Source organism: Schistocerca nitens, chromosome 3 (genome assembly GCF_023898315.1).
Source record: "Schistocerca nitens isolate TAMUIC-IGC-003100 chromosome 3, iqSchNite1.1, whole genome shotgun sequence".
Lineage (NCBI taxonomy): Eukaryota > Metazoa > Arthropoda > Insecta > Orthoptera > Acrididae > Schistocerca > Schistocerca nitens.
Window position 1 is genome coordinate 813,761,603 of NC_064616.1, and position 144,179 is coordinate 813,905,781.

Below are 144,179 nucleotides of genomic sequence, written 5' to 3' on the forward strand. Positions count from 1 at the left end.
CTCTCCCGGCCATATGTCAGTTTACGAGGCCGGAGCCGCTACTTCTCAGTTTTATAGCTCCTCAGTTTGCCTCACAATGGCTGGGTGCACCCTGCTTGCCAACATCGCTCGGCAGACCCGATGGTCGCCCATCCAAGTGCTAGTCCAGCCTGACACCGCTTCACTTTGGTGATCGACCGCAACCTGTGTTACCACTGCGGCAAGGCCGTTAGCACACATTATATCTAACGGTACATTAACTGAGGTAGGGTGATCGACATTTTAAATTCGTTAACAATGTTATAAAACATTTAAGTTCACCAGTCTTTCTGCTCGCGTTCTGATTATATTTTATACAAGTTTTTAACCCAAATCACAATAGAATGTTAGGAACAACGAAATTAAAAATCAAATTGACTAATGGTACTACTATGGCAGAAGTAAGTATTTTTTCGTATCTGAAAGAGTCATTATGTCATTTTTCTTGTTATGCAGAATGAAGATAGTATGAAGTCCTACTGACCACTAATTTTGGTACGTAAGATATATTTATTCTTCTTCAGAGTCCAAATTCAGCCGCCACATGTTGAAGATGACATTCTTTCCACCGTCTACTATTTTTCCATATATTTAAACTTTTGTTCATCAACATATTTTTCACTTCGGTTTGCATCCAGTTAAATATTTTGAACTGCACCTTTTCACAAATTCGTTAACTAATTTCGCACAACTTATTCTGTTCGACCACCTTAACGAGAAATAATCGTAGACTCTGTGGTCTCATGTCGTTTCTTCATTTTCTATGCAATGATTGTTTGTTACATAGCAAGATAAAGACAAATACTTACATTAATTTTACCTTTCTTCCAAATTCACATTAATTCTACACATTACACACCCAGAACTAAAGTAAAGAGCAGAATATCACTTCTGCGAAGGATATAAAATAATCTATAGAAAGAAGTTTTGAAATTCGAACTAGATACGGACGAATGGAGAGTCTGTGCACTACTGATTAGTGACCTCGGTTGCGGAAGTGGCTGAACGAATGCGGCTGTAGAGTACTAAAGTTAAACATAATCGGTCTCAATATATTTTAACCGACTAATTAATGTAGTCATTTTTCAGCTAATGAGACGATTTCTGTGGAACTGAAATTCGTGGAACGATTTGGCCAGTTTGCCGCGTACGTGGAAACCTCCACTTCATATTAATATATCACAAGAGGATTTCTGCAGAGGAGTAGAATTGCGCTGAAATGTTTGGGAACGATTTGGCCAGTTTGCCGCCTACGTGGAAACCTCCACTTCATATTAATATATCACAAGAGGATTTCTGCAGAGGAGTAGCACTGCGCTGAAATGTTTTTAAACAGTAATGTGGTGAGTTGGTAGTGGCTCCATCAGGAGCTCGATGTTTTTACAGTAGTGTAGCCACTTGCGTGCATTGTTATACGGTACTAATACGGAACCTGGAAATTCAGGAGTGTCTATCATCATATGTAGCATGCTGTTTTGGGCGAGATGGATGTCAAGAGGGACTAACATTATGCGTAACGCTTGCCGTGCGAGTAATTCGAGAGAAGTTATAAGAGCACTCCAAACGTAACGGTCTACCGCAGGGCGCCGGCTTGCGGCTCAACAAGCCCTGAACCTGCATGAAGAGAGCTGCTAAAATTGTTTGGTGTAACCTTCATTTACACAGAATAGGGTATTTAGCCAATGAATTCCTCTGCTGTGGCTTACTTGAAGTAATCTGTAGCTGCAAACTGTTGAATGTTTGTAACATTAAACTGTACCGTTATGGCGAGGTATCAATGTCGAAGGAACACTTAACAATATCGCCGCCCTTCCATTATTCCATATTGGGGTGCTACATCACCGGAAAACGTACTTCTCCACTTGAGTAGTACCGGGATCAGCGTTCCGCACATTGGTCGTAGCCCAGGATAACGTTAGGAATGACAGGCAGTTGTTGAAATGGAATGACTCAATAGAAGCAGACGAATACTGCTTCAACGTTCTACTAGCCCAGAGTACGGTAAACACAGAAAACATTCTACAAGTTTGAACTTAGAAGAGAGGAGACGAGCAGCATGCTTTGGAGATTCGGAATTTCAGTATTACATACTGTTCTTCTTTCAAATACCTAAGTCTACGACCGTTAAGCTCAATCCCTTGGAGCAATAATATCACAGAAAAGAGGAAAAGGATTATGCGAAAAACTATCGTAGAAAGAATAAGGTTGAGAAACGAGCGAAAGAGAAAAAGTTGAGTTGCTAGCCTTGGAGATGGGTTGGAGTCGAAAGATCGGACTATATCAGAAATAAATAAATAAAAAAATGATGGAAGCGGAAAGATCATAACAGAGCCTGTTCAGAAAAAGAGACTAGTGTGGTGTGGCCACTTACTGCGAATGTATGATAACAGGCGGTCAAAGAAGATATGGAAGTGAAATTCAGACGGAAAACGGACACGAAACCGACCCTCAAGAAGGCACGTAATAGATGCAAAGGAAGCTATGGACTCTAGGAATATCTAAGATATTTGTACTCTGTTTTTATCTAGATGAACAGTGCTAAGCAGCTCATGAAACTGACAGAAAAGCGTTGTCGCACATTTAATAACAACCTAGTTTCAGGCACCAGTTTCTTCTAAAGGACTATGCTATTTTTTCCACTATAGTAGCGGTTCTCGATGAAACAAATTCAGCGATACAGCTCTGTTTTATATGAAATGTGACTCATCGAGATCAGCTATGCTCCTAACAAAGAATAGCTTAATTTCATTCCAAAAAGCAAAGAGGATCCCTGTGTCTGTGTTACCAACGAAGTTGCTTGGGTACATAGCTGTTTGTTTCACGAGGCCATGGCCACTGTTAGTAAAGGTGAAAACAGATTGCAAATATCTGTCAACAGTGGAAACCAGTTTTACTTGAAAAAGTTAGACGCCTCTCCCCATTTATACTACCTGACAAAAAAGTGCAGCATGCAGAAAGGGAGGAGGAATCGAAATGAAACTTCGCTGGTTGATAGAGCGTGTGATGTTACTTCAGTGATTATAATATAGAGTCAAAGTTACAAATAACTGGGTAGTATGTGCCCAGTTATCAATATGAAGCTGCGCTCTGGCCTGGATGCATTCGCTGGTTCGGTTAGAATGGGTACCATGAAGCTGTTGTATCCTCGTCTGAAGCAGGCTGACCCAAAACTGTTGTAATTAGTCCGTGATATCATGGATATCGGCACTTGAACTGTATTGACGTCCAAGCTGGTCCCTACATGTTATACCAGGGGCAGATATGGGTATCTTGCTGGACACAGGAGTATATCTACATCTCCATCTACATACATACTCCGCAATCCACCATACGGTGCGTGGCGGAGGGTACCTCGTACCACAACTAGCATCTTCTCTCCCTGCTCCACTCCCAAACAGAACGAGTGCAAAATGACTGCCTATATGCCTCTGTACGAGCCCTAATCTCTCTTATCTTATCTTTGTGGTCTTTCCGCGAAATGTAAGTTGGCGGCAGTAAAATTGTACTGCAGTCGGCGTCAAATGCTGGTTCTCTAAATTTCCTTAGTAGCGATTCACGAAAAGAACGCCTCCTTTCCTCTAGAGACTCCCAACCGAGTTCCTGAAGCATTTCCGTAACACTCTCGTGATGATCAAACGAACCATTAACAAATCTAGCATCCCACCTCTGAACTGCTTCTATGTCCTCCCTCAATCCGACCTTATAGGGATCCCAAACGCTCGAGCAGTACTCAAGAGTAGGTCGTATTAGTGTTTTATCCACGGTCTCCTTTACAGATGAACCACATCTTCCCAAAATTCTACCAATGAACCGAAGACGACTATCCGCCTTCCCCACAACTGCCATTACATGCTTGTCCAACTTCATATCGCTCTGCAATGTTACTCCCAAATATTTAATCGACGCCGGCCGTTGTGGCCGAGCGGTTCTAGGTGCTACAGTCTGGAACCGCGCGACCGCTACGGTCGCAGGTTCGAATCCTGCCTCGGGCATGGATGTGTGTGATGTCCTTAGGTTAGTTAGGTTTAAGTAGTTCTAAGTTTTAGGGGACTGATGACCTCAGAAGTTAAGTCCCATAGTGCTCAGAGCCATTTGAACCATTTAATCGACGTGACTGTGTCAAGCGCTACACTACTAATGGATAATTCAAACATTACGAGATTCTTTTTCCTATTGATCCGCATTAATTTACATTTATCTATATTTAGAGTTAGCTGCCATTTTTTACACCAGTCACAAATCCTGTCTAAGTCCTCTTGTATCCTCCTACAGTCACTCAACGACGACACCTTCCCGTACACCACAGCATCATCAGCAAACAGCCGCACATTGCTATCCACCATATCCAAAAGATCATTTATGTAGATAGAAAACAACAGCGGACCTATCACACTTCCCTGGCGCACTCCAGATGATACCATCACCTCCGATGAACACTCAGCATCGGGGACAACGTACTGGGTTCTACTACTTAAGACGTTTTCGAGCCACTCACATATTTGGGAACCAATCGCATATGCTCGTACCTTAGTACGGCGGTATGTTTGTACGATCCTCCAGCGTGAAAGATTTCTCAAATGCTAAATTTAAAATTTCAGCTTTCGTTTTGCTGTCTTCCGTTGCCAGGCCAGACTGATCAGTGAGTGACTGAATGGAAGCCTTCGACCCGCTTACCGATTTTACGTAAGACCAGAATTTCCTTGGGTTTTCAGCAAGATCTTTTGCTAAGGTATGACGGTGGTAGTGGTTGTATGCTTCGCGCATCGCTCTTTTTACAGCAGCACGAATCTCTATTACCTGTTGCTGTCCTTATTCTCCCGATCTTTCTTGTACGGCGAGTGCAACTGTCTTTGCTTCCAGAGCATTCTCCGAATTGCGCTGTTAAACCACGGTGGTTCTTTTCTGTCTGTAACCCACTTTTTCGGCACATACTTCTCCAATGCGTGATTTACAACGTGTTTAAAATTTGCCTATAATTCTTCCACGTCCATCGTACCGGAAGTAAATGAAGTCGATTCATTTACTAAGTGGGATGCTACCAATTGCTTATCTGCTCTTTCCAGTAAGAATACTCTCCTAGCCTTCTTGACCGACTTTTTAACTTTCGTAACCATAGTCGTAATGACAACATCATGATCACTAACCCCTGTCTCAACACTGACACTGTCGATGAGGTCTGGCCTGTTCGTGGCTACCAGATCTAAAATATTTCCATTACGCGTTGGCTGTTAATTTAGCTGCTCAAGACAGTTTTCAGATAATGTGTTCAAAAGTAATTCACACAACGGCTTGTCTGTACCACCTGTAATGAATCCATAGACATCCCAGTCTGTACTAGGTAGGTTGAAGTCGCCTCCGGCTAATATAGCATGATCCGGATACTTCTGCGATACAGAGTGTAGACTCCCTTTGAATGATTGTAGAACTGTCACGGTGGAACCTGGTGGCCGGTAATAACACCCAATAATTAACATATTTCTCCCATCCCTGTTAAACGTGTCTAGATAACTTCACAATCACACTCTACTCCGACCTCAGTAGACAAAATATTTTTGTCACCTGCAATGAAGACACCACCTCCTACGCTGTTCCAACCCTCACTAAATATTTCAGAACTTCTTATCTCAGGGTTCAGCCAGGTCTTACTACCGAGAATAATTTGCGCGCCGCACGCTTCCTGGAGAGCAGTAAATTCAGGAACTTTATTCCGAACACTCTGAAAATTTACTGCTAATATCTTGATAGCTGAAGTGTATTTACACTGAGCGCGTCCTGATTTCCCTGCCTGCACGTCGACTGGTGAGTGTTCATCAGGACACCTCGCACTACTGCCTAGCAAAAAAAAAAAAAAAAAAAAAAAACTTGTGCACGCCACAAGTAATCTGATACCCGAGTACGCGCTTCCTTTGTGTAGTGCACCCCTGATCTATCTAGGGGCGTCCTACAATTCCCCACCCAATAGCGCAAGTCTAGAAATCTGCAGCCAAGATCGTCACAGGGTCGACGTTGAGACCCTCCACTCGGCTCCAAACCAAAGGGCCCCGATTCACTCTGGGAACGATGCTGCAAACAGAGAGCTCTGCTTGCTCCCCGCGTGCGAGGCAAGCTGTCTTCACCAAATCCGCCAGCCGCCTGTACGAACTGGGGATCGCCTCAGAACCTAAGCGACAGGCATCATTGGTGCCGACGTGAGCAACTACTTGCAGACGACTGCACCCCGTACGCTCGATAGCCGCAGGCAAAGCCGCCTGCACATCTTGGATGAGGTCACCCGGCAGACAAACCGAGTGCACGTTGGAATTCTTTCCAGCCCTGTACGCTATTTCCCTAAGGGGCTCCATCACCCGCCTAACGTTCGAACTCCCAATAACCAGCAAGCCTCTGGCCCCGTGTGCCTGCTCGGGACCTGCTGAAGGAGCGGCCACCTGCCCACTGATAGGATGAACGGGCGAGGCCAGCCGGCCACCCTCCACATTGACCCTCCGCCTCGAGCGACGCGAACGCGTTGCAGTCCGCCACTCATCCTGAGGTGAGGGCTGCCCGAACCCGCCGGGTACACTAGAAGGTGCCTTGGCGGCTGAGTCAGCGGACACACCAAGCGACACCTGGGGTGTCTCAAGCGACGCGCCAGACCCTCCGCCGTCGCTGCACCTCGTGGCAGCAGCCTTAAGGCAGCTGACCGTGGCCAACAGCACGCTCAGCTGCTCGCGAACCGCTGCCAGCTCCTCCTGCGCCCGCACACAGCACGCACACACCCTATCCATCCCACTGCTAATATCTGGACGTATAGAGTTGCGACAAATAAAACAGCAATATGCGACTGCACAGTTGCGTCACCAGCGCCAGACTGAGCTGCGATATATGGACAATTACTTACAAACCAAGCAATCAAATGACCACGACTACGCCACTATACAAAAATTACAATGCGATCCTACCCCTGTCTTAGTACAAATGACAACCGCCTACGCAATGTTACACTCTACCGTTATTAAAATTTGATACTACCCCTTTCTAATTCGAAAATACGTAAAATTCCGAAAAATGTCACCACGCAAGCACACAAACACACAAAGTAAATAGAATTAAACCTGCGGAACTAATACGAAAAACTGAATATACGACTAGTTTCTGCTACTGCTGCTCGCACACGTCACTCTGCAAGCACAGATGACACTGCATTGGCCTCTGTCTGCTGCTGACTGACTCTACGAAATAAACAGAAAGCACTGGCTGCCCAAAACAAACAACTGACCAACGACTCCGTGAATTTATACTTTACAACTATCAATAAGCAATATAACTCCTCTCAAATACGAGAATACGCAAGGATTTTACGTAATTAAATATGCAAGCGCACGAACACTAGGAAAGAAATTAACAATCAAACTACAAACCAAATATGAAAGCTAAATATGCGACTCCCTACTGCACTGCTGCAGCACTGATACTTCACCAGCGGCTGCTCAAGTCTTACGAGTACATCAATATCAGGAAAATACCTCACGGAGAGCTGACATGTGTGGAAGAGCGTTGTTTTATTGAAGTATGCTGCATGCGAGGTAATACATGAAGACGCAGGCTGTCCGTAATGTACCGTTGTGATGTTAGAGTTCCACCGATCACTAGTAGCTGTGATCTGACGTCGTACTCGACACCATACCCCACAGCATGACGCCAGAAATAACAGCGCTGTGACTCTTCAAAACGTAAGAAGAATGGGATCTCTCCTCACGAAGAAACTATACTTGCCGACGCAGATCAACGGGAATTGTGTAGAATGGCAATTCATCACTGGCTACAATGCGAGCCATTCATCTATAGTCCACGCTTCCCCGATATGGCAAAACACCAAATGCAGACGTTAATGTTCTCGTGTTTACGGCAGCCTACGAATCTGACGGTAATTCCCTAGTGCGACTGTTGCTGGTCTCCGATCAATGGCTCTGGATGACACATAATTTTGTAAGGATTTCATTGATTTTTATCGGACAGCAGGCTCAGATTTGAAGGGGTTACGATGTGCTTGGTGCAGAATATGGCGAATCCTTCCTTGTGGTAGTCCGACATGGTCGATCTAAAATTGACAACGAGTACGCCTGCCCTTGCAGTCCAACATTAAGCCACTGTCACATTCCAAATGCCTCACAATTCTAGATACTGCGCGATTCGACTAGCTAGCCAAATGGAGACCCAAAATAGGAACCCTTTAAAATTCTGTCATGTACTGAGAACGCTGTCTCAGACGAATATGTGGCATCACCGTGCCTTCAAAGTGACCACTCAGTTATGTGCGTTATATACCTTACGAGGACTCGTAACACTAAACGCGAACCACACTAATAGACCCTACATGAGCGAGGTGTAGGCCTTTAGTTGCACGAAAGCTCAGTGACATTGTACCTGGTCACCAGCTTTTTCAGACAAAATGCAGAGCGAAGTCAAGTTATAGGAGACTTAGGGTCTTTATGTAAGGTATTTGCTAGAGAAAACAATGTACTGGTAGTAAGTGGGGAGGAAAGAAGTTTGGACAGGGATGGCGCATGTGACCTAAGTGGCGACCTGGAAGAGATAGCCTCTGACTCCTGGCACCAATGAACACTTCTGGCGTCATGGTCGGCCACATCTTAACGGAGCTGCGAGGCAGATTAATTTGGGTTTAGAGATGGCATTGATGGCGACCGACTTTGCCCAGTTTGCTCTGGTAGCTGTCGGGACTATCGAGAGACCGCGTTTCAGTAGCCACGGCCTACATCTAATCCGGGCAGGGCAGGGAATAATTTCGCATCTGATACATGGAAGTTCTGGGAATAAGAAATGCTCAAATACCTGTTGTCAAGCGCAACATAACGCACATGCTCGAGAACCGTAAACAGAGAGAAGTTTTAAAATGTATCATGAGAGTGGGGTCCTATCGGGTGCCTTCAGGGCGGGCAGCGTGCTTCGGCAAAAGACCGATCAGCAGAGGACAATTCTAGGGTTCTTCTTCAACGGTAGGTAGCAACCGCCCGATCTCCATCGTGTTCTACAGTACATCTCTGGTACAATGGCGGCTTTCGCTACAATATGGAAGAAAGCCTTATTGAAGTACTGCAAAATTCTCTAATAATTCTGTGTTTCACAGAACGATAAGTAAAAACACATCAGCATGCACATTTTTAAGACTTTCATATTAAATATCGTAGAGTTTGTAACAGTTAATTGAGCACAATTAACATATATACTTAAAATAGTCACTGAAAAGTAGTAACTGCTGAACGATGCACGCGCTCTTCATAAACGAACTATTGGATGATGTCTCAGGACTTTAGTTACCATCCCTGAAAGTCACACATTGATAAATATATTATATATTGAATTATCTTGTTTTTTGTGTGTCAGATCATAGTATCCTCCATAAATTCGACTAGGAAATGAAAGCTGTTTGGTAATTCTCAAGTATAGCCATATCTGAATATGTTACTTTTATCCCAATTATAAACTGTCCTGAATCAGGTCAGTATTAAAACCTTTGTAACTTAAAAACGGTAAATGGTCGGTAAGATTTAATTCCATAAATAGATTGAGCTTGAAAAGTTGTACAGTTGAAAAGAGCAAACTTAAGTTTTAACGGCTATTCTTTATTATTATTTACAAACGCCTATGCGCTAAATCATGTGTAATCAATTATGTTTATACTTTTATATGTACAATATCATGTTTAGTCTCTATGGTTGGCCATATTATAGATTTTAGTAAACCATGCTATTTGGCGGAGGATCTCATTGGCTCGAGTGGTGAGGATCTCGGACATTCAGATTCTTTGTGTAACTCTTGGGAACAAAGTGAGATATCTGGTGATGGGGAGAGTTGAAATATTTAGTGTGAAGATGTCATACAGTGAATGTCAGCCGGCCAGATGGCCGTGTGGTTCTAGGCGCTGCAGTCTGGAGCTGAGCGACCGCTACGGCTGCAGGTTCGAATCCTACCTCGGGCATGTATGTGTGTGATGCACTTAGGTTAGTTAGGTTTAAGTAGTTCTAAGTTCTAGGGCATTGATGACCACAGATGTTAAGTCCCATAGTGCTCAGAGCCATTTGAACCATCTGAACAGTGAATGTCGTGTTAAGACAGGACAGAGAAAAGACTTGATGTGTAGATGATAAAGAAAAGAGACTTAATGTTGCAGAGTAGTTAGGGCGGTAAAGTTACAGTTTTTGGGTGGTTAGCGTTTACAGATACTTTAAAATTTACTCATGCTTATCGAAATTCCGAAGCAAGTGAGACTTTGACTCAGTGACTGAACTTTTGTGCATTTATCAAACGATGTGCTCTAAGCATCTTTGAAATGATTTGCTTGTTTTCCTGGGATTATTTGTGCCTAGTTAGAGGCATGTGACAGTTATTTGGTGAATTAGTGATCAGTTATTGCGTTTGGGGAATCTAATACCATTCCGATTACGTAGGTTAACGCAATCTTAACTACAACTGAATGTTTATCAATTCATATCTTTTGAATGGACTTGTTATGGGATACTTCTGGAGATTCCTTCATGTGACTGATTGAGTGAACTATCAGTTTATTCAACATAGAACTGTGGTGTCATCTACATCAACTTATTATCAGCATATACTAAACTTTTGTAGTGATTTAGTTATATTGATTTAAACGCAGTCTGTTTTTCTCAAATATTTCACATAACGTGCATCTACTATAGCTGTTTGACTGGGGAATCATAATTTTTAACCCTTACTTCAGCTGTCTTAGCTAATGAGCAGACGTGTACGGCTTGATCCTATGACAAAGTCTAAACACATCTTCTGTAATAAGCCGTGCATGGCCCAAATGCTTAACTACTGCCAACCCTTAATTTTGGTACATCGGAAATATGGTTTCTCATTAGGGAATCTGATTAGAAAATCTACCCACATCCCTTATCAGTTGATTTGTTCGCAAATGGGGACTCATTAGGCATTTCAATCCAAATTACTTTGCAGCTGTAAAGGTGATTTAATTACAGTTTCTAATATTTGAGAATCTAGGTCAGCAATCTGAAGCATACTGAATAGTTTCCTGCGGGGGTTCGAATGTTAAGATTTTGCAGCAGTTTTGTGAGTATGAATTTAGCAATGGTGAAAAATTGATGTGAATTGGTGTAAGAAGAAAGAAAAGATTAAAACACAGTGGTTTTCTGAGTACGAGAATTCCGCTACCAGCTGAGGATATAAAGCGGAACGAATTTCGTCCCCTGGACCACTGCAGTGAATCCGAGAACTTCATCATCGGCATCGGCAATCATTTCAAAGTGCGGGCGCAACTTTACCTTCAGCGTCAGTGGCACAACAGATTCAGCCAACATTAGCAATTAGTGAAGTAATGGCGACAAAAATGTGAACGTTTGTGAATTTACAGTTCAGTCGTCGGAAATGGAGGATGATGGGATTAAACAGTCGCCGAGTTTATGTGGGTCGGAAAATTTAGTCGGTCAGTTAGTCCGAAATAAGGGAAGCTGATGTAATTGCCGATTCTGTTGCACGGTGAAGTGAAGTTCTTAGCAAATTTGAACTCTAATATGGGAGCATTATAATCTAATACTGGAACATTACAATCTAGTGTGGAGGAAAATTTAAGAGATATAAGAAAAGATATGGGGAAAAATTGGAATAATGTTGGCTGGTTAGCAGTAAGGTTGATTCAGTTTTAAAGTCACTGGGGAAGAGGTTAAAGAGATACAGAATTAGCTGAGCGATAGTGTAAATGGATGTGTGCAAAGGTAAACTACGCCTGACGAGGAGATGAGCACAGGATGCAACACTTTATGTAGGAAAATTGTAGTTTGTGAGAAAGAGATTCTGCATACTGAACTAAGTTTTGAGGCTGGCATTAAGGAGAAAGCAGTACAGCTATAGCAGCAAATTTAAAAGTGTACTTGAACAGCTAAATAGCGTAGCAATGGGTCAGGCCGCTGCGATGGTTAATTTACCTTGGGTGGACCAGAAGCTGCTTTGCAAATGACGGAAAACATCATCCAGTAGATTTTTCTCGCAGCTTGTGGGGACAGCTTTATGGTGGGAATGACTGGTGATTCGGAAATCAAATATTGTTTACAAGGCAGTTGGATACTGACGCAAAATGCTGGGCAGTACTAATGAGTGATTCGTTCACCAGTGACGAGGAGTTAAAAGTATCTTTTATGAACAAATTTTTGGAATGAAGTGAAGCCACATAAACCAACCGTTGGGCGTGTTAACTGAAATTTCTACTCCCTTCCAAGATTTTCTACAGTGAGGTCTTGTACATACCTCGACCATTTCGATAGATTAATATTTCGACTGTGTGGAAAAACTGGAATAGACTATAAAATTCAGACCACAAAATTTTAATAAAAGACAGAAAAATGGGAATCAAAATGTAAATGACAATAACTGCAACGAACGTAATCGGAATAACAATAACCATAGAAATAATAATAACTAAATTTAAGAGATACAAGAAAAGATATGGGGAAGAATTCGAATAATGTTGGGCTGGTTAGCAGTAAGGTTGATTCAGTTTTAAAGTCATTGGGGAAGAGATTAAAGAGATACAGAAGTTTTTGAAATTGCGATAGGGATAAACAGTTTTAGAGACTGGCCCTGGAGGACCGCAAAACCGCAGCAACAGATCGGAAACCTAATTTTCGCCAGATCTCAAGTCTGGGGCTGGTCGTAGGTTGAGTTTCAAAAATGAACAGCAAAGAGACAGAAGTGATGACACTTTCTGAAGGACCTGGCCATCATTTTGCAGGAAAATGCTCAAGCACGTACGGTGCAAGCTGCTACTTAGTTTGTTTGATTGATGGGGCTGCTAAGTGCTATACCACCCACTGCACTCCCCTGACTTAAGCCCTCGTGAGTTCAGCTTGATATCTGAACTGAAGGAAACACTTCACGGCATTCGCTTCAGAACTGCTACAAATTCGTCGAGCAATAGACCGCGCCGCTCGAACTGTCAACACAACTGGCACTGCTAAGAGTATCCTACGACTTCCACATCACTGGTAACGGGTTATACACAATGTTGGTGAATACTTTGAAGGTCAGTAAAACTTTATAACACGTGTTTATTTTGCACGAGCTGTAAATAAATAGTTGTCACTATTAAAGTTCCATCCCTCATATTTGACGGGGATCTCGTGTTTCTCATTGGGTCCAGCGGTGAGGCTCTCAGATATTAGGATTCGTTGTGGGCCTCTTGGGAGCAAGGTGAGATTTCTATGGATGGGGTGAGTTGAAACTCTTGGTATGGACATGTCACACAGTGAATTTCGTGTCGATACAAGACAGAGAGAAGACCTGATGTCGAGATGGTAGAGAGAAGAGACTTGATGTTGCGGAGCAGTTAGTGAAGTAAAGTTATAGTTTCTGCGCCGTTAGCTTTTACGAATACTATAAAAGTTGCTCATGCTTATCGAAATTCCGAAGCAAGTGAAACTTTGACTAAGTGAGTTAAAGAGAACTTTAATTGTGTGCGATCATCAGACGATGTGCCCCAAGCATCTTTGAAATGATTTACTTGCTGTTCTGGGAGTATTTATGCCCAGCTAAAGGAAAGGGACAGTTCTTCGGCCAACTACTGATGATTTATTAATTTCTGGGGAGTCTACTGCAATCCTGATTATGCAGATTTACGCAGTTTTAACTGCAACTGAATATTTATCATTTCGTATGTAGATGTGCACGACTCGACCCTATGGAATGTCAAGTTTTAAATGGTCCATACCACCTAGCAAACTAATGAGCATCATTAAAGTACAGCAGAGAAATAACAGCAAAATTAAAAAAAACTCTTCTAAATAATTGTGGAATAAAAGCAATTTTTTTTTCTAAGAACCATAGAGCATGAAGTCGGTAAAACTGTACAAAATCTAAAAAATAGAATATTATTAGACTTAGATAAAGGACCAGTGTGAGTACTGAAACAATGAATATGGAGCACGCAAGCTATTTTAACAAACATATTGAAAGAGTCATTCAATCACAGAAATTTCCACAGTGTTTATAATAGCTGGAGTTGTACCTCTGCTAAAGAAAGATAATGCAAAAGACATAGGAAACTACTAGCACATTTCTCTGCTTTCAACATTCTCAAAAATAGTACGATCAGTTATGAGAGAGAGACTAATTAATTACTTAAATAAGTAGATCCTTGTAAGTGAGTCACAATTTTGGCTTCTGAAGTGGTAGAACTGCAGAATTAGCTACAGTAGAACTCACAGAACTGGTTCTGTATACCCTTGACTCAGATAAGTCTGTCACAGGCATATCGCTTTACCTAGGTAAGGATTTTAATTCTGTGATTATAAGATTCTACGAAATAAGCTAGAAGCATCAGAAATAAGAAACATAGGTAATGACTGGTTAGGATCATAATTAGCAGACAAGGTGCAAAGAGTGGAGATGACACGTTCCTGAAATAAGTCCAAAATATAGGGAACCACTTAAAATAATACTTCCTCGTGGTAGCGCTTTACAACTAATACTGTTTCTATGGTATTCCCAACAGTGTTATTCATGGAGCAATAATTCTCTCTGCTGAAGTCATTAATATTGTAGTCGTTGGGAAAACAAGAGAACTCCTTCGACAGATTGGAAATAAAAGCCTGAAGAGAGTTTACAACTGGTCAGTATGGTATAAAGTGACAATGAACATAAAGAAAACAATGCCATGTATTGCATTTTGAAGAGGGACAATGACGTTGTTAAATTAAATGTGGATGATACCTATTTACACTTTCTAAAAAAGACAGATTTTCTGTGAATGAATGATGATTCTAAGTCGAATTGGTATGAACACACAACGATACTTACGAACAGACTGTCATGAGCATGTTGTCATCCCAGAGTCCTGTGTGTAACTGTCAAGTGTTTTTTAGTTACAGTCTACTCGTATCTACACCCAGTTCTTAGAAAAACAGTAATGGAGTACATTCCAAGAATCTGTTGTACATCTAAATCAATACCCTGCTGGTCACCTGAAGGCGTGTGTCGGAGGGAACTTTAGATACCACTAACTGATCCCCCCTACCCTGTCCCATTTGCGAATGGCGCTTAGGAAGAATGATTGTTGTTAGGCTTCTGTATTCGTTCTAATTTCTTGAAGTTTCTTTTGGCGGTCATTTCGCGAGACGTATGTGTGAGAAAGTAACATGTTTTCTGACTCTTCCCGGAATGTACTCTCTACAAATTTCAGTAGCAAGCTTCTTCGTGATGCACAACGCCTCTTTTGTAGCGTCTGCCAGTGGAGTTCGTTGAGCATCTCTGTAACGTTCTTGCGCCAACTAAACGTTCCGTGACGATATGTGCAGGTCTTCGTTGGGACTTCTCAATCACTTCTAAAAGTCATTCCTGGTGAGGGTTTCAGATTGATGGACATTGCTCAGGAATCGGGCGAACAAGCGTCTTGTAAGCCACTTCTTTAGTGGATGAATCACACACATTTCCTTAAATTCTTCCAGTGAATCTCAATCTCGTATCTGCATTTCCTACTACTTGTTTAATGTGGTCAAAACAATTAAGGTCTCTCCGTACACAAATTACTAGATATTTTACGGTAGATACTGTTTCCTGCAGTTTCCCATCAACATTGTAGTTCTACGGTAATGAATTTCTCATCCTATTTATGCAGAGCATGTTACATTTATTTGCGTCGAGGGTCAAGTACCAGTCCGTGCACCATTCATCAATCCTCTGTAGCTTCTTCTGCAAAGCGTTACTGTCTTCTGGCATTTCTACCCTTTTATAGATCAAAGCATCATATACGTACAGCCTTAAAGAGCTCCCGACACATTCTAATATATAATTTATATACAACGTAAACAGTAACGACCCTACCACACTTCCCTGTTGTACCCCAGAAATTACCTTTACATCTGTCGCATTTGTTCCGTTAACGGCGACGTGTAGAGTTCTGTCTGCAAGGAAGTGTTGAATCGAGTCGCAAATCTAGTTGATAATCGGTAATATCGTATTCTTTCTACAAAATAGCAATGCTGGCAGGGTCATATGCTTTCCTGAATTCGAGGAACACGACACCAACTTGACCGCCGGTCTCCACAGAACTGTGCATCTCATGGAGAAACAGTGCGATTTGTGATTTCTCTGTTTGCGGAGTCTCTGTTGACATTTGTAGAGATTTGAGTTCTCTATAAACATCATAATACATAACCATTAAACGCGTTTCATGATTCTACAACAGATTGACGGGGTCTTTAGTTAGATCCATTGACAAACTTTTACTTTTAAAATCATTTAACGCGACTCTTATTGCTCGCTTTACGCTCATTTCCTCTTTGCCCAGCTTTGAATTCTCTTAAATCTGTGATGAAGCTCTCTTGGTTGACTTAGCAATGTTCAAACACGGCTATTAAGCCACAATGGATCTTTCCTGTCCCTTAAGAGTCTGCTCGGAACGTACGTGTCAAAGGCACATTGAATGATGACTTTAATTTTTTCCACTTGTGATGCACATCTTCGTCCCCAGCACCGAATATTTTATGCTAACTACTCAGATACTCGGCAATTTGTATCCTATCACTAACGCTAATCAAAAGTATTTTGATACCTTTCTTGAGATTTCTTGTAATACCCGTGGTCATATATGCTATCACATTATTATAATAAATGGTAACCTGCTCTAAGTTAAGTGATTTGAGAAGTTCACGTCTGTTTGTTTGCTAGCAGATCTAAGACGATACCTTCACGAGTTGGTTTTCTATCTATCTGATCGAAATAATTATTGGACAACGTAATTCAGAATAATTCCAAAAGAATCTCTCTCTCTCTCTCTCTCTCTCTGGCAGCAGATTTCATAGCATGATTTTTCCAGTCCACATATGGAAACATGAAGTAATCTTCTAGTATATCAGCATTGCCAGGAAAATTATTCACTGTTTCTGCAAGTTCTTTCTGAAGCCCCACCTTTGATGCTTCATTTCACCCATACCAAAACACTGGCCACTTTATTAAGACCATGTGAGTTCATTTACTGGGCAGTTGTGCACACCGAAACAGCATTAATAATTACTGAAAAACAGCTCTGTCCACAACCATGAAACAAGACCTAGAATGAATTTACACTTACCAAGAAAGAAGAAACATGAAACTCAAAACAGAATTTTCCACCAAGGAATAATATGACAAATTTCCGAACGACATAGAAGTGATTACTAAAGCAAACTTAATTAGAAATGCAGTTAAAAGATACCCGTTAAGGTTTACTTAGACAACACAAAGAAGAACTTCGGTAGAAAGAAGTAGCACGAATAAGTAATAATAAAACATCTGTCATTTTACATAACACTTACACACTATATTTCTTCGTTTTTATTTTTCTTTCCTGGTTAAACTTATTCCACAAAGCTTTCCGATCAATGATACTCACACTTTACTCTGTTTCTGATCCCACCACAATACTAGGGAGGGATGCTGGCTCAATTTTTGAGGCTACCAAGTGCAAAGATGCGGCACAAAGAGTGGAAACCAAACTTGGTCTCTATGGACCTGACCTCAGCTAATAGTGCGTGCAGCGTTACATTATGAAACAATGCATCCATAGTGTTAGTAGTACGTGTAGTGAGTGGCAGTGGGAAGGGAATGAACACTCTAGCACTAGCCTTTTACATTATTAATTAACTTCCTTGCTTACAGTACTGCACACTGGAGATACATCGTATGGGTTAGCTTTGTTGTAAACAGACTGGCCTATTGTTCGGGAGGGTGGAGACTGCAGTCTTTATCCGACCATCCTGATGCCTACTACATCGCCACCCCTATCTGTTTTCTTCCTGCCAAACTTGACCAATGAGTATATAATAACCTGTATAAATGAAATTCATTACTTTTATTGTCCTTAAATGCTGATGCAAAGGTATGTCCAATATCCTTACATAAGCTGTTTACGGATGTATGAAACTACTATCGTTACTGCCACTACCAACGAAAAAAACGTCCTAGTTTCGTAAACGTCTTCCAATGATTGTATTTTTTTCTGTTAAACCTAAACTACTACTACCAAATCTCTTTCATAAGCGGTATCCGTCAGTGGAGTTCAAAAATCAAATGTGTGTGAAATCTTATGGGATTTAACTGCTAAGGTCATCAGTCCCTAAGCTTACACACTACTTGACCTAAATTATCCTAAGGACATACACACACACCCCTGCCCGAGGGAGGACTCGAACCACCGCCGGGACCAGCCGCACAGACCATGACTGCAGTGCCCTAGACCGCTCGGCTAATCCCGCGAGGCGTCAGTGGAGTATGCACAGCTGACCGCACTGACTTGTTTGCTCACAGCTGACATTGGAATAGACAATGATCTCACACCGCTCCAGAAATTAAAAAACCCAAGAAATGTTCTTTTGTGGTGAGTGATAAATCATTCTTACAAATTAGTTGACTTGAATAAAACAGTATCATCTCAGGAGTTTAGATATTGGCGAAGCCCTTGAAAATAACCTGAATCTACATTTGAAAAGATAAGGATGTTCTTTCTCTCTGAGAAATGTCGAGTAACATTGCTGTTAAAATTGTGGTAGTGGAAAACCTTTGATAGATCATTTGAGTTCACCTGTTGTATCTTTAAAGACCTGCTGCCTAGTATTTTAAAAAGCAGGGTGTACATTACACAAATTTACATGTAGAAGCACATTGCTCCACATTATTAGCAAAATTTGTTTTGAGCAATAAAACAGAGGTAATAACAATTAGTTACAAAGAAAATTTAGGAAGTTGTAGGTAACGGAGTGTTAAAGTAATAAATGTTAGTAATTAGGCAGAAAAAATAGAAAGATAGGAAATGAATGATATGCAAATTTTCTTTTACTGTAAAAATATAACACATTAAATTATGGTTCACGTTGTAGTACTATTCCAGGTGAGAGAGCTCCGGCTAAAAAAAAAAAAAAACGTCGAGCCTGACTCAGCTATAGTAGCATACAAAATTATGTCTTCTTGTATTACTAAATAAAATACACCATGGCTGATTGCCTGTGTATGTGTTTCTACTGTCTAAGGACTAGCACTACTTATTACATCTTTTAAATGCTTCTGTAGCTATACGCATTGCACCATTTGTGTTGCTATATCTAGAGGTAGTTCTACATGTTGTATGTGTGCTATTAAGTTGTTTGTCTGAATGCATGATGCTGTATCCATTAACCAGTACCATAGACTGGAGGGGAGCCTCGTAACTTAAAACTTCAAGCCACACTTACCCGTATGGCGTATTCCTTAGATATAATGCTTGTCTCGTTGCTTGCGTCAGTAAATTCCCTTTACATTATTTAGTTATCATATTCCAAGTGCAGATTACATACATGAACCAATAAAGTTTTATGTCTGCTTTTCTTATTTATCTATTCTGGGAGTTATAATCCTTATGTTATGAGTATGTGTCCGGTACTATTATAGCGTTTGAGTCATTTCCTGTGTCTACATCTACATCAGTGTCTGTGGCTGTGTCTGCGTTTGTGTCCTCCCAAGCATACTTCAGTCGTGTTTGTTGTGTATTTGTTTGATATCTTCCTTACGGATTTTCTTGCCAATAGATGCCATGCAGTGTTCTTGAAACTGATCAGCGAAGTTGCTTAGAGCACACAATTTGTCGGGGTCTCTGATGTCATTGGGTTCTGTTACACGTCTTACGCAATGTAATGCTACATCTTTGATGCCATGTGTTTGATGGTCCGGAAGCCCACGGTGGCAATCTTATCTTTGACGTTTCGCTGTGAAGAGCTCGTGGAAAGCATCCCCGGGATTTTGCTTCCGCAGACGGACAGTAAGTGCAGCTGGACGAGCAGTGTAACTGTGTACCTAACTGCCAAGAATTAGGTGTACCACCTACGCAGTATAGTTAGTAAATATTTCTTCTGATGCTTCTTCTCGCTTTTGTATATTTATTCGGATTCTTAATCGCGTATTTATGTGAGACAGTTGCTAGGAATTATTTCGCATCTGGCAGTAACTCCTTTAAGAGAAGGGTTGGAATTACTAGTGGTGGGTTTTAGGATACTTTGAGGTATAAACTATGCGAGAAATACTTTTTTTGTTGGTGTGTGTGTGTGTGAGTCCCTGATCATTTATCTCTCACTTACCTTGATACCATATTCGCTTTATTGAAAAGAGTTTTTGTCTGTGTTGGGAATGATCGAGTTACAGTGACATTCACACACACACACTATCCGTATTCTCATGCCTACAGTCTTGAATACAGTGATAGATTCTACATAAAATTAATCGTTGTCCCTTTCTTTTGTTGGTAAATCAAATCGTAAATATTATTTTTGTTTCGTGATGATCAGCCACGTCATCAATCTTAGAAAGCAAGCCTAGCTCAGTTTTTGTAGTGAACTGCTATTTCCATCATTTGCAGTAGTTCTTTCGGAAATGTTTTCTCCTTTTTAAATAGTAGTCATGTTTCAGTTCATTAGTGTAATTTTGTTCTGTAACTAATATAGGTGATGACTGGGTGTTTTGTGCTGTCCTCAGGTTAGTTAGGTTTAAGTAGTTTTAAGTTCTAGGGGACTGATGACCATAGATGTTAAGTCCCATAGTGCTCAGAGCTATTTGAACAATTTTTTGAACTAATAGATGCTATGATTACTGGCAGTGGAAAACTTGTAATAAATAACATTTCTATATCGTGTAATAATGGGAGTTCTTCACCCGTAATTTATATAACCCTCTTCCCATAGCGTGTTTCATCATTACAGACATCTTTCTTTTCTTAAGCATTCGAGCCGCTTTGACCGGGCCCGTTAATGGTGCATAATCACCCAGCACGATTTAGCAGTGGTTTTAATTTAATTCTGCGTCCACATGCGCTCTCTGGTTGACGTAAAAACGCTTCGACTAAGTCTGCACAAGAGGATCAGTACCCTTCGCCCTTCCACTGTGACGACACCATCGAATAAAATTTGACGAATCATACACAGGCCAGGAATCGTAACCCCTTTTTGGCTGCCAAAGAAAATAAAAGCTACATAGCGTCATGTGAAGGGAAGTCGCGGCCTCAGAATCTTAGACATTTGTAATAGATGCAACCGCTTCCCTGCACTACATCAAATACAGAAATCTGTGAAAGCGGACGGACACAGCCTTGCAAATAATCGTAAAATCTCATTTTTAATTGAAACGGTTCTTATCCACGCTGCATATTACTGGGATTCAGTCATTAAAGAGTTCGTGGAAATTAGAATTTCCATCCACAACTATAACGGACATACGGGCTGCGCTTCGAGGTATCGAGGAAGGAGGGTACGCTGTGACGAACGCTACGGAGGAGTATGCACCGCGAAACATCGTGATGAGGACAACGACACTGTGATCATCATATAATTGTTGTCGTGGATGTACTCTTAGTCGTTGGGGGTACCACCAAGTAGCATTTAAAACAACGTTTCCGTCACCTCTCTCACCGTAAATTATTTACTGTTCTTTTTCTTGTCCTGGCATCCATTCTGTATCTTCAAGGAGTCGGCGTATTGCTTTTCTGATTTTTCAATAATGGATAATGGTAGATCTGGTGACGCCTACAGGCTGATGATGACATGGCGGTCGGTCGGTGTACTGTTGGACCTTCAGTGCCTGTTCGGATATTTTTTTAAGAGGGTGGCCGAATGACCTTTCCGTCGACGAAATTTCTCTACCCCAACTTCCTGTAATTTGTGTTATCCCATGTGAGAGAGTGCGGATATTTTCTAAATGTTTCCAAATCCTGTAACAGACTCGTGGGTACCATCCCGGTGTTCACCTAGTCAAATGTGAGAAACCCCCGAAGAGCTACAAGCTGGTTGGCCGGACGAATCTGATCCAGGGCCGGCGCGCCTCCCCGCATCCCACAAGCGATGTCCTTATCCGAGGGGCTATCCGGGCGAACTGCATTAAATTATTTCAATGTGGACAACAGCTAAGGATACTGTTGAAAACTTTTAATTTTACATTTACTTGACGCAGCGAGTTCATCGGGTAAATTTAAGGCAACAAATCTGTTTCGAAAAACTTCGCGGTTACTGAGAAAATTTTCGTGTTTGTAACTTACAATACCTTCTGCAAACACATTGAAACATTTACAGCTACGTCGCGCTACATTATGAAATGGCCAAAAATTTGTTACACAATAAGCCTAAAGCATCCTGAGAGATGAGGGACGAGGGAGGGGGGGGGGGGGAGGGACATGACAGCAGCCGCTGTCAGCTTCTCATAATGTTGCTTGTTTGTTGTGGATTAAGCAGCTTAGCGATGAGGCCACATAGAACTTGGCTTGTCCTAAAGCGAAATGTGGGCTGGAGAGCTGTGCAGTACAAGCCAGATGCCGCGTAATAGAGCAAAAGAAGTGACACCGTAACGCGATATGCTCCGGGCAACGCAAAATACCATAAACATCAATGCGACATGACACGTGTATGATGTATACCGTAGGATACCATCTGCCAAGTTCATTAACTTTCTGCTTCTTTATGAACACCTGAACCCTAGTTACTCAATGCTTATATATACAGTTCTTATGCCATTTATATATAATGTTTATTAAATAGGTCATAAAGACTGTAAACAAGTCCGAGATTGTGCTTGGCAGTTTATTCAAATGGCTCTGAGCACTATGGGACTCAACTGCTGAGGTCATTAGTCCCCTAGAACTTAGAACTAGTTAAACCTAACTAACCTAAGGACATCACAAACATCCATGCCCGAGGCAGGATTCGAACCTGCGACCGTAGCGGTCTTGCGGTTCCAGACTGCAGCGCCTTTAACCGCACGGCCACTTCGGCCGGCAGGCAGTTTATTAAGAAATGACTGCGTTGATCACATGTTTGGACTGGTGCATAAGTTCGTAGCGTCTTGCCACAAGTTAAGGAGCACAACAGATAGACGTAACAGACTTTAGTCATCAATAGTACAGAGAATGAAATTTTCGCTATGCAGCAGAGCGTGCGCTGATATGAAACTTCCTGGCAGATTATAAATGAGTGCCGGACCGAGAATCGAACTCGGGACCTTCGCCTTTCGCGAGCAAGTGCTCTGAAGTCTGAGCCACCCAAGCTCGACTCACGACCCGCTTCCCAGGAGTGGTAGTTTTGCAAGGTTCGCAGGAGAGCTTCTGTGAAGTTTCGAATGTAGGAGACGAGGTACTGGAGGAATTGAAGCTGTGGAGGCGGGTCGGGAGTCGTGCTTGGGTGGCTCAAATGGTAGAGCACTTCCCTGCGAAAGGCAAAGGTCCCGAGCTCGAGTCGCGGTACGGCACACAGTATTCACAGTATTAATCTGCCAGGAAGTTTCATATCAATAGTAAATTTTCCTTCACTATTTACAACAGTCTGCAAAAGCTGGGGCAACTTTCCATTGGGCACCTGTAGAAATCACGTGGTTTTGGTGGCGAAGAACACGTCGAGCCATGTTTGGAGGTCATTTTCAGTCGGAAAAGATATTCCTTGAAGTTTGTTCGATAGAGGGTGGAAAAGATGAAAATCTGAGGGCGCAAGATCAAGTTGCGGACGCAGGTTTACACTCAAGTCCTGTATAGTGTTTTTTGTCAGTATACTGGAATGCGAGCGGGCACTATCGTGGAGTAGCGTCACTTCACGCAGGCTGCCTGATTGTTGTTCTTTGTTTGCGTCTGTTGACAATAAATGTCAGCAGTGATGGTTCCACCCCGGAGAAGTAATTTGTAGTACAACACACCGTCACCGTCCAATCAGGTACGTAATATTACCTTTTGCGGATGCTTGAACGTTTTTTATGCAGAGTTGCTGCGTCGTTTGAGCACAACCATTGTTTTCTTTTTCTTATGTTAGCATAAAGACTCTATTTCTCGTCACCAGTAACGATACTGGATAGTAATGGTCGGTGTTTTTCATGAGCCAGTTGACGACGAGCTAGCAGAGATGCATAAATGCCCACCCTCTGATCTTTGTGAGTTTGGCATAGAGCATGCGATACCCATCCACCCGATTTCTGAACCTTCCTTACTGCATCCATATGTCACTCGATGGTGGAGTGATCACAGTTCATCATATATGCCAGTTCTCGAGTGCAATGACATGGATCATTATGGATTAATGAGCTTAAACGTTCTTAATCAAACCCCGATGGTCTTACTGACCATGGGGAGTCACTAATTTCAAAAAGATCTTCCTTAAAATGAGAATTCCATTTCTTATCGTGCGCTGTCATGTGGCGTTATCCCGATACACGTTGTCACTCATCTAATGAACTCAAAAAGAAGAATATGTCAGAAATGTTCCGATTCCTCCAATTGGCATACCATTTTCTAGCGCCCACAGCTCCACTCACTATCTCCAAATGATAAAATGACAATATGTAAACTCAAATAGCAACAGTAGGCTACAAATAAAAAATCACAATCGATCAATAAATCCACAGTAGCCGGAATACTAATCTGAAAAAGAAAAATGCTACGAAATTATGCACCAACGTAATACTACAGAATTCACAATGACCAGTATCGGCTTATTGCCACCATCAGAACTGTTACAAAATGGATAAAAACTGTAATGTTACAAAAATAAGCTCTATAGACTTACAGTTAATAAACAGAAAAATCTAGGAATACATAAAGAAGAAACATGGCTAAAAGCCGTACATACCATTGAAAATATTATGGTAGAGTTATCAACAGTCAGTACACGTAGATACGTAGCAAGACCTTCTGATGGCCTGGGAGCGTCCTACACATGTACAATGATAGCTATAGCCAGTAGGGGTGCTACTGGAGACGTAGCCTACTATCATGCCCTATAGTATCCGAATGACCTGAATTGCGTTCCAGCTGGTTTGCATGCAGCAAACAACGTAGCTGTCCTGCACGTCCTCTGCTATCTTTTGGTACAATCGTTTGACTATACAAAATGGATATCACAAGAGACCTGTGGAGAACACTGTTCTTTATCCCAAACCATACAGACGTAAATTAACATCAGGATATTGCATATACTATGAAACACGTCATTAGACATGAGACACACCACAGCTGTTGTAAAGCGAACTTTATTGCAATAAGTGACAATTCAAAGACATTGCGACACTAATTGGAAAACGAGACTACTAGCTCTGTGACATAAATCATACAGCAATTCTTAGATAAAATTAAATATTTTTACGAACAAGAGATTTTGAGCCAATAACTTGACTAATAAGTTCTATGACAAATCTAGGAAGCTTAATGACGTTTGTGTGGCTAGTGATTTTACACAAGCTGGTTGTTGAAGTAACCAATATTTAAAAAAGCGATTAATAGCGGAAATTGTTCTATGGAAACATCAACATTGAAAGCGTATCACCAGTAAATTCACTGTACTCATAATTCATGAACTAATATTTGTGCACGTTTTTTTTTAACTTTAAATGATGTTACCAACTCTTTTGTTCTGGACCTGGATTCAAACCTACCATCTTTAGTCATTGATAAATAAGCAAATGTTTCGTGCCTGACCGAGAATCAATCACGGCAATGGTCGTCATTGCTTGAGTAGGCGTAAAGAGGCGTGAGATAGCGAAATTTTCACCAATATTAGTTAGGAAATCAGAATTTGAAAGTAAACAACAAAATATTTATGTATTGCACAGAGGATAATATGAAGATCTTTATATCCGTATTAACTACCTGCGAAAGGCGTTTAATATTCCACAAGTAAGAAAGTCTGCACGTGTTTACAAATGAAATGGCGTTATATAAGCATTAATCACCCACCACGTAATCGGATTGTTAACTAAGTAAAATTAGATGTCAACTATCGAATTGTTACGCCAGTAGCGAGATGTTTGAATCTGAAATATCATTACAATTCTTTTTTTAGTCTGATCCGGATTAGGACACAGCACCTAAAGACGTTGTTTTCTGTGCATGGATAGACGTTAAGTGTTATTTGTTTGTTAGTCAGTACGGAGATGTGCGCATGTTTGATTACCAATAAAGACGCCTATTGTTATTGTTAACACTACAGGAATAGACATTAAAAATGAAAATTATTCTTCACAAGTGCCGGCCTGAGTGCCCGAGCGGTTCTAGGCGGTACAGTCTGGAACCGCACGAACGCTACGGTCGCAGGTTCGAATCCTGCCTCGGCCTTTGATGTGTGTGATGTCCTTAGGTTAGTTAGGTTTAAGTAGTTCTAAGTTATAGGGGACTGATGACCTCAGAAGATAAGTCCCATAGTGCTCAGAGCCATTGAACCATTTTGAAGAGATACAAATTCTAATTCCAGTCCAACACCATAATTTTCAGCGTCTCAAGTTATAAACAATAAGAGTCGTGTGACCTTAAATAACCATTGGTTCATTAAATACACCGCCGGAAAAGAACTGGTACATCCTTCTAGAGGTTTCCAATTCAGTCAAGATTTATTCATTCGACAGTGCATAAAGTGTACATAAAATGATTACATTTACAGACCCATACCACAAACGGTTCAGATGTACCAGGTATCGACCGACGCTGAAACACCAATATTTGTACGTAATGTAGCCTCCACGGGCGGCAATGCAAGCGCTAACTCTGGCAGTCAGTTATCGTACAGATGGCGAATATTCTTCTCGGATGCATTATGCCACACCTGCGCGATCCGTTCATGTAGTTCCGCTGGAGATGTTAGATGACGAATCGGACGAGTCACTTTTCGTCCCATCACATCCCACATCCGCTCAATTGGAAAAAGAACTTACTGGCGAGGGAAGTTGCTCCATGTCTTGCAGAGTACGATGAGTTTCACAGACAATATGTGGGTGGGTAACACATTGCCTTCCTCTTGTAAGAATGGGAAAAGAACGGGTCTAACAACATTCTGCACGTACCGAGAGCTGGTTAGCGTCCCCTTCAGGTAAATGGGAGTTGTAACTTATCGCACCCCAGATTGCAAGGTCTAGGGTGAGACCAGTTGTCTTGGACGAATGCACTCTACGAGTCAGTGCTCACCAGGTCCACGTCGTACGCGCAAACGACTAACATTTGCTTGCAGGCAGAATCTCGTTTCGTCGGTGAAGACCGCATCGCGCCATTCTGTATTCCAAGTGATCGTCTGACGGCAGCAGTCAAGCCATCCACGTCGATGCTGTAGTGCGAATGGAAGACGGGCTACGTGTGTGCTCGCCTGTAGTCTCACTTCCAATAACCGGTTCGAAGAGTTCGTATCGACACGTCTGGGCTCAGAAGCAATCTCAGCTGTGCTGTGTCGTCTGTACGATCTGCCACTGCTGCCCCTGTGATACGACGATCCTGGCTGGAATCTGTGCAGTGTGGACGTCCATAACCTCGTCTACGGGTGTGAGAATATTCAAGTGACCACTTATACCAGCATCGTTGCACAACTGACGCAGTACGTCAGACCTGTGTGTAATTCCCCGAAAGGACCATCCTTCCGCTCTGAAGGCTCCAATTTGACCCCTTTCAAACTGTCTCAGTTGCCTGTGAGTACCATGAGTGCATCTCCATGCTATGAGGCCTGCTTGCTTCGCAAGTCTACACCACACTGACCCTTCTGGCTATGAGCATTCTCTTTTAAAAAGGTACAGCCGGCCGAAGTGGCCGTGCGGTTCTAGGCGCTGCAGTCTGGAACCGCGAGACCGCTACGGTCGCAGGTTCGAATCCTGCCTCGGACATGGATGTGTGTGACGTCCTTAGGTTAGTTAGGTTTAACTAGTTCTAAGTTCTAGGGGACTAATGACCTCAGAAGTTGAGTCCCATAGTGCTCAGAGCCATTTGAACCATTTGAACCATTTTAAAAAGTTAGACACATAGAGCGCTCTGGTAGCTATTCCATTACCCTATCTTTTAGTAGACGACGTTGAAGCCATTATCAATACATCTACCAGAATGAGATTTTCACTCTGCAGCGGAGTGTGCGCTGATATGAAACTTCCTGGCAGATTAAAACTGTGTGCCCGACCGAGACTCGAACTCGGGACCTTTGCCTTTCGCGGGCAAGTGGTAGAGCACTTGCCCGCGAAAGGCAAAGGTCCCGAGTTCGAGTCTCGGTCGGGCACACAGTTTTAATCTGCCAGGAAGTTTCAATACATCTACCATCTCTCAGGTTGCACATACAGTCATCGGATCAAAATCGACGTCATCTTTCCAGGTGTACTAATTTTGTTCCGGCAGTGTAAAATTTCGACTAATGAAGCTTGATGGTGACAGGGTTTCTGTCTGTCGCGCCTTCTGCCTTTGTCATGGCCCGACCTAAACCACCTCTGCCCAGTTGTTAGTGAAGATATATCACGTTAATACGTTTTCTCATCGACGGTGCAACTTGACGGTCTTCATGTAAGCGTAGACTTCCGGGGCCGTTGTCACAGTCAATAAAATACTTCTGGACTGTTGACCGCAATGTCAATACATAAAACTGTCCGACGTTTCGGCCACTGTTGCCAGTGGCCTTCCCAGGGCTTTGTGCTGAGCTGACTGCTGAGTGGGAGAGACTTTACATCATATCTAGCATCGGAGCTAACTGTTTATGCCATTTTTTTGCGGTGAGTTCCCATGGGTCCAAACTGCTGAGGTCATTGTTCCCTAGGTTTACATACTACTTAATCTTAAACTAACTTACGCTAAGGACAACACACACACACACACACCCATGCCCGAGGGAGGACTCGAACCTCGAACGGGGGGTGCCGCGCAAACCGTGGCATGGGGTCACGACTGCGAGGCCTTATAATTTTGAATGAGTATAGGAGGAGGGGTGTTACGTGTTTTTTATTGGTCTTTACATTTTTCCTTGTCAATGATGGATAACGACGTGCTTGACTGGTGCTTACGTTATTTATTACCATTGGTGGAATCAGGCGAATTAGAAACGGGCGGTAGCTGCGACGTAGCGCTGTGTACTTGTTGCCCGGTGCGAGCTGCGGCACGCCGGCGCACAGTGTACGTGCGACCACTGCGGTCTCCCTCGAACCTATGTCAGTAGCTTTGCGCGCGCTGTCCTCCCGTAACGTTGTTATTACTGGCCGCAGGACGCCGGAAGCCTATACCAGTCTTCTCTATTCGTGTTGGCGAGTCGCTTGCCTTTGTCTATAGCCTCTCTAACCTTCATTCTCGGTGTAAATTGCTGTATCGCCGGTACACGGGCTTCGCGGAATATTACCTGTTTGTCACCCTAATCCTGGTGTTTCACCACCGTTGACCTGGTGTGTTGTCCCAGGGGGATATATCTTTCATGCTCTGCAATTCGTCTGGCGATCGGTCCCCCCGTCTCGCCTTCATACACCAGTCAACACTCCCTACCGATTTAGTAGTTTCCACCGGGGTTTAGCTTATCGACCGCATCTTTCGAAGAGCCTAGAACATCTTTGATTCTGTCACTGCTCCGAAAGATTGACTTGATGGCAGCTCCGGAGAATTTTGCCCACGCGTTCAGTGAACCCGTATATATATGATTATAGTGCTACATTCTGTGCATTCTTCTGTCCTTCCATATTGCCATCATCCTTTGTCGTCATAGATTTACCTTCCATATTCTTGTCATAACCATTAGCTCGAAGAATGGATGCGACGTTTCGTAGATCCGCCCTCAGGTGTTCATAATCGCTGATCCGGTGGGCCATCCTGGTTAAAGGGTGAAGAGTGGAATTCTGTGATGGTGGGAGGAGGCGTAGAGGTACCTGCCTTTATTGCTGGCTTTTCTGCTTACTCTGCAGCCAAGTTGACCATCAGGCTTTCGGTAAACTTTCTCTTCAAGGAAAGGCAGCACCCTATCCAGCTCAGCACAAAGCCCTGAGAAAGGCCACTTGCAGTAGTGTCAGAAACGTCGGACAGTTTAATACATTGGCAATATGGTCAACAGCCCGGATGAATTTTACTGACAGTAATAATTCTTTGTTGACAACGAATAGAAAATTCAAGATATGCCAGGATTCGAAACCGACAATTGCCGATTATAAGGATATCTATAGCCTTAACAACTACACTACCCTTCCACTTCAATGAGATGCTCATACTAGCTTCTATGATGTGATTCGCTGGGTAACACAGTTGACTAAAACATTCGATAGCCGTTGGAACATGACCTGAATCATAAATTTCATTTTTAATCTCCAAAAACCTCTATCTTTATTATTAGTTACGATGTTTAGAGACAAAATAAATTCCCACGGCATTCTAAAGAAAACTTACAAGAAACAATCACAGTTTGGCAATGGATATCAGAAAATCGTTGCGGTCGTGTCGTGTGAACAAGACCATCTACTTTGTACTGACTACTCCTGCGGAATACTGGAGAACATAATACTTCCTCCTGTTCATCACTGATTTTCTGGAGGCCGAATATTCTTCCAACATGAACGTTTCCCAGTCCGCACAGCGTATTGTGTAAAACACTGGTTTTAAATGAACGGAGACATTGATCTGTTGGACTGGCCTCCTAAAAGTGCTGACCTTAATCTTACAGAGTACGTATCGACAAAGATGGAGAAAATTATTATGACTTGTAGACCTGTCCCAAAAACCAAAACTGTTGTGTCTGAATCAGGTCATGACACTTGGGAAGAGGTGCCGCAGAATAAAAGATTCGTCCGGAAGCTTGTTGCCTCTGTTCCTCGGCGGCTAAATACATTTCTACAGGAGGACGGCTGCTGATCGCGGTACTGAACCTACTCTGTTATTATGGAGAAAATACCGTTTTAAACAAATACGCGTTTCATTTTCCCTTCGATTAATTTTCTGGAACATTTATGTTACAGACATCAGTAATTTTTTTCCTTTTGATCTTTTTAAAATAAAAATTAATGTAACAAAATCACAAATGTTTCTCTTACAACAGTTAAGAAATTTATTTTAAAGAAGAGTATATATATGTATATATATATTAGCGGACCCGACAGACATTGTCCTGCATGATATTTCAAGCGATTATGATATTAAACAAAGTATGAAATGAAAGACAAATAATATGATAATTTCATTATTCATTATTTTGAAATAACATCAATTTTTCCAAAAATAATTCGTTATAATCAATAATGTTTAATTTTATCTTAATGCTAGTTGATGAACAATATTTTTAGTCAATTCCTGAGGAGTATAAATGAATAAACTTTACGGTTTTCCAACACGAGAACACGCCACATAAAATTGGCCATGTGAAAAGACCGAATTTTCTAGACCAATCCCATATATCGACATTGTTTGACCTTGTGACTTATTAATAGTCATGGAAAATGCCAAGCGAATTTGCAGACGTCTGAATGGAATGGGTGAGTCTGAAGGGATCATTGGGATTCGTGGCAGGAGAACAACTTCACCTTCAAATTTGCCGTTCAAAATTGTAGCTTCAAGAACATTGCCCATAATTTTTTTATGACTAATCTTGTACCGTTGCATAGCTTAGATGCATTTAAATTCCGAAACAAAATGATAGGTGAGCCAATTTTTAATCACAAGTTATGTGGTGGCATTCCTGGTAAATCCAGCGAATTGAAAAATTCAACAGGATAGTTGACTGCTTCGTCAGGATCAGTAACAGTGTCGATCTATTTGAACAACATCTCACTGCCGAGCAATGACTGTTGTATTTTCAAATTAATAGCGTCAACTTCGATATTTTTTGCGACTAAAGTATCTCGTTCACGAAGTCACGCATGATTAATAAAATTAGCTCGTAAATCAGGAAATATGGTTTCAATCAAAGCATCTTTCGTATGTACCCTGTTGCAGAAATTGTCTGGCAATTTAATGCATTGTGCGTCTCCATGCAATGGTATTGTTCCATTTCCAATATTGAGCAATTGCTCGGAGAGTGATAGTGCCAATGGATCGTTTTGCAGTTGAATACGTATATTTGTGTTAAGACGTAATGTACTCACAGTTCGCCATAGATAACATTGTTTTATCCATGCGTTAATTTCATCCGCATATGTAGCGCGAGGAATGACTGGCAATGTCTGTCTAAAATCACCGGACAGCAGCAGTAAGGCACCACCGAAAAGCGTGGTGTTATTATTTAGATCTTTCATCGTTCTATCGAGAGCTACAAGTTAATGCTTATGGGCCATAGTGCATTCATTCCAGATAATAATTTTGCATTTTTGCAAATCTTTAGCCATACAGGAATGCTCTTTTATGTTGGACACTGCATCTGGATATGTGTGAATGTTCAGTGGCAACTTGAGTGCTGAATGTGCAGTCCGTCCACCATCAAGCAAAGTGGCTGCAATACCTGATGAAGCAATTGCTAACGCAATATGATTTTGTGATCGAATGCACGCAAGTATTAGTGAGATGAGAAACGTATTTCCAGTGCCACCTGGTGCGTCCAAAAACAAAAAGAAGAATCCACCTTGTTCTGCTCCAATACTGCAATTGGCAAATTAATTCGATCGTATACATTGGTTCAAATGGTTCAAATGGCTCTGAGCACTATGGAACTCAACTTCTGAGGTCATTAGTCCCCTAGAACTTAGAACTAGTTAAACCTAACTAACCTAAGGACATCACACACATCCATGCCCGAGGCAGGATTCGAACCTGCGACCGTAGCAGTCGCGCGGTTCCGGACTGAGCGCCTAGAACCGCTAGACCACCGCGGCCGGCGATCGTATACATTCATTTGTTCATCAGTGAGTAGTTGCTCATTATTTTCAACGAAAGTGGTTAAAGAGACTGTATTGAACTGTTGTTCGCGTTGAGATCTCGCTGTTAAAGATGTCTGTTGCTGGGCGGTTAAGTGAGGGTATACCAAAATGAATGAGTGGCATATTCTAAATCAGAATGCAAATATCTTCAATCTTTATATATTTCCGGCGAAAAATCGATTTTGGGATCTTGATCAGCGATCCGAATGCGATGCAGAATGTCGTCGCTCATGGAATTTTTATATTTGTCCCAGAGGACAGAAGCTTAAGATGGAAAACATGTCGTCAATAATATGGCGAATAATTAGTGAATCTGATGAGGAGAGGAACTCAATGCTGCATCTGAAAGTGTAATATCTCAATGGTTGTTATCTTCCAGCAAATGTAATTCGCAACACGCATCATGATATGTGTCGTACAAGATGCCATTGACTGTTCACAAGTATTGGAAGGACATTGGTCCAGGAACATTAACTAACAATAAACGAAAGAAGAAACATTTGCGTTGCTTTTTATGGACTGTGTGTAATCAGCCTAATGTATTTCCCATAAATATGTCGTTGAATCCTTCAACCGGAACACCTCGCTTTCATGGTTCCCAATTTTTTTTACTTTTGGTTCCACGTGAAATATCGTGGCACATCAGTATACATTAATGTCTTTGCGAATTGACCGGGAATACCTGGTCGTTGCATAGTTCGAACGCTCAGTTAATGTGGTTTTTGGAGGAATTGATGCACGTTGTAGAGCAGTCTCTTGCAGCAGGGTATCGGAAAACCCAAAATACGCCAAGCTGCTTCATTGCTGCTGATGTATCGGCCCATTTTATACCGTGTTATTTCATCGTTTTCGTTAACATTATAAACAGCAAATACAGCCATATCACTGCCCTTATGGACAAATTTGCATATACAGGGTGTTTCAAAAATGACCGGTATACTTGAAACGGCAATAAAAACTAAACGAGCAGCGATAGAAATACACCGTTTGTTGCAATATGCTTGGGACAACAGTACATTTTCAGGCGGACAAACTTTCGAAATTACAGTAGTTACAATTTTCAACAACAGATGGCGCTGCAAGTGATGTGAAAGATATAGAAGACAACGCAGTCTGTGGGTGGGCCATTCTGTACGTCGTCTTTCTGCTGTAAGCGTGTGCTGTTCACAACGTGCAAGTGTGCTGTAGACAACATGGTTTATTCCTTAGAACAGAGGATTTTTCTGGTGTTGGAATTCCACCGCCTAGAACACAGTGTTGTTGCAACAAGACGAAGTTTTCAACGGAGGTTTAATGTAAGCACAGGACCGAAAAGCGATACAATAAAGGATATGTTTGAAAAATTTCAACGGACTGGGAATGTGACGGATGAACGTGCTGGAAAGGTAGGGCGACCGCGTACGGCAACCACAGAGGGCAACGCGCAGCTAGTGCAGCAGGTGATCCAACAGCGGCCTCGGGTTTCCGTTCGCCGTGTTGCAGCTGCGGTCCAAATGACGCCAACGTCCACGTATCGTCTCATGCGCCAGAGTTTACACCTCTATCCATACAAAATTCAAACGCGGCAACCCCTCAGCGCCGCTACCATTGCTGCACGAGAGACATTCGCTAACGATATAGTGCACAGGATTGATGACGGCGATATGCATGTGGGCAGCATTTGGTTTACTGACGAAGCTTATTTTTACCTGGACGGCTTCGTCAATAAACAGAACTGGCGCATATGGGGAACCGAAAAGCCCCATGTTGCAGTCCCATCGTCCCTGCATCCTCAAAAAGTACAGGTCTGGGCCGCCATTTCTTCCAAAGGAATCAGTGGCCCATTTTTCAGATCCGAAACGATTACTGCATCAAGCTATCTGGACATTCTTCGTGAATTTGTGGCGGAACAAACTGCCTTAGACGACACTGCGAACACCTCGTGGTTTATGCAAGATGGTGCCCGGCCATATCGCACGGCCGACGTCTTTAATTTCCTGAATGAATATTTCGATGATCGTGTGATTGCTTTGGGCTATCCGAAACATACAGGAGGCGGCGTGGATTGGCCTCCCTATTCGCCAGACATGAACCCCTGTGACTTCTTTCTGTGGGGACACTTGAAAGACCAGGTGTACCGCCAGAATCCAGAAACAATTGAACAGCTGAAGCAGTACATCTCATCTGCATGTGAAGCCATTCCGCCAGACACGTTGTCAAAGGTTTCGGGTAATTTCATTCGGAGACTACGCCATATTATTGCTACGCATGGTGGATATGTGGAAAATATCGTACTATAGAGTTTCCCAGACCGCAGCGCCATCTGTTGTTGAAAATTGTAACTACTGTAATTTCGAAAGTTTGTCTGCCTGAAAATGTACTGTTGTCCCAAGCATATTGCAACAAACGATGTATTTCTATCGCTGCTCGTTTAGTTTTTATTGCCGTTTCAAATATACCGGTCATTTTTGAAACACCCTGTATATGTATTTTATGGACTTCATCGAACTGCAGAGCTCAATGTTTATGTGTGCTTTGTAGATTTTTCACAGGAATGGTGAATACGGAACCACCGAGTGATTGTCAGTGTCAACTGTTGTACCGTTTGACACGCGTAATTGATGCGATTGACCACCATGGTCTGTGTCTCTACGACGATACAATGGATATCCATCGATATTAGTGATCGTATCATTTATACATTTTTTTGGAAAACGTTTCGTACATTTTCCATTTTCCATGAACGGCGCCGTCATGTTTATAGCACCGAATGGACCACGGATCATGTTAGCGGCAACAATCTCATACAATTCTTGATCGATATTCCGATCCGGAATTTGTGCTGAGATAATTTCATCAATTTCTTCAGACTGTACTTTGTCGACCAACCAAATCAAAATATGAACGTGTGGCAAACCTAGTTTTTGCCATTCTACAGAATACAACCAGCAACGTGTTTTGCCAAATACAGAGGAATGTATAATCAAGTTCATCAACGATTTTAACTTTTGTCTGAAGACACGTGCAGTGACATTGTGCCGATGTATTGCAATTTGACCTGGCAATAACGCAATTTTAATTTCATCCCATTTTTCATTACACGTAAATGTAATGAACAAAGCTAGCCGCCCGTACGCGCCCACTGAAGTCATGGCGTCTTGAATATATTCTTGCACATGACGTGAGCTATCAATATATGATGATGGAAGAACATATGAAGTACCGATGTCGTTGATATTAGTTATTCAATCAGCGTTACCTACAATAGCATCACGCAAATGAATTTATTCCTCAGCTCGAAGTTTCGCTTGATTATACCTTATGTATCATAATCGCTCGCCTTCAGTTTTCGCATACATATCAACGATATATTGATGAAACAGCTGGCGGCATTGGAGAATATTATTGTCTTCATTGGCACGAATCATCAACCGATATGCGTGGAGGTTCATCGCGATCACATTCTTACTGGGTTCTGCACCTGCGAAGAAAAAATATAATTAAGACAAAAAGAAATTAATCGTACATAAAAATAAAATATTAGGTAATGACATGTGTAGATTGTACCTGTTGCTGGATTTCTTTATTGATATTTAAATGATATCCTTCTTCTCCTTCCGAAAATATCAATGGATCTTGCAAAGTGTCGTAAGAGCGATGACTGTCTTCAATCGTATGCAATGTGTTATCTCTGCATTGGATTCGTATATCTCGACGTTTAAATGCGTCGCCAACCATAACAACTGCAACTTCATTAATGGTCAGTGTATTGTATCGGTCCGCGTGCTGCCCAGATGGTACTTTGTTTGCTTTGATGACGATCGTATAGTTGTCACTTTGCAGTCTGTTTGATACGGTATTGAACAACTGGACCAACTGGTTGTGATTCTATAAAAACGGTTCTAAAATACCCACAATTTCTCGCTCCTCCAACTACTCCATATGTTTGTACTGGCGGCGTGTGTTTATTTGCTGCTCCTCGTCACCCATGAAGTAGATCTGCCGAAATTTTGAATCGGTATCAGGCATCCGCATTAAAGAACCAATTTGATGATACACGTGTCCCTGAATCATAACGTTGATTGAAAATTGTGACCATCCTCATTCTGAACGATTTTTGTTGCTCCAAATGATGTCATTTGAAAGCACTAATTGAATTAGCGAATTTTACGCAAAAACAATTTAGACTGAGATGCAATTACAGCCAATAGCGTTTTCAGTGGTTCTGGAGGCGAATTCAGTGGTGACAATACAACTTTTCCAGACGCTCAGCAGAAACCTTTGCATTTGAGTGCATGCCAGTGTTGACATTGTTTGTTCATAGCACCGATTACAGTTTGTGAGTGTGACTAATAGTCGTTGTCAGACTCATATTCAAACGCAAGGCAAAGAAGTGATGTACGTGTCAATGCGTGATACACTTGCAAACGCTGTTGTTCACCTGTTCTGAATGTGTCGGTGACTCGCTGACGGGCCAGTCTTTCTCTCAATGCATTATCTCGAAGACGTTCGTTGCTTTGCTCTTGACTTTCATTAGAACGTCTGATTGCAGCCTGGTTTCTTAAATTTTCATAATCCATCAATTGATCTTCTGCCGATCTATTTAACCGACGGTTCAGGACTAATTGTGAATTCCGAGTCCGTCGACCAATATTTCCTCCTCGTCCACGAAGAAATGGCATTGTTTTATGTACGTAACTTACATGTGAATATAATACACTTAGTATTCACTGGAATGCGACTCCTGATATATCAAAAGACACCGTATAAAAAAATTAAAATTCCAAAGTAACGAAACACACATAATATAATACACTAAAATTAAAATGTCGAAAATAGACGAAATCCTATGCACGTAACTTATATCTGAATATAATACGCTCAATATTGCACACAAAAATGCAACGCCACCTACCGTGCTAATTAAGAACGTAAATTTTCCAGGCCCCCACTTGAATGAATACACAATAGCTGTTTAGTTGCAGTATAGATAAATAACTTAGATACCGACTGCAGCGCCATCTGCCGAGCTGATTTGTGAATCTAAACCATCCAGGGCGCCACCAAAATGCATACAAAAAAATTCATTCAAATCTGGCCAGCTGTTTAGGACATACACACGTACGAGTCACTAACTATTGTCACCTAGAATAACTCCGAAAGTATGATAGTAGCTGAGAAGTCTGTCGGACAAATGGGTGGGGTCGCATCAGAAATATGAAGGTAAACTTTGTTTTTTTAAATGGGATGCTATAGTCTGGTATTTACTTTCTGATAGCGGCTATCGAGACGAATCCAATGACGTGTAACAGTAAGATATTTGAAGGTCAACGAAGGTCACAAAGGTGGCATGAACGTCCATTTACAGAAGGTGTTCGAAGTGATGAACATTGGCATCAGTGCAGTTCTGATCATGGAATGAGTGGTATTCCTGATCACTTCGGCACTTATCGAAGCACGTGCTCCTCGTATATCGTGCAAAAATAAATATCCGACGTGCCATTGACATGTAAACACCATTCGATCGTTTCGCAAAACAACACTAATAGGAACGGTAAGACAAGTATCGTCGAATCAAGCGAATGTGAATGATGTATTCCTCGAAGAACAAGTCGATATGCTTCTCATTTACGGAGAATGACAACGAAAATCAGTGAGAGCTAGAGACTTGTATGCTGAAAGATATACTCAACGTACTCACCCCACACTTCGTACATATAAATATGTGTCTGCTAAACTAAGAACCAATGGATCTTTATAACGCATCGGAAACATAACCGGCAAAGGAAAGTTACTAGCGAGGAAACGGAAAGTGGTGCCGCGCGGGATTAGCCGAGCGGTCTCAAGCGCTGCAGTCATGGCCTGTGCGGCTGGTCCCGGAGGAGGTTCGAGTCCTCCCTCGGGCATGTGTGTGTGTGTTTGTCCTTAGGATAATTTAGGTTAAGTAGTGTGTAAGCTTAGGGACTGATGACCTTAGCAGTTAAATCCCATAAGATTTCACACACATTTTATAAAATGATACTGTTGCCACTGTGGTTCGTGATCCTTGTGTTAGTACGCGTCAAGCCACCATAGACTTTCAGTTGCCCAATAATGCAAGTTATGCAAATAAACATTTCCGTGGTTCATGAATGTAGCCTCGTCAGTAAATAAAATCAAATTAATAAATGTGTCATCCCTCAGAGTCTAAAGTAGATCCCATCGGCAGAGTTCAATTCGACGCAAACAATCCGTACCAGTTAATTCTTGGTGGAGGCTGATATGGTAAGGACGATATTTAGGGCGATACAGAACACGAACAACGCTACTCTGGCTCATGCGAGATTCCCTTGCGGTTTGACGCGTCATTTTCCGTAAATGAGAAGCATATCGACTTGTTCTTCGAGGAATACCTCATTCACATTCGCTTGATTCGACGATACTGGTCTTACCATTCCTATTAGTGTTGTTTTGCGAAACGATCGAATGGTGTTTACATGTCAATGGCACGTCGAATGGATACGCCATATTCGGCAAATATTTATTTTTGCACGATATCCAGAATGTTTCCAGAATGACATTTTCACTCTGCAGCGGAGTGAAAATATCATTCTGGAAACGTCCCCCAGGCTGTGGCTAAGCCATGTCTCCGCAGTATCCTTTCTTTCAGGAGTGCTAGTTCTGCAGAGTTCGAAGGAGAGCTTCTGTAAAGTTTGGAAGGCAGGAGACGAGATACTGGCAGAAGTAAAGCTGTGAGGACGGGGCGTGAGTCGTGCCTGGGTATCTCAGTTGGTAGAGCACTTGCCCGCGAAAGGAAAAGGTTCCGAGATCGAGTCTCGGTCCGGCACACAGTTTTAATCTGCCAGGAAGTTTCATTTATGTTGAACATACAGTTGAGTATTATTAGTCAGGGCGATAGACAATCTTCTAGGAACGTATTGTAGAGGTCGCCTCTGAACTGCTAAATGTGCTGTTAGAATAGAAATATCTACTTAAATTGAAAATTGTGAATTTCCAGGAGTTGTTCGTGTAAGAAACTTTTCTCAATACAAGTATTAACTTGAACTCTATACTTTTATTTAAAATCATAGCCCTGATCGCGCTAAGTAGAAAGAGAATAGAAACTTTTCTTTCAGGGACTGGACCAGAATGTGGCCGTTCAGACTGGAAACTAAGGTCAGTATGTTTCCCTTCGCTTTCCAGCTGACTACAGCTTTTAGGAAACTTTAATAGTCGAGTGCTAGTAATAGTGTTCCATAGATTTCGTGTTTGTTTTGAATACAGTCAGAGAGATTCCCTTTAGTCAACTATAGTGCCAGTAGTGCTAGCGTTTGTTTTCAGTACAGTCCAGAGACAGGTAGTGCTATTTTCATTGTTTTCTAACAGAAGTGTCTAGTAACCTCAGTTTAGTGAACTATCAGCCGCCTTTAGTGAATTAGCAGTCTAGTTACAAGTTGATTAACTCTCTACAGTAAATTGATTTCTTAGGATAGATAGGATGTGTGACTGCTGTGTACGGACGGAACAGTTAAGTCGAGAATTCTCATTCTAAAGACTCCCTTTAACGTCACGTATAACGAAATATTGTTGCTCATGTCGGCACCAATGAATCCTGCCGTCTGGGTTCAGAGGTCATCCTCATTTCATACAGGCGGTTGGCGGAGTTAGTGAAGGCGGAAAGCCTCGCTCGCGGGGTGGAATCTGAGCTAACTATTTGTAGTGTCGTTCCCAGAACCGATCGCGGTCCTCTGGTTTGGAGCCGAGTAGAAGGCTTAAACTAGAGGCTCAGACGGTTCTGCGAAGATCTGGGGTGCAAATTTCTCGACCTCCGCTATCGGGTGGAGAAATGTAGGGTCCCCCTGAATAGGTCAGGCGTGCACTACACGCAGGAAGCGGCTACAAGGGTAGCGGAGTACGTGTGTAGTGCACATGTGGGTTTTTTAGGTTAGAGGATTCCCTGCCTAAGCCCGACAAGACGCCTCCTGAGACGCGGCAAGGTAGGAGTAGGCAAAATGCAACAGGGAATAACAATATTAATCTGCTAATAGTAAACTGCAGGAGCGTCTATAGAAAGGTCCCAGAACTGCTCTCATTAATAAATGGTCACAATGCCCACATAGTACTAGGGACAGAAAGTTGCCTGAAAGCAGACGTAAACAGTAATGAAATCCTAAACTCAGATTGGAATGTATACCGCAGAGACAGGCTGGACAGTGAAGGGGGAGGCGTGTTTCTAGCGATAAGAAGTACAATAGTATCGAAGGAAATTGACGGATATCCGAAATGTGAGATAATTTGGGTGAAGGTCACGGTTAAAGGAGGCTCAGACATGGTAATGGGATGTCTCTATAGGCCCCCTGGCTCAGCAGGTGTTGTGGCTGAGCAACTGAAGGATAATGTGGAAAATATTTCGAGTAGATTTCCCCACCATGTTATAGTTTTGGGTGGAGATTTTAATTTGCCGGATATAGACCGGGAAACTCAAACGTTCATAACGGGTGGCAGGGACAAAGAATCCAGTGACATTTTTTTAAGTGCTTTATCTGAAAACTGCCTTGAGCAGTTAAACAGAGAACCGACTCGTGGCGATAACATATTAGACCTTCTGGTGACAAACAGACCCGAACTGTTTGAAACAGTTAACGCAGAACAGGGAATCAGCGATCATAAAGCGGTTACTGCATCGATGATTTAGCCGTAAATAGACATATTAAAAAAGGTAGGAAGATTTTTCTGTTTAGCAAAAGTGACAAAAAGCAGATTTCAGAGTACCTGAGGCCCCAACACAAAAGTTTTGTCTCAAGTACAGATAGTGTTGAGGATCAGTGGACAAAGTTCAGCACCATCGTACAATATGTGTTAGATGAGTATGTGCCAAGCAAGATCGTAAGAGATGGAAAAGAGCCACCGTGGTACAACAACCGAGTTAGAAAACTGCTGCGGAAGCAAAGGGAACTTCACAGCAAACATAAACATAGCCAAAGCCTTGCACACAAACAAAAACTATACAAAGCGAAATGTAGTGTCAGGAGGGCTATGCGAGAGGCGTTCAATGAATTTGAAAGTAAAGTTCTATGTACTGACTTGGCAGAAAATCCTAAGAAATTATGGTCTTATGTCAAAGCGGTAGGTGGATCAAAACAAAATGTCCAGACACTCTATGACCAAAATGGTAGTGAAACAGAGGATGACAGACTAAAGGCCGAAATACTAAATGTCTTTTTCCACAGCTGTTTCACAGAGGAAGATTGAATTGTAGTTCCTTCTCTAGATTGTCGCACAGATTACAAAATGGTAGATATCGAAATAAACGACAGAGGGATAGAGAAACAATTAAAATCGCTCAAAAGAGGAAAGGCCGCTGGAACTGATGGGATACCAGTTCGATTTTACACAGAGTACGCGAAGGAACCTGCCCCCCTTCTTGCAACGGTGTACCGTAGGTCTCTAGAAGACTGTATCGTTCCAAAGGATTGGAAAAGGGCACAGGTCATCCCCGTTTTCAAGAAGGGACGTCGAACAGATGTGCAGAACTATAGACCTATATCTCTAACGTCGATCAGTTGTAGAATTTTGGAACACCTATTATGTTCGAGTATAATGACTTTTCTGGAGACTAGAAATCTACTCTGTAGGAATCAGCATGGGTTTCGGAAAAGACAATCGTGTGAAACCCAGCTCGCGCTATTCGTCCACGAGAAGGGCCATAGACACGGGTTCACAGGTAGATGCCGTGTTTCTTGACTTCCGCAAGGCGTTCGATACAGTTCCCCACAGTCGTTTGATGAACAAAGTAAGTACATATGGACTATCAGACCAATTGTGTGATTGGATTGAAGAGTCCCTAGATAACAGAACGCAGCATGTCGTTCTCAATGGAGAGAAGTCTTCCGAAGTAGGAGTGATTTCAGGTGCGCCGCATGGGAGTGTCGTAGGACCGTTGCTATTTACAATATACATAAATGACCTTGTGGATGACATCGGAAGTTCACTGAGGCTTTTTGCGGATGATGCTGTGGTATATCGAGAGGTTGTACCAATGGAAAATTGTACTGAAATGCAGGAGGATCTGAAGCGAATTGACGCATGGTGCAGGGAATGGCAATTGAATCTCAATGTAAACAAGTGTAATGTGCTGCGAATACATAGAAAGAGATTAGAGCCCACACAGAGGCATACCGACAATCCTTCTTTCCACGAACAATACGAGACTGGAATAGAAGGGAGAACCGATAGAGGTACTCAAGGTACCCTCCGCCTCACACCGTCAGGTGGCTTGCGGAGTATAGATGTAGATGTAGATGTAGATTAGTTGCTAGGCTCGCGTGAGAAGGACGGCCTACAATTACCAATGTCAAAACTATAACAAACATTAGTAATAAACTTTACCCGCCACCGCACAGCATGTGCTTCGATAAGTGCCTGTGTGATAAGGAATACCACTCAATCCATGATAAGAAGATTGCAGCACTGTATTAATACCGATGGTCACCACTTGGAACACCTTCTGTAAATGGACGTTCATGCCACCACCTTTGTGGCCTTCGTTGACATTCAAAGACCTTACTGTTACAAATCATTCGATTCGTCTCGATAGTTGCTAACAGAAAATAATAATCAAACTATAAGATCGAATTTTAAAAAAACCGATGTCATATTGTGGCCCCTGTTCTTCCATGCAACTTTTGTTCCACAAACTTTACACCTCCTATCATACTTTCGGAGTTATTCTTGGTGTTAATAGCTAGTGACTCACCCTATATATATATATATATATATATATATATATATATATATATATATATATATATATATATATATATGGACGAAGAAGACCAAGGCCAAGGCGAGAATAATTTATTTTCACATGGCACCTGTTTTCAATGTCGATGAAGGCATCAAAGAAAAACCATGTGGTATTTTCACGACAAGAAGAACGCATCACATTGATTTGGAAAGAAAGATAATTTGGTTTTGAAATGTGAAAAAGAAAGCACAAGAGATATAGAGAAAAGTAGTGAAAGGCCTGCGGAGTAGAAGCAAAGTAAATCGTCCATACCTTCCTCAGTTATATAATCATGAATATTTTAAACACTACAATTGCTGTTGTTGTCCTAAAGTAATAATTCTCACAACGAAATAAAATGTGGGGAAGTTACAGGATTCGAACCCACTACCCATAGATCAGAAATTTACAGACATGACCACAGCTTTGTTCTACAAGTCATCTCATTGATATTACAAAACAATGTGTGAGATCAGAAAATCGCTGAAACACACAGAATCACAGGAGAAACATAAACTGTATCACTACGTGAACCTAAATTTTATCTCTACAGTATAACACTTCAGAATCATTCGAAACAGTAGACTTTGACGAGTCCACCAGGCCGCCAGCATCCTCTGCTGCGACTAAGGCAGAACAGATTCGTTAGGCGGCAATAAACATGAAAACCCTGAGAACTATGTCTGGCAATCTGAATACCGTAATATACGGTAGACGGTAAAAGAAATGTTATCATCTGCTATTGCCACCCAAAGCCACAGCTGCTAGGGTCTGGTGGTAAACGTTGCTAAGAAGCGGTTTGAACTCTACTCATTGTACTACATTACGTTCGCGTAATGCCTAACAGAAGCTGAATCGCAATTTCATATTTTCGCACGCCACTTAGGCAGTCTAGCGCAACAGTATTGTAGCGATAGAGCTCTAGTCTGTGTGTCCGTTTATGAACGCTTCCGTGCTCCATGGTGCGCTCCAATTCAGCGGCGCGGGCGCTGGCTGGGGTCAACGGCTCCCCAGCCGCTCAAGGTGTTTCCTGCGTGTCGCAGCGATGGTTTTGTGTTTGCGGCGTATGCTGCTGGCTGTTTTGGCTAGTGTAACACTATTTGTAGTTGCTATGTTAGTCTGCATGGAAAAAGACAATGGCATACTGAGTGAGAGCTGCGGAACACGTTCTCCATGAAATTGCAGACAGGCCATCTGTCTTCGAAATTTATCAACGGAGTTTGCAAGTACATAAGCTGAACAGATATATCATCATATTTCATCAGAACTGTTTGTTTTGGGGATACCGGTTGTGGAAGGATGTGAGAACACATTTGCTGATGACGCAAGTGTCATAGTACTATGACGGAGGGATGCTCGTGCAGCAACTGACTTGAGAATCTTTGAAGCAAATAACGTGCCATCGTGACTAAAATATATCAGAAACTGCAATTGATGTATAACTTATCACATTTATCTTATGACGAAATCGTTTTGTATTGAAAGAAAACATTCGACTTCTTTTTCACTCACAGTTGTGAAATACATCATACGGTCACGACTACTTTTGACTGCTCGAGGCCATATTCATCTGTACTGGTTGTTTTCAATGAAATGAACCACATTTGTCTATGAAATGGCTGCCATAATACAGGATGAACATGAATAAAACCGACAATCTGCGGGAACGGATTCCTGGCTGATAATGGAAGAAAATTGTTCCTATGACAATGTGTCCGGAAATGTATCGTTGCCACGGTAGATGCCTCTGACGAATGACAGTTCCTTTGACCACGTGTGTTGCAGGCTTTGTGATTAACGCAGCGTATGGTAAGCAACAGAATGGTCCGGTATTCACTATGGGAACAAGCCGACATGGTATTTGTGTGTGACCAAGGAGATGGAAACGAACAAGAGGCAGCAAGACTATACCAAAACAAGTACCCTCAAAGACACCAACATCAAGAAACACTTCAAGCTCTTTATGGACGTTTGTTTGATCATGGGTCCTTTCAGACAGACGAACGTGCAGGAAGGCGGCGAAATGTGCGTACACCAGATTTGGTGGACCGGGTGCTGCAGGATACTATCCCTGTCACCTGTAATACACTAGGAATACACATCATATGGTGAGAGAAACTGTCATTCGCCAGTACCGTCTACCGTGGCAACGATGCATTTCCGTACACATGTTCATACGGCCTGTCAGGCATCCGTCCCTGCAGTTTTTCGGTTTTATTAATGTTTATCCTGTGTGAAAATAGAAAAGGGCACTGTATCTGCTCTCACAAAGAGAGAGAAACTGCAAAAACAACTCACCCAAACGCCAAGAAGCCCAATTTTGGGATGTGCGGTCAGATATCATAAACAGGCAAAACAGCATTTCAGGACTCTCGCCGTATTGTGGAAACATGTTGGTGAAAACAGAAGTAATCAGAAAATCAACAGACACGTTACTCGATATCACACAGTAATCAAATATTATTCCCGAGAAAAAGTTTTTATTCTGATGTAGATACAAAATTAAAGGTATGAAGAAGGGTGCATTTCTCCTATTCCTTACGTTACTCACCTCCAGATTTACCAGAAACAAAAGCTACGCAGTGTGTTCATTACTTCCATAACATTTGTGTGGTGTGTTGAGTCCCTAAACAACGAACAAAACCACTGACATTAATGAACATTCAAACCTTTTCAGAGTTTGTTTTCTGTTGTAACTCAGTGTTTCCAAAACAAAAACTTCTGCTTCCTCTTACAAGTTATTTAATCTAGACTATAAGATGGATTAAAATGCAGAGAATCGCTTAAAATTTCGTTAATGAATTTCTTTCTGACCGTTTGTAGGTCGATAAAGAGAACGATAAAAGAACAATTATTGAACACAACTTTTCTCCAGCGATATCCGTACCTCCATCCTCAGGAAACAGCGCTTCAACGAGCGGACGCGGTACCACTATGTCAAGAAGCCACTGTCGCAACTAACTTATCTCGTCACTACCATGATTCCTAAGCCCGAACGGCTAGATGCGCGGTCTAACGCGCTGCTTCCCGAGCGGGAAGACGTGCCGATGCCCAGCAGGAATCCGCCCGGGCGAATTCGTGTAGATGCCCGGTGTGCTGGCCAGCCTGTGGATGGTGTTAAAGCGGTTTTCCATCTACCTCGGTGAATACGGGCTGCTTCCACTTATTCCGCCTGAGTTACACTATGGCGGCGATTGCTGCGCACATACCGCTTCCATTGACGCGTACACCATAATTACTCTACCACGCAAATATTTGGGGCTACACTCGTCTGGCATGAGACGTTCCCGGCGGGGGAGGGGGGATGGGGGAGGGGGGCTGGTACACTTCGGGGCCGAACCTCACAATAATCCTGGGTTCCGTGTGGGGCGGCGGTGGGGTGGGTGGACTGCTGTGGCCTGTTGCAGGGTTGTGAACCACTGAGGTCTACGGCAGGACAAAGCCTCTCCGCCGTTTCTGGGTCCCCAGTTTAATACATACATATATACATACATACATGGTTCCTAAGATGGACTGCTCGAAACTTGAGAGAAGAGAGCAAATGTAGATTAGGCGCCGAACATCCATCCTGCGCTCCAATAATGAATTTTGCATACTTATTGTCACATATTACATCAGAATCATTCTGAATATTTCTTCAAGATAACAAGGAAGTGTCAAGTGAATATAGACGAATAGATTTATTGTTGAAGGGAGTCCGCCATGAGAAAAACACGATTTTATCTTTTCTTGCACTTCCCAGGTATACTCCCCGGTAGTTTCAGTATCATCTACTGGCTTTTACTTTCATTCTATTAAACTAGAGAAATTTGAGTTTTTACGGTAGTATTTACAAATTTCAAAACCAGGAAAAGTGGTCCACGTTTTTACCACGTGTTGTGCACGTTGTGGTTTTCCTGGTTTCTTATGTTTTTAAATCACTTGTTTTCTTTCATATTTTTTCGTCTAGAGCCAGATAGAACATTCTGTAGAAATTCTGTGCAGGAAAGTGTGCGTATGTGTGTGTGTGTGTGTGAGTGCGAGAGAGAGAGAGAGAGAGAGAGAGAGAGAGAGAGAGAGAGAGAGAGAGAGAGGAGAATGGGTGTGGGCATTATTTATTTAATTACTTTTTTTAATGTGTGTGTGTGTGTGTGTGTGTGTGTGTGTGTGTGTGTGTGTGTGTGTGTGGCTGGGTTGGTGGGTGGGGGTGCGGGAGTCTGTGTGTTTATGGGTTACTGGTTTCTGATACTGTAGTTATTTGATGGCAGAGAACAGTTCCGTTATAGAGAGCTGTTTGCACATTTATTATTTGTTCTTCTTCGACTAGGCTTAATGTGTTTGATACTTTTCTTCAGTTATTCGTTTCTTTTGGGGCTGTTGCTACATTTGATGACCATGTCGGTATTCATGCCCATCGGGCAGTGTTTCATGTCAGTCTCTACAAACTGATTTGCAGTCCTGGCATCGCAGTTGGTAAATACAAGTAAAGTTGTGTTTGTCTGTGTTCGTTGTGGGTGCTCTTTATTTTCTCTGTATTGGGTTATCTGTTCTGTGGGCTATTTTAGCCCTAAAATTCCCAAACGTAAGATTTCGAAGAAAGTAACTTTTCTACATGAATTTCTCTAGGGTTGTAGACGACAAACTGTGAAAGAAAACAAGTGTGATAAAACATTAAAAACCAGAAAATCACTGCATATGGTAGGAAGGTATATATACCAAACTTTGTTTTTCAAATTTGTAAATACTGTCCTGAAAACTTAAATTTATGTATGCACGTATAAGTAGTAAAGAGCATTTTTCCAGTTTAATAGAATTAAAATAAAAGTGCATTCATAATGCTGAAACTTTAGTTAAAAACGTCTGGAAAACAGAAGCAAAAATACAGTTCACGAAAACAGAAATGAAACACCGTAAATAATAAGCGCAGTAGACCGCGCTCAATCGACTGCCATCGAGTCGGGTGGAGCGCTCCACTAGTAAATACCCTGTGAGAACGCATTCAAAGTTGAAGATGCCACCAGCGCAAAGCAAATTAAAGGGTGAAGCTCTGCAGAGTAAGACACACGAAGTAGTTGCAAATGTCTACCAGTTTACGAAGAAAAATATGGTACAAATGGCTCTGAGCACTATGGGACTTAACTTCTGAGGTCATCAGTCTCCTAGAACTTAGAACTACTTAAACCTAAGTAACCTAAGGACATCACACACATCCATGCCCGAGGCAGGATTCGAACCTGGCACCGTAGCGGTCGCGCGATTCCAGACTGTAGCCCCTAGAACCGCCTGGCCACCCGAGCCGGCCAGTTTACGAAGAAAGAAGTTGTACTAGGTACTGCGCTGAAATTCACATTGATACGCGCGGCCGAGGAAATTGGTGTATCATTTGCTTCTGTTCGGCGAATTAAGAGAGAATCGGAAAGAGTCAACGTAGGTGAATTCTCGACGTTTCATAATCTCCCAAGGAAAGGCCCAGAAGATATTGAAAGGTCAGTTTACGTCTAAGTGAGCAATTCGTTCACCGCGTGGTGAATAATTTCTACATCACGGATAAAAGAAGAACCCTCCTGAAGGAAAACTCATAAAAAGTTACGTAGTTTAATAAATTTTGAATGGTGTATAAACACACTTTTCAAAATTCCTCCCACTCAAGGGCTTAGGTGGAAGAAAACTGCGAATAACCGAAAAGTTCTCCAGGAACAAAGTAGTATGGGGGAAAAAGAAATTTCTTACTTAAAAAGTATCCGACAGTCCTACTGCCTACATGGACTAGACATACGCTGCTGGGTCTGTTGATACCTCTTTCGACTGGAAGCAGCATCCATGCTATCGGGGAGAGTTTTCTACCGAAGGTTTCAATCTGACCAGAAAGGAGGGGATTATCATAACGACATGGATTTCTCAAATTATGGAAGGTGACACGGAAGCAGATTAATACTCAATCTTCCACCTCACACTGTACTAATTATACATAACGCCCCTTACCCTAAGCAACCGATTCCTGCTCCAGTGACTGTTTGTTAGCCGAACATGATCACACTGTGCTACTGGTTCAAAAACATGGCTCTGAGCACTATGGGACTTAACAGCTATGGTCATCAGTCCCCTAGAACTTAGAACTACTTAAACCTAACTAACCTAACGACATCACACAACACCCAGTCATCACGAGGCAGAGAAAATCCCTGACCCCGCCGGGAATCGAACCCGGGAACCCGGGCGCGGGAAGCGAGAACGTTACCGCACGACCACGAGATGCGGACACTGTGCTACTGCTTCCTCCACGTTACTCAGAATTAAATACTACAAAGGTGATCGGAGCAAGAGTTCAGAACAGCACTTCTGAACGTAATGTGACATTCACAGTGGACGTGTTATTAATACTTACAGACGAGGAAACTACTTCCATAATTAAAAAAAGCTAGAAGAACCACAGAGAGCACGTAAATAAATTTAAAGAGCAGTATATTTCAAATGAAGGGTTTACTGGACCAAATGCTGGAGATGATCAAATATGTACAAAAAGGGTTTAGACTCGACTAGCGATAGTCATAATGATGAAAGCAATATTCCACAGGCGAAGATGAAAGTGAATCAGCTGACATTGCCAGTGGAAGTAAAACAGATACGGCTTCTGAAAATGAAGACACGTGTTTAACGATCAAATTGTACGTTTTACACGGCAATTCTTCTAAAATATACCCACTTCCATTCCCTTATGTATACTCTTGCCACCTCTAAATCCTTTGTTCGTCTGCTACACTGCAAAACCTGTTCTCCCGCCGTTCATTGCCCCCTCCCCCCCCTCCTATCCATGCATCACAGTGCTCTCCTCGGTTTGTCTGAAGTGTAAAATTGTGTTCTGCTCAAGGCGGATCCTCTGCAGTACCAAATCTGTTTGTAGGCAAACAAAGAAGCTTCATCCTATAGATGAGTAAAGACGCCTAGTTCATAGTTCAGTCCGCACTCGGAAGTGGAAGACCACAGCTTTACCAACCTTGTCCTGCAATGTTATCCATTCCCATCTATATCAGATTCCGTATCTAAAGTGCACGAGTAGCTCCGAGCGCCCCGCCTACTGGAGAGTAACCGCAGGTCGGCCCTAAATTAATTTGATGGATGGTCACACACCAAGTGTAAAGTAGCTACAAGAGTTTCCCACTGCTATTTATTCTCATTTCTGTAAATAGGCTAAGAGGCTAAACTGTAGATAGGGGTATCGTTCTCGACCGTTATGGCAGCCTGTAGCACAAATTAAGAATAAGTGAGTTTTTTAGGCAAGGCACCTTTACGGCAGCTTCCCTCGCCATGCTCATTCAATCGCAAGCTTGAGTTCCATCAATAATCGTCTCAATGTCTATAAGATACAGAGCACATATCTTACATCATAAACATCGCATGCTGCAGGATTCCGAAAATGGGCATTTTCTCACACATCGTGGCACTAGTTTTATTTCAAAGAGGTGGAAATGAATTACCTTCAAGTCAAGTCACATTTATTCATTTGGAGATTTAAAAGTTCGTAATAGAATCTACTTTTTTCTATGTCATTCATTTTATCAGCATACCCTGTTATTCGTTGGGACAATTCTTGTTTCTTGTGATAGAAGTTAAAGTGGATTATGTGTCAGACCTGTTATACTTTGGAAACCTCCTACATATACTGGTTTCACTTGTTACGTCATACTTACGATGACAAGTACAAACCGTGGGCAATCAAAGAGTCTTATGAGAACTGTTGTAAGCATGCATATTCAGATTCAGTTATCTACTGTATTATTATTGTTGTCTATCATTATTGTCATTACATGATAACGACTGCGTCTCAAATCCTTGGTCACTGAACATAGACACACCACGTGGTATCTGCAAGGATTCATCACGTCACTTGTCGACAATGAGTGCCAAGAGAATGCTATCTGATTTGATCCATTATAAATGGTTTTTGAAAGCCTGCGACTGTCGATACAATAGGTTTGTTTATAAATAAATAAATCTTCTGCTACCAAACAACCTAAGAGAATGCTATCTTTATCAAATACATTACTCAAGTCAGTATTCTTTAAAAATCTTCACAGGAGCAAAAGCAATTGAAAAGTGACCTAGTTATATCGCCATATGCTCGTTATATTCAGTAGCAATCATCAGAAGTAAAACTCTCTACCTCTCACTTTCCTTATTCGAATAAGGCCGAATGGTCTCACACGAGAAATATGGCATTACCAACATTCTGAAGATAACAGGTGTGGAAAATGAATGAGAACAACGAGACACGTGCATTTAATAACAAAAGCACGTCCCGTGTGTCGAAAACAGAAAGTCGTCGATTCCGATTAGCACTGCAAAAGGCAAGAGGCAGCTACTTGACAATTAGCTGCTAACAGATTGATATTTCCATATGTTCTGGTAGCGTGAAAACATTTTGAAGAAGACTTAAAGGTCTCCTTAATAGGAAAGCTAGCGTAACTGAAGCACCTATCAGAAAATATACCCGATAGAGTTTGCAAACAATTATAAATTCTTTGGCTAAATTGTTGTTAACAGTCACTCCATCTACATTCATTCAATAAAATATCTATATACCACCATGGGTTTTCAGTGTTCGTATACAAATCCTCATCACTGTTTTGTCAAGATGGTAGTGATGTAATTTCTGCTCGCATACTTTTTGTTGGGTTAAGATTTTATGACCTTTGGATGAAATCATAACTTTAATTCTTTGTTAGTATTCGAACATTTCTGCTCAGATTACTGCAGCTGTCCGTCAGTAGAGTAATAGCACAGTACAGCAACACCATGAATAACCATGTGGAATAGGAAACACTGTCTCAGAAATTAATTGTGATTTTTTTATCTCGTGTAGATACCTGAAAGATAGTTAAATATACAACAAGAAGGAAACGGAGTTTGCTGAACGATTTACATGACACTATCAATCGGATACCATGAATCCAGGATACTTATGAATACAGCTAAACAAAAGCATCTGAAGATGATTACTATGGTCTTAGGACAGTTACTGGAACAGAAGAAACAGTTATGGCTGGAGGGGTGCTGCTGGAAATAATTACATATTATTAATTTGGTAAAAATGCCCATCGGTGTGAATGTGGCAACTACTTATTACCTCTATGAAGAATATTGGGCTGGATTCTGTGGCCGGCCGCTGTGGCTGAGCGGCTGTAGGCGCTTCCATCCGGAACCGTGCTGCTGCTACGGTCGCATGTTCGAATCCTGTCTCGGGCATAGATGTGTGTGATGTCCTTGTGTTAGTTAGGTTTAAGTAGTTCTAAGTCTGGGGGACTGATGATCTTAGATGTTAAGTCCCATAGTGCTTAGATCCATTTGAACCATTTTGGATTCCGTGGGTGGATGAACTGTAAAAAAATCAGATCATGGTAAGTGTTTTAAATATAATAGAACAGGAAAGTAAAATCGAAAAATAATCTTAGAAGGGATTTTCTTTGCCCCATAGCTGTTGAACATAGCCATTGCAGTCACCAAGCTAACCATGAACGAGACAAACAAAAGAAATGAAATTCGTTGGTGTAGACGTAAGTGGCGGTAAGGTCTTATAGGACCAAACTGCTGAGGTCATGGGTCCCTAAACTTACGCACTACTTATTCTAACTTAAACTTACGCTAAGACAACACACACACCCATGCCCGAGGGAGGACTCGAACCTCCGACGGGGAGACCCAAGTGCATGATATTTTATGACAACATTTCGAAAGTCGTAGTTTCAGAAAAAGGAAATAAATAAATTGTAGATAATGTTCTGATAGATGAAAGGAGGAATTTGAAAATACAGAAGAATAATATGAAGTATTGACAATCAGAAGAGATACAGACAGCACTAAATGTAAACAAATAAGCAGGCTGACTATCTTGGCAGTACAGTTACGGGACGCAATAGCTGTTTAATGCAAACAAGATGAAGAATGGATTCAGTGCGGAAATAGATACGAAAGAAAAGATGAAATGAAAATTTGAAAGTCACTAAAAAATCTCCAGAACTAGCTAGATGGAAGGTGAAATAAATCATGAAATTCTGCCAGATGTAGAAGTTTCGAAAGTCTAATAAACGAAATGGAAAGAAGTAAAATTAAATTAATCGGACAAATCATTGGACATGTCACTTCTCGTAGAAATACTCGTGTATTTAGAGTCCAGGTATTGGTAAAATACTAAATGTGACTCCAGAGAAAACTGTATTGTGAGAAAAACCTGGTATGCAGTATATATCAGACAACCTACATACCCACAGTCTACATGACAAACAGAATGTCGTGACTCCTGCTCCAAAGAAGGCAGATGCTGACGTGTGTGAATACTACCGAATCATCAGTTTAATCTACATCTACTTCTACATCTGCATAAGTAATCCGTAAGCCACCGTACGGTGCGTGGTGGAGGGTACCCTGTACAGCTACTAGTAATTTCTTTTCTGTCCCACTCGTAAATAGAGCGACGGAGAAACAATCTATATGCCTCCCCTACAAGCCCTTTTCTCTCTAATCTTATCTTCATCTGTAATAATTGCAAAATATTGTCAGAAATTATTTACAGAAGAATAGAAATATGTGTGCAAGTCGATCTCGGAGAAGATCAATTTGGGTTCTAGAGAAACGTAGTAAGCCGCATGGCTACATTAACCCGGCAAGTTTTCTTAGAAAACAGACTAAAGAGGCAAATAAACAATTATAAAATTTCCAGTATAAAATTTTCACTCAGCACCGGAGTGTGCACTGATATGAAACTTCTGGAAGATTAAAATTTTATTCCGGATCGAGACTCGAACTCGGGACCTTTATCTTTCGGGGGCCAATACTCTAGTGACTTTCCCTTTATATACAATTTTAGTGACAAAAGCCAAAAAGGGACAATAGAGAAACGTATTTACAGCATAATGTATTTTATAAGGGGTGGGAGGGGAGAGTAGAAATTATTGGAGCTATACATCCGTCCATCGGCGGAACCCGTGGACAGGGAAGGCAGGGGTCGTGATTGAGTTCTGGCCACGGTGCCCCAGGACCTATGCGTAGCAGGATGCATAGGAGGGGAATGCGTGTGGTAATTAGAGTTGAGTGAGAGAGACTTCCTATCATTTATTTAATCCCAATTCAGTTGATATGGGAGAATAGGTCAAAGTGTCATGGCCGTGCCAAATGTGGGCTGCTTTGTATGGGGAAAGACGAGCTCGTCTTTGTACTTCCTCAGAAGGCAGGGACGAAAACTGGGGATCCAGTGATAAGAGAAAAGGAGACGTCATGGGGGGGGGGGGGGGAGGATAGTGCCCATGGCATCCCAACTTGACGGAGGAGACATGAATACTACGCGAAATAGTTGGAAAACAGGGTCCGGTAATTGGGTCGTCGTTTCAAGTCGGCGTGGGCATTCTGTAATCTGCACCCACAGCCGAGACCTGATTTTTCGCCTTCACCGTAGATGTAGTTGGACGTCCAATCTTTGATCTAGAGTATGGCGTTGGTTTTGGCAGCTGAGAAGTATATACCTCAGGAATGCGAAGAAAGCAGGCGACTGTCTTTCGACTTAGCTCCCAGACGTCAAGGTTTGATGGGCATGTGAGGCTATGGATGTTCTCGTCGAGGTGTTGGCTGGCTCCACACAACGGGATGTCAGCTAACCCAGTTACATGTAACTCCCGTTGTACCATCTTACTGTAACGTATGTGGGGAGGTAAACTTGCTGGATATGGCGCCATACATTTGACTAATGGATCGCAGGATACATCAGTTTGGCGACGTTGCATGACACTCGACGTACCAGGTTTAGATAGATGCCTTTGACCTTTGGAGGACGCGTGGTCGGGAGTGCGGGATGCATGTAACTATAGGCCGCAATGGAGGTCACAATATGTGAAATGTGGTATGAATGTGACCAACTGGCATAGGTGGAAAGATAGTCGCTGGCATGCGGACGTCCAATAAACTGAGTGTAATTGATGCTTCCGGTCCAGTCCCATGTTTACGCGTCGTTCGCATATATAGAGCATGAGCCCTGTGCTGAACGTTGAGTACACCATGTCCTTCACGCAGGGGGGAGAACAAGCGTTTCATAACGGACCTTAAAGATTACTCCCAACGTCAGATAGTAGCCGAAGGCCACATACAAACGAAGTCCAGTCGTGTGCAGTAAGGGTAAGACTTGTGTAACATGAACCAGTTTCGAAGCAATATGGCGAATGAGATAACTGAGTTACCCAAGAACTACTCACCACCCGCCCTCAGAGTTAGGAGATAAGGAACTGGCGGAATTCCAGCTTTGAGGACGGATCGTGAATCGTGCTTGGGTAGCACAGTTGGTCACGTCTCTCGACACATGATTCATTTTTGTTTTTCGCTATCGGGCACCACTACACTTCTTGATGGGTCCAGGTTCTACACCACTGAGATAGCCCCTCTTTCCATAGGACAGTACAAATAAAACTTCTTCGACCGACGATTTAAATGTGTCCTTCTTTCGAAGGACCAACTCCTGCACTATTCGCCTTGTCCAGATCTGAGTATGATGATTGACGATCTTTACTTGTGCGACGTGGAAGAACGTACCCGGCGACACCTCTGGACACACACATCTTACCTGTCATTTCGCGAGCCGACTGTATCGCATGTATGTGTCACAAGGATTTACAGAGCGAGTGATTGCCGCCAAACGAGGTCTGTGGCCTTCTCTGATCACGGTGGCTACATCTGCGCGATTCGTCTCCACCCTCAGCAAGTGTGGCATAGTAACGGCCTTCGGAAGATTAATGTAACACCAGTACTTGGACTGCAGGCACCAAGTCGCCGCAACGTTGGCCATCTGCGAACTACATTACTCCCCACACAATTTGACATTTTCGTGGTGGCTCCTCTGCGCAAAATCTGCAATCCGCAAGACAGTTACGCAGTTTGGCAACGACATGGCTGCGTGGCACCGGCAGTCCATCGACCTATTACGCAGTGCTCACGGTCTCAACGCTCTACCTCCATCGCCGGACACACAACGACAACGGCACCGAATCAACCCTTATATGCTATTGTTGACGAAGCGCCGATCAGAACGTATAATAGTCAGCGGCGACGACGCGACTGAACGTCTAGAGATGTCCGCACCATGCACCACATTGTGGCGGCCATGCGCCGACAGAGCCGACAATTCATCACATGCCTTACGACTCAAGAAGGTTGCTCCCATACGACTCAAGCAACTACAGTGAAAGCTATGGATGATCGTTTTCGTCATCTTCACCAGGAAAGAGTCGTGGCCGACAGGACCACTGCGGAAGCATTACAACAGGTGATCCGAATGATCGATATTGCCGCAGCGTCGTCATTAATGGACGAAGTCTCGGCTGAGGAGGTGGGAGACGCCTCGGACACAGGTGCGGTTAATAAGTCTCCAGGGCCCGACACATTACCGGTCGAGTTTTACCGGACCTTCCGTAATATCGTGGTGCCTCGCTGGGATACAGTGTTCAAAGAACTCATGTCCTGCACTCCACAGTGTTGAATACCTTCGTCGAATGACTTCTCATACTGGCACACAACCCAGCGAAACTGCTATCGGTCAATAACTATCGGCGACTTACAATGTTGATGCTGGCGACAAGATCTTCTACAGCCCTTAGGCAAGACGTAGTAAGAAGTCTTTGCCAATGATCCTCGCCCCAGAACAGAGATCGCAGGGGGAAGACGACAACATACAAATGGCCACCGGCGACTGCAGGGATTCAATAGAGATCGCCTCGGCGTGCCGTATGCGAGTGGTGATCGTCTCCATCGATTTTAGTCGGGTCTTCGATAGAGTGCACCATAAGTTCTTCCTACTGGTTATGGAAGATATGGGGATTCCACACTCTGTGGCGCCTTCTGGGAGCAGCCAGCTCTCACGTTCAGGTCAACTGACGGACGGTGGGCCCAACACCCATGAAGAAGTTGTCACATTTCTACCTACCTTTACGCAATCGCTATCGAACCAATCACGGGGGTCTGAACCACAGGTAATCTGCATCACCCTGTGGGACATCACCTTCCGCTGTAGGGCGTGCGCCGACGCCCTGCTGTTATATGTTCGTTCCACTGACGAAGTTCACAGTATACTAAACTAGATCGTGCGATATGGTCAGACTGCGGGCAGTCTTCTGAACATCAAAAGTCAGCAGCGTCGGATATCGGGCACGGTCTCGGGCCGGGCATTGTCACCCTCCTCCCAGCAGTTATTGAGCCATGTGGGATTCACGTTTATGAAGGATGTGCGTGGAACGGCCGCGGCAAAATATTGACTGTTACTACAGATTGAACGCGCAATGGTGCAACAGAACCTGCTTCGGGACTGCAGCGTGTGGAATACCTGAACCTCTACGTAAAGTAAAACATTAGTCACTTGGCTTACCAAAAAAAAAAAGGTTCAAATGGCTCTGAGCACTATACGACTTAACTTCTGAGGTCATCAGTCGCCTAGAACTTAGAACTAATTAAACCTAACTAACCTAAGGACATCACACACATCCATGCCCGAGGCAGGATTCGAACCTGCGACCGTAGCGGTCGCCCGATCCCAGACTGTAGCGCCTAGAACCACACGGCCACTCCGGCCGGCCACTTGGCTTAGGTCGCAGACTTCAGGCGCCCTTAAGTTATTTCCTATCCACAGGACACATATTCAAAGTACCTTATGACACGCTCACCTTCCCCCTACGCGATAGAGGGCTGGGACTGGTTAACGTCCGAGCATCGGCAGGGGCCCCTTATGTGAGCAATATGTGGAAACGATGGACCACTCAAGACTCCTCCCTCAAAACGGTTCAAATGGCTCTAATCACTGTGGGACATAACATCTGAGGTCATCAGTCTCATAGACTTAAAACTACTTAAGCCTAACTAGCCTAAGCTTTTGTTCAAAATGGTTCAAATGGCTCTGAGCACTATGGGACTCAACTGCTGTGGTCATAAGTCCCCTAGAACTTAGAACTACTTAAACCTAGCTAACCTAAGGACAGCACACAACACCCAGCCATCACGAGGCAGAGAAAATACCTGACCCCGCCGGGAATCGAACCCGGGAACCCGGGCGTGGGAAGCGAGAACGCTACCGCACGACCACGAGATGCGGGCTAAGCTTTTGTATGTCCATCCTTTTAGCAGGACGTCTCTGGGACGACGGCCGTTTACTAACGTGACAAAAAATTAAAACACCTACAGCCGTCCTTAAGATTTTATTTTATTTTGTCCCTACCGGTTTCGACGCAATGGAACGTCGAAACTGGTAGCGACAAAATAAAATAAAATCTTAAGGACGGCTGTAGGTGTTTTTATTTTTTGTCACGATAACTAACATAAGGACATCACACACATCCATGCCCGAGGCAGGATTCGAACCGCCTAGAACCGCTCGGCCACGACGTCCGGCGACGCCTCCCTCACGGTCGGCTATTGGAGGGCCAAACGCCAATCTCTCACGTCCCGCCAGTGTCGGTGGCGCACGTTGGAACACTGCTCTCCCATGTTTCTACTTTCATTGATAAGTACAGCTACGTGTCGTTGGCTTCCCCGCAATGCGAACGCCGAAGGCAAATTGTTTGTTCTCCACCCTTTTGAGGGCACTTCTATGCCACGTGGTAGAAACCAAGGACGCAAATGTTAATTGGCCACGAGTGTGGGAAGCGATACACCACCACTTTCTGCCAACCACCGTGCGCGCGATGTGGTACCAAGTCATCAAGAATAAGTATCCGTCACCGGCTCCACGGTGTCGGATTAACGGACTCGCCACTTTGCCCCGACTGTCGCCTCCTGGACAACGATGGACATCGCTTCACGTGCGTTTCGTCGTCAAGCGTTTGGTGACTGAAACAGAAGATCTTAGCTTCTTACCTCTGTGTCACATCTGACGTGATTCAGCCTCCTGCGTCAGGATGACTACTACTTTCCCCTCGCTAAATATCAAGCGCTTACGTGGTTCAATAGAATGACCAGCGACTACATCTTTGGCGAATGGGAGGAAGTGGAGCTTGAATACTGGTGGTACCTACAAAACGCTCACAGCGCTCTTGAAAGCACACCGAGCTAGCGTACGCTCATTGCAAATTATTTACGCAGTGTTTTCGTAAACGCTCCTCCCCCCTCCTCCCCTCCCCCTCCCCCTCCCCTCTCCTCACCCCGCCAGCTGAGGAGTGCCAGGCTCTGTGTGACATTCTGTGCAGCATCAGTCATATCGCAGACAGAATGACATAAACTGCAAGTAGTGAAGAGGAAAAGAGATTTGATAATTCATGGAACTCTGCATTCGTTGAGGTATTGGAAATGTAGCATGAGTCTGTTTTAGATAGGTTTTAGACGGCATTGTCACAGACTGAAAACGCCAATGGCAGTGGACAAGAAAACTCCAACTGTAACATTTCTTGACGAAAGATTCTTTTGGCTGAAGGAGCGCAATGAATATACAGAGCTACTTCAGTTTATGCTTTGAACTACGAGGGCAGTTCAATAAGTAATGCAACACATTTTTTTTCTCGGCCAATTTTGGTTGAAAAAACCGGAAATTTCTTGTGGAATATTTTCAAACATTCCCGCTTCGTCTCGTATAGTTTCATTGACTTCCGACAGGTGGCAGCGCTGTACGGAGCTGTTAAAATGGCGTCTGTAACGGATGTGCGTTGCAAACAACGGGCAGTGATCGAGTTTCTTTTGGCGGAAAACCAGGGCATCTCAGATATTCATAGGCGCTTGCAGAATGTCTACGGTGATCTGGCAGTGGACAAAAGCACGGTGAGTCGTTGGGCAAAGCGTGTGTCATCATCGCCGCAAGGTCAAGCAAGACTGTCTGATCTCCCGCGTGCGGGCCGGCCGTGCACAGCTGTGACTCCTGCAATGGCGGAGCGTGCGAACACACTCGTTCGAGATGATCGACGGATCACCATCAAACAACTCAGTGCTCAACTTGCCATCTCTGTTGGTAGTGCTGTCACAACTGGTCACCAGTTGGGATATTCAAAGGTTTGTTCCCGCTGGGTCCCTCGTTGTCTAACTGAACACCATAAAGAGCAAAGGAGAACCATCTGTGCGGAATTGCTTGCTCGTCATGTGGCTGAGGGTGACAATTTCTTGTCAAAGATTGTTACAGGCGATGAAACATGGGTTCATCACTTCGAACCTGAAACAAAACGGCAATCAATGGAGTGGCGCCACACCCACTCCCCTACCAAGAAAAAGTTTAAAGCCATACCCTCAGCCGGTAAAGTCATGGTTACAGTCTTCTGGGACGCTGAAGGGGTTATTCTGTTCGCTGTCCTTCCCCATGGTCAAACGATCAACTCTGAACTGTATTGTGCTACTCTTCAGAAATTGAAGAAACGACTTCAGCGTGTTCGTAGGCACAAAAATCTGAACGAACTTCTCCTTCTTCATGACAACGCAAGACCTCACACAAGTCTTCGCACCCGAGAGGAGCTCATAAAACTTCAGTGGACTGTTCTTCCTCATGCACCCTACAGCCCCGATCTCGCACCGTCGGAATTCCATATGTTTGGCCCAATGAAGGACGCAATCCGTGGGAGGCACTACGTGGATGATGAAGAAGTTATTGATGCAGTACGACGTTGGCTCCGACATCGACCAGTGGAATGGTACCGTGCAGGCATACAGGCCCTCATTTCAAGGTGGCGTAAGGTCGTAGCATTGAATGGAGATTACGTTGAAAAATAGTGTTGTGTAGCTAAAGCTAAAAGATTGGGGAATAACCTGGTGTATTTCAATGCTGAATAAAACAACCCCTGTTTCAGAAAAAAAATGTGTTGCATTACTTATTGAACTGCCCTCGTACATTTTTGTAACATTCTGTTTTATAGAATTTTCATTTGTACACATTTACAATTATAATCACGTAATAAAAAAGTAAATCAATAAATAAAATCATAAACCCATGCAGCCTGTCGCTTTGGGAGAACAGTTAGGGGAAACGGCTGAAGATGAATAGTTCATTTTTTAATTGTAGCATACAAGTGGCGGTGCCAAGCGGGGATAGATTTGATTTTCGTTTCTTTCCTTTGGAGATTAAACTTAGTTAGATAATGAGATAGATCCACCAAATAAAAAAAATATTTAGCTTCTTCTTTTGAAATAAATAAATGAATAAATAAGAATGGGTGGTAGAGCACTGCGAAAAGTGAAGGTCCCCACAAACGTCCCCATTTCGAGTCTCGGTTCGGTACACAGTTTTAATCTGCAAGGAAGTTTAGATGACGGCATTTCTAAACAGGGTTTTACAATGTTCACTTGAACACAATTTTAAATTTTGAATTTAGCAGCCGCGCGGTCTACGGCGCTGCAGTCATGGGCTGTGCGGCTGGTCCCGGCGGAGGTTCGAGTCCTCCCTCGGGCATGCGTGTCGTTGGTTTCCCCGCAATGCGAACGCCGAACGTCCTTAGGATAATTTAGGTTAAGTAATGTGTAAGCTTACGGACTGATGACCTTAGCAGTTAAGTCCCATACGATTTCACACACATTTGAACATTTTTTGAATTTAGCAGGGTAAAGTGCAGGGAATGAAAAGTTATCCACAACTTGTTGAGAAAACAGACAGCGGTCATAAGAACCGAAGGACTTGAAATAGAAGCTGTAGCTGAGACAGGATTTTAATCCCTCTGAGTAAGCAGTAAAGGAAACAGAAAGGAATAAAGACTTCGCGGTTTGCCGATGACATTGCATTTCCGGCACAGATGGCAAAGAAATTCGAAGTGCAGTTGAACGGAATGGATGCTATCTAGAAAATAGGTTATAAGATAATTATCAACAAGAATAAAATACTGAATTGGTAATGAAATCCAGTCCACCTAAATCATATGATACTGATGGAATCAGAGTAGACAATGGAGCACTAAAACTTGTAGATCAGATTTGCTATTTGGCCGCCAAAATAACTGGAGATGACAAGAGCAGAGATGATATGAAACGCAGGTCGGTAATAGCAAGAAAAGCGTTTAAAAAAAAAGATTATAATAATAATTAGCCTCGAATATAACTCGAATATAAGTCGTAGGAAGTCTTCTCTGAACGTATATGTCTAGAGTGCATCGTTGTACGGAAGTGAAATGTGAACCATAAGCAGTTCAGAAAAGAAGAGAATCGAAGCTTTTGAAATATGGTGCTACAGAAGAATATTTAAAGTTGAAGGGGTATACCGAATAACTAATGGCGTGGTACCCACTCGATATTGGGAACATAATTTGTGGCTTAAGTTGATAGGACATTCTGAGGCATCAAGGAATCATCAGTTTGATAATGGAAGGATAGGTCAAAATTGTAGAGGGAGATCAAGGTCTGACTACACTAAGCAGGTCAAAATGACCAGAGGTTAAGAGACTTGCAAAGGATGGACTAGTGTGGGGAATACGTCAAACCAATCTTCGGATCATGACAACAGCAACAAGAACCGATCAAGATTAAAGAATTCCGTAGAGATCGATAGATCGATGGTGGTTGTGGGGGGGGGGGGGGAGATGGGCGGGGGTGCCAGTGAAAAAAGCCATTTATTGTGTTAGACGTCCTGCACACTGACAGAATGTCTTGCTCAAAGCGACAGTACCGAGATGAGTCTGGTATAGTCACAGCCAATATACTTTTCTGCAAAATACGACACCTCGATCTTCCGTCGAGCAATAAGACAGTTCGCAGTTATTCAGCATGTCGTCGGCAAACAGACAAATTAATATTAGCGTCTCCGACAAAGCACATCTTTACGTTTCCGCCTCGTAATTATACCTCGATTATTTTGAAAATGATTATTTCGATAGATTCACGCTAACGGAGACATGACGACTGACGATAATTAGTTCAAAAGTCGAAAGAAGGCTTTTGAATGTGCATGTAAACTTCTTGTACTACGCTTATCCTGGAAGCAAACAATTGTAACCAGTGCTGTGTAGGAAGCCTACCCATAAAACCCTACTGTGCAAATTGTGATGATGGTCGAGAAGGATATTCCCGTCTACAGACTGTCCTCTTATCCTAGTTACAGAAATGGGAATATATCTCAGTGGCAAACTCGTGCAACTACTTTGCACTCTCTCAGAGTGTGACCATTCAGCATATTAATTTATGACTAGACTGAGCTTTCTCTTCAGCACGTGGTGCTCTCTGAGCCACTCGAGTTCCTTAGGAGGAATCTAGTCTAGATCTGAATGGACAACATTGCAGGAAAAGTTTGGCAACGCTATAGTCTTCTACTTACTTCCGGGTGTGCACTGCACTATCCGTCTACATTCACTCGAAACTTTTTTTTCTTTATTGTTATTTTTAAACCTGTTTACAGGCAGGCCAGCAGCAGCATACTACGCCGCTCTTTGGCCTCAGAGAAACACAAAAGATACAAATGAAGACAATTAGAGAAAAAATACGGCGGACATATAAACGGAGACAAACACTTTTAAAATACATGGAGCCGTTCACGGGCGTAGAGTCCAAGATAAAATTTGTTCAGACACTTGGACACATACATAGACGAAAATTGTCACACGCGAACGTAGGTGCACAAAACGAATAACACTGAACCACTTAAGCACAAAACGACGGCACACACAGAAACACGAGGCGTTGATCTCTGGCGCGCGAATGTCCACTATGCGTGTACGAGTCCGGGGACCTGCCAAGAGAGGAGGAGTGGGGGATGAGAGAGGGGAGAGCAGGGATGCCACGGGCAGGGGAGATAGGGGGAAGGAAGGAAGGGAGATGGGAAGCCCGGGGGAAGAGGGGTGGAGGAAGGGGGATGGGGGGGGGAAAAGGAGAGAGAATGGAGGGAGGTTGCCTAAAGGAAAAGACACAGGAAGTGGGGGGGAGGATCAAAGTTGATAGGAGGGGTAGATGGACGGGAGGAGGACATCATCACGGAGGGGGAGCTGGCGGAAGCCACCTTGGGAGAGGGTAAGGAGGGTGGAGAGATGGAGACCAGGTGGGACATGGTAATACAGGTGCGGCAGCAGGCGGGGGTGGGAGAGGATGGGCGAGACAAGCGGGTGAGGAGGATCGAGTTTACGGGAAGTGTACAGGATCCGTATCCTTTCAAGGAAAAGAGGAGGTGGGGGAACAGAATGAGATCGTACAAGATCCGCGTGGGGGAGACAGATGCGATACGCGAGGTGGAGAGCATGGCGTTCAAGGATTTGAAGGGATTTATAAAAGTTAGGGGGGGGGGGGCGGAGATCCAGGCCAGATGGGCGTAACAAAGGATAGGGCGGATGAGGGATTTATAGGTGTGGAGTATGGTGGAGGGGTCCACACCCCACATACGGCTGGAAAGGAGCTTGAGGAGACGGAGTCGGGAGCGTGCCTTGGCTTGGGATGTCCAGAGATGGGGGCTCCCAGAGAGGCGACTGTCGAGGTTGACACCAAGGTACGTAAGGTGGGGGTGAGGGCGATAGGACGGCCATAGATGGTGGGATAGATATCAAGGAGGTGGAAGGAAGGGGTGTTGCACCAAGCGGTGAACCGGTCAAGATGGGATTGAAGATGGTGTTGGGAACGCTGCAGGGTGGGGGCCAGGGCAAGGAAGGTGGTGTCATCGGCAAACTGGAGAAGGTGGACAGAGGGTGACGGCGGCGGCATGTCCACCGTATACAAAGGGTACAGAAGGGGGGAGAGGACGGAGCCTTGTGGCACATCGGCAGAGGGAAAAAAGGTGTAGGAATCTGTGTTATGGATGGTGATACGTAGGAAGGACGGTGGGAGAGCAAGGAGCCGATCAGATGGACGTAGTTAATGGGAAGTACGAAGGTTTGGAGCTTGAAGAGGAGACCGGAATGCCATACGCGGTCATAAGCACGTTCGAGGTCCAGGGAGAGGAAGATTGCGGAGCGACGGGAATTAAGCTGTTCGGAAAGGAGATGTGTGAGGTGAAGGAGAAGGTCGTCAGAAGAGAAGGACGGCCGAAAGCCACACTGGGTAACGGGAAGGAGGCGGTGCTGGCGGAGATGCTGGTGGATGCGTCGGGTGAGGATAGATTCCAGGAACTTGCTGAAGACCGAGGTAAGGCTGATGGGACGGTAGGAGGAGACAGCAGACGGCGGTTTACCAGGTTTAAGGAACATCAGGATACAGGAGGTTTTCCACAGGTCGGGGTAGTAACTGTTGGACCGGACTACATTGTAGGACCTGGCCAGGGTGGAGAGGAAAGAGACAGGAGCTTCACGAAGGTGGCGGTAGGTGACACGATCGTGACCAGGCGCGGTGTTGCGTTTTGTGTGAAGTGTAGCAATGAGATCCTGTGTAGTGACAGGGGCATTGAGTGCCGTGTGTGCAATGTTGTCCAAGTACTGGAAACCAGGTGTGAGGAGAAGGACAGAGGTGTCAGTTCGATCACGGACATCCGGGAAGAGGGAGTAATCGAACTGGGGATCACTGGGGATGGAAAAGACATCGGAGAGGTAGGGGGCAAAGTGATTGGCCTTACTAAGGGTGTCAGGGAAGGGGTGATCATCATGGGGAAGAGGATAGTAGGGGGAGGGTTTAGTTCCGGTAAGGCGATGGAAGGTTGACCAGAACTTGGACGAGTTGATAGGTAGGGTAGCATTTAAACAGGTGCATGTCTGTCGCCAGTCCTGGCGTTTCTTAGCCGCGAGCAAATTGCGAATGTGTCGCTGGAGTTGCTGGTGGCGTCGTAGTGTATCCAGGTCATGCGTGTGGATGAAGGTACGGTAGAGACGGCGGAATTCACGGAGGAGGAGGACGGCCTGTGGGGGTAAGGTAGGACGGTTGGGGTGGATGGCGACATTAGGGATGTGGGCCTCCACGGTCTCAGACAAGGTCTGCTGGAGAAAGGAGGTGGCGTGGGTTACATCGTCAGGGTGGTGGTAGGTGAAGGGGTGGCTATCGACTTGGATGGGGAGGGTATCCCGGTAGGCATTCCAGTTGGCATGGGAATATTCATGGACGTACTTTGGAGGAGGGTCATTAGGAGGGTCGGGGTGGCGGCGACGACCGTCTGAAACGGTGAGGAGAACAGGGAGATGGTTGCTACCAATATCCTCCAGGACATCCACCGTTATGCAGCCAAGGAGGTTAGGGAACGAGAGGATAACATTGGGATTGGAGTTGGATTTGGGAGGGGTATGCTGGGGAATGGGATGAGGTCGCCTTGAAGGGAGGGGAGGAACCGGTGCCACCGCCATAACTGGGTGGCGGTACGACTATGGATGTTGAGGTCTGTGGCGATTACGTAGGAGGAGAAGGTACGGTCAACGTGGGAGAGGAAGTCGAAGGGAAGAGGGGCGTTAGGGCGGACATAGATGGTGACGCAGGTGGCGTAGGTGAAAGAGAAGGGCACCCTCCTTCAGGAAACGGTCTATGGAGGGGGCGTGTTCGGAAAAGACCCGCATTAGGCGGGTGGGGCTGGCTGAGTTATGGATGTGGCAAACCACACGCACCTCCAGATGGGGATGCGCCTTGAGCTCCGCCAACACCTCCTCCTCCGTGATCACCGGACTAATCCGAGTGATCACGGCGGTGAGGGTCGGCGGGCTACGCGGGGGTTGGGGTTGGTGGGAGAGAGGCGGAGAACAATCAGGGGTGAGGGAGGCATTAGGGCCAAAGCGGGTGACAGGGATGCGGGAAAGGAGATCCGTGTGGAGGGTAGGGCTGGGGGAGGAGATGACGACCGAATCACGGCGAGGAGAGAGGAGGGAGATGGGGGCACCGGGAAAACTCTAGCGAAGGAAGAGGGTGAGGTTCCGGGCCTCAAGAAGGGAGGGATCAGGACGGGAGAGGAGGTAGCGGTAGGAGGAGTGGGGGGAGGAGGAGGAGGGGGAGGGGCAGGGACCGGCGGCGAGACATCCATGGCATCATGGGCTGGGGAAGGGGGACGAGGCGGAGCCTTTTTGGGAGCAGAGGAGGCAGGGGTGCCACTGGGGCGCTTGACGGCGGCGGAGGAGGTGTGGGGGATGGGAGCGATAGGAATGTGGCGGGGAGTGGCAGGTCTCGGTGCTGGAGTCGGCGCCAGAGACGGTGAGGTCGATGGCGAAGGCGACGGTGATGACGATGATGATGAAGGCGAAGGGGAGAGTTGAGCGTGGGCCGTGGCCCTCCGTGCGACCACCCTAGTGGGGGCCGCGGAAACGGTAGGAGCAGTAGGAGGGAGTGGAGGGAAGGGATCAGAGGAGACGCGGGAGGGAGGAGCCGGGGACGGGGCGACAAATAGTGAGGGAGATGGGAGAGTGAGGAGTCGGGGGATGGATTGACGGGGGGGGGGGTGATGGGGCATACCACGTGATAGTAGTGGCGGCGGCGGAGGGGAATGTGTATATGATGGCAGTGGTGGTGGCAGTAGTGGTGGTGGTGGGGGTCGACATGACGATAAGGGGAAAAACACAGGACAGGACAAAGAAGCAAACGAGAGACGGGCAAGGCGACGAGAGACACAGAGTAAAAGGGACGGAGAATGATGAAGGAGACTGGGTCGAAGCCCCACTCTGCTGCTGCTGGCGGGGGAGGCGACCTGGCTGGCTGGCCGGTGGGGACGCTGCTGCTGCTGCTGGAGGCTGGTTGGAGGCTGGCTGGGACCGCTGCTGGCTGCTGGCTGGGACCACTGCTGGACGCTGGGTGGGACCGCTGCGGGACGCTGGCTGGGACCGCTGTTGGCTGCTGGCTGTTGGCTGGAACCGCCGCTGGTTGCTGGCAGGAACCGCAGCTGGCTGCTGGCTGCTGGCTGCTGGCTGCTGGCTGGACCGCTGCTGGCTGGGACCGCTGCTGGACGCTGGCTGCAGTCTGCTGGCTGCTGGCTGCTGGCAGGAATCGCGCTGGCTGCTGGCTGGACCGCTGCAGGGTGGCTGGCACCTGCAATATACCTAACGCTTCGATTAGAACCGAAAGGCAAATCGAAGGGCGGTTTCCTTCCGGATTACCGGCGGAGATGCTCGATACTTTCTTGTTATCTTGATGAAATACTGTATTCCGAAAGATTCTCATTTGAGAAGTTAAAGTGAATATGTAAAATTCATTGTTGGAGCGCAGGATGGATATTCGGCGTGTAAGTTACGACTGCTCGCTTCTTTCAAGTTCCGAGCAATTTACAAGGTTTTCCTAGAGAGTAATGTACCGCATTCTTTTTCTAAGGCGAAAATGATGCAACAAATGCGAAACTTTACGTATGTATTATCTGAAGTCTCCTGAGTTATCGCACCAAGTTTCCATCACTTCCAACAGAGAGCGAAGCTGCAGGACAGTTTCAAAACGGCGTCTGTAGGTGATGTACGTTATAAGCAACGTGCCGTTATTGAATTTCTCACTGCAGAGAAAGAAACCATGGGAAATATTCACAAACGCTTGCGCCTCGGGCTTGGATGTGTGTGATGTCCTTAGGTTAGTTATGTTTAAGTAGTCCTAAGTCTAGGGGACTGATGACCTCAGATGTTAAGTCCCATAGTGATTAGACCCATTTGAACCATTTGAAAGTCTATGGAGCATCTGATATCGACAGACGTGCAGTTAGTCGCTGGGTATGGAGTGTGAGGTCATCAGAAGACGGTTAGGCGGAGCTCCACGATTTGCTGCGGTCGGGGAGACCGTCCATGGCTGTCACATTTGACATGTTGTAGCGAGCTGATGTTGTCATTCGCGAGGACAGACACATTACGACTCGGCAGTTGGCGCTGCATCTGTAAATCAGCAAAGGAAATGTGGATGCAATTATCCGCACTCTTGGATATTCAAATGTGTGTGCAAGATGGGTCCCGCGGTGTCTAACATATAACGGTGGATCACAAATCATACAGAAAAAACATTTGTCTTGATTTGTTGCAACGTTTTGAAGATGAGGGGAGAGGCCTTCTTGTCCCAGATTGTGACAGATGATGAAACCATGGTTCACCATTTTGAGCCCAAAACAAAACGACAGTCTGCGGAATGGCGCCATTCCCACTCCCCACAGAAGAAAAAATTCGAAGGCACTGCTTCAACCCAAAGGGTCATTATCACTGTGTTCTGGGACTGCGAAGGTGTGACTCATCGACGTGATGCCAAGAGGCGACACCATTAACTCAGAAGCATGTATCAACACATTAACAAAACCCAAGGCGCGCTTCCAGCGACCTCGGCTTCACAACAACCAAGGAGATGTTTTGTTGCTACACGATAACGCTCGGCCCCACACAAGTCTGAAGACTGCTGAACACATTGCAAAACAAAACAACCACGCTACAGCATTGACCTAGCTCCCTCGGACTTCCACTTGTTTGGGCCATTACAGGATGTCATTCGTGGAAGACATTTTGAGGACGATGAGGAGGTGATTCATACACTCAAGCACTGGCTCCGCCACAAGAACAAGGATTGGTACCAACAGGACATACAAGTCCTTGTTTCGCGCTGGAGGGAGACCGTAGAATGGAAAGGAGGTCACGCGGAAAAATAGGTTGTGTAGATAAAGCACCATTCTTTCTCGTGTGTAATTCTCATTGTGTTTAATAAAGAATTGTTGAAGAAAAAAATGCGGTACATTACTTTCTGGGTAACTCTCGTATCTTAGGCAACATGGTAGTAACGACAAAAGGCTTGAGGTAGCAGTGCCCCGTTGGCATAGCGGTAACCCACTCGCTGAATGATTCGCTCCCTACTAAAAACGGCGGTTTGAATATCGCTGGAGAAATTTTCTGGTTAATAATTTTTTCTCGTTTTCTTAATTCGATCTGCAATTAGCCAGAACGAAATTCAGTAACAAAATCTTAAAGAAAACTCCGCATCTGAAGTCATCTTACAGCTTCTATTCGGTAACTTGTAGGATAATGAGATGTGTCTGTTTTGGAAACACTGATTTACTACAAACACAAGCTCTGAAAATACTTAAAGGGGTCGTTAATGATAGTAATTTGGATTTTGTTCGTTATTCAGATAATCATCACCCAAGACAAATGTTATGTAACGCACTGAGTAGCACTGGTCTGCGGTACATCTGAAGGTGAAATATCTATGGAATATCAGAATTGCACGCTTTTTCATGTCTCTAACTTTATATCTGCATCAAAATAGATATATTTTCCTTGTGAATATTATTTGATTACTGTGCGATATCGAATAGTTTATCCATCGATTTTTCTCATACTTATATTATCCACATAATATTTTTCATAATACGGCGAAAGTCCTGAAATGCTATTATACTCGTACGTGACACCTGACAGCACGTATCGAAATTCCTCTGTATATTACAGCGTCTTGCCGTTTGGCGTAGTTGGTTTTGCAGTTGCATTCTCTACTTTAATATTATGGCAAGTTTCCTCGTTGACAAATGTGACTGGTTCCATTGAAACCAACCAGTACAAATGTAAATACGCCCTCTAGCACTTGAAAACAGTAGTGACCACATGAATTTCACAACTGGCACTGAAAAAAAGTGTACATTTTTCTTTCATTACAATTGGAAATTTGTGGTAAGTTCCTATGGGACCAAACAGCTGAGGTCATCGATCCCTAGGCTTACACACTACTTAATCTAACTTAAACTAACTTACGCTAAGGACAACACACACACACACACACACACACACACACACACACACACACACACACACACACCCATGCGCGAAGGAGGGCTCGAACCTCTGACGGGGGGAGCTGCTCGAACCGTGACAAGACGCACTAGACCGCGTGGCTTTTATTACAAATGACTTTCGTCGTACGATGTATTTGATAAGTGTATACTTTAGTTGCATTTTCTGATACATTTTATTCATAACGGTATATTATTTGCTTCAAAGATTCTCACGTCATTTGCTGCTCGAGCAATTGCCACATGCGTAACTTTGCTATACCTGTGTCAAATTTTATGGCACTTTCGATAGCAGCAGTTAAGTTTTCAAATCCTCCCGCACAAAGCATTCATCAAACAAACATTGCAACATGCAATTTTCGTATACAGCGGACTGTAGTACGACATGTAGATATCAAAACGCTTCTTACAAGGGAACCTCCCCATCGCACCCCCCTCAGATTTAGTTATAAGTTGGCACAGTGGGTAGGCCTTGAAAAACTGAACACAGATCAATCGAGAAAACAGGAAGAAGTTGTGTTGAACTATGAAAAAAATAAGCAAAATATACAAACTGAGGAGTCAAAGATAGGCAACATCAAGGATAATCTGAGCTCAGGAGCGCCGTGGTCCCGTGGTTAGCGTGAGCAGCTGCGGAACGAGAGGTCCTTGGTTCAAGTTTTGCCTCGAGTGAAAAGTTTAATTTTTTATTTGCAGACAATTCTTATCTGTCCGTCCGTCCGATGCGAGGTAACTGCGTCGTAGTATGGGGCGCTACACCTAAAGAAGCATCGAAACACCCACAAGGAAACCAAAATCGGGCAAGGTAGAATAATCTTTTTACCCATTCGCCAAGTGTACAAGTTAGGTGGGTCGACAATATATTCCTGTCATGTGATGCCCATTCCGTCACCAGTGTCGTATAGAATGTATCAGACGTGTTTTCCTGTGGAGCAGTCGGCTGACTTATGACCTTGCGATCAAATGTTTTCGGTTCCCATTGGAGAGGCACGGCCTTTCGTCTACTAATCGCACGGTTTTGCGGTGAGGTTGCAAAACACAGACACTAAATTAATTACAGTAAACAGAGACGTCCATGAACGAACGGACTGATCATAACTTTGCGAAAATAAAGCAAGTAAATTTTTCACTCGAGGGAAGACTTGAACCAAGGACCTCTCGTTCCGCAGCTGCTCACGCTAACCACAGGACCACGGCGCCCGTGAACTCACATTATCCTTGATGTTGCCTATCTTGCACATGGACTCCTCAGTTTGTATATTTTGCTTATTTTTTTCATTGTTCCACACAACTTCTTCCTGTTTTCTCGATTGATCTGTGTTCACTTTTTCAAGGCCTATCCACTGTGCCAACTTATAACTAAATCTGAGGGGGGTGCGATAGGGAGGTTCCCTCGTCAGAACCGTTCACCACCAGACCCGAGAAGGTGCGGCATTAGATTGCTGTAGCAGATTATAACATTTCTTCTTCTAACTTGGGTATCTTACTGTGTGGTAACTGTTCTGTTTGTGCAGACTGCCGTACAAAGAGTTCTGAGGGTTGTCATGTTTAGTGCCGTCTAACGAATCTGGTGTTAGTAGGTGAGGAGGCTGCCGGCGACTTGGTGGTTTTGTCAAAGTGTGTACTATTTCGAATGCTTACGGGTGGCGTAATTCAGAGGCGAAATTTAGGTTTACGTTGTGGTTCAGCCTATGTTTCTCCTGCTTTTTCTGTGTGTTTAAGAAATGTGTGACATCACACACTATTTCATACATTACAGTAATATCAGTAAATACGTATTTTGGTGTGGGGTAGTGGTCAACCCGGTAAATTTTTGTAGTGTGGATAGTGGGTTCGAACCTTGTGACAAACATATATTTTAGTTCGTATTAAGAATTATTAGTTTACGGGGACAACTAAATTGTAGCGTTTAAAATATGCACTATTATGTAAGAGCGGAAGGAGTGGACTCAAAGGATCTACTTTGCGTCAACACGATAGCTCTTTCACATTTGCTCTTAACTTACTTTGTGTTCCTCTTGGCATTTAAAAGGTGAAGGATCTCTCTTGTATGCTTTAGTCGGTATTGGCATCCAGCCTGGATGCAAATAAAGACAACACGAATCAATATAATGCATTCTTCCTGCCGTGAAGTAACTGCATGGTTTCCTTTGGATTCCTCCATCGGCACTGAAGTCATGCCATATGTGAGACCAAAAAGTTTTCGTTTTGCGTTGGTCTTCTTCATGCACATTCGTAAAATAATTCAAAAACCATAGTTGAGTGAATGACTGAAACAAAAGTGAAATGGTGTGACTGATTTATGACTATATTATGCTCCTCTTCTTTGAAATAAATATCTTAGCCGCTGTTGCACAAACATTTGTAATTTAGTTACATTAAACAGTATTTAACAGAAAGAAAATTAAGAGAAAAGAAATTTACTTACGCATGTTTGTAGTAACATAAATGTTCCAGAAAAGTAGTCGGGGGGAAAACGAAACATTCATTTGTCTTAAAGTTTTCTCCATAGTAACAATAGATTCAGTAACGCGTCCAGCATCCGTCCTCCTCTACAACCGCATGTAGCCGCCGAGGAACAGAAACCACCACTTTGTGGATAAATTTGTTCTTCAGCGACATCATTCTCCCCACGCATCATGAACTGCTTCGGACTGTGCTTACTTGGTTGTTGGTGGAGGTACTCTAATCCTAACCATTTTTTTCCATCTCTGCCCATACGTGCTCTATAAAATTCAGGTTAGCACCTTTGGTAGGCCAGTCAAAGAGAGCAACATTTCTGTTCATTTAAAACTGGTCTTTCAAGGAATTCGCTGTTTGGTCTGGGGAATGGCAACACTGGAAGATTATTCTGTCTCCCGAAAATCTGTGGTGAACAGAAGGAAGCATTATGTTCTCCGATATTTGACAGTAGTAATCGCTAGGAAGTGGACGGTCGAGTGTCTACAACACGCCGCAACTTTGCTGTTATTCATCCCGAAACTGTGATAGAAGTTCATCTACACCTTTGTCTCTGTTGCACGTATTCGATGTCAAATCACTCTCCAGTTGGACTTTACACGTGGACCTAACTATTCGGTGCAGTAGTACTTTCTCGTTCGTAAATGTAACTTGGTCCCGGTAAGTAAGGCGCTTCCTTCTGAACGCCAGTGTGAAGTCGAATCTGGAAGGTTTATGCTGCTATTCCAACACCACCGGCGGAGGGTACCTCGTACCAAAATTATTTCGAATGTCATGGAAATGTATTAACATCGCACCTACTAATAAAGACAGTGGATTTTAGAGCTTTCAACTAAAATTTAGTGATACAGTTCATGTTCCAACGACTATCATACGTTATAGTCAACTGTGTTGCCTCACGTATCACATCATACAAGTCGTTATGAGGGTCGCATCTACGTGTAAAGATAGCGTAGTGGTGCCCTCAACGGAATTTTTTAGTCAAGGCGAACCGAAAGTTTCCAAACCATCGTCCGCTGCTGGGATTCCGGCGTGAAATGCAATATCCACGATTCATCACTAGTAAGAATGCGGTCTAGGAAACCTTCACCCTCCTTGGAGTACTGTTCCAGATGATTGAGTGAAGATATCATTCGCTTGCCTTTCAGTATGTCATCCAACTGCTTAGGCACCCAGCGACATGAAATCTTCTGGCAGCGTAAGGACGCGTGTACGATGTCGTAGTATTCGCATACGATATGTCAAGGTCCCGGGAAACGGCCGTGACGTGCACAAGCTGATCTGCTTTCACCATTGCATCCTCGCGGGAAATGTTCTCTTGATTCACCGAAGAACGCGACCTCCACAACCGCTCTTTGTCATGCAAGACTGCACGGTCTTTGTCGAACTCACGACACCACCACCTCACAATTCTCAAAGCAGGACAGTTTTCCCCATATATGGCGTGCATTCCCCTGTAGATCTCGATGGGCGTTCACCCCTTGGTCCACAGAAAACGAATCACACCTCGTTGCTCCAACGCCGTGGACGAGTGAAGCACAACCGCCATCTTTAACGACCGACAGCAACGCCGTGCGGCGGAGCTACCCAGATAAAGGCGGCACTAAGCAAGAAAGCTCCAACACTGGGAATAGATATGTTGACTTCGTATTTACAGCCGTAATCTGGTTAAAAAAATAGAGACAAAGACTTTCCGATCTTCCCTCGTTCAAAAGCAGTCACTCATTTATGAAGAGCCTGTTTACCATTGGCATTTCATTTGTGTACGATCGCGTTTTCATTAGGTAACAATTCCCTCGTTCTACTTGCTTTTTAACTCTGATGCGTCTCTCAGCTCATTCGTTCTACAAAATACTTCACTTTTATACCGGATGCGAGGAGCACGAGCTCCCGCGATTTGCTCTGAAAGCTTTCTCAGTCACGACTGACGCACTCCTTTCCGCCAAAAGATCTCCAGGTGCATTTCTCTCCCTTCTACAACGCTCGGGCATCCACGTCAGCGATGCTACAGTGCTTTAGAGAAAGAGCTTAAGTGTAGATTCGATTCTTCAACTATTGGATCGATGTCTATACATTTCCATCCCCCAAGTGACTGCTCTCATCGTCAGCGTGAAAAAGCTGTAAACAGCTGAAAAAGGCAACGGTGCCCTCATGGCTTGGCAGCATTGTCTTTCCTTTTCTTCCTTTTTTTAAATTTATGCTTCGCACATCCACATCCGTCTATCCCTACTATTTTATGACATTTACCAAAATATATTCAGTTTCACAAGGTATAGATTTATCCCAACAGGAAAGTATCATATTGAAAATTCCAATTAAGTCCATTTCAAATTTCATGAAATACGAAGGTCCATGCTGAAACACATTTCTCAAAATTTGTCACCTCACATTTTGTTATTTATTTTCACCCAATTATTCAAATCAGGTAAGTATTTAAGTGACATAAGTTTCTTTGTATGACTACAAATCCATAAATAACTTCACCCAACTCCACATGTTATAGAAAAGCTTCTAAAGATCAATAAACTAGGTCGAGACAGATTAACAATTCTTAGTTCGCTGCAAAGAGGAAGAGAAAAAAATACCACAAAAGAACAAAGTGATTTCATGCAGTCATGAGAACGTTTTACACTGCACAGATGAATGCACAAGTCGGTGCTACGCTAACATCAAAACAGGATTCGCATGTGCAACCACACATAATCGCTGTATGGGCTGTAAACTCAATCTCCTCGCACGCCACCCTGGAACTGCGCTGCGTTAACTAAACAACGATTAAGCAAACTATCTATAGCTGGCTCCCACTTTCAGTTGTCAGCTGATGGGGTTGGTAAGGGCGCATCCGGCTGCCTGGTGAATTCCCACTCCAGCCGGTGCTTCAGAGGCCGCCAGAAATCTCTTCAACGGTCACGCTGCGCCGCTTTACAGTTAAATGCCACACCTCGCCATCCCTCAACATGCAACAACACATTACGCTGTATGAGTCACAGCTCCTTGACGTAAATCTCCTGCGGCCTCTCGCATCTCCCGCACCACATAACAAGCGTCGCAGGTGCTGGGCCCACACTGGCTATCCTTTTGAAGTTACTCAGTTTTAACGCAACAATCTAAGTGACTGCGTACTTGAATACGTTGAAAGTAATTTTAACTAGCACACAACATTAGTTTACGCATGTAATCCTTCTTTAAAATTTTTCGGTAAAACATTCAAGATAAACACAGCATTGCTCGTAAGAGACAACTCTGAGCCTGGCTACATGTTACTAATATTGTTCATTCTTGATGGTCACATCTATTACAGTTACACTTTGAGTTTTTACTGCTGCCACTTTCCTTTTTTTGTTGCGAAAATAACTACAATCACTAAAAGGCTATTTACTGACATCGAGCCCCATCTATTGCTCCCGTAGTCAGCATTTTTTGCAATTATTTTTCTGCTGCTTCTTTTCGGGCCGGTGGAATTGTATCAGGCCGTTTAAGACATAGTTTATTTGACTATTTTTTATGCGATGTGTCAGACCTTTTACTAGTATCTCTGAACACAGGACGAAATGAGAAAACAAGACTTGGACGGGCGCGCGAGCTTTTGAGATCTGCAATTTACAAATTCATATTTATTTTTAATAATCACAATACTTTAACAAAGTGCATGAATAATTCATGCCAATTTAAATACACTCTCGAATTCACCACTTAAGATTAACCAATAATTAAAATCAATGCCACCATAAAGGAATTTTAAAAAAAAAATTGGTAAATGAAAAATATCAAACTGTCTCAGCCATTAAGGCTGTGACATCTACATCTACATTTACACTCCGGAAGCCACCCAACAGTGTGTGGCGGAGGGCACTTTACGTGCCACAGTCATTACCTCCCTTTCCTGTTCCAGACGCGTATGGTTCGCGGGAAGAACGACTGCCGGAAAGCCTCCGTGCGCGCTCGAATCTCTCTAATTTTACATTCGTGATCTCCTCTGGAGGTATAAGTAGGAGGAAGCAACATATTCGATACCTCATCCAGATAAGCACCCTCTCGAAACCTGGACAGCAAGCTACACCTCGATGCAGAGCGCCTCTCTTGCAGAGACTGCCACTTGAGTTTGCTAAACATATGGCATCTACCTGGGGGCCTGTTTCTAATATTTCCTCCTTTTTTATATTCCTATTTACTTCCATATTCAGGGATGCTGCAACGGCCTTATGATCACTGATTCCCTGTTCTGCGCTTACAGAGTCGAAAAGTTCGGATATGTTTGATATCAGCAGGTCCAAGATGTTATCTCCACGAGTCGCTTCTCTGTTTAACTGCTGGATGTAATTTTCGGGTAGTGCACTCAGTATAATGTCACTCGATGCTCTGTCCCTACCAACCGTCCTAAACATCTGAGTGTCCCAGTCTATATCTGGTAAATTTAAATCTCCACTTAAGACTATAACATGCTGAGGAAATTTATGTGAAATGTATTTCAGATTTTGTCTCAGTTGTTCTGCCACTAATGCTGCTGAGTCGTGAGGTAGGTAAAAGGAGCCAATTATTAACCTAGCTTGGTTGTTGAGTCTAACCACCACCCATAATAATTCACAGGAACTATCCACTTCTATTTCACTATATGATACACTACTACTAACAGCGACAAACACGCCACCAACGGTTGCATGCAATCTATCCTTTCTAAACACCGTCTGTGCCTTTGTAAAAATTTTGGCAGAATTTATCTCTGGCTTCAGCCAGCTTTCCGTACCTATAACGATTTCAGCTTTGGTGCTTTTTATCAGCGCTTGAAGTTCCGGTACTTTACCAACGCAGCTACGACAGTTGCTGCTTTGTCCCCGCATGTCCTGACTTTGCCCCCCAACCCTTTGAGGCTGTGGCCCTTTTTGTACTTGCCCGAGGCCATCTAACCTAAAAAAAATTGCCCAGTCCACGCCACACAGCCACTGCCACCCGTGTAGCCGCCTGCTGTGTGTAGTGTACTCTTGACCTATCCAGCGGAACCGGAATTCCCAAGACCCTATGGCACAAGTCGAGGAATCTGTAGCCCACACGGTCGCAGAACCGTCTCAGCCTCTGATTCGGACCCTCCCCTCAGCTGTGTACGAAAGGTCCGCAGTCAGTCCTGTCGACGATGGTGCAGATGGTGAGCTCTGCTTTCATCCCGCTAGCGAGACAGGCAGTCTTCACCAATTCAAACAGCCGCTGGAAGCCAGAGAGGATTTCCTCCGATCCATAGCGACACACATCATTGTTGCCGACATGAGCGACCACCTGCAGGTGGGTGCACCCTGTACCCTTCATGGCATCTGGAAGGACCCTTTCCACACCTGGAATGCCTCCACCCGGTATGCACTCGGAGTACACATTGGTTTTCTTCCCCTCCCTTGCAGCCATATCCCTAAAGGGCCCCATTACGCGCCTGACATTGGAGCTCCCATCTACCAGTAAGCCCACCCTCTGCGACCGCCCGGATCTTGCAGACTGAGGGGCAACCTCTGGAACAGAACAAGCAGCTATGTCCGGCCGAATATCAGTATCAGCCGGAGACAGATCCTGAAACCGGTTCGTCAGACAAACTGGAGAGGCCTTCCGTTCAGCCCTCCGGAATGTCTTCCACCCCCTGCCACACCTCGAGACGACCTCCCACTCTACCACGGGTGAGGGGTCAGCCTCAATGTGGACAGTATCTCGGGCAGCCACAACCATAGTCCGATCGAAGGATGCGTGGGACGAGCTGGTCGTCCCCGACAAACCCCCTTCCAGACCCCCACAGTGTTACCCATTGGCAACAGCCTCAAGCTGTGTGACTGAAGCCAACACTCCCTGAAGCTGGGAGCGAAGGGATGCCAACTCAGTCCGCAACCGAACACAGCAGCCGCAGTCCCTATCCATGCTAAATACTTTTGTGCAAAGTACGTCTGAACTAATCTACAGACAGCACAAACAATTCAACACAAAATTTAAACGGTTTATTAAAATACAAGACTGCCTAGTAAATGCAGTAATTCTGCTACTTGCGCACTGCTGACACATTGCTCGGCAGCAGGAGGCTAACTGTACTGTCAGTAACGTACAAAGACAATTTGAAAGAAATGAACAAATGAGAGACGACTACTCGACTTTCCACGTCACAGATATTAAAATGCAAATCTGCACCTGCTAAATACGAAACTACACAATGATTTAACGGATTTAACTAAACCAGTACGCTAAGTACACTCAAACAAATTTTCACCTAGACTACTACACTTACACGAACGCTAAATAGGCCACTTGCTGCTACTTGCGCACTGCTGACACACTGCTCGGCGGCAGAAGGCTAACTTTACAGTTAATATTTGATAACAGTTAAATAAAAGATTTCGGTAAAACATATATCCCAAGCCATCAACAGACAATCTCGGCATTAAGGAGGGTAGACACAAATAACTTAAATAAACGATCTAAATCTGGACAAGTGGAACAGAAAAATTTTCTTAAAAAATGATACAGTATTTACATGTCACAAGGTGACGTTAGGTTAAAAATTAATTACTAAAAATCGGGAATTTGAAAATAACTTTCGGATTAAGGGAAAAATTTGTATGCAAGACACTGCACTATACAATAAGGCTCACTAGCAGTCAGAGTGAAATACGTATAACTGACTGAATTTAAAGCTCACAACAACTTCAAAACATGACGTTTACGTATATATGCAGGCATCAAAACAATAACCTTCAGGCGGGAAAGAGAGAGGCCGATAAAACTCAAGTTAATCTGTAGACAGCCAACATAAACAACCTTGCGCCGCCCAGACACCAGCCGATAACGCAAACACCGCTGTGTTACACCAACAGGCTTTCCCTCACGGCGAGCGTGCTACAATTACGCGAGGGCCCGAATCTGAGAAATACTATTAGCAAAAGCTGTCAACAAGAATACCATAGCCTAAACACCAATAAATTAAGGCAAGATAACTCAAGCCTCTTCTAACGTTACTCGCCTGAAGGCGCCTTTAGCAGCTAATCCTAACGAAGGAAACTCCACATCGCATCCCCCTCAGATCTTGTGGTAAGACGGCTCAGTGGATAGCCCGTCAGAAACTGAGCACAGATCACCGGCTGGAGTGGCCGAGCGGTTCTAGGCGCTACAGTCTGGAACAGCGCGACCGCTACGGTCGTAGGTTCGTATCCTGCCTCGGGCATGGATGTGTGTGATGTCCTTAGGTTACTTAGGTTTAAGTAGTTCTAAGTTCTAGGGGACTGATGACCTCAGAAGTTAAGTCCCATAGTGCTCAGAGCCATTTGAGCACAGATCAAGCAAGCCAACAGGAAGAAGGTGTACTGAACTGTGAAAAAAGAAGCAAAATAGAAACAGTGAACGATCCAAGGTCAAGTTGTGCAACATCGAGCGAGTTGCAACAACCATAGTGTTGTGGTTATGTGGTGTTGGAATGCGAAAGTAGGAGATCCGTGTTCATATCTCCCTCGTGTTCCCCCTTTTTTTTCACAAAACTATGAACTGTCTGTCCAGTCATTGACGCGTCTGTTTACTTCAAATGTGTGTCGATGTCGTCGTGTAACGTCCATTTGCAACAGCGAGATGTACGGAAGAAACCTCCAGACGTACGTACGTCAATCCGTTGTACACAAATACCACACGTTATGACCCTTGCATTCCATTTTGGGAGTTTTTCATCTTGAATTGCATTGTGTAACATTGTTCATACCCGTTTATTAGATGTTTCTCTTCTGTTAGAGGTGTAAGCTCCATCTCGTCTGCTGTCGCTGTTCATCACACTTACTTGCGACGGTAATATATTTTTATTTATTTATTTACGCATCAAGTTCCTTAGGACCAACTGAGGAGCAAAAATTCAAGATCAAGGAACGTGTCTGTAAATAAAATTACAACATAAAAGTAATTACAGATAAAAAATAAATTTTTTATTAACCCGAAAAAAGTCAATCCATAAGTTTAAGTAAACGCAATCAACAATACAACAAGAATCAGCTTAATTTTTCAGGGAACTCTTCAACAGAATAGAAGGAGTGACCCATGAGGAAACTCTTCGGGTTCGATTTGAAAGCGCGTGGATTACTGCTAAGATTTTTGAATTCGAGTGGTAGCTTATTGAAAATGGATGCGGCAGTATACTGCACACTTTCCTGCACAAGAATTAGGGAAGTCCGATCCAAATGTACGCTTGATTTCTCCCTAGTATTAACTGAGCGAAAGCTACTTATTCTTAGGAACGAGCTAGTATCGTTAATAAGAAAAAACGTGGGTGATATCTTATGAGACTTAACTCCTAAGGTCATCAGTCCCTAAGCTTACGCACTACTTTACCTAAACTATCCTAAGGAAAAACACACACACACATGCCCGAGTGAGGACTCGAACCTCCGCCGCGAGCAGCCGCACAGTCCATGACTGCAGCGCCTTAGACCGCGTTAACAAGAAACGACAGTAACTAATATATATATATATATATATATATATATATATATATATATATATATATAATTAAGGAAGTCCGATCCAAATGTACGCTTGATTTCTCCCTAGTATTAACTGAGCGAAAGCTACTTATTCTTGGGAACGAGCTAGTATATATATATATATATATATATATATATATTCCTGGAAATTGAAATAAGAACACCGTGAATTCATTGTCCCAGGAAGGGGAAACTTTATTGACACATTCCTGGGGTCAGATACATCACATGATCACACTGACAGAACCACAGGCACATAGACACAGGCAACAGAGCATGCACAATGTCGGCACTAGTACAGTGTATATCCACCTTTCGCAGCAATGCAGGCTGCTATTCTCCCATGGAGACGATCGTAGAGATGCTGGATGTAGTCCTGTGGAACGGCTTGCCATGCCATTTCCACCTGGCGCCTCAGTTGGACCAGCGTTCGTGCTGGACGTGCAGACCGCGTGAGACGACGCTTCATCCAGTCCCAAACATGCTCAATGGGGGACAGATCCGGAGATCTTGCTGGCCAGGGTAGTTGACTTACACCTTCTAGAGCACGTTGGGTGGCACGGGATACATGCGGACGTGCATTGTCCTGTTGGAACAGCAAGTTCCCTTGCCGGTCTAGGAATGGTAGAACGATGGGTTCGATGACGGTTTGGATGTACCGTGCACTATTCAGTGTCCCCTCGACGATCACCAGTGGTGTACGGCCAGTGTAGGAGATCGCTCCCCACACCATGATGCCGGGTGTTGGCCCTGTGTGCCTCGGTCGTATGCAGTCCTGATTGTGGCGCTCACCTGCACGGCGCCAAACACGCATACGACCATCATTGGCACCAAGGCAGAAGCGACTCTCATCGCTGAAGACGACACGTCTCCATTCGTCCCTCCATTCACGCCTGTCGCGACACCACTGGAGGCGGGCTGCACGATGTTGGGGCGTGAGCGGAAGACGGCCTAACGGTGTGCGGGACCGTAGCCCAGCTTCATGGAGACGGTTGCGAATGGTCCTCGCCGATACCCCAGGAGCAACAGTGTCCCTAATTTGCTGGGAAGTGGCGGTGCGGTCCCCTACGGCACTGCGTAGGATCCTACGGTCTTGGCGTGCATCCGTGCGTCGCTGCGGTCCGGTCCCAGGTCGACGGGCACGTGCACCTTCCGACGATCACTGGCGACAACATCGATGTACTGTGGAGACCTCACGCCCCACGTGTTGAGCAATTCGGCGGTACGTCCACCCGGCCTCCCGCATGCCCACTATACGCCCTCGCTCAAAGTCCGTCAACTGCACATACGGTTCACGTCCACGCTGTCGCGGCATGCTACCAGTGTTAAAGACTGCGATGGAGCTCCGTATGCCACGGCAAACTGGCTGACACTGACGGCGGCGGTGCACAAATGCTGCGCAGCTAGCGCCATTCGACGGCCAACACCGCGGTTCCTGGTGTGTCCGCTGTGCCGTGCGTGTGATCATTGCTTGTACAGCCCTCTCGCAGTGTCCGGAGCAAGTATGGTGGATCTGACACACCGGTGTCAATGTGTTCTTTTTTCCATTTCCAGTATATATATATATATATATATATATATATATATATATATATATATATATATATATATATATATATAGAGAGAGAGAGAGAGAGAGAGAGAGAGAGAGAGAGAGAGAGGCCAATGTTAAAATACCCAGACTCGTGAACAGGGGTCGACTAGAGGTTCGAGAACTTCCACCACGTTTCTGAGCCAAAAATATCCTTTTAGAATGATAAGAGTTACGCCAAATTAAATACCATGCGGCTAAAGCGAACGAAAATAAGCAAAGGAGGCTAATTTTCGTGTTGCGCGATCACTCACTTCAGATACCGTTCGAATAGTAAAAATGCCAGAATTAAGTCTTGGAACAAGATCATGAACGTGGTATTTCCTCGATAGTTCTCTATCTATTTGAACACCTATAAATTTGAACTGGTCAGTTTCAGTCTTACTGTGATTTAGAGTTAGTTTATTTTCTACAAGCCATGAACTTGGGTCATGAACTGCACTATTTGAAACCGAGCCAATGTTGGACACAACATCCTTTACTAGTGTGACCAGCAAACAGAAATATTTTGGAGCTACCCGTAATACTAGAGGGCATATCATTTATATAAATAAGGAACAGGAGGGGCCCCAGCACTGATCCCTGGGGCACCCCCAATTAACAGTACTCCACTCAGACCCTACATCGCAGCCGTTATCAACATTGTGAATAGTAACCATTTGCTGCCTGTTGCTAAAGTAAGAGGTGAAACAGTTGTGAGCTACTCCCCGTATTCCGTAATGGTCCAACATCTGGAGCAATACTTTGTGATCAACACAATCAAATACCTTAGTTGAATAACAAAATATGTCAAGCGCTCGAAAGCTTTTGTTTAATCCATCCGGTACCTCAGAGAGAAAAGAAAATACAGCATTTTCAGTTGTCAAACTACTTCTAAAGCCGAACTGTACATCTGATAGCAAATCATGTGATATAAAATGATCAATTATCCTTACATACATAGCCTTTTAAATAACTTTTGCAAACACTGATGGCATAGAAATAGGTCTAAAGTTATCTACATTATCCCTTTCTCGCTTTTTATAAAGCGGCTTTACTACTGAGTACTTTAATCGCCCAGGAAACTGACAATTCCTAAAGGAAAACTTACAAATATGGCTAAACACAGGGCTAACATGTGCAGCACAGTACTTTAATATTCTGCTAGGCATTCCGTCATATCCATGAGAGTCCCTAGTCTTAAGTGATTTAATTATTGACTCAAACTCCCCCTTGTCTGTATCACAGAGGAGTATTTGAGACATAAATCTGGAAAGGCATTTGCCAAGAAAGTTATATGATTCCCTGCAGAAACTAAATTTTTATTTAATTCACCAGCAATGCTCAGAAAATGATTATTAAATGCTGTGCATATATCTGACTTATCAGTAATATTTTTACTACGAACTGACTTTACGTCGTCGACCTTGTGCTGCTGACCAGACACTTCCTTCACAACTGACCATATGTTTTTAATTTTATTCAGTGAATTAGCTATTCTATTTGCATACCACATACTGCTTGCATTCCTAATAATATTTTAAGCACCTTGCAATGCTGTTTGTAATTGGCCACTGTAGCTCGATTGTGCCTACTATTAACATTTTCATATAATTCCCGCTTTGTTCTACATGATATCCTTATCCCAGTAGTTATCCATCCGGGCTGCCTATTATCGCTAGTGCCCCGTTAAGAACGTTCGAACGGAAAGCAACTCTCAAAGAGCATGAAAAATCTGTTACGGAAAGCATTATATTAATCATCTATGTTACCGGCACTATAAACTTCCTGCCACTCTTGTTACTTGGCAATGTTTAGAGAACTCCCTCTTGCTGTTGGATTAATTTTCCTACATGGTTTGTAACAACATGTGACATCTGTTTGAGTTCAAAGACCTTTTAGTGTTAAAATGGTTCAAATGGCTCTGAGCACTATGGGACTCAACTTCTGAGGTCATCAGTCCCCTAGAACATAAAACTACTTAAACCTAACTAACCTAAGGACATCACACACATCCATGCCAGGGGCAGGATTCGAACCTGCGACCGTAGCGGTCTCGCGGTTCCAGACTGTAGCGCCTTGAACCGCATGGCTACTCCGGCCGGCTAGTGTTAAAATTTGTGCATCATGGTCTGGAAGGCCATTCACCCTTTTGCTATCAGAATACCCATCTAGTAATGAAGAATGAATAAAAATATTGTCTATGGCTGTGCTACTGTTCCCCTGCACCCTAGTTGGAAACAACACAGTGTGCATCTACAGTACTTCCTACAAAGTGAATCAAGAACCCTCTTTAGCTTGAGGAGAAACGCTCTGAAGTCAGGGTTAGGGGACCTATATCAACAAAAATTAGAAGTTTAGTTTCACTAAATTCAATTGCCCCTGCAAAACATTCAAATATTTGTTCAGTGCAGTTCCGTGATACGTCTATGGAGTCAAATGGAATACTGTTCTTTACGTACATAGCCACTCCCCCACCCCACAAGGAAGTCCTTGAAACACAGCCAGCTAATATGTGTAATATTCTTACCACATGACTTATATTCTATAACCTGTGTATAGTATAACAATTGTCAAGACTAGAAAAGGACAACAGACATTTCAATGACCCAACGGGCACTTCATAATTTTGTGTAAAAAAAAGTTGAACACGGGGGTGGTTTGCACACGGGTCCCCCGCTTTTAAGGCCAACGCCGTGACCACACAACCACGACGCCGTGGTTTCTGCAATTCCCTCGATCCTACACATCTTGAACTTGGACCTTTTTCTATTTTGTATTTTGTATCGTTTTCCACAGTTCAGTACACCTGCTTATTTTCATGCATGATCCGTGTTCAGTTTTTGACGGGCTATCCACTAGTCCAATCTACCACTAAATATGAAGGAGGTTCGATGGGGAGTTTCACTAGTAAGAATCCAGAAGATTATCCAGTCAGCTACACATCTAGAAATTCCTTTACACGTTTCAACATAACAAGGAGTTTGAAAGAAGAAACATTTACAACACCATTCGTCAATGTATCTCAGAGACCAAAGCTAACTCGAATATGATAAGACGGAGTGAACAAATTGAATTCCAGAAAACATACTTAAATGCCTTACCAATACAGATCGGGCAAATGGCCGTTAATTCAATCAGTGTCTGAAAGGATGCATAAGCCTTATCTCTAACACTGATGGTATTTAGCATAACTTTTTAGCCGCCAAGAAATGCATCAAACCATTAAGCTTGCTGGATAGGGTCCAAAACAATTCAAACATATTAACAATGACCTATAAAAATCAAAATTTCATTAAAAAAACACATATTTCTATAAAATAACAAAAGAGTTACAACAAATTTTAGAACTATCCCCAAGTACCAATTAATTATCCAATTTTAAGCCACAACATGAATATAAAACTTAACAATTCCCAAAATAACGTAACGTAAACTAAATATACACCAGTGCACACCGAAAAAATTCTGTGATAACTGTTCTATCAAATGAAACTGCAACAAATCTCAGAAAGCCATGCAAACCACGAACCAAATGAGCAGACAGGTAAATGTTACCGACTGTTCAGTCGAAACACTTAAAATTTCAGCCAACGAACGGAAGGCCAAATCCGCAATTACGGCAATACAATACAGTCGGAGACGACTCCCAACAGCAATAACGGCGACGATTCCGCGAAGTCACACACTGGCTCTCTCAGCGCGCAGGGCTTGTTTTTCAAAGAGCTGGCCGCCGCCAAACAGCGTCGTAGTCCGGAACCCGGCTCTTGCCGACCCCAGGCGGGCGCGCAGGGCTTGTTTTTCAGGTCGCCAACGATAAGTCCAGAGATACTACACTACAATCACACGACCTATCGAGATGCCAGTAAATCAGAAAAACAACAGAGCCAATGATTCGACTCGAGCCGGCACGGCTAACAGGTCTTTTGTAAACAAGCCTCTCTGGATCTTTTAATTAATCGGTATACCAGTCCAACTGTTACACTTCCTACAGTAGATTTTCTACTTATTTGTGTGTTAATTTCATCCTATGTAAGCTCATTTGCATCTTCCTCACGATTTGGAGATGTACCACATCGCTTAGCATCTACTAAACTTTCCTCTTCTAATTTCTGTTCACAAGCTGCTCGTAGGTACAATGTGAGAAAGCCATTTATTCTGTCTACTGTCCTTTTGTCGTTAACCTTTACCTGTGTCTCGTTTTCATCGTCGTAAATCCTCATTTCATCTCTCCTAAAATCTATCTCTGCACTGTGCTCTGTCAGCCAATCGGAGCCTATAATAACCTCCTCTCGTAAATTGTGTGTGACTACAGCATTCACTCGAAATGTTTCTCCCTCTGTTTCAGCTTACATTACTTGACAGTATAATATCATCTTCAAAGAGACATTCATGTCGTCACTAATTGTTTTTCCTTTATTACGTAAATGTTTCTCTCTTCTTTCCCAGTTTTTCAAGATACCTCCATAAACGTTTCAGATTGGGCCAGTTCTGAAATACTAATGTTTCCGGCGTTCTCGTTCTGTCGCTTTCGCTCCTCTTCTTGGCCTCCGTCCTCGCATCTATGTTCGTACTCACCGCTCCCTTCTTTTTCGAGTCCGCTTATGTCTTCCTCACGATTTGGAGATGTACCACATCGCTTAGCATCTACTAAACTTTCCTCTTCTAATTTCTGTTCACAAGCTGCTCGTAGGTACAATGTGAGAAAGCCATTTATTCTGTCTACTGTCCTTTTGTCGTTAACCTTTACCTTTGTCTCCTTTTCTTCGTCGTAAATCCTCATTTCATCCTTCCTTGTGATAGCGACGAAATTTTTATGTGCTTCTGCTGCAAGAACGTTCACCTTTGCCCCACCGTTTATACACCTTTGATCATTTTCTTATCAAGTATTTTGTGATCATTGCCGGCCGTGATGGACGAGCGGTTCTAGGCGCTTCATTCCGGAACCGCGCTGCTGCTACGGTCACAGGTTCGGATCCTGCCTCGAGCATGGATGTGTGTGATGTCCTTAGGTTACTTAGGTTTAAGTAGTTCTAAGTTCTAGGTGACTGATGACCTCAGAATTTAAGTCCCATAGTGCTCAGAGCCATTTGAACCATTTGTGTTCATTCACGGCTAACACTTCAAGTTAGATTTGTATCCATATTGTTTATTCTTCTTAAATTGTTTTCACATCGTCAGAAGCAGCATACATACGTTGTATCCATGTCTGATGTACCAAATCCATACCGCATACATTTTCCCTTAGTTGTTTTACGAGTTGCCTTTTGGACACACAAAGTCCAGTCACCTTATTTCTCACGAGGCTCAATTGGGCCTTAAATTTTGGTAATTGTTGCTCACAATCTTCTGTTTGTGCAGCATCTAAACGTTGCACCTACCATCTTCTGCTTATACTAAGCGGACGACTCATTTTGCATTCAGTTTCCTCACAAATTATGCATTAGAAACACAATGGCAGCTCATGCCTTTCGTCACCATGTTTACTGTTGTCTTGAATTCCGTAACTCATTTGTTACATACTTCCTTGAATTAGTCGTTTGCGTTATTAATTTGGGGCTTGGTTTCTTCTTTATTTCTTGCTGTTCCAATTCGGTATCTATTGATTGTTCTCCACGTTCTAGCATTGTCTGTTGCACTCCTTGTACTATTAAGATTTTCGTTGTCTGCTTCTTGTACCACTCCAGTTTCCAACGCCGTTTCGGACTGTTGTTCTGGATTTTCATTGATTTCTGTGTTTCCCTACTTACACATTTTCTCATCCATCCTTTCCTTCCACGTTGTAAACATTTTATAGGTATTCTCCCTACGTATTACAAATATTTATCCATATTTTCTTATTGATACTGTAAAGTCTGCCTTTCGTTTCTTTAGCTTTCCCTATTATTTCTCAATTTTTTTTACCATTTGTTCCACACCTCCTCTTGTTTTTTTTTTTTTGATATTTCTCGAAATGCTTCCATTAATTTTTCGAAACTGATGCCGATTTCTACCCTCGATTTTAGCGTTTCTACTAACTTGTCATACCAACTATCTCTGTTCGCTACTACATTTTCTTGTCTTTCGGTTTTGTTCAAAAATGTGTGTGAAATCTTATAGGACTTAACTGCTAAGGTCATCAGTCCCTAACCTTACACACTACTTAAGGTAAATTATCCTAAGGACAAACACACACATCCATGCCCGAAGGAAGACTCGAACCTCCGCCGGGACCAGCCGCACAGTCCATGACTACAGCGCCCAGACTGCTCGGCTAATCCCGCGCGGCTTCGGTTTTGTGAGTGTTGATGTTGCGCGCCTTAATGGTTCAGGGTGTGGGTAAGATTCCGGTGTTTTCCTGTGATATTCTATTCCCAAAGGAAAACTCATTCAAGTCACAGTTCAAATCCTCGTTCCCACTATCCCCTTTTTTTCTATTTTATTTTACTTTCTGATAAAAGTTTTTTTCTTACTCTACATTTGACTGCGAATCCTCCTCATCTGAGACACTCTCTTTTTTGATATTATCTATTGACAATTTTGGCTCCATTTTTTTTCAATTTTAAGTTTACTGTATTGTTTCCTGAATATTCTGCGATTTCTATGAATATTTAAAATTTCTGAAATGTCACTTAGCGTCACACGCAAAGTTAGTCACTTCCTATCGTATGCTACACTGTTGAACTATTTCTGGCGGCCGATGTGGCCGAGCAGTTTTAGGCGCTTCAGTCTGGAATCGCGTGACCGATACGGTTGCAGGTTCGAATCCTGCCTCGGGAATGGATGTATGGGATATCCTCAGGTTAAATTAGTTCTACGTTCTAGTGGACTGATGACCTCAGTGCTCAGAGTCATTTGAACCATTTTTTGAACTACACTCCTGGAAATGGAAAAAAGAACACATTGACACCGGTGTGTCAGACCCACCATACTTGCTCCGGACACTGCGAGAGGGCTGTACAAGCAATGATCACACGCACGGCACAGCGGACACACCAGGAACCGCGGTGTTGGCCGTCGAATGGCGCTAGCTGCGCAGCATTTGTGCACCGCCGCCGTCAGTGTCAGCCAGTTTGCCGTGGCATACGGAGCTCCATCGCAGTCTTTAACACTGGTAGCATGCCGCGACAGCGTGGACGTGAACCGTATGTGCAGTTGACGGACTTTGAGCGAGGGCGTATAGTGGGCATGCGGGAGGCCGGGTGGACGTACCGCCGAATTGCTCAACACGTGGGGCGTGAGGTCTCCACAGTACATCGATGTTGTCGCCAGTGGTCGGCGGAAGGTGCACGTGCCCATCGACCTGGGACCGGACCGCAGCGACGCACGGATGCACGCCAAGACCGTAGGATCCTACGCAGTGCCGTAGGGGACCGCACCGCCACTTCCCAGCAAATTAGGGACACTGTTGCTCCTGGGGTATCGGCGAGGACCATTCGCAACCGTCTCCATGAAGCTGGGCTACGGTCCCGCACACCGTTAGGCCGTCTTCCGCTCACGCCCCAACATCGTGCAGCCCGCCTCCAGCGGTGTCGCGACAGGCGTGAATGGAGGGACGAATGGAGACGTGTCGTCTTCAGCGATGAGAGTCGCTTCTGCCTTGGTGCCAATGATGGTCGTATGCGTGTTTGGCGCCGTGCAGGTGAGCGCCACAAGCAGGACTGCATACGACCGAGGCACACAGGGCCAACACCCGGCATCATGGTGTGGGGAGCGATCTCCTACACTGGCCGTACACCACTGGTGATCGTCGAGGGGACACTGAATAGTGCACGGTACATCCATACCGTCATCGATGCCATCGTTCTACCATTCCTAGACCGGCAAGGGAACTTGCTGTTCCAACAGGACAATGCACGTCCGCATGTATCCCGTGCCACCCAACGTGCTCTAGAAGGTGTAAGTCAACTACCCTGGCCAGCAAGATCTCCGGATCTGTCCCCCATTGAGCATGTTTGGGACTGGATGAAGCGTCGTCTCACGCGGTCTGCACGTCCAGCACGAACGCTGGTCCAACTGAGGCGCCAGGTGGAAATGGCATGGCACGCCGTTCCACAGGACTACATCCAGCATCTCTACGATCGTCTCCATGGGAGAATAGCAGCCTGCATTGCTGCGAAAGGTGGATATACACTGTACTAGTGCTGACATTGTGCATGCTCTGTTGCCTGTGTCTATGTGCCTGTGGTTCTGTCAGTGTGATCATGTGATGTATCTGACCCCAGGAATGTGTCAATATAGTTTCCCCTTCCTGGGACAATGAATTCACGGTGTTCTTATTTCAATTTCCAGGAGTGTATTTCTGCAGCAACACCTTTTGTTAATGGCCTACAGCAACTTGTGACACGTTCTACATTTTGTGCTGATGTTAACTGCCGTTGGTACGGATGTCGCATCTGCTTGATCCTTTGTCTTGACCTGTGGTCCGACTCCTTCTTCTTTCCTGTAGCGATCGTTCCTTCGTATCAGATTGTTTAAAAACTATTTTTCACTCGCTCCATTCTTTCTAAGATCACCCCTAATGTTTTGAACAGTTCGAGATGTCTCGCGTCGCCAAATGTATTTTGGCGTCTAATTTTTCTCTCCACCCCTGCATCCGAAGATTTAAACAGTCCGGTGTTGTCAGGTGTCGCTAAATGTAAATCGCCCGACTACTTTATTGCTTTCCTTAGTGAATAAAGTTAATTAAGACCTGTATTTTACTTCTGATCCGACTTTGGGTATATTATTTCCACATAATACTTTGTTTTCAGTCGCGATGCGTGGAACGCGAGGTGTTCAACCCTACCCTGCAGACTTGCTCAGGCTGGACTGACTCACTCCCTCTCGCCGAAAGATCCACAGGCGCCTATCTCTACCTTCCAGAACGTTCGGGCATCCCTGTCAGCGGCGCCACTGCGCTGTAGCGAAACAGCGTAAGGATCTTCTGAGATTGTCCTAAATGCTTTCTCCGAAAATTATTTCGAGCAGTTAGTCCACGAACCCACGCGAATTGTAAATGGTTGCGAAAACACACTTGACCTCTTAGCCACAAACAATCCAGAGCTAGTAGAGAGCATCATGACTGATACAGGGATTAGTGATCACCAGGTCGTTGTAGGTAGGCTCAATACCGTTTCTTCCAAATCCACCAGAAACAAACGCAAAATAATTTAATTTAAAAAAGCGGATAAAGTGTCACTAGAAGCCTTCCTAAGAGACAATCTCCATTCCTTCCGAACTGCCTGTGCAAATGTAGACGAGATGTGGCTCACGAACTGCCTGTGAAAATGTAGACGAGATGTGCCTCAAATTCAAAGATATAGTAGCAACAGCAATTGAGAGATTCATACCTCATAAATTGGTAAGAGGTGGAACTGACCCCCCATGGTACGCAAAACAGGTCCGAACGCTGTTGCAGAGGCAACGGAAAAAGCATGCGAAGTTCAGAAGAACGCGAAATCCCGAAGATTGGCTAAAATTTACAGACGCGCGAAATTTGGCACGGACTTCAATGCGAGATGCCTTTAATAGGTTCCACAACGAAACATTGTCTCGAAATTTGGTAGAAAATCCGAAGAAATTCTGGTCGTATGTAAAGTACACAAGCGGCACGACGCAGTCAATACCTTCGCCGCGCAGTGCCGATGGTACTGTTAGCGACGACTGTGCCGCTAAAGCGGAGTTATTGAACGAAGTTTTCCGAAATTCCTTCACCAGGGAAGACGAATGGAATATTCCAGAATTTGAAACACGAACAGCTGCTGGCATGAGTTTCTTAGAAGTAGATACCTCAGGGGTTGCGAAGCAACTCAAATCGCTTGATACGGGCAAGTCTTCAGGTCCAGATTGTATACCGATTAGGTTCCTTTCAGATTACGCTGATACAATAGCTCCCTACTTAGCAATCATATACACCCGATCGCTCACCGATAGATCTGTACCTACAGATTGGAAAATTGCGCTGGTCGCACCAGTCTTTAAGAAGGGTAGTAGGAGTAATCCATCGAACTACAGACCTATATCATTGACGTCGGTTTGCAGTAAGGTTTTGGAGCATATACTGTATTCAAACATTATGAATCACCTCGAAGGGAACGATCTATTGATACGTCATCAGCATGGTTTCAGAAAACATCGTTCTGGTGCAACACTGCTAGCTCTTTATTCGCACGAAGTAGTGGCCGCTATCGACAGGGGATCTCAAGTTGAATCCGTATTTCTAGATTTCCGGAAAGCTTTTGACACCGCTCCTCACAAGCGACTTCTAATCAAGCTGCGGGCCTATGGGGTATCGTCTCAGTTGTGCGACTGGATTCGCGATTTCCTGTCAGGAAGGTCGCAGTTCGTAGTAATAGACGGCAAATCATGGAGTAAAACGGAAGTGATATCAGGTGTTCCCCAGGGAAGCGTCCTGGTTCAAATGGTTCAAATGGCTCTGAGCACTATAGTACTCAACATCTTAGGTCATAAGTCCCCTAGAACTTAGAACTACTTAAACCTAACTAACCGAAGGACATCACACACACCCATGCCCGAGGCAGGATTCGAACCTGCGACCGTAGCAGTCCCGCGGTTCCGGACTGCAGCGCCAGAACCGCACGGCCACCGCGGCCGGCAAGCGTCCTGGGACCTCTGCTGTTCCTGATCTATATAAAAGGCCTTGGGTGACAATCTGAGCAGTTCTCTTAGGTTGTTCGCAGATGATGCTGTAATTTACCGTCTAGTAAGGTCATCCGAAGACCAGTATCAGTTGCAAAGCGATGTATGGTGTGGCAGGTGGCAGTTGACGCTAAATAACGAAAAGTGTGAAGTGATCCAAATGAGTTCCTAAAGACATCCGTTGGATTTCGATTATTCGATAATTAGTACAATTCTCAAGGCTGTCAATTCAACTAAGTACCTGGGTGTAAAAATTACGAACAACTTCAGTTGGAAAGATCACATAGATAATATTGTGGGGAAGGCAAGCCAAAGGTTGCGTTTTATTGGCAGGACACTTAGAAGATGCAACAAGTCCACTAAAGAGACAGCTTACACTACACTCGTTCGTCCTCTGTTAGAATATTGCTGCGCCGTGTGGGGTCCTTACCAGGTGGGATTGACGGAGGACATCGAAAGGGTGCAAAAAAGGGCAGCTCGTTTTGTATTATCACAGATATGATACGCGAGTTGGGATGAAAGTCATTAAAGCAAAGACGTTCTTCGTCGCGGCGAGATCTATTTACGAAATTTCAGTCACCAACTTTCTCTTCCGAATGTGAAAATATTTTGTTGAGCCCAACCTACATAGGTAGGAATGATCGTCAAAATAAAATAAGAGAAATCACAGATCGAACAGAAAGGTTTAGATGTTCGTTTTTCCCGCGTGCTGTTCTGGAGTGGAATGGTAGGGAGATAGTATGATTGTGGTTCGATGAACCCTCTGCCAAGCACTTAAATGTGAATTGCAGAGTAATCATGTAGATGTAGATGTAGATAGATTCCTTCAAGTGTAGTATCAATATCTGTACCCTTACATGATAGATGCCGTTATTTCTACTCAATGACGCATGCGTCTCTCTACAAGAAAACAAACAGATGATACTTAATATCTATTAGTGGATAGAAAACGATGGCGTGAAGTGCCGCCGCACAGTGAGAGGCGCCATGTCACGGACTGCGCGGCCCCTCCCGAGTCCTTCCTCGGGCATGGTTGCGTGTCTTCTTCTTAGCATAAGTTAGTCTAAGTTAGTTTAAGTAGTGTGTAAGTATAGGGACCGATGATCTCATCAGTTTGGTCTCTAAGGAATTCATACACATTTGAATACACACGTTAAGTGCCGGAGTCGAAGACCGGTAATGATATTAACGATATTTGAAACTCTAAGACCTCGCTACTGGTAAAGAAATTCTATAGCTAATATCTGATTTTAATTAATTAACAATCCGATTCCATGCTCGGTTAGAATCCCTGATGCAAATCTGTGTGTAAAGGCATTTATTTAAAATACGTGCACACTTGTTTCTTTGTGAATGAAACTACACTAAACGCCTTCCGCAGGTAGTTAACACGGAAATAAGGTTCTTGGTAGGATTCCCAGTTCAGTATAAAACTTTTCGGCGTTTGTTTTCTGGTTTAGATTTTGCATACAGGAGTAGGTTTTCAATCCAGCTCCAGAACATAACAGTTCGTCATCTCATTTAAAGTCCAAACACGGGCACAAATAACTGTCTATGAATTATGAGTACAGTGAAGTTACTACTGATCCGCGGTTGATTTTTCATTAGCGTGCTTACTTCTGTTAATCGCTTCTTTTTTATTGGTTATTTCAATAATCAGTTTATGCCAAACAACTCGCCGCATAAAAGACGTTAATCGGGTTTGGCAAAAGCTTTTAGAGAGGAAAAATACTTCGAATAATCATAGAATTTTACGAGTCAAGATACTGGCTCAAAATCTCTTATCCATAAAAATTTTGTACTTCGCCTAAGGATTACTGTACAATTTATGTCACAGAGTGAGTTGTATCAGATCATAATGAGTGTGGTAACGTCTTAGAAATGTCAGTAAATTTGGTTTACAAGGGCTGTCTCCTATCTAAAATCGTGTCTCCTAGTATTTGCAGCATCATGTTGATAATATACGTCTGTATTGGTCGCCATAAAGGACAGTGTTACCTACAGGTCTCTTGTCGTATCCATTTTGTATAGTCAAATGACTGCACTGCGAAGGGATCAGAGGATCTGCAAAACAGGTATGTTATGTGGGCTACATGCAATCTAGTCGGAAAGCAATTCAGATAGTTCGGATACTTTTGAGCATGATAGCACATAAATAGTCAGCACTATAAACTCAGTTGCCCAAAATAGAATATCCATGGTTATTAATTACAACGATTATATGTCATGTACTATTATACCCACATTTCTCCCTATCAGATATTATTCACTGATGACAAAGCATATTCTATTTTAAGTTGTTGAATTTAAGCTGCTAATCACTTATGTACGTCAGCGCTAGTGCCCTCTGCTGGCTATATCTTCGGTGTGTATAAATGTAGGACGCCCCCAGGCCATCAGCAGAACTTGTTAGGTATCAGTGTGAACATATTGTTTAACATTGATACGTGTATCAGATCATTTTTAACGCTATGTAGGGCTGTTGTCGTTTTTTTGTGAACTCCTAGATTTTATGTATATTAGGATTTAGACAACTGAAATTATTTTTGTTACGTTAGTATTTTTTTTTCTATTTTGTAACAGACTCGCTGTTGTTGGAAGCTTTTTTGCACACATGTGCAGTTTTTCTAGAACTAGCCTTTCACCTGTTGCGCGATTAAGCGCCACCCACAGGAATGTTGTGGGGCCTCTGTAACAGTGTCACTCACATCACATAAAACACTTACAAGAAGCGTAATTGTTCTCAGAATTTATCACACTTGTGGAATTTTGTAATTGGTATTTTAGTTAACGTTGCGAAACAAGATGTAAGAAGTGTAGGTGGCTTTAATTCTTTCTAACCTTTGCTGGAGTCAGCGTATAATATCCGCTTAGCTACCTTCAGCTCTCGGGGCTTCTTTCTTCAACCGACCTAGGGCGTCCACCCCTCTCTCCAGAACTGTGTCAGAGGCATGTGGCACAACGTGATAATAACGAGGATGTCTTTTGAAGTTTGTGAGAAGCCACTAAATATAACCAGCGGTTAGGCAACTCTCCATCCTATCCAGATAACAATAGCTGTAGGAAAGTCAGACATATCGCTATAAGACCCAAAGAAATTCCTCCCGCAGGTGAGAGTACTAAAATCGTGGTGTTACCTTCGGAAGTATTCTCAACAAAGTGTCCGAGTTCGAAGCGCTCCTAGAAGGCAATGAACCTCACATAATATTCGACAGAGAAAGTTGTTGGAAACCTGAATTTGACAGAAGTAAGATCTTGGGAGAAAATTGAAGTGTGTACTGAAAGGATAGGGAAATGAGAAATGGAGGTCGTGCATTTGTAGCAGTAGAAGTAAAACTCACATACGCTGAGGTAGAAATGGAAACTGCGTGTGAGATGGTTTGGACAAAACTCAGTATCAAGGACGGGCACAATATTGTAGAAGGGTGCTTCTGTCGACCACTAGACTCACCTCCTGATGTATCCAAAAATTTTAGAGATCACTTCAGTTCGATTGTACATAACTTCCATAATCATACTGTTATAATTGGAGGATACTTTAATCATCCAACAATCAATTGGGATAATTATAGTTTAATTACACATGGGTGTGGTAAGACATCCTGTGGAAGGATGCTAATGGCGTCTTTGAAAATTACCTAGAACACATAGCTCAGAACCCCACTCATGGGAAAAATATTTTTGATCCTATTTCAACAAACATACTTGACCTCTCTGAGATAGTCCACATTGAAACTGGCATCAGTGACCACGAGGCAATTACACCAACAATGAAGACCAAAGCACAAATGGCTACTAAAACAAGCAGAATGATCTATATGTTCACCAAACTAGACATTGAAGCAGTAGTGTCATACCTTAGTGAGGAACTTGAAACTCTTAGTTCAGACGAGGAGCATGTACAGGAACTATGGCTGAGTTGACCATGCACTGGTTATATATGTACCCAGTAGAATAGTGCTTGATAGGACAGATCCTCCATGGTATACAGTCAGTGTAAAGAAAGAACTAGAGAAACAGATAGTACTGCATTACAGGTGTAACACAAAGCACTGTGCCGAAAGAAGAGATATTCGGAATTAAGCGCGTTTAGCAATCAAGAGAGTAATGCCTGGAGCTCAAAATGGTTCAAATGGCTCTGAGTACTGTGAGACTTCACAGCTGAGGTCATCAGTCCCCTAGAACGTAAAACTGCTTAAACCTAACTAACCTAAGGACAGGACACACATTCATGCCGGAGGCAGGATTCGAACCTGCGACCGTAGCAGTCGCGCGGTTCCAGACTGAAGCGCCTAGAACCGCTCGGTCACAGCGGCCGGCTGCCTGGAGCCTTCAGTGACTACTGTAGGAGAATATTTCGAAAGATATTTCACAAAACCCAAGAAAATCCTGGTCGTATCCAAAATCTGTTGTGGCACCCAAGTTAGTGTCGAGTCACTCATGTACAAGGCAAAGGAAAAGCGGAAATGCGTAATTCTGTTTTCAAATGTTCCTTATGGAGGGAAAACCCAGGAGTACGGCCGAAATTTAAATCTCGCACCATTAGGTATGTGACACAGATATTTGTGTCAGAGGCGTTGAGAAACAACTAAACTATTTAAAATTGATCAAAGCCCCTGGACCCTATGGAATCCGTGTCAGATTCTGTAGCCGATCTGCTGGTGAGTTAGCCTCTCTGGTAACTATAATCTTTTGCGGGTCCCTCGAACAAAAAACCATGGCCAATAGCTGAAAGAAAGCAAAGGTCACATATGTCTACAAGAACGGTAGCAAACGTGATCCACAATACTACCATCCCTAATCTTGACACCGATTTGTTGTTGAATCTCAGAACATCTTCTGAGATCAGACATAATGAGGTATCTCGAATAGAACGTTTTCCTCCATGCCAACCCGCACTTTTCTCACATGACATTCAGAAGGTCATGGATCAAGGCAGTCAGGTAGAAGAAGTATTTCTCCATTTCCGAAAAGCATTTGACTCAGTACCACACCTACGCGTATTATCAAAAGTGCGATCGCATTGGGTATCAGACGAAATGTGTGGCTGGATTGAGGATTGCTTGGTAGGGAGGACGCAGCGTGTTATCTTGGACGGAGAATCTTCTACATATGTAGAAGTACCTTTGGATGTACCCCCGGTAATTGTGTTTGGTCCTGTGCTGTTCATGTCGTATATTAATGATCTTGTGGACAATATTAATAGTAACCTCTCAGTTTTCGCAGATGATGCCGTTATGTACAACGAAATACAATTTTAACGAAGCTGTATAAATATTCAGTCAGACCAAGATAAGAGATCAAAGTAGTGCACTGACCGGCAACTTGCTTTAAATGTTCAAAATTGCAGAACTGTGCACCTCAAAAAATAAAAAAAACGTAGTAATATAGGAACATAATACCCATGAGTTACAGTTTTTAATTCAGTATAAAATATCTTTACATCTTATAACGTAACAGCACTGGATTTGGATCATTATCTCATGTTTTTGCATCATAATTTAAAACCGATTTTTATGTCTTGTGTTTGAAACCAACGATTAACTATTGTTATGTATGCATTATGCTTTGCTATAGTTCATGGTTAATTTAACTTAACATAACTTGTATCATAATAATCGGCATTTTATATTTACTTACTGTAGTACATAATATAACATACCTTGTTACATTTAGTTCCCCTGTCACGAGCGTCTATTTACCGTATAATAACACCTATGTTGAATTTGTAAGCAACTGTAACCTCAACAACGTATCAGGAAATCAGTAATTTTAATCCCAGGATTTCTGTTGCAATGATAGGAATCTCGTTATGGTAACTAATTGCTTCATTTGTTACAGGGAATTAGTAATGCTTTTTGCTGAACAGATCCAGAAACCAAAATACAATTAGCAGCCACAATGCAGCCGCACTGTGAATGCTATTCTCGAATACGGGATGAATTAGATGCCGTTTGTAAGCACCTGTAAACGTTCTGACTTTAGTGGTTGGCATAGGCACCTTGGGCAGACAGAGACCATGGAGAACTCAAAGTGTTATACCGAACAACCCTAACTAACAAGCTAGAGGTGATGTATGAACTGGACATGTAACTGAGCCAGTGAGACTTACTTCACCTGCTGGATAACCTGTTATATTCTGTGTCAAGAAGAGGTAAACATGAAAGGATATGGGTCTAGTAATCTTCGACAGTTCAAACGTATGGAAAATAATTCAACCCCTTAGGAAAATAGCAGCAAAGGATAGTAGGGGACACAAGGTGCACTCAGTGTGTATGCATGGGGGACTCGCTGAAAATGCTGAAGACGCTATTGCGGCTGTCACTGAGGGAGCAGGGATATACCTAACTGAAGATTGTGACGCATGTTGGGACCAACGATACCTGTCGTTGGGCTCCGAGTCGTACTTGGATCGTTCCAGAGGCTGGCAGAGTAAGTTGGGGAAACTAAACTTGCTCACAGACTTTTAACGAAGCTCAAAATTTGTAGCAAATTTCCCATAACTGATAATGGCCCCTAGTTCTGAGTCGGGTGGAGGGATTGAACAAATGTCTTCGAAAGTTCTGTGACATTCTACGCTGTGACATCCTGAAGTCACACCATTAGGTTGACAACTGTAGGTTCCATCTAAATGGGTCAGATGAGCAATACACATCAGAGGCCGCTACACAGGTCGCTGACTGTGTGTGGGGTACACGCAAGAGTATTTTTAGAATAGGCGAGTCTCCATTCAGTCCAAATAACGATAGCTGCAGGGGACCAGCGGATCCATGAATGACAGAAGATCGAAAGAAATGGTACCTACAGGTGAACATTTTAGTATCACAGTGATTAATTACCAGTCCCTGAGTAACGAAGTACCAGAGTTTGAAGTGTCGTTAGAACGTTGTAGAGCTCACATTATATTAGGTAAGCAAAGCTGAGGGTGCAACCCAAAACTGATAGCAGAGGGGAAATTGAAGCGTATATCGAAGGAATGGACAGATTTTCAATTGAGTGATGTATTTGTTGCAATAAACAAGATAATAAAATCCATTGAGAAAGAAATTGAATATGCGAGCGAGATCGTCTGGAAGAGATTCGCATCAAGGGTGTACGTAACAATATAATCGGATCCATCTACCGACCACCAGATGCACCACCAGGTGTAACCGATAACTTCAGAGAAAACCTCTGTTCACTGGTACATGAGTTCCTTAATCATACTGCCATTCGCTGCAAGAGACTTTTGTCATCCAACGATCACTTGGGATAGTTACAGTTTTGTAAGTGGTGCGCGTGACAAGATGGCCTGCGAAACATTACTAAATGCGATATCCGAGAACCACCTATAACAGACTGTCCAGAAGCTCACTCATGATGGAAATTTATTTTATCTAGTAGAAACACACAGACCCGCCCTCTTTGAGAATATTCACACTGAAACTGGTGTCAGTGACCATGAGACAGTTGTAGAAACAATAGTTACAGAAGCAAAGGTCAACTGGCAGTTACAGAACGTTACGTGTTGTTTTGGATACATTTCAGCGCTTTTCATAATTCCCAGATAGTGTCCGTTTTATACTGTTGTTAAAAATACCGTTCTTTCTTTAATTTTCATTCGTGTCATTTCTTCTGTGATTTAAAACTTACATTTAGTGAATGTATGTGGGGTGTTTACATCCCACTGTTAAGGTAGTGTCGTTATCAGTATTGTTGATAAGTTACATTGCCTTACGTAATTTCTTGGTAATGTCTAAGACTGTTGTCACAAAGCATATTGATTTTTAGTTTTCATTCATTTCGTGGCTTCAGCTACCCGAAACTAATGTTCGGCGAACATCTGTACGTTGAAAGTACGTTATCACTGATTATTACTTTTTAACAGTTTACGTGTGTGTTATACTTTTTAGGTTACTGCACAAGTAGCGTCACCTTTGGCAAATGTGAATGTTGTCTTAGGTTACTTACTATGGGAGAAACATAACAGGACTGTAGGTTGATGTAACACTGGTATGACGGAAAATATTTGTGTTCTTCAGTCAGAATTAGAAACGGCACGATCTGAATTAATTAGGTTGAAGGGGGAAAGAGATAATGGGAGATGGTGAAAGGCTACAGGCAGTATGTGAAAGAAGAAAACCTCAGAAATCACATTTCAGATTTCCGTTTGAATTGTTGCCTGAAATAAGAGAAAAACCTCAACCAGTTTTTGAGCAAAGCAGAGCGAAAGAAACTCGTAGGAACAACTTTAACGCAAGCTCAGTAGACAGATAAAAAAGAAACGAGAGAGTTCTGCTGACAGGTAGGCCTCACAGGTGGCGTGTAGGTCAACTGCTACAGGGAAAGCTAGTTGCAGAATACCAGATCACATGCATCTTGAAACCTAGTGCCAGGCACAGCCACATGAGAGAGAAAACAAGGCCTTCTTCAGAGATTTTGATGGAAAATATATGGAATTTATAGTAAGAGTAACAGAAAACGGAAAGGCTAACGTTTTAAAGTGTAATATTAAAGGTGACTTGAAGCCAGTAGTAGCAGCAACAGCAACCAATCGGGTCAGGACTGTGGCAGGTTTTATGGCGTCATCACAAATCCTAGGTTAACACAACTGTGGGTCAGGTAAAGAAAGAGCTGAGATTATTGTTTTTGACTGAGACAAACAAGGTCTCATATCATTGGCGTGCCTGTTGCTGCATTTGGAAGATGGGGATACACAAATCGATGCCTGCACCTGAATAGTAGGGGGAATCAGTACAGATTAGATGAGCATCTTTCAGAATGTGTGTGGGGGTGGGGGCACAGGCACACAAGGCAATATCTCTGCATTACTGGAATGAGAGAGGCCAATTTTGTTTATTATAATCTGGTTTCAGACAGACAGCATTGAAAAAAAATTAGAGCAGAACACGCCCATAACATATGTAACAGTTTCCACAAAGAATTAAACTAATTTGTTTCATTAGAACTTTAGTGGGTTGTAAGACAAGATGGATCCGCTTCTTGTATGACTAGAAGATGTGAGAAATTCTAAAGTGATGGAAGTTCTGAGTCTCTTGTTACATCATGTGACCACAGGAATGTAGAAGTTAAATATAAGGGATTATATATTAGCATCATTTTCCTGTAGAGTTAACATGGGAAAAGGAGGAGTAGCAAACTAATTACGTAGAAGTTGGACGCAGAAAAAAAAAATATTGGCATAAATACTTTTTTTGTAGATGAGAACGCTGAAGTATGTGTTCGTCAGATGTTATTGAAGAATATTCTTTTAACTGTAACAGTGTATGTATCAGCTGTAGGGAACTTTCAGTTATTTTTGAGAAATGTAGATGCATTATTGAGCTATCTGTCAGACAAGGAGAAACACGTAGTAGTTTGTGGAGAATACAACGTAGGTACCTTAAAAGATACGGACACGAAAAATGAACTGGAATCATTATTTAGGCGTTTGAATCTAATTTCAGTATTCACTTTTCCACTTGTCTGCAGCAAAGTAATACGACACTAACTGATAACATTATTATAGAAAGTGTACAGGATGAAACAATTAATGTTGAGCCAATTGTTAATGGACTGTATGATCATGAAAAACAACTGATGAAAATAAACAATATAGCATCTTCCAGCATAAGGCATGTTCATACAAGGCAGTGAGGCATATAAACGTGAACAGGATACAATGGCTTAAGAGTAAATTAAAAGAGGTGGTATTGGATGAGGTACATACAGAAAGAGATAATAATGCCAAGTTCAGTTTGTTATTTAGTAAATATGTGTCAAAATTTGAAACTTACTTTCCTAAAAATTATACAGAAGATCCATTAAGAAAAGAAGTAAGACATGAATAACTAAGGTAATTAAAATCTTATATAAGAGAAAGAGGGAAATTTGTATGAAGGTCAGATGAAGTCGGGATGAGATGTTACTAGCATACCGAAAAGGAATTCTGAAATGTTTTGAGGAAAGTCATTCAAATATCAAGAAGGATGTATGTCCTAACAGAAATAAATAATGCAGACAATAACATTAAAGCTATATGTGATATTGTCAAATGGGAGAAAGGACATCCAGTCAGTGTACAAGGTAGCATAATAATTAAATGTCATAACAATGTTGTGAATGATATTACCGAAGCTGAAAGTAGTTTTAACAGTTGCTTTTTTAATGCAGCAGTAAAATAAGTATAAATGGTGCAGTTGAAGAAGAAAGTGAACATATTAAAAATACCTTTCCACCAAAATTTAAGCAACTCGAAGCAGCACTAATATCCTTCAATGAAGTAAGAGAAACAAAAATTCTGAAAAACGAAATCTCACATGGTGTTGATGGAAATTCAAACAGAATTCTGAAAAGTTGTCGTAACTTAATAAGTAATATCCTTACCGATAAATTTAATGCATCACTGGCACTGGGGTTCTTTTCCAGACAGATTTAAATATGCAATAGTTTAACTTCTGCATAAGAAAGATAATAAGGAGGACTTAAATTAGTTAAACTTCTGTATAAAAGAAGTAACAAGGGAGACTTAAATAATTATCATCTGATTTCCTTACAAACACCGTTTTCTAGAATATTCGAAAACGTAATGTGCTCAAAAGTAGTCTCCCATTTACATAGAGACAATTTACTTAGCATATCAAGGTTGGGATTCGAGAATGTTTGCTGGACTGAGAATGCTATTTATGTATTCACTCATGAAATGTTATCATTTAAATAATACAACGTCACCAGTTAGTATGTTTTGTGATCTTTCCAAGAAGTGTGACCGCGTAGGTTGTATTACACTCTGTGAAAAACACAAGTTTTATGCAGTTGATGGCTTTACCAAGAACTGGTTTGAAACATACTAAACAAACACAATGTAAAAAGTTGTAAAGGATAATTAAACGAAGGTTCGAAGGGTAGACAAGTTTAGTTACTGGCGAGAAATGTTCCAGCGTAACGACAAGCGCCGGCACGAAGATGAGGAACGCAAGAGCATAGAAGGCTGTGTGACGACGTGAGCCAATAGTTCGCTGACAAGGAACACACCACGACAGAAGCGGGCTCTGTACCAAGAGAATATATGCGCCGCTCCTGCCAGCCTCGGCTAGACAGTAGAAGACGGGAACTAGCAGAGCCGTTACTTGTGATCCATATCCATTACTGGCATGGACATTCTATACAGCGAAAAACATTGATTATTTCCATATCGCCAATAGCTTGCGACACGACATTGTAAACCAAAGTTGTATTGTCAATCTACTTTATTGTAATAAATGATTTGCTTGAATTGTTGTATAGCTATCCGGGAAGCAGCATCCTTTAGGCACCCTATAAGAGACAAGTGGGCAGGACCCCACATGACATTATAAAGGCAGTCGAACATGGTTCAATTTTGGGTCCACTCCTATTGCTTACACCGGTTGTTAAATACAAGTGTCGACTACTTTGAGAGGTGGTAGCACTCATCGAAACAAGAAAAGTCCAATAAACATGGGTCGAGAAACCTATACTTTCCGAAATAAACACGTGTTTCTAGGAAAGCGCTGCGCGCTGCTTGGTTTCAGATGTTAGCACAATGGTTGCATTTGCGCTCTGTCAAAGTGACGGCAGGATATTATGATCGATTTCGTAAACTGACAGCCAGCCGGTGTGGGCGATCGGTTCTAGGCGCTTCAGTCTGGAACCGCGCGACCGCTACGGTAGCAAACTCGAATCCTGCCTCGGACATGAACCATTTTTGTAAACTGACAAACGGCGGGGAGAAAAATGGCTCTGAGCACTATGGGACTTAACTTCGGACGTCATCAGTCCCCTAGAACTTGGAACTACTTAAACCTAACTAACCTAAGGACATCACACACGTCCATGCCCGAGGCAGGATTCGAACCTGCGACCGTATCGGTAGCGCGGTTCCAGACTGTAGCGCCTAGAACCGCTAGGCCACACAGGCCGGCATACGGTGGGAGAGCGGGGTGTTGACGACATGCCCCTCCATATCCGCATCCAGTGACGCCAATGCGTTGAGTATGACACGGCGGCCGGTCGGTACTGTTGGGCCTTCACGGCCTGTTCGAGCGGAGTTTAGTTTTTAGTTTCTAGGATATTATGGTGTCTTACTCACGGTACACTACCTACTATTAGTCAGTTGTGTGTTGCAGGCTACGTTAGATGCCGGCACGGTAGCTCAGCGTTTCGGTCAGAGGGCTGCTCGCCCTCTGTAATGGAATCAACGATCAACTTGAACGGATGTCTTGTGACGTCCGCCAAGACCACATGCAACGAAAAATACCGAAAAAATTGGAAAAAAGTGGTAATCGTCCAGAATTCTATACTTACAGTCGCGTGTTCGCGTCCAACTGTTTCTTTTTTTCATTTTTTTTTTTGGGCGGGGGGGGGGGGCACTTTTCGGCCCAAAGTTATGTCTGATTGAACATCGAAGATAATTTCAAAATGGTTCAAATGGCTCTGAGCACTATGGGACTTAACATCTTAGGTCATCAGTCCCCTAGAACTTAGAACTACTTAAACCTAACTAACCTGAGGACATCACATACATCCATGCCCGAGGCAGGATTCGAACCTGCGACCGTAGCAGTCCCGCGGTGAAGATAATTTGCTTTACGTTCTACCCACCAGTAATAACTAATACTTCCAGAAACAATTTCGCAGGACAGCTCGTGGCTGCGTCGCGATCACAACAGCTTACGCTCGAGTATTTCCTCGCGCTGCAGCGGCTACCGGCCACCGGCCAGAAGCCACCCGCCGCGTGAAATCGGGTGCCACCCAGGTGAACGCGGCGCGACGCTGCCAGTGTATCAATTGCCATTTTCGAATTTGAAGTTCTAGTTATCATCTTGCAGTTAAGCACTGGATTTTGCATACTTGAAAATCATCAACTACGGTTGTAAAATTGGGTCGCAAGTGGAAAAAGGTGTAACATCTGCAACACAATATTTACTTTTGGCATAATAAAGGGGTGAATGCAGAGGAGGCAGCTCGAAAGATTTGAACTGTATGTGGAGTGAGTGATTTTTGGAAAAGTACGCCAGATAAAGATATTCTTGTTTCAACAAAGATCGTTCTGGCATGAATGATTTTCCGCATTAAGGAAGTCTCGACTACTGATATAAGTGATGCATTACCATTTAACCATCATGCGACATTTACATTCAACAGACAAGGTCCAGAAGTCTCGAGTAGGTGTACTGCATGCACTACTTAGAAACAACAAAAATCAACGGAGTGACTATTATTGCAGTTGTCCTGGAACGTCATCAGGTCTCTCATTGAGCATTCCTACGCAATACTGTTACTGGTGATGAGTTACGATCCCTTTATCGTTAACTTCCTAAGAAAGAACAAAAGGCTGAGCCCTACCAAAAGACTTAAACTCGAGCAAAGAGTAGTGTGAACACAATATTTTCTATCCGATAGCTCCAAATGTGTGTTTTGCACTACGAATTCTTCCCCAAGGGTTTGTCCACCATAGCTGGAATTTGGTGCTAACAATTGAGACACCTTCCGGTCGCAGTGTAAGAAAATCGACCGACGAAACTACATCACGTGTGCTACTGGATGATAAAGCACTCTGTTGACTTGAGAAACGGAACTATTCGGGAGCTTAATAGGGAAGTTACCTTTCAGGCACTTGTATTGATAGGGAAGTCATCTCTCAGGCACTTCTCCCTCTGATCGTTTACTCGTAACCATTCTTTCCGCTCTTAATCGATCAACCGTCAAGGCAATTCATTTATAGACGAAAATGCTCTTCAAACTACACTGGCTTAATGAAATGGTTAGATCTTGTAGGTTTCTACAGGCGTAGAACTGATAAACTACTTTAGCACTGTCAGATTGTTTTACATTTTGTGGAAGAATATACTGTTGCTGATTAATTTCTGTTTGATGACTACTGTTGTGTTCAATAAACTGATGGTAAACGTAATTAAAATATTCACTGTACTAATACAAATTAAATTCGACTTACTACAGAAACATCACGACGGCATTCTACCTTAATAAAGCATTAAGTGCCTGTAACACGATTGTGCCTATTTTAATACGAATTGGTAGGACATTACCAACTTTTGACTCCGTAAAGGTATGTATTTACTTCATGTCCTGTATCATACTAAGTATTATGAAAAGGTGGCAGTTCATAGAAAAAATTACGTATTCACAACACCAAAAAATATTTCGTCAAAAGACAAAAGTGGCATTATGAATAGTTGCAGTACCATAAGGTATTCGCTCTGACCCTAATGGGTACTGAAAGTAGGAAGACAACTTTTGCTCGAGCGTTGTCTTACGATTGCCTTATTGAGTTTCTACATGCATGCTTGCAGCTCTGCTAAAAAAAGAATAAAAAACCTGGCTTCCAGCGAATTTCGAAAGGCGAAAGAAAAAAAAAACGTGTGGAAAATGTGCCTTGCTTATTGGCTCAGTAGCCTCTATGACAGATAAATCGCAACGCAAGAGACGAGAGTAGTTGTATTTTTCGTGTGGAAAGACGTTCGTGGACTTAAAACATTAACTGATGTCCTTTTATCACATCTCAAGAGAAAATCGCTCACATTATTCAATTGAAATGACATGATAATATCAAGTGAATTTAGCAGTATAGTTCTGTAACATCAAGGAAAAAACTCGTCGGTTAAAGAGTTGCCATACATATTCTCCCTCCCGCCGGAGGTTCGAGTCCTCCCTTGGGCATGGGTGTGTGTGTTGTCCTTAGCTTTAAGTTAGTTTAAGTAGTGTGTAAGTCTAGGGACCGATGACCTCAGCAGATTGGTCCCTTAGGAATTCACCGAGCGAGGTGGCGCAGTGGTTAGCACACTGGACTCGCATTCGGGAGGACGACGGTTCAATCCCGTTTCTGGCCATCCTGATTTAGGTTTTCCGTGATTTCCCTAAATCATTTCAGGCAAATGCCGGGATGGTTCCTTTGAAAGGGCACGGCCGATATCCTTCCCAATCCTTCCCTAACCCGAGCTTGCGCTCCGTCTCTAATGCCCTCGTTGTCGACGGGACGTTAAACACTAACCACCACCACCACCCCACATTAGGAATTCACACACATTTGAACATTTTTTTATTCTGCGTAGTTGCAGTGTTTCAGTTATACTACCAGAGAGGATACCAGGTGATGTGTTCTGTGAGTGAGCTCGGAAGTGACTATAGCTTCGTCTCAGAGCTGTTGCTGGCAAGGGCCGGAATATCCTCATTATATGTCAATGAGTCTTATTCGCATTTCTCTAACTAGGTTTACGGGCTAGAGTGTAATTACTTGTAACACATCAATGCACTAAGTGCAAAGGAAACGTTATAATTTAATAACTGCGAAATTATTTATGTTTTACTGTTTTAATCGGACCGAAACCTTGAAAGCGTATTCACCAGACGCGATTCACAATTTTAGAGCTTCTCCAGTGGTTGAGTTGGCAACGTATCTTTGGTACACAATATTGTTATTGAGATCACTGTCATTGGCACACCCGTCAGAAGACAGACATGACCTGGCTTCTTGTTGTCAGCTTTTCTGACAGATATTCGGCCGTTGCTCGAAACGTGAAGACTTAAGTTGAATTCAAGTATCCCATATGGCGAAAATCTGATGTTTCTATTTCTCCAGCTCTAACATTCAAAAGATAGTAACCAGAAGCGGCATAAAAGCACCTGTGTACGAACAATTAACAAAGCAGTCATAATTAGTGGAATCTGGCGAACTCCATCTGTCATCTTGTTATTGTGAAAAACCACTTTTTTCATCTGCACAGCACCGCACTATGAACTTAAGGGTTTCGTAGGATTCCTACACTTAATTTCTTTGTGATCGTTTTCAATGACAGTAGATGAGGAACAAAACCATCTGATTTGAAATATACTTTTCCAGCGGGATTTGAATCTTTGGCTACAGTTGCAGCAGTACACCTAGTGAGGTATCAAGAATGTGAGCATTCACTCATTGCAGTAGTATAGGCTGATGCAGAAAGAAGCAGGTTTCCCACAAAGTAAACGATGAGAGACACCCTAATTATCGCCTAGAGTAACCTCCTCGCAAACTTAAGTTTTCCAAATCGCTGTCACTTATTAAACACGAATTGTTTACAATATTACAACTATATCTTGTGAAATGAGTAGGTAATGCAGCTCCAGTCCGTCACTGAGTTGCCAAACACTTTCCGAATAGCACTTAAGATAGAAGTATATATGTGTGTGTGTGAGTGTGTGTGTGGCGTCTGTTCTTCCGGATTCGGAACAGACTGCCCTGTTAATCAATTAAACATCGAAGAAAGGATGTCCAGGCTGTCACAGGGGGTTAAAATTACAGGTACGGCGGCAGATGAAAATTTGTGCCTGACCAGGTTCGAACCCGAATTCGTGGTGTCTTTTCTTTCGGACACCACACATATCCATATACAGGGTGTTTCAGGAAGAATAGCAGATATTTTAGCATGTCGTGATATAGACGAATTGCATAAAAATTTCCATATAAATGTGTCCACTTTTTATTGAGTACAGAGATGCAGCTGTTCGTACGTAACCTTAAAAACCTCAAAGCAAAGGCAAATGAGAACGTTCATAGTTTATTTTCAAAAATTCTCCCACCAAATTCAATGCCCTTTTCACTTCCCTTGATAACACCACGCCGAGTGGTCTCGTGGTTTGAGACGCCGTGTCACGGATTCCGCGGCCCCTTCCTCCGGAGGTTTGAGTCCTCCATCGGGCGTGTGTGTGTGTGTTGTTCTTAGCATAAGTTAGTTTAAGTAGTGTGTAAGTCTAGGGACAGATGACCTTAGCAATTTGGTCCCTTAGGAATTCACACACTTAAGTTGATAACACCACGTGTAGCTCTTCTGAGGTAGTCTTTGCGTTATTTTATGAGGGCTGCACTATTCATAACCCGAACGAGCAAATCAGCTCTTGGGTTTACTTTTTCTTTGTAGACTTCGCCTTTCAACCAACCACACAGGCAAAAATCTAGAGCGATAAGGTACGGAGACCTTGGTGGCCAAGAAACGTAGCCATATCTACTGATCCATTTTCCGGGAAATGTTAGGTTTGGATGATGTGTCACCTGACGACTAGAATGTACAGAAGCCCCGTCACACTGGAGGAACATACGCTTTCTTGTAGCCAAAGGAACCTCTTCCAATAATGCTGGAAGCTCATGTTCAAGGAAGTGTATATAACAGAGTCCTGTACGGACCAACAAACGAAACGAAAATGCATTGAACCCAGCTGTATTTACTCAATAAAAATTGGGCACATGTTATATGGCATTTTTTCTGCTATTTGTCTATACTATCACCTCCTACAATATTTAATATTCCTCCTGAAACATCCTGTATAATTACTCCGGTCTCGATCGACCATCGAAAGTTTTTAGTGATACACGCACGTCATCGTCAAAACCCTTGCAGTATGGCTGCGAGCGAGTGGAATAATGGACGGCGGGGTACCGCGTATGTGGTATGCGGTCAAGATGGGAATTTGCATCTGACTAGGAGCGTGTGTAGGTAGGTCCTGCAAGCAGGTTGTGTATTTCAACTCCCTGTGACAGTTTGGACGTCTGTCTTTCTATATTTAAGATGCAACTGTTTTCTGAGGCAATACAGGTCATTTGTGAACGTTTATCTTTCCATCAATATAACGGGACTTCAGCGGCATCCATTCCTTAGTCATTGCTTTGTGATGGCGCTAAACCATGGCGCTAATCCATGTCTTATACATGCGATCAGATTCTAGTGCATATTTAGTCGAATAGCGAATAGTCAGTATAAAAGTATTTATGAACAGGAGAAGCAGGATTGCAGCAAGCTGATCGCTTAACCAAGTGCAACGCAGAGTACCTGTGTAGTGAGTCATTTCAACTGCATAGCCGACGGTGATACTTGTCAAGCAATTCACTGCAGAATTAATGTTATACCCGCACGATGATCTCTGTAGTCATACTGTATCATTAGCGGCTCGTGAATGGAGTACTATATTCGCTAAGTCAGATTACTTAGGCTGATGCCAAATAAAGAGGAGCGACGACATCACCTCACTATTTTTACTTAGGTATTCAGCGCTAGATTATGTGCGCCACCATTAACGTTATTGTAAGCAGTTTGACAGCATAATACCACCACACCCACTGACAACATGTGCCAATATCATCACACAGTTGTTACTCGCAGTGATTACAAGTTGCTGATGTTTGTGAAGAATAGGGAAAGCGCCTCATGGATGCGAAGTTCCATTTGCATCACGCCTAGAACGGAGAGAATCGTAAATAACAGTAAGAGGTTACCCAGTGAAGGGAAGAGTCCACGTATTGCCTCGAGTTCTTGCAGTTTCATAGTAATGTAGTTCACGATGGTTTCACACTAGCGGGTTCTTTTGGCTATCCGAATACTCATATGGGCATTATCAAAGTGTAATTGCTAGAACACTCCATCGCCTTAATATCACCTCATTTTGGATTGAATATGACTCGGAAAGCGACGTTAATTTGACGTTTCCGTCCACCTCCTGACGACATGCTGAATGAAGTCTGCACTCACAGTTGTTGCCTGCCGCATGAATTCTGTAAAGTGTTGTGGCAGCAGGCAGTCATTGCTGTATACAGACATGTGCAAGTATCTTCACTGCTCTAGGTCAGCTCGTCTTTGTTGCATTTTTTCCATACCGTAATTAGCACATTAACATAAGGCTCATTCCGCCGAAGAACTTGATGCCCGCAAGCCCTTAAATAAGAATCTGCGAGTGGTAGTGATGCATGAAAGGAAACAGAATGTTGGACAAAAGAATGGAAAGCTCCCTGCTTTTTGCGTTTCTTTTCGGCCTATGGTAAGAATCTGCTGTCATATTATGCTTCAGAACCCTAAACTGTTTATTTTTCACTTCATACTGAAACAAAAGCTATGACATGAGAAGAGGAAATGACTTATATGCTTCTCAGAAACTTTAGTTTTTTTGTGTTTATTTTCTCACATCATACTAAAACAAGGGCTTTGATATGAGAGGAGAAAATGAAATATACGCTTCCAAGACATAGTACTTCCTTGTGTGCTACTAAAGCGTGCATGAAAGCTCTGCAGTTAATTTTTGTGTGTGGGAAAAATTTTGATATCACCTCACATTACTTTGAGAGAAGGTTCCTGTTTCCTTGGGATTCAAATGGAGTGGACATTTCATCACTGGTTAATATTCTGATGACTGATGACATGATACCCGTTCCAATTGCTCCATGGCGGCTGCGAGTAGAGTCTCACATTGGTTACTATAAGAACATGCAGGCAGTGAAGTCCACTCACTACAGTCAGAGCCAGGGTGATTTCTTTCTGTTTATGGTGAAGCGTTTGCTGCAGTGTCCACGCTCAGCCAATATAAACAAATCGCGGCGGCACTGGGCACTGCGAATCACTGCACTTGTCGCGAGCCGCGACAACAAGAGCGCACTGTCTCTGCTAACGATATTATGGAGTTAATAGATTTTACTTACTTAACGTAAGATGCAGGACATGGGTTGGGTAAAAATTAAGCTTGTAACTTTCCATCAGTTTAAAATACAGTTATATTTGATGCAATATTCATTGTTGCTTGTCTCTCTCATGTTAATAGTATTGATTCAGGTTGTGCGTGAACATGAAAACACACACACACACACACAGTTATTGATTCCAGAGAGAGTGACGAATGCTCTTTGTTGAACAACACATGCGCCAAACAATTCCTCAGTTGGCGACGAGTGGATTTTTCAGTTACTTTGCACAGCAAGAATTGTGAGGAGGAGAGTGAAAGTAAATGGGCTTGTATGTTAAAGAGCTGCGACATAGCAAAGCTTGACTGATTATTATCATATGATTGTCCACATGGGATTTTTGGACGAGTGTACTTATAGTAACCAACTCACCCACCATCATTACGTACGATTTCTCAAAGGCGTCGGGGCAATGATTCCACTAAGGTCCTCGACAGTGTAGCGTGATGTTTTACTTCCCATCATACGTTTTATCTGTTCGTCCAAAGGTCGCTTGTATTTGTAGGTCCACATAGCAATGGGCTCTTTACCTCTCCCCACATAGCCGGCCGCTGTGACCGAGCGGTTCTAGGCGCTTCAGTCCGGAACCGCGCTGCTTAGGTTAGTTAGGTTTTAGTAGTTCTACGTTCTATGGGAATGATGACCTCAGATGTTAAGTCCATAGTGCTCAGAGCCATTTGAACCATTTTTTGAGACTTGTCTCACAGCAGGACACACGTTTTAATAGTTATGGCGATTACCCTTGAAATAATAAACAGTTTCCTTACGTTTTTCCGAACTTACCCATTTTCACGACTGCCTCACCACCTAATAGTTACGGATACCATTTTAAGCATCACCATACTCAGAGAGGTCTGGTCCATTTATTGCTATTAGATCCTATATATTTCCATGTTGAGTACCTTTAATTTGTATCTCAGTTGATGCTAGTTTGTCGTCTCTTCCGATCAATACATTACTTCCATTTACTATAAGCGTATGCTTTCGATACACCGTACACTGGCATTTACCACAAAAATTATCACCGCCGTCAATTTCGATTTTTAACTACATTTTAGTACGTTCTATTGTGTGGGCACCATACATTTTTACGAGTGCTATCAATCCTTGTAGATTGTTACGAATGCTTCGTCAGCAGATCAGAGTGAAGAGGAAGGAAATTCGCCTTGGCTAAAAAAGAACCGTGAATATTCTACACACCATCAGGCAGATGAATAGGATCTCTGATTGTACTGTGCCACTGAGACATTTACTGAGACCCTACAATTTTCAAAATTACAGCACAACTCTAGGAACTCCCAGCCCTGTCCAGCTTGTCACACAATCTTCGAAGTTTTTGTTTGGCGCAGCCACTCGTCTCAGAACAAGAGTTCCGTGATAAGTTCTGCGGAGAATGCTGCATATTGTAAGTGTCGTTGAAATTCCGTGACCGATGGCGTGAATTAAGACTTTTGCAGCTCCTATTCATCAAATATTTTTTAGAAGTTCGTCTCCTGCTTAGCAAAACACCGACGGCTCCATGAACGATATGCGAATTCAACGAGGTAAGCCACTATCAGTTGTGTTTGTTACTTATTATTCCGTCAGTGTCTGCAAATCGCTGGATGAACCTGGTAAACTTTGCTTTGAGATGGACTGCTGGGTTAAAATGTGGTTCGTCGTATGTCACAAGCGGTTGTCTGTAACTGCCGTTTGCTAAACTATAGTAGTACACTATGTCATGAAATTCCTATGTGAAGTAATAGGACTTCATTTCACCATTCACTATGCTCACACTTCACAGCAATCATGAATCCTATTCTGATTCCACGACAAACACAAATCGACAAATAAAGGAATAGATTATGTACGAGGCAGCAGCAACTGTTACGTATGAAAGTAGAGACACGTTACGAGGAATAAAGACAAGATAAGAGGATAAGTTGTGTGTAGTGAACATAAACAGCACTGAGTATAGACCGTTCTCGACACAGGAAAGTGATGCGCGTCTTAACACAGAAATGAAGTAATATGCTGTCGGTCTAAAAACGCTGATAAAATCATTAATACTGGAATACTAGCTGTAGTACTATTGAAACACACTTTAATATCACCAGTAGAGTCCACTGTCAATGAACAATCACGAAATGCCACCCCTAAACCAGCTGCTGTTTCGGCAAAATAATTCAGAACTACACAAATACTTTCGCCTAACCTACATGTGGAAAGTTTCCCTTCTGCTCTTTACTGTCATATACGACTTAATTCGACACACACATACACACTCTTAATCACATAAAGCACGTACAAACATAGACCCGTAGCAGTATTCATGTAGCTATGCAGATAGATAAATATTTTCTCTATTTCGACGACTGAAGTGCGGTGTGTCAACACATTTTGCTTCATTTTTCCTAAGGAGAGCTAAGAATTAATAAATTAATATGAATTATTGTAAAATATTGAGCAATCTGATTTAAAATGACAACCAGAATTAAACTTGGGACGTGAAATGATTATCGAAAGGTTATGGCCGCAGAATATGGAACTATGTTACTTAAGATCAGTTGTGTTGATACAGTTTGATGTGGCGTGATAAAATAAACGAAATTTGCAAAACAAACTTAAATTTCCAAATTTTGTTTGGCAGCTGATGGACACAGTAATAGTTCATTCTTCCTTTTGCTCTCAAGTAAGCTCGATTTCACTGCGTGCCTTAAATAATGGGACGAAGCATTTGACTGCGAGAAAATGATGCATCTCAGAGAACTATCGAATGATTGAGGTTCTTGCTTTTGCTCTGAAATAACTCATTCAGTTTCATTCTTCTCCTTTGACATTTATCTTTGCGTGAGCCTGCTACATAATGTTTTCCTCGAATGTAAATAACCACTGATGTATCGAAAATATTGGTACCATTAGGGAAATATAGTTGCCCCCTTACGTGATATTTAGCTTCGCAGCGGCTGAATATCGCAGGAGCCCACTTTCATGGGAGGATGATAAGCTGAGGATTGGACTACATCTACGCCTACGTGATTACTATTCACAATAAAGTGCCTGGTAGAGGGTTCAGTGAACCGCTCTATTCTCGAACGGCGCGCGGGAAAAACGAGCACTTAAATATTTCTGTGTGACCAGAATGAGATACAGGAAGTTTCATTTCTGTGTGAGCCCTGATTTCTCTTATTTTACCGTAATGATCATTTCTCCCTATGTAGGTGGGTGCCAACAGAATGTTTTCGCAGTCGGAGGAGAAAACTGGTGATTGAAATTTCATGAGAAGATCCCGTCGCAACGAAAACGCCTTTGTTTTAATGAATGCCACTCCAACACACGTCTGATGTCTGCGACACTATCCCCCTATTCCGCGATTATACAAAACGGGCTGCCCTTCTTTGCACTTTTTCGATGTCATCCGTCAGTCCCACGTGGTGCGGATTCCATACCTCACAGCAATACTCCAGAATAGGGCGGACAAGCATGGTGTAAGCAACTCTTTAGTAGACTTGTTGCACCTTCTAAGTGTTCTGCCGAAGAATCGCAGTCTTTTGTTTGATCTGCCCACAACATTATCTATGTGAGCATTCCAGTTTAGGTTAAAACTTCCTGGCAGATTAAAACTGTGTGCCGGACCGAGACTCGAACTCGGGATCTTCGCCATTCGCGGGCAAGGCCCCCTCTCGAGTCTCGGTCCAGCACGCAGTTTTAATCTGCCCGTAAGTTTCATATCAGCGCACACTCCGTACAGAGTGAAAATCTCATTCTGGAATCCAATTTAGGTTATTTGTAATTTTAGTTTCTAAGTTTTTAGTTGAATTTACAGCCTTCAGATTTGTGTGAGAGCGCGTGATCGAGATTTAGCGGATTTCTTTTAGTACTCATGTGAATAACTTCACACTTTTCTTTATTCAGGATCGAATGTCACGTTTCGCACCATACACATATCTTATCTAAATCATTTTGCAATTTGTTTTGTTCATCTGATGACTTTACAAGGCGGTAAATGACAGCATCATCTGCAAACAATCTTAAGACCGCCACTCAGATTGTCTTCTCTGTCGTGAATGTGGATCAGAAAAAATTGAATGTTTATAGTACTTCCTTGGGGAACGCCGGATATTACTTCTGTTTTGCTCGATGACTTTCCATCTATTACAACGAACTGTAATCTTTCTGACAGGAAATCGCGAATCCGGTCACACAACTGACTCAATAGTCCATAGGCACGCAGTATCGTTAAAGACGCTTGTGAGGAACGATGTCGAAAGTTTTCTGGAAATCGAAAAATATGGACTCAGTTCGACATCCCATGTCCATAGCACTCATTACTCCATGAGTATAAAGAGCTCGTTGTGTTTCACAAGAATGATAGTTTCTGAATCCGTGCTGACTATGTGTCAATAAATCGTTTCCTTCAAGGTACTTCATAATGTTGGAACACAGTATATGTTCCAAAACCCTAGTGCAAATCGACAACAGTGATACGGGCCTGTATTTCAGCGGATTACCCCCACTTCCCTTTTTGGGTATTGGTGCGACTTGAGCAATTTTCCAGTCTTAAGGTATGGATCTTTCTGTGAGCGAGCGGTTGTCTACAGTTTCTAAATATGGTGCTATTGTATCAGTATACTCAAAAAGAACCTGAATGGTATACAATCTGGACCGGAGGCTTGCCTTTTTTAAGTCATTTAAGCTGCTTTGCTACACCGAGGATATCTATTTCTATGTTTCTCATCTTGGCAGTTGTTCTTGATTAGAATTCAGGAATATTTACTTCTTCTTCTTTGATGAAGGAGTTTCGGAAAACCGTGTTTGATAACTCTGCTTTATGGCACTGACATCAGTGACTTCACCGTTGTTATCGCGCAGTGAAGGTATTGGTTGCGTCTTGCCATTGGTGTGATTTATGTATGACCAGAATCTCTTTGGGTTTTCTGCTAGATTCCGAGACAGTTCTTCGTTGTGGGAATTATTAAAAGCACCTCGCATTCAAGGACGCGCTATTTTTGGAACTTCTGCAAAACTTTGCCAGTCTTGGGGGATTTGTGTTCTTTTAAATCTGGCATGCTTTTTTCGTTGCTTCTGGAAAGCGATCTGACCCGTTTTGTGTACCATGGTGGATCAGTACCAAGAGTTATTAATATATGTGGGATATATCTCTCAATTGCAGTCGATACTATCTCTTTGAAATCATTCCACATCTTTTCTAAGCTTACATGATCAGAACGGAAGGAGTGAAGACTGTCTCTTAGAAAGATGTTATGAGCATTTTTATCAGCTTTTTTAAACAGATGTACTCTGCGTTTCTTTTTGATTGTTATAGGTGGTACAGTATTCAGCCTAGTAGCAACTGCCTTGTGATTGCTAATCCCTCTATTCGTCGCGATACTTCCTATCTGTCCAGAAATATTTGCTGCTAAGAGGTCAAGTATGCTTTCGCAACCATTTATGCTTCGAGTGGCTCATGAAGTGACTGTTCAAAATAATTTTCAGAGAAAGCATTCAGTACAATTTCGGATGACGTTTTCTGCCTGCCGCCGGCTTTAAACGTGTAATTTTTCCAGCGTATGGAGGGTAGATTGAAGTCACCACCGACTATAATCGTATGAGAGGGGTACCTATTTGAAAGGAGACTCACGTTTGCTTTGAACTGTTCAGCAACTATATCTTCTGAGTCGTGGGTAGGTAAAACGATCCAGTGAATAGTTTGAAATTTCAATGAAATACAGACCTTTAGGTGCTTGCAGGCGTTGATAAATATCGACGGGGACCGTTGAAAATGTGTGGCCCGACCGGGACTCGAACCTGGGATCTCCTGCTTACATGGCAGACGCTCTATCCGACTTTAAAAAAAATTATTTGAAGAACAATGTTACACATTCCAAATACATACTAAGTGTTGTGGCGTAACAAGCTAGTCACGCCACACTGAGGAGGAAACCGAAAGGCACGCGTACACACACGCCGACTGGCGTCAAGTACTGTGACAATTGGCGCCTTGCTAAGTCGTAGCCATTAACGTAGCTGAGGGCTATTCTAACGGTCTCTCGGCAAATGAGAGCAAAGGCTTCGTCAGTATAGTCGCTAGCAACGTCGCCGTACAACTGGGGCGAGTTCTCGTACGTCTCTCGAGACATGCCGTGTGGTGGCGCTCGGTCTGCGATCACACATTGGCGACACGCGGGTCCGACATGTACTAATGGACCGCGGCCGATTTAAGCTACCACCTAGCAAGTGTGGTGTCTGGCAGTGACACCACACTAAGTACATGTACTAATAATGCACACATGCTATATATGAAATGATGTAAACAAAAACAGTTTGATCATTGCAATTATGATGATTTTAAAGAAATACAACAGATGATCGTGTTACTGACTAAATTACCAGAAAGAATTAATTTGAACATCAAGAAAGATTTTTGAAAGACATTTGAAACTTCTTCAAACATGAAAAAATTAAAAAAACTGCCCTTTGTATTACATGTGCTCCATTCTTTACAGAAGCATAAATAGTACTTTGTAAAGGATATCAGCAAGTTTTTGTGACACTTTTTAATATATTAATGTGCACAAGGAAATTGTCTCTTTAAGTGACAGGTTAAGGGTAGAAACTTATCTTTAACCTTCTCAGCTCAGTCAGACTAGCTACGAGCATTTCACACAATTGTATGGAAGTCACCAAATCGTATACATATTATGGAAGATTTATGCCCATCGCACATAAAGACAACTTAATAATCAATTAGACAGTCTCTTAAATACTTGAGAATGGCGGAAAAGAGGTGTTATAAAGTTGCCTAGCCTTCCAACTGGATATTAATAGAATGTTAATTATCTGAAATGATCAGACCTATATAATAAGTCTTTCGCGGGGAAACTTACGCATCGCAGTGCAAAAATGAACAGGGCAATTTTCCAGCCATTGTATCTGATATAATGTAATATTCAATCTTATGGTTTTAACCAATTGATAAAGACATTTCCATAAAAACTGTAAATTTTCATGTTTATACTATAAACCAATAGTGCAGCCTTAATGTTTTATGTTTTGACACTATTACACACACAATCTGACTGTCACATAAGTTCTGTACATTAGCTCATAAAATAAAAAAAAAACTTCTTTCTGAAATAGAAAAAGCACACAACAAAAATTTACAGTAAAAATTTAAAAACTATCCTTCAGCTAACTACAATACATCACTGTCAACACGGTCTTCTTTTTTCATATTAACCATGCCCATTCTTTCAAATATAATTATTAACATATTACAGAACTTTTTCTTGTGATTCGAATACCTTCTAATTTTATGGTATTCACACAGAATGTGTACCATGAACTCTTATGGTGCTGTCGGATCAAAATTTGTTAGGAACGTAATTACAAAATTTCCCAGCAACCAGTACACAGTGTTATTTTTTGCCTCAGGGAAATAGCGTGCTTCAGACCTGTGTATCAATGACAGCGATAGACTCTCAGGAGATGTCCTGGTAATTAGAGCTATTTGCTCTTGGATCCACTTGTAACTATTCATGTGACCGCTGCAAGTGTACCTATGAATTACTGTGTCAACTAGATGTCACTGTTGACATACATTTGTTTCACAGAGTCTGATTACGTACAGTCGTCTATTGGTGCTATGTTGTTAACTGTCTTGTACCATGACGTTTTTATATTAGACGTGAGCACATTAGAACTAATTTTTTTACTAATTTTTTTTTCTAAATCTCAGTCCAATCAATGTTTGGAAACTGTCATTCTATTTTGTTCCTTTCTTTGCTTTTCTTTCGTTCCCGCATTATGGCTCTTTATGTTAAGTGTCGAAATTGCCTGATTTCGGCACTTACATAACTAAACTCAACATAGAAGACCCTCACATGCTGTAAACGACTGTTGATATTCTGCACGTCAATCGGGAGAAACAGGCTTCGAGGTTTATTGATCTGAAAAAGTTGGCTGATTATGCTTACTCGAGAGTCTCTTATTAAATAAACTTGCCTTGTGATAAAAAGTGCAGAGGCTTTATTCCGTTATATCAGTCAATCCTAGTCCACCATTTATGGACCTACTTTAGCAAGTACTCTGAATTCCTCACTTCTCCACAAAAAGTTCGCGATTTTAGACATTATTCTCCTCGCTATCATTCTCGGTATTGGAAACAGCTGGGCAGTAAAATAAGCTTTAGCTGTGATGCGTGAGTTGATATACTTTGTTCTTTGAACTTGGTTCAATATATCGAGTTAAAGTCTCTACAATCGCTACTTGCACATTATCTGCTGCAACGTTCCAATTTAAAGTTGCCATTTTCATGGGGAATGCTGTCAGGGTGATTAAAAGCGTTTTACGTTGTCGGACTAATTTTGGCCACTCGACGTTGATATTATCAAGACCTCTGAGATTTAACATCTTACTTTTTTTTACGTTTGATTGGCTTCAGATGCTCAGCAGTGCGTATCAGTCACTGTTGCTAGCGTGGTTACCTCGTCATTATTCCTTATAAAGACCCCTATATCGCCATCATAGGTCTTATAACGGTTTTATTTCCTGATAATGTTAAGCCTTTTAATCTATTATGGACATGTCAGAGGAAAGGTTCCAGTGAAATGGCGAAAAGCGACATGGACAGAGGACTTCCGTGAGGAACACTCCGTTTTATTTGTATCGGCCTGGATTGTTGACAATGCACCGCTATTTTTGCATTTATTCCAGTTGCTATGTTCTTTATCAACTGTATGACCCTATCGTTGAAACCTATTTTATTCAACGTCTGTAAAAGATGTTATTGATTTACTGCATCGAAGGCTTTATTACCGGGTTCCCGGGTTCGATTCCCGGCGGGGTCAGGGATTTTCTCTGCCTCGTGATGGCTGGGTGTTGTGTGCTGTCCTTAGGTTAGTTAGGTTTAAGTAGTTCTAAGTTCTAGGGGACTGATGACCATAGATGTTAAGTCCCATAGTGCTCAGAGCCATTTGAACCATTTTTTTTGAAGGCTTTATTAAAATCTAAAAAAAAATAAAGCACACTTTATCCTTCTTACTGAAGTTATTGCAATGATATCCCTGAATTCTGCTAGATTTTGACAAATAGTTCTGCCTTGCGTGCAGTTCTGATGTTGACAAATAATTTTATCTGTAAGGCACGAAATTCTCTTGTTAACTATTCTAGCTATTAATTTATAATCAGAATTCAGCAGTGAAATTGGATGAAAATTATTTAAATCTTTGTTTCCATTATTTTTTGGCACAAGAAGGATTTTACTCTCCTTAAACTCAGTCGGAACTATTTTACCCTGAATAACCTCATTTACAATGTCTGTGATTTTCGCGCCCACTATTGGCCTATAACGGATGTAAAACTCTGCTGTCATTTTTTTTAGTGGCGTGACGTACAGAGTATCATACACGTCCTTTGCACTGACTATCTTGAGAAAATTTTCGTTGTCATTTTGTGTCAGCTGTGGGGTTAGGATGCCAAGAAATTCTTCCAAGGGAGCATCACTACTTTGATTTACAGAATATACCTCGCAATTAAAGCGATAAATCTCGTCCATGATATCTTTCTGGGTTCTGAGAATCGTACCGTTTTTTATTCGAATTTCATCAATAAAAGTCCTTCTTCCGTTTTTCGTATGCTTCACTAAATGATGCAGGGAAGTAGTTTCGTCTCCTAACACCGAATTTGCCTTCAATTTTATTTTCAACCCTTCCATTTGATTTCTCTTGATACTAAGTAACTTGGCTTTGACTTTTTTGATGTCTGCTATCCGAAGTGAGGAACCTGCTGAGACCTGATCATATAGATCTCTCAAAACGGAATAGTAATATTCTATAATACATTTCACTTCTCTTGCACTCTGGGCACTGTATTGAATAAGAACCTTCCCCAACTTTGGTTTCAGCATTATAACGCACCAGTCGACAGCAGTGGCATATCTACTACGAGCACGCAGGCATATTACCAATGCTTCTTTAATCAGGTCTTATAAATCATGATTTACTAACAAGGAAATGTTCTAATCCCACTGATTCTTGAATCGGCGAACTGGCTGTCTTTTTAGATTTATGCAAGCTAAGAGACTTGAATGGTCTGAAAAGTACGTAGGAATGGTTTCCACTTTTTTCACGGAAGTTTCAAGATTTTTAGAAACATATAATCTATCAATCCGGCTACGAGATGTTGCCGTGACATAAGTGAACTCAACAATGGAGGGGTAGTTGATTTCCCATATATCGTTTAGTTCTAAACTAGTAACTTGTTGTTTTAGTTCACTTGAGAAATTAAAATTAGGTAACTGGTCTTTTCGATTTAAAACACAATTAAAATCGCCTCCAAGTAATAACTGTGTAGGATTTTTCCTTAACAAGTATATGAGTTACCTTTGAAGAAACGTTCCCTGTCAGCTCAGTGAGAACTTCCTGAAGGGGCATACAATTGGATGATATTCACATCATAGATATTTAGTCCTATTCCCATTCCGGATTCAGTCGTTCCACCTCACTTACTGGAATCCCTTGTTTCGTGAAACACATTTATGTAACTGACATAATCGGGAATTACTGAATCCGACATTAGAACTTCTTGTAACAGGACAATATCATTCGCGGATCCGTAAATAAATTCCTTAAGTGCCAGTAATTTCAAATGGGACGTAATTTTGTTTATGTTTATAGTGGTGACAGAATAAGAGTGCGTCATTTCGCTGTCACTATGTAGTTGTTTTGATGAAATAATTTTGTTTCCTGTGGTTCAGGGTTCAGTTAAACTATTAAGGTCCGCAGCTCGTGGTCGTGCGGTAGCGTTCTCGCTTCCCACGCCCAGGTTCCCGGGTTCGATTACCGGCGGGGTCAGGGATTTTCTCTGCCTCGTGATGACTGGGTGTTGTGTGATGTCCTTAGGTTAGTTAGGGTTAAGTAGTTCTGAGTTCTAGGGGACTGATGGCCATAGATGTTAAGTCCCATAGTGTTCAGAGCCATTTGAACCATTTTTGAGTTAAACTACACTCCTGGAAATGGAAAAAAGAACACATTGACACTGGTGTGTCAGACCCACCATACTTGCTCCGGACACTGCGAGAGGGCTGTACAAGCAATGATCACACGCACGGCACAGCGGACACACCACGAACCGCGGTGTTGGCCGTCGAATGGAGCTAGCTGCGCAGCATTTGTGCACCGCCGCCGTCAGTGTCAGCCAGTTTGCCGTGGCATACGGAGCTCCATCGCAGTCTTTAACACTGGTAGCATGCCGCGACAGCGTGGACGTGAACCGTATGTGCAGTTGACGGACTTTGAGCGAGGGCGTATAGTGGGCATGCGGGAGGCCGGGTGGACGTACCGCCGAATTGCTCAACACGTGGGGCGTGAGGTCTCCACAGTACATCGATGTTGTCGCCAGTGGTCGGCGGAAGGTGCACGTGCCCGTCGACCTGGGACCGGACCGCAGCGACGCACGGATGCACGCCAAGACCGTAGGATCCTACGCAGTGCCGTAGGGGACCGCACCGCCACTTCCCAGCAAATTAGGGACACTGTTGCTCCTGGGGTATCGGCGAGGACCATTCGCAACCGTCTCCATGAAGCTGTGCTACGGTCCCGCACACCGTTAGGCCGACTTCTGCTCACGCCCCAACATCGTGCAGCCCGCCTCCAGTGGTGTCGCGACAGGCGTGAATGGAGGGACGAATGGAGACGTGTCGTCTTCAGCGATGAGAGTCGCTTCTGCCTTGGTGCCAATGATGGTCGTATGCGTGTTTGGCGCCGTGCAGGTGAGCGCCACAATCAGGACTGCATACGACCGAGGCACACAGGGCCAACACCCGGCATCATGGTGTGGGGAGCGATCTCCTACACTGGCCGTACACCACTGGTGATCGTCGAGGGGACACTGAATAGTGCACGGTACATCCAAACCGTCATCGAACCCATCGTTCTACCATTCCTAGACCGGCAAGGGAACTTGCTGTTCCAACAGGACAATGCACGTCCGCATGTATCCCGTGCCACCCAACGTGCTCTAGAAGGTGTAAGTCAACTACCCTGGCCAGCAAGATCTCCGGATCTGTCCCCCATTGAGCATGTTTGGGACTGGATGAAGCGTCGTCTCACGCGGTCTGCACGTCCAGCACGAACGCTGGTCCAACTGAGGCGCCAGGTGGAAATGGCATGGCAAGCCGTTCCACAGGACTACATCCAGCATCTCTACGATCGTCTCCATGGGAGAATAGCAGCCTGCATTGCTGCGAAAGGTGGATATACACTGTACTAGTGCCGACATTGTGCATGCTCTGTTGCCTGTGGTTCTGTCAGTGTGATCATGTGATGTATCTGACCCCAGGAATGTGTCAATAAAGTTTCCCCTTCCTGGGACTATGAATTCACGGTGTTCTTATTTCAATTTCCAGGAGTGTATTAACAGTTGTCTCGGAAGGCTGAACATGGAATAACACTTCAATCAGTTTATTAGTTATTGTCCCGTTTTTCTCTACTTCTGAGATTCTTTCTTGTGCCGCTAGCAGACTGATTTCCTTCTAAACATTTTGATTTTCCTTCAGTGATTCGTGTAGCACTGTTTCCTACCTAATATTCTCTGGGCTTGGGTCGCCCGTTCCGGATTTTCCCTTCCCTTGGTTACCAGCTACATTCACATTTGGTTGCGTTTTTATTTTACTTCACGGCTCATCTGGAGCAGCAGCAGACTCTTTCGCAATTTCTGTCGCCGGCGCCTGCCTTGTAGTGTTGACCCTGATTTCATTTTGGCCACCACTTACTAGTTCTTTATTAATATCAATTACTTCCTGAGTGAGGGAAGCTAATGGAGACGACAAATTTGCAACCTCTCCCTGAAGTTGTTTATTAACAGGTAGCTGCTGATCTTTGCAATCAGATACTTCACCTGTTGTTCTTTGCAAATTAATACTGACTACACCCCCATCATTTTCTGGTACCGTATGATTATTACCTTTCTGTTCATCAGTTTCCATTCGAATTTTACCTTCCGTTTCCTCTGCCTCCTCATCGCACTATCTTTGCTTGCGATCTGAAGGAGTTGTACAGGACAGTTCGTCCTCAGAACAACTATCCGTTGTCCCCAGAGGTCGTTTTTCGGTGGCATTTCAGTTTCACGAATAGTGGTAACAGCGTTTCCCTTTGTTGTTAACGGTGGAGATTGACTGTTATCGTGAAGGGAGATATCAGCTTGGCCCGCTGCTTTAACGTCCTCAACCAGTTGTTCCGGGCTATTCTTTGGTAACACATCATTTAAGGGAAGTTTCTGATGCTGTATCAAATTCCTTCTAAGGACAACAATTCGCCGCGGACTTTCCTGGCTGAAGTGGCCGGTTTTGTTACATACACTCCTGGAAATGGAAAAAAGAACACATTGACACCGGTGCGTCAGACCCACCATACTTGCTCCGGACACTGCGAGAGGGCTGTACAAGCAATGATCACACGCACGGCACAGCGGACACACCAGGAACCGCGGTGTTGGCCGTCGAATGGCGCTAGCTGCGCAGCATTTGTGCACCGCCGCCGTCAGTGTCAGCCAGTTTGCCGTGGCATACGGAGCTCCATCGCAGTCTTTAACACTGGTAGCATGCCGCGACAGCGTGGACGTGAACCGTATGTGCAGTTGACGGACTTTGAGCGAGGGCGTATAGTGGGCATGCGGGAGGCCGGGTATATGTACCGCCGAATTGCTCAACACGTGGGGCGTGAGGTCTCCACAGTACATCGATGTTGTCGCCAGTGGTCGGCGGAAGGTGCACGTGCCCGTCGACCTGGGACCGGACCGCAGCGACGCACGGATGCACGCCAAGACCGTAGGATCCTACGCAGTGCCGTAGGGGACCGCACCGCCACTTCCCAGCAAATTAGGGACACTGTTGCTCCTGGGGTATCGGCGAGGACCATTCGCAACCGTCTCCATGAAGCTGGGCTACGGTCCCGCACACCGTTAGGCCGTCTTCCGCTCACGCCCCAACATCGTGCAGCCCGCCTCCAGTGGTGTCGCGACAGGCGTGAATGGAGGGACGAATGGAGACGTGTCGTCTTCAGCGATGAGAGTCGCTTCTGCCTTGGTGCCAATGATGGTCGTATGCGTGTTTGGTGCCGTGCAGGTGAGCGCCACAATCAGGACTGCATACGACCGAGGCACACAGGGCCAACACCCGGCATCATGGTGTGGGGAGCGATCTCCTACACTGGCCATACACCACTGGTGATCGTCGAGGGGACACTGAATAGTGCACGGTACATCCAAACCGTCATCGAACCCATCGTTCTACCATTCCTAGACCGGCAAGGGAACTTGCTGTTCCAACAGGACAATGCACGTCCGCATGTATCCCGTGCCACCCAACGTGCTCTAGAAGGTGTAAGTCAACTACCCTGGCCAGCAAGATCTCCGGATCTGTCCCCCATTGAGCATGTTTGGGACTGGATGAAGCGTCGTCTCACGCGGTCTGCACGTCCAGCACGAACGCTGGTCCAACAGAGGCGCCAGGTGGAAATGGCATGGCAAGCCGTTCCACAGGACGACATCCAGTATCTCTACGATCGTCTCCATGGGAGAATAGCAGCCTGCATTGCTGTGAATGGTGGATATACACTGTACTAGTGCCGACATTGTGCATGCTCTGTTGCCTGTGTCTATGTGCCTGTGGTTCTGTCAGTGTGATCATGTGATGTATCTGACCCCAGGAATGTGTCAATAAAGTTTCCCCTTCCTGGGACAATGAATTCACGGTGTTCTTATTTCAATTTCCAGGAGTGTATATGGCATGTAAGTTCCTGACCTGTATAAACAATTTGTGTGTTATACTCACAAACAGTTATGTGAGACGGAATGTTTGTCTTAATGTCCAACTCTACACAGCGGATCGCGTTAAAACATTGAAGTTTAAAGCGATGGGACCATTTTTCATTTGCAATTGATTTGACGTCCCCGTAGTTTGAAAGAGCTTCCTTAATGGTATCATTTTCAATTTCAGTGGGAATATTCAAGACACGAACAGTTTTGTAATAAATGTCATCTCCGTAGATGGACACCTTACTTTCATAAGAATTTGTATGCACAAAATCTACTTCACAGCCCCACTTTCGAAACACTTTATCAATAGTCGCAGCACTGAATAATTTGGTAAAAACACAGTATTTTTCTTGATCCAGCGGCCAGGTATGGACGGTTCAGAATTGAGACCAATTAGCTGTGTAATCCAGTCATCTACATATTTCCAGGGATGTCGGCTGAACAGGGCGGGATTCCTTGTCAAAAGCAAATACCAGAGTATTTTTCGTGAGGTTTGTAGCCATGGTTAATCCTGCGACTAAAGTTCGGTTTAGCAACCGAAATTCCAATTAGCAGCACCACGACCAGAAGGAGCGATCAGATCACAAGGAATATGAACGAACACGGAGATTAACGGACGGACAGCACTCGGCGAAGCACTAGTACAGCGATGTAAACACGGAAGTGCACTGTGGTAGTAAACAACGTCCACTCGCTAGCGCGGGTGAAACGGAACTGTGAGTCATCGAGGACACAGAGGATAGTACGACTGCAGGGACTTACCTCTGGCACGCTCCCCGTGAGACCCACACTTCCAACTTCCTATCCACACACTACATTTTTAGTGCCCTGCCCACTGTAATCATGTCCGAAAGAACAAATACCATCTCCATATATTCATATAATTAATAGTTTAGTCAGATTGTCAAGTATAATCTCTACCCGTATTATTTCGCAGGAACTATCTACTTTAGTTTCACTGCAAGGTAAAATACTTCGGACAGCAATAAATACTCCACCACCAACGGTATTTAATCTGTCCTTTCTGAACACTGTTAGATCACTTGAAAAAATTTCACCTGAACTTATTTCCGGCTTTAGCCAGCTTTCCGTACCTATAACTATTTGAGCTTCGGTGCTTTCTATTAGGCTTGGAGCTCTGGCTCTTTCCCAACACAGCTACGAAAATTTACAACCACAATACCTTACTGTGTTTTACCTGCCCCCTTTTAGAAGGACGCCCTTTCTGTGGTTTCCTGGGACACTCTAACCTAAAAAACCACCCAATCTCTTCCACACTGTCCCCGCTAACCGTGTAGACACTTCCTGTGTGTAGTGGACTCCAGACCTATAAAGCGGAATCTGGAAACCCACCACTCCCTACGACGCAAGTCAAGGAGTCTGCAGTCTATATGGTCACCGGACCGTCTGAGCTTCTGATTCAGACCCTCCACTCGGCTCTGCACCAAAGAGGACCACAGTCGGTTCTGTCGACGATGCTGCAGATGGTGAGCTTCGCCTTAATCTCGCAAGCAGGACTGGCGGTCTTTACCATTTCCGCTAGCCGCCCAAAGCCAGAGAGAATCTCCTCCGATCCAAAGCGGCACACGTCGTTGGTACCGACATCGAAAACGAAGAAATTAATTCAGAAGAATAATATTAATGCATACTGGTGCTCTTTTGCATCCTCTTCCTTAGTAAAATTCACTGATAAGAACTGTAGTTCAATGAACCTACTGTTTCTATAATAAAATTATGTGTTTATCTATTTCGTACTCAGTCTCAGTTGTACAACGTATATTCTCGTTTCGTTATGAGAATTGTTCCTTTTTCACACTCGGAATTTCTGGAATCTTCGACGAAGGAAACAGGAGATTATCGAGACGATGTTCTTCTGAATTTTCATTTCTTGAATCTTGTTTCTTATGTCTACTTTCTCTTTTTTCTTCACTTCCCTGTTGATAATTTCGAAAAAATCGTGTCTCCTCTAAAAATCTGCTATATCACTTCAATGATACTGCTATGATAACTACCTGGAAATGTTTTCGTTTCACCCCCATCTGTACGCTTTAACTGTTTCCATTGTCATCGTACGTCAATTCCCATTTCCACGTTACACATTCCAACTATTGGAAATTCTGGAAATTTGTCCTAAGGTCTTATGGGACCAAATTGCTTACACTAATGACAACACACACACTCCCATGCCTGAGGGAGGACTCGAACCTTCAACGATGGGAGCCGCGCGGACCGTGATGAGGCGCCCTAGACCGCTCGGTTACCCCGCGCGGCCTTCCAACTGTTCACTACACAGAATACTTCCTCATTTCTGCAAAAATATCACATTGTTTAGTAATAAACCGACACGTCCATCGGCCCGTCTTTAAACTGCTACTACATTGCTTCAACTAGCTTTTCGTCGTTTATCACTTGACTCATAATAAAATTTGGCACAGATTTGCCTCAGGAACTACGTTTGTACCCAGGCGTCTATCTCTACGTCTCGAACAAATCTACGGCAGAGAATATTTTTCTACAGGACTCCGTATGTATGGAAATCGCAAGGCGAGTGTTCGGGGCTGTATGGAGGATATGTAAGGGCTTACCAAGAATCTTCCTCAGTGTAGTCGAAATAGCCCTGGCAACAAAATGCCCGTCCATATATTGCTATGCTTGTTTTGAGTTCGCTGCAGATGTTTCGCTGGAAGTGTTTCACATCCTCCGTAGGATTCAGTTCTCTCCCCATGTGATTTCCATTTTTTTTATACAAGACATTTGTGGCTATCGATTAGTTTCGGACAAAGAGGAGCACGCCTTGGTACGATCATTGTACCGTAGGTAGCCGCAAACATTTTGCATAAGGGCATTGACAGACTTGTCTGACAACAGGATAAATGTTGCAACAGTTACGGCGATTACTCTAGAAACAATAAACAGCTAACTTGTTTTCACGGGCTTTGTCTTATACAACCGCATCAAAGTCAATGATACCATTCTGTGCATGAACATGCTCAAATAGGTCTAGTCCATTTATTGCCATTAGATGCAATATACGAGGGATATTCGGAATGTAAGTTCCGATCGGTCAAGAAATGGAAACCACTGTGAAAATCTAATAAAGCTTTCCACGTATGTGTTCGACAGTGCCTCTAGTATCCCTGGCGGTTGCATCACTTTGCTCTTTTCAGTTCTGAGTGCAAGGTGAGCACATAAAGGTGCGCAGAAAATAGTGTCTGCCGCCATGTACGAAGTCCTGGTGAGAGATTTCGCCTGATGTTATGTAGCCCAAACTACAGAACTGTCATACGGTTCTTACTTCGTGCAATTCTCGGTCGCAATATGCAGGGGCAATGCAAATGCTCCTGCAGCGTTTTAGATCGGAACTGTATGATCACCCGCACTACAGCCCCTCTGTGTTTCATTTCTGCTCACATCAACTACTGGCTACGAAGACAACATTTTCGGACAGACAAAGAGTTATAGATAAGCGTAGAGAACTGGCGGGAAGCACAGGCGGCTGCCTTCTATGACGAGGGTATTGGAAAGTTGGTATAACGGTGCGACAGATGTCCTAGCTGGAGCGGCGACAACGTAGAGAAGTAGCTGGAAGGTGGAGCTAACTGTCGCAAATAAAATATTTCTGGTTTTCAATGTAGTTTCCATTTCGCGACAGATCGGGACCTACTTTCTGGACAAGCCTTGTATCTCCATAATGAGAGGGCTTCCCAGCTATCTAAACTAGGTGTATTTTAGGAAAGACATTTAGTAATGTTTAGCGAGTTGTCCTACCATGACCGACTATCGATATCTGTATAATAAGATATTTTCCAATGGTGACAGCGTCGATGGGGAACATACATTTCATCCAGATGAGTTTTCAGTTACATCTGGGCGTGTGTCCTATGGTTAACAGATAAATCCAGTTGTACGGTTATGCCAACACTTGATACTGTGTCTTACCCAAATAATCTGGTATGTGGCTTCAAAAAAAAAAATGGTTCAAATGGCTCTAAGCACTGTGGACTTAACATCTGAGGTCATCAGTCCCCTATACTTAAACCTGACTAACCTAAGGACATCACACACATCCATGCCTGAGGCAGGATTTGAACCTGCGACCGTAGCAGCAGCGCGGTTCCGGACTGAAGGGTCTAGAACCGCTCGGCCACAGCGGCCGGTTATGCAGCTTAAATTTGGATCTCAACTGATCCGACTTTGTTGTCTCTTGTGATAGATACAGTGCTTCGATCTCCTATACGCTTATGCTTTCGATATACTCTTACCACAAAAGTTCTCGCCGCTGTCAATTTCGATTTTAAACTCAATTTCTGTACATTGTATTGTGCGAACTCCACATTTTTACGAGTGCTTGTAATCATTGTACGGTTTTGCGAATGCTTCGACAGCTGCTCAGGGCTAAAAAAGCCACATGAGTATCCCACACACCATCATCTACATGGATGTGATTTCGGATTGTAGTGCGACACTGACCCTTTTATGGAGACCCTACAGTTTTCGAACTTACTGCACTAATCTAAGAACTCCCAACCCTCTCCAGCTTGTCACTCAGTCTTCGAAGTCTCTGGTTGACGCCGCCCACTCGTCTCAGAACAAGTGGTCAGCGATCAGTTCTACGGAGAATGTTGCATACTGTGGGCTTATCTGAAATTCCGTGAGCAAGGGTGTGGATTAAAACTTATGCAACTCCTATTCAAAAAAATTTTTTTTCAATTTCTTCTTCTACTCGGAACAGCACTCTCTGCTCCATAAAAGACATGCGATTTCCACATTCGCTTTTGTTGGTTACTTATGATTCCGTCAGTGTCTGCAGGTTCCTCTATGAACCTGTCAAAAGTTGCTTTCAGATGGAATTTGGGGTACAAATTGCATTTGTCGTGCAAGATTAGTCCTTGTCGGTAACTGCGGTTGCCTAAACCATAGTAGAATACTATGTCGTCAAATTCCCGTGTGAAGTAATGGGACCTCATGTAACTGTTAACTTCGTTCACTCTCCACTAATCCTATTCTGATACCATCACAAATGCAGAACGACAAATACGGAATGTGTCATGTAGGAGGCAGCAGTAAGTCTTTGTACATTACTGACAGTACAGTTAGACTTGTACCGCCGAGCAGCGTGTCAGCAGTGCGCAAGTAGCAGCAAGAGGCTTATTTAGCGATCATGTAAGTCTAATAGTCAAGTTGAAAATCTGTTTGAGTGTTCTTAGCGCACTTTTTTAGTTAAATCCGTCAAATAATTGTGTAGTTTCGTAATTAACAGGGTCAGATTTGCAGTTTAATATCTGCGACGTGTAAAGTCGCATAGTCGTCTGTCATTTGTTTATTTCTTTCAGATAGTCTTTGTACGTTACTGACACTACGCTTAGCCTTCTGCCACCGAGCAGTGTTTCAGTAGCATTACTGCATTTACTAGGCAGTCCTGTATTTTAGAAAACCGTTTAAATTTTGTGTCGAGTTGTTTGTGCTCTCTGTAGATTAGTTCAGACTTTCTTTGCACAAAAGTATTTAGCATGGATAGGGACTGCGACTGCTGTGTTCAAATGCGGGCTGAGTTGGCATCCCTTCGCTCCCAGCTTCAGATAGTGTTGGCTTCGGTCACACAGCTTGAGGCTGTTGCCAATGGGCATCACTGTGGGGGTCCGGACGGGGATTTAACGGGGTCGGCCAGCTGCTCCCACGCATCCCCCGATTGGACTACGGCTGTGGCTGCGCGGGATACTGCTCACATTGAGGCTGACCCCTCACCCGTGGTAGGGTGGGAGGTCGTCTTGAGGTGTGGCATGGGGCGAAAGACATTCTGGAAGGCTGAACGGAAGGCCTCTCCAGTTTGTCTGACGAACCGGTTTCAGGCTCTGTCTCCGGCTGATACTGATCTTTGGCCAGACATAGCTGCTTGTCCTGTTCCAGAGGTTGCCCCTCAGTCTGCAAGATCCAGGCGGTTGCAGAGGGTGGGCTTACTGGTAGTTGGGAGCTCCAACGTCAGGCGCGAAATGGGGCCCCTTAGGGATATGGCTGCAAGGGAGGGGAAAAAAATCAATGTGCACTCTGTGTGCATACCGGGGGTAGTCATTCCAGATGTTGAAAGGGTCCTTCCGGAAGCCAGGAAGGGTACAGGTTGCACCCATCTGCAGGTGGTCGCTCATGTCGGCACCAATGATGTGTGTCGTTATGGATCAGAAAAATCCTCTCTGGCTTCCAGCGGCTATCTGATTTGGTGAACACTGCCACTTTCCCTAGCGGGATGAAAGCAGGGCTCACCATTTGCAGCATCGTCGAGAGGACTGACTGCGGGCCTTTGGTACAGAGCCGAGTGGAGGGTCTGAATTAGAGGATGAGACGATTCTGCGATCGTGTGGGCTGCAGATTCCTTGACTTGCACCATAGGGTGGTGCGGTTTCGGTTTCCGCTGGATAGGTCAGGAGTCCACTACACCCAGCAGGGGTTGTGTGGCGTGGACTGTGCGGTTTTTCAGGTTACATGGCCTCGGGCAAGTACAGAAAGGGCAACAGCCGCAAAGGGTACGGGGCAAAGTCAGGACATGTGAGGACCAAGCAGCAATCGGTATTGTAATTGTAAACTGTCGAAGCTGCGTTGGTAAAGTACCGGAACTTCAAGCGCTGATAGAAAGCACCGAAGCTGAAATAGTTATAGGTACTGAAAGCTGGATGAAGCCAGAGATAAATTCTGCCGAAATTTTTACAAAGGCACACACGGTGTTTAGAAAGGATATATTGTATGCAACCGGTGGTGGCGTGTTTCTCGCTGTTAGTAGTAGTTTATCCTGTAGTGAAACAGAAGTGGATAGTTCCTGTGAATTATTATGGGTGGAGGTTATACTCAACAACCGAGCTTGGTTAACAATTGGCTCCTTTTACCGACCTCCCGGCTCAGCAGCATTAGTGGCAGAGCAACTGAGAGAAAATCTGGAATACATTTCACATGAATTTCCTCAGCATGTTATAGTCTTACGTGGAGATTTCAATTTACCAGATATAGACGGGGACACTCAGATGTTTAGGACGAGTAACATACTGAGAGCACTATCCGAAAATTACCTCTAGCAATCGAACAGAGAACCGACTCAAGGAGATAACATCTTCGACCTACTGATAACAAACCGACCTGAACTTTTCGTCTCTGTAAGCGCAGAACAGGGAATCAGTGCTCATAAGACCGTTGCAGCATCCGTGAATATTGAAGTAAATAGGAATATATAAAAAGGGAGGAAGGTTATCTGTTTAGCAAGAGTAATAGGAGGCAGATTTCAGACTACCGAACAGATCAAAACGAAAATTTTTGTTCCGACACTGACAATGTTGAGTGTTTATGAAAAAAGTTCAAGGCAATTGTAAAATGCGTTTTAGACAGGTAAGTGCCGAGTAAAAATGTGAGGGACGGGGAAAACCCACCGTGGTTCAACATCAAAATTAGGAAACTGCGAAAGCAAAGAGAGCTTCACTGCAAGTTTAAACGCAGGCAAAACCTTTCAGACAAAGAGAAGCAAACGATGTCAAAGTTAGCGTAAGGAGGACTATGCGTTAAGCGTTCAGTGAATTCGAAAGGAAAATTCTATGTACCAACTTGACAGAAAATCCTAGGAAGATCTGGTCTTACGTAAAATCAGTAAGTGGGTCGAAACAGCATATCCAGACACTCTGGGATGTTAATGGCATTGAAACAGAGGATGACACGCGTAAAGCTGAAACACTGAACACCTTTTTCCAAAGCTGTTTCACAGAGGAAGATCGCACTGCAGTTCCTTCTCTAAATCCTCACGCGAACGAAAAAATGTCTGACATCGAAATAAGTATCCAAGGAATAGAAAAGCAACTGAAATCACTCAACAGAAAAAATTCCACTGGATCTGACGGAATACCAGTTCGATTATACACAGAGTACGCGAAAGAACTTGCCCCCCCTTCCAACACCCGGGTACCGCAAGTCTCTAGAGGAATGGAAAGTTCCAAATGATTGGAAAAGAGCACAGGTAGTCCCAGTCTTCGAGAAGGGCAGTCGTTCAGATGCGCAAAACTATAGGCCTATATCTCTGACATCGATCTGTTGTAGAATTTTAGAACGTGTTTTTTGCTCGCGTATCATGTCATTTCTGGAATCCCAGAGTCTACTCTGTAGGAATCAACACGGATTCCGGAAACAGTGATCGTGTGAGACACAACTCGCGTTATTTGTTCATGAGACCCAGAAAATATTAGATACAGGTTCCCAGGTAGATGCCATTTTCCTTGTCTTCCGGAAGACGTTCGATACAAAAAATGGTTCAAATGGCTCTGAGCACTATGGGACTCAACATCTTAGGTCATAAGTCCCGTAGAACGTAGAACTACTTAAACCTAACTAACCTAAGGACATCACACACACCCATGCCCGAGGCAGGATTCGAACCTGCGACCATAGCAGTCCCGCGGTTCCGGACTGCAGCGCCAGAGCCGCACGGCCACCGCGGCCGGCACGTTCGATACAGTTCCTCACTGTCACCTGATAAACAAAGTAAGAGCCTACGCAATATCAGACCAGCTGTGTGGCTGTATTGAAGAGTGTTTAGCAAACAGAACACAGCATGTTGTTTTCAATGGAGAGACGTCTAAAATGGTTCAAATGGCTCTGAGCACTATGGGACTCAACTGCTGAGGTCATTAGTCCCCTAGAACTTAGAACTAGTTAAACCTAACTAACCTAAGGACATCACAAACATCCATGCCCGAGGCAGGATTCGAACCTGCGACCGCAGCGGTCTTGCGGTTCCAGACTGCAGCGCCTTTAACCGCACGGCCACTTCGGCCGGCGGAGAGACGTCTACAGATGTTAAAGTAACCTCTGGCGTGCTACAGGGGAGTGTTATGGGACCATTGCTTTTCACGATATATATAAATGACCTAGTAGATAGTGTCGGAAGTTCCATGCGGCTTTTCGCCGATGATGCTGTAGTATACAGAGAAGTTGCAGCATTAGAAAATTGCAGTGAAATGCAGGAAGATCTGCAGCGGATTGGCACTTTGTGCAGGGAGTGGCAACTGACCCTTAACATAGACAAATGTAATCTATTGCGAATACATAGAAAGAAGGATCCTTTATTGTATGATTATATGATAGCGGATCAGTTACTTCTGTAAAATATCTGGGAGTATGCGTACGGAACGATTTGAAGTGGAATGATCATATAAAACTAATTGTTGGTAAGGCGGGTGCCAGGTTGAGATTCATTGGGACAGTCCTTAGAAAATGTAGTCCATCAACAAAGGAGGTGGCTTACAAAACACTCGGTCGACCTATACTTGAGTATTGCTCATCAGTGTAGGATCCGTATCAGGTCGGGCTGACAGAGTAGACAGAGAAGATCCAAAGAAGAGCGGCGCGTTTCGTCACAGGGTTATTTGCTAAGCGTGATAGCGTTACGGAATTGTTTAGCAAACTCAAGTGGCAGACTCTGCGAGAGAGGCCCTCTGCATCGCGGTGTAGCTTGCTGTCCGGGTTTCGAGACGGTGCGTTTCTGGATGAGGCATCGAATATATTGCTTCCCCTACTTATACCTCCTGAGGAGATCACGAATGTATAATCAGAGAGATTCGAGCGCGCACGGAGGCTTTCCTGCAGACGTTCTTCCCGCGAACCATACGCTACTAGAACAGGAAAGGGAGGTAACGGTAGTGGCACGTAAAGTGCCCTCCGCCACACACCATTGGGTGGCTTGCGGAGTATAAATGTAGGTTTAGTTGTAGATGTATGAAGGCAGAAATATGTTCAGAGGAACAAACTTAGAGATAAGCCGACAATATGTGCGCAATGTGCCGGCCGATGTGGCCGAGCGGTTCTAGGCTCTACAGTCTGAAACCGCGCGACCGCTACGGTCGCAGGTTCGAATCCTGCCTCGGGCATGGATGTGTGTGATGTCCTTAGGTTGGTTAGGTTTAAGTAGCTGTAAGTTCTGGGGGACTGATGACCTCAGAAGTTAAGTCCCATAGTGCTCACAGCCATTTGAACCATATTTTTTGCGCAATGAACGTCAATACCACTGAGTGAAGACCCTTCTCGACACAACTAATGTGGGACATATCTTAAAACAGTAATAATTATTGATGCGCCGGACTAAATAACACTGATTAAATAATTAATACTGGAATACTCGCTGTAGTTCTACTGAAGTACACTTTAATATTAATGGATAGAGGTTACTCTCACGAAATGCCACCATCAAACCTGCTACTGTTTCGACAAAATAATTCAGTACTTCACAAATACTTTCGCCTAAAGTACACGGATTAGCCTTCCTTCTGCTATTGACAGTGACATATGACATGATTGGGCACATACATATACACACAAAAACAAATAAAGCAAGTACAGATTTAGAATTGTGGCAGTACTTATGTAGATATATAGATTGATAAATAATTAATTTGTTTCGAAGACTGAAGTGAAAGGGCTCCCAGCGGAACTTCTGAAGCGTACTAAAAACAAGCTTAGCAATATTTAAACGTTCATTTTCTTGCTAAGGGTTTTTCGACTACGCTGAAGAATTTTCTTGGTAATCCCTTACATAACCTCCATTCACCGCCGAACTCTCACCTGGCGATTTCCGTATTTTCGTAACCCTAAAGGAAGATATTTATGTTTGTAGATTTGCTTCAGTCGTTGCGACACAGACGTGGGTACAAACGTGATCCCTTAGGCAAATCTGCACAAATTTTTATTACGAGGCAAGTAATAAATGACGAAGGCAGCTGATAGTGGGAAGTGACAATTTAATGACGGGTAGTGGATCGTGTCTTGTTAGCAGTACATGAAGTGATAATTTTGCGGAAATGAGATAATACTGTGAGTAGAAAATAGTTGGAATGTGTAATGTGGAGAAGAAAAGTGCAGTACGTTGACAATGGAAGCTGTTTAAGCGTACCGACGAGGATAAAACAAAGAAGTTTCCAGCAAATTATGAAAGCAGCATCGTTATAGTGAAATAGCAAATTTTAAGAGAAAACACGATTTTTTTCCAATTTATTATGAGATAAGAGAAGACAAAAGAGAAGGTAAACGTAAGAGACAAGATTGAAATGAAGATTCAGCAGGAAATCGTCTCGATTATCTTCTGTTTTCTGCGTCGAAGATTCCAGAAATCGCCAGTATGAGAAGGGACCGATCGTCATCACAAAAAGAGAATATACGCTATACCAACAGAGGCTGTGTACGAAACAGATAAACACCTAATTTTAACTATGGAAACAGGAGGTTAACTGAACTACAACTTTTAACAGCGAACTTTACAAAGGAAGACGATCCACAAGAGCAACGAAGTCAATCAACGGCATTTTTCTGCGTCTACATCTACATGGATACTGTGTAAATCACACTTAAGTGCCTGGCAAAGGATTCCACTTTCACAATAATTCTCTGTTATTCCACTCCACAAGAGCGCGAGGAAAAAACGAACACCTATTTTTTTCGGTGCCAGCTTTGATTCTCTAATTTTATTATGATGATGGCTTCCCTCTATGTAGGGCGAATATTTTCGCAATCGGAGGAGAAAGTATGTGATTGTAATTTCGTGAGAAGGTACCGCCGAAACGAAAACCGCCTCTGTTTTAACGGTGTCCATCATAAATCCTGTATGTTGTCCATGACAATCTCTTCCCTATTTCTCGATAATACAAAACGACTGCTCTTCTTTGAACTTACTCGATGTACTCCGTTAATCTTATCTGATAAGGATCCCAGATCGCGCAGCAGTATCCCAATGGCGGTCGGAAAAGCGTAGTGCAGGCAGTCTCTATAGTATATCTGTTACATTTCGTAAGTGTTCCGCCATAAAAACACATTCTTTGGTTTGCCTTCCCCACAACATTTTCCACGTGTTATTTTCAATTTAAATGGTTCGTAATTCTAATTCTTAGGTATTTAGCTGAATTGGTGGTCTTTAGATTGGACTTATATATCACGTAACAGAAGTTTAACGGACTGCTTTTAGCACCCGTGTGGATGACCTCAAACATCTATTTTTTTTTAATGAGTCGTCAGTCTTCTGGTTGGTTTGATGCTACACGCCACGAACTTCTCTCGTTTGCCAACCTCATCTCAGAGTAGCACCTGCAAATTACGTCCTCAATTATCTGCTGGATGTATTCCAATCCCTGTCTTCCTCTACAGTTTTTGCCCTCTACAGCACCATCTATTACCATGGATGTCAGTCACTGATGTCTTAACAGATGTCCTATCCTCCTGTGCCTTCTCCTTTTCAGTGTTTTCAATGTATTCCTTTCCTCTCCGATTCTGCGCAGAACCTCCTCATTCCTTACCTAATCACTAAACCTAATTTTCAACATTCATCTGTAGCACCATATCTAAAACGCTTCGATTCTCTTCTGTTCCGGTTTTCCCACAGTCCATGTTTCATTACCATACAATGCTGTACTCCAGACGTATATCCTCAGAAATGTCCTCCTCAAATTAAGGCATATGTTTGATACTAGTAGATTTCTCTTTGCCATTAATGCCCTTTTTGCCAGTGCTAGTCTGATTTTGATGCCCGCCTTGCTCCGTCCGTCATTGGTTATTTTGCTGTCTAGGTAGCGGAATTCGTTAACTTCATCTACTTCGTGACCGTCAATCCTGATGTTAAGTTTCTCGCTGTTCTCATTTATGCTATTTCTCATTACTTTCGTCTTGCTTCGATTTACTCTCAAACCGTATTCTGTGATCATTAGACTGTCCGTACCATCCAGCAGATCATGTAATTCTTCTTCACTTTCACTCAGGATAGCAATGTCATCAGCGAATCGTAGCATCGATATCCTTTGACCTTGAATTTTGATTAAACTCCTGAACGTTTCTTTCATTGCTTCTTCGATGTACCGATTCAACAGTAGGGGTGAAAGAATACATCCCTGTCTTACACCCTTTTTAATCCGAGCATTTCGTTCTTGGTCGTCCACTCTAATTACTCCTTCTTTGTTCTTGTACATATTGTACATTACCCGTCTCTGACTACAGCTTACCGTTATTTTTCTCAGAATTTAGAACATCTTGCACCATTCTACATTGTCGAACGCATTTTCTAGGTCAACAAATCCTATGAACGTGCTTCGATTTTTCTTAAGTTTTGCTTCCATTATTAATTGCAACGTCAGAATTGCCTCTCTGGTGCCTTTACCTTTCCTAAAGCCAAACTGATCGTCATCTAATACATCCTCAACTTTCTTTTCTATTTTTCTCTATATTATAATAGCCAGAAACTCGGATACATGAGCTATTAAGCCCGCATCTCGTGGTCGTGCGGTAGCGTTCTCGCTTCCCACGCCCGGGTTCCCGGGTTCGATTCCCGGCGGGGTCAGGGATTTTCTCTGCCTCGTGATGGCTGGGTGTTGTGTGCTGTCCTTAGGTTAGTTAGGTTTAAGTAGTTCTAAGTTCTAGGGGACTGATGACCATAGATGTTAAGTCCCATAGTGCTCAGAGCCATTTGCCATGAGCTATTAAGCTGACTGTGTGATAATTCTCGCACTTGTCAGCTCTTGCAGTCTTCGGAATTGTGTGGATGATATTTTTGCGAAAATCAGACGGTATTTTGCCAGACTCATGTATTCTGCACACCAAGGTGAATAGTTTTGTTGTCTCTTCCCCTAATGATTTTAGAAATCCTGATGGAATGTTATCGATCCCTTCTTCCTTATTTGATCTTAAGTCCTCCAAAGCTCTCTTAAATTCTGATTCTAATACTGGATCTCCAATCTCTTCTAAATCGACTCGTGTTTCTTCTTCTATCACATCAGACAAATCTTCCCCCTCATAGAGGCCTTCAATGTATGCTTTCCAGCTATCCGCTCTCTCCTCTGTATTTAATAATCGAATTCCGGTTGCACTCTTAATGTTACCAGCCTCGATTTTAATTTCACCGAAAGTTCTTTTGACTTTCCTATATGCTGAGTCTGTTCTTCCGATTATCATTTCTATTTCGATTTCTTCACATTATTCATGCAGCCATTTCGTCTTAGGTCCCTTGCACGTCCTATTTATTTCATTCCTCAGCGACTTGTATTTCTGTATTCCTGAATTTCCCTGAACATTTTTGTACTTCCTTATTTCATCGATCATCTGAAGTATCTCTTCTGTTACCATGGTTTCTTTGCAGTTACCTTCTTAGAACTATGTTTCTTTCTTTCCAGCTCCTGTGAGTGCTCTTTTTAGAGATGTCCATTCCTCTTCAACTGTACTGGCTACTGGGCTATTCTTTAGTGCTGTATCTACAGCCATAGAGAACTTCAAGTGTATCTCGTCATTCCTTAGTACTTTCGTATCCCATTTTTTGCGTATTGATTGTTCCTGACTAATCTCTTAAACTTCAGCCTATTTTCATCACTACTGCATTGTAGTCTGATTCAATATCTGCTCTTGAGTACGCTTTACAGTTCAACATGTGATTTCTGAATCTACCCGTATCACCTGGCCTTTTCCAAGCATTCCTCCTCCTCTTGGGATTCTTGAACAGAATATTCGCTATTATTAGCTGAAATTTATGACAGAACTCAATTATTCGTTCTTCTCTCTCAATCCTTGTTCCAATCCCATATTCTCCTGTGACCTTTCCTTCTACTCCTTTCTCTACAACTGTATTCCAGTCGCCGATGACTATTAGATTTTCATCTCCGTTTGCGTATTGTATTACCCTTTCAATATCCTCATATACTTTCTCTATCTCTTTATCTTGAGCTTGCGAAGTCAGCATGTATACCTAAACGATCGTTATCGGTGTTGAATCATTCCATGTAGGCTTTCACGGCCGGCGTCTTCATCAGTAAACACTTCCGGACTAAGTTGCCGTGGTCGATCTGTAGAACTTCTTCTCCCTGACGTTTCGTTCTCAACTACGGAGAACATCTTCCGAGGTTCCGATGTTCTCCGTAGTTGAGAACGAAACGTCAGGGAGAAGAAGTTCTACAGATCGACCACGGCAACTTAGCCCGGAAGTGTTTACTGATGTTATCGGTGTTGGTTTGCTGTCGATTCTGATAAGAATAACCCTATCACTGAACTTTTCACAGTAACACACTCTCTGCCCTACCCTCTAATTCAAAACGAATCCTACTCGCGTTATACCATTTTCTACTGCTGTTGACATTAACCAATACTCATCTAACCAGAAATCCTTGTTTTCTTTCCATTTCATTTCACTTGGCCTTAATATATCTAATCGAACCTTTGCATTTCCCTTTACAGATTTCCTAGCTTCCCTACCACATTCAAGTTTCTGACATTCCACGCCGCGACTCGTAGAACATTATCCTTTCGTTGATTATCAATATTTTTCACATGGTCACCTCTCACTTGGCAGTTCCCTCGCTGAGATCCGAATGGGGGACTATTCCGGAATCTTTGGCCAATGGAGAGATCATCATGACACTTTTCAATAACAGGCCACATGTCCTGTAGATACACGTTATGTGTCTTTAATTCAATGGTTCCCATTGCCTTCAGCATCCTCATGCCGTTGATCATTGCTGATTCATCCGCCTTTAGGGGCAGTTTCTCACTCCAAGGCCAGGAGAGTGCACTGAACCTCTGTCCACTTCTCCACCGTCTTTGACAAGGCCGTTGGCATAATGAGGGTGACTTCTTATAATGAAAGTACTCGGCCGCCAACGCTGATTATTAATAAAAACTTACGCGATTGCGGGTTTCGAACCCCGGACCGAAGACGACTTTCGGCTATGAATCAAAGATGGTGCTCGTACACCACTTTTCATTAGGGATGGTCTATCACCAATATTCGCACTATTCAGACATCTTTTCTAGAACCGTTTTGCAATTCGTTTTGATCTTCTGAAAAGGTTACTAGACGATAAACGACGGCATCATCTGCAAACAACCTAAGACGGCTGATCAGG